We start from the raw sequence: 144,179 nt of genomic DNA, 5'->3' as shown, positions 1-144,179 counted from the left end.
CAAAATCTTTACTTAAAAGTGTATTGTTAAAAATTCTTGCCATTTTCGCGTGAGATGTGGATCATACAGATAAGCCAAAGGATGTGTTGCTTTTCCACCATCCTGGCGATAGGCACCTTCTTGCTTCTCCTCTTCAATAGGCTGACAAATCAGATTTGTTCCTGGAAAGGAGGGAGACAAAAACAAAGAATTGAACAAAGACACCAAACACTGTTTATGGTGATCTATGTTAAACATTAGCTTTTAAAGTGATAGGATCACTTCTGCAACAATTACTCATGATAGAAAGTAACAGGGATGTGTATTAGTAAACTTGTTAAATATAAATGATAACTCTTCAAATAGCTCAATGATTTTATGGATTTCACACACCATGCTGACTTGGAAGTATATCGCTGTTCCTTCATCGTCGCTGTGTCAATATCCTGGAACTCCCTCCCTAACAGCACTGTGGGAGAACCTTCGCCACAAGGACTGCAGCGGTTCAAGAAGGCGGCTCACCACCACCTTCTCAAGGGCAATTAGGGATGGGTAATAAATGCTGGCCTTGCCAGCGATGCCCACATCCCAGGAAGAAATAAAAATAAGAAGAGCCTGGGTTTAATCCATTGTCTGCATTGAGTTAGTTGATCTAAAATTGGGTGGGTGAAAGGTCACTACAGTTGGTCTTGATGCCCATTGGTTAGGAGAAAAATGGGCTAATGTTCCTTTTCCTCATTGACTCACTAGAAATACACAGGAATGGGTATCATTTGAGGACAGGACTGGGGGTGTTGCGGGGGTGGGGGGGCGAGGGGAGTTGGTGGAATAACACAATGAAATCAAAGTCTGTGCACACTCACTGTCATGGCTCACACATGAATAATGGTCACTCAGCAGGTGCCCATAGAGCCATACTCCAGCAAGGGAATCAATTCCTTCAGGAAAGGAAAAGATGGGCTGAGAGGAGAGAAAATTGGAAAAAGCAAAATATAAACAATGGAAATATTTTACTTATTGTTAAAAACGGATTATAAAAACTTGGTAGGATTGAAACACAAACAAATTTCAATGACTTAGACGAGGGGACCGACTGTAATCTATCCAAGTTTGCTGATGATACAAAGCTAGGTGAGAAAGTAAGCGGTGAGGAGGACACAAATAGTCCGCAAAGGGATATAGACAGGTTAAGTGAGTGGGCAAGAAAGTGGTGGATGGAGTATAATGTGGGGAAATTATCCACTTTGCTATGATTCTATGACTCGAGGGCTGGATTTTTGTCTCATTTGCGCCCTGTTTAATGCCTGGGTGGGGCACAAAAACAATTATTTTTGGTGTGAAATGAGGCGCACCAGGATTTGTGCCTGGACGGAATTATCGGCAATGGTTTTGCAACACCACTAAAACATAGCCCACGCCCGCTGTTTTCACCGTAAATCATCGTGCATCGCTGCGCTAGTGCCCCGGGAGGAACTTTCTAGTATATCGGCTGATTTAGCGTCCGCCCGGGAACCCACTTGCAAAAAGCAACCTGGGCACACCAGGCGCTAATGGCGCCATCTTGGAAATGGAGGAGGAATTCGGAGTTCTGAGTGATTGAAAGCGTTGGGAGAAGAACGTTGCATTACTGTGTTACTGATTGTGAACTTTACATGAGTTTATATTTTGTTTAACATAGAAACATCGAAAATAGGTGCAGGAGTCGGCCATTCGGCCCTTCCAGCCTGCACCACCATTCAATAATATCATGGCTTTCATTCACGTCAGTACCCCTTTCCTGCTTTCTCTCCATACTCCTTGATCCCTTGAGCAGTCAGGGCCATATCTAACTCCTTCTTGAATATATCTAACGAACTGGCATCAACAACTCTGCGGTAGAGAATTCCACAGGTTAACAACTCTCTAAGTGAAGAAGTTTCTCCTCATCTCGGTCCTAAATGGTTTACCCCTTATCCTTAGACCCCTTATCCCCTGGTTCTGGACTTCCCCAAAATCGGGAACATTCTTCCTGCATCTAACCTGTCTAGTCCCATCAGAATTTTATATGTTTCTATGAGATCCCCTCTCATTCTTCTAAACTCCAGTGAATACAGGCCCAGTCGATCCAGTCTCTCCTCATATGTCAGTCCTGCCATCCCGTTAATCAGTCTGGTGAACCTTCGCTGCACTCCCTCAATAGCAAGATCGTCCTTCCTCAGATTAGGAGACCAAAACTGAACACAATATTCCAGGTGAGGCCTCACCAAGGCCCTGTACAACTGCTATACTCAAATCCCCTAGCTATGAAGGCCAACATGCCATTTGCCTTCTTCACCGCCTGCTGTACCTGCATGCCAACTTTCAATGAATGATGTACCATGACACCCAGGTCTAGTTGCACCTCCCCTTTTCCTAATCTGCCACCATTCAGATAATAGTCTGCCTTTATGTTTTTGCCACCAAAGTGGATAACCTCACATTTATTCACATTATACTGCATCTGCCATGCATTTTCCAACTCACCTAACCTGTCCAAGCATCCTACAGCCTCTTAGCCTCCTCCTCACAGCTCACACCGCCACCGAGCTTAGTGTCATCTGCAAACTTGGAGATATTATACTCAATTCCTTCATCTAAATCATTGATGTATATTGTAAATAGCTGGGGTCCCAGCACTGAGCCCTGCTGCACCCCACTAGTCATTGCCTGCCATTCTGAGAAGGACCTGTTTATCCCTACTCTGCTTCCTGTCTGCCAACCAGGTCTCTAACCATATCAACACATTACCCCCAATATACCATGTGCTTTAATTTTGCACACCAATCTCTGACCAGTTACTTCCTCAAAAAATTCTAGAAGATTTGTCAAGCATGATTTAAGAACATTTAAGGACATTTTCAAAGATGGGGGCTATACGATATCAACCATTAATCCTGGCTGCTATATTTACACGGCGACGAGCTGGAAAAAGACTTATTTTTGATCATAGTCAACGTAATTGAAGAGGTCGCAGACATATGGGGAGGAGGCTTTAACCCAGAAGTTTGCAGGGAACAGCGCTCATTGTGGAAATGTATTTTTTATCTAAGCTGATACCACACGGTATTTTTGTACCCTTTGCATTATATAACAAAATGGAGTCCTGGTCCTTCCAGAAATTTCTGCATAAAGCAGTTGGCTTGCATAAACAGCTAAACCTGGCTTGAAATGGCTGATAGCCACCAGAAGCTGGGAGGCAAGTCCTGCTGGGACAAGTACCCGCACCCACCGCCCCCCCCCCCACCACCCGCCCCATGGTGCTCTCCTATTGTCTATACAACACCAGTTCCACTCCACCCCACCCTTTTCGAAGTACTCAAACCACCAGCCATTATCTCTTGTAGAGACCTCATCCATTTGATGCAAAAAGATAACTGACTAGGAAACTGGACCATCCTGACACAATGCAAGGCAGGTAATAGCTCATTACCACACTCTCATCGAGTAATGGCCGGCTGGCCAACTAATAACCTTGACAAAAGGAAATATCTGGAAACCATGTCAGGACAAGGATGTAGTAATTAACTCTTTATCTGTATTCATTGACTGCGAGACAGAGCCAATACACAGGGAGAGGCCATAACTTGGGTTTTACTGTATAAATATCTTGTGAAACTACCATTTCGGAGGTGTTCACTTCGCTATTGACTGAGTGTGACCTTTCCCTTGCTAGCAAGTAAATTAAAGAAACTTCTGCTGGAGCTGAAGGTGTCTGAGTCGTTTATCAGAGGTCGAGATTTTGACATACCTGCAGCTCTCTGAGGCACAGTGAGTTAGAAGGCTGCACTTCTGAAAAGAGGTGGTCACAGAGATATGCCAGCTCATACAGGCAGATCTGCAGCCTACTAGCGGCAACAGGACTGCATTGCCCGTCGACGTGAAGGTGACTGCGGCACTTGTTTTCTATGCCTCCAGCTCCTTTCAGCCATCAGTAGGGGAAATATGCCCCACCTCACAGCATGCTACACATTGCTGCATTCACCAGGTGATTGCTGCACAGTATGCACACAGGACTTTATGAACTTCCGAATAACCAAGGAGACCCAAAGTGAGAGGGCTGTAGGTTTTGGATGATTTGCTGGCTTCCCCAAGGTTCAGGGTGCCCTTGACTGTCGACACATCGCCCTACGAGCACCTTTACAGAATCCAGAGGTTTACCGAAACTGAAAGGGTTTCCACTCCTAAACATACCGATCTGTGACCATACTCAGCGCATCATGGCAGTCAATGCCCAATATCCAGGGAGCATCCATGATTCTTTCATCTTGAGTGAGAGCAGCGTCTCACACATGTCCCAGCGTCAACCACAAGGTCAGAGCTGAATGCTGGGGGACAAAGGTTACGGCCTCGCCACGTGGCTCATGAACTCCCTCCGAAACCTTCAGACAGAAGTCGAGCATCGCTATAATGAACAGACAATTGGAGTGCTCAAGCAGAGCTTCCGATGCCTGGACCACTCTGGAGGCTGCTTGCAATATTCCACTCAGCAGGTTGCTGAGTTCATTGTGGTGTGCTGCATGCTACACAATTAGCCATCATGAGGACAGGATTAGCCAATGGGGATTGCAGGACCATCTCAGGAGCGAGGGTGGTGTGGGGGAGGAGGAAGAGGAGGAGGAGGTAGATGAGGAAGAGGAGCCTGGTGAGGAACCCATGCCATCACAACCATAGGAGAGGGATTGTGGAAATTTCGCCGCTGCAAAAGCCTTAAGGCAGCAGCTCATAATTCAACGATTTGCTTGAAGAGTGAACGGTACGTTTGACCATTGCCTGGACACTCTATCCCAGCATGTTGACTATTCCCCCTCTTATAATGCAAATGAGACACTACACAGGAATGATTAAGGTGAACAACATAATTGATCAAACATTGTAAACTTTAATAACTTTGTTGACTTAATTTTCAAAATTTGAAACTTTAATAAAATAACATAAATTATCTGCATCCAGCAATGTGATCAATGAACAACAACAACATTATAAGCAACAGAATGCAGCACATAATGCAGCAACCCCTGCCCCACTGTCTTTTACCACTGGCTTTCTCCACCCCCCCACCATTACCCTTATCCCCCTCCCTTGCCTGCTGCTCCTAACCAAAGTGGCACCACGATGGCATGCAGTAAAGTTGTCAGAACACTGCTGTGTTGGGGGGAGAGATATTGGAGACGTCGCCTGGGGAAACACTGGACCAGCTCGTGGTGTGGAAGGCCCAGCTTCTGACTGGCGAGCCTCTTCGCCAGTGTCGCCAATCACAGCTGGTGTGGGTCTGGGTGTGACAATGGGGAATGCAGAGAGTATGGCGGAAGGGTTTATGGACTGCATCACCTGCCCAAGCTGGAGCAGAGCTTGTGCCTGTGATGCACCATATTCGGCAAGGCTTCGCTCCACACTCTCCGGGACTCCAGTGTCACTGGTGAAGGCCACCAGCCATGTGTGGGCACTGATGGCCTCACATGTTTCACGGCTCGCACCGACAATCTGCGACCCTACCTTCCCAATGGTCGCAGTGAGATTCTTGATAGTCGCGGGAATCCTACTCAAGAAATCAATTAGTTGATGGGTGAGGTGGATGCTCTCCCTGGACAGTCCCACCCTATCCAGTTCCGTGTCTGCCTGTCCGTCTGTGGACCGACTTTGCCAACTCAACCTCCGGAGAGATGGCATACGGGATTCGACCCCAGAACTGCATTGCTGCACGCCACTAGTCTCAGGAGCCTCAGAGGTAAACCCTGAGTAAGTCACATCTTCGACCTCAGACAAGGTGTTTGCCGGTGGGAAAAGAGGGGTAGAGTGCATCTGCCCCGGAGTCGGCTGATCTCTGCACTCCTCTTCCTCCTCCTCCTCCTCCAAATGATGGTCTGACGTGGAGGGTTGATCTGAGGGATGCTGCGCCTGTGACTGGTCATCTGGGAATAGAAAACAACAGATGAGTGGTTATCAGCAGGGGAGGGGGCATGAGGAAGGTCACATAGCACAGGCTTATTTGAAGGACTGCGGCTACTCCATTATATCTAGTCCACAGACACTGCCCCAACCCTGGTCCACAGGCACTGCATCACATTGACCCAACCCTAGTCCACAGACACTGCATCACATTGCTCCAGCCTAGCCCAGGGAGTGTGCAGGACCCCCAGTGGCAGTTGCCCAACCTGAGACACCGATGAGGCCTGCCACTCGCTCCTCGAGGTCGGTGAGTGGCAGGGTCTGAGGCGGACCACCGCCTGTCCTCACCTGCTCGTGGCGGTTATGGGTCTTCTTTGCCTGCAAAGATGAAAATGAGAATGGTTACCAGAGAGTCCATCTGTTCTTGTGGCACACACAAATAGCCACCAAAGCACTTATACCATACTGTCTGAATGTAATACAGTCCTCTGTTTAATGGCCTTGGAAATTGCATGTGGTTCATCAGGAGGACATCGAAGTGCAAAATCATCTTCTGATATTTCAGAAAGCAATTTTAATAATGTGTAAAAATCATTCATGGCAAATAGGGTGCCAAACTAAGCCTATCTATGTGTCATGCATTTTAGGAGACAACCCACAGAGTGCTGAGAGACAGCATGAGAACACCCACAGACTGCTGACAGGCACCAAAAGCATGAGAATAAATAGTGCATCAGATTTATAATTGAAGTAATGAAGGAGTGCATCAATTAAAATTGTACTCACTCCAACGACCTGACAAAGATCATTGAACTTTTTGCGGCACTGTTTCCTACTCCTAGCCACAGTGTCTGAGGCAGAGACCTCCTCAGCGATTTCCCTCCATATTCCATTAAAAATAGCTGGCTGGGGTCTAGATCCACCCTTCCGATATAATTCCTGCCATCTCCTCCCCACAGCCCCCATAAGAGCTTCGTTAGCCTCTTGAGTAAATTTCCTAGCAGCTGTCTGCTATCCTCCTCCTCCTCCATGACCAAAATCGAATTATAAAATGTTTGATTCAGCCCTGGGTATACTGCGCCTGTGTGTGGCCATGTCCTGCATTAGCGTTTGCGATCGGACAGCAGACCAAAAGCGCAGGATGAAAAAAAAATTGCGCGCAAATTCTGTGGTGCAACGCCGGAGTTAGAGCTAATGCTCCTCATGAACTTTTATTTGGTGAAAGTTGCATGCTGTGGCACTAACACTAACCCGGCGGTTAAATTTTGATTTTGCCCCGATTTGCGCCAGAAATGGGCAAATTCACGAAAAGCCAAAAATCCAGCCCAACATCTCCAAATTGTGTAAAGTAACTTCTCAGCACAAGTACTGTGAACAAACCCTTTCAGACAAGCAGGTAAGGAAGCAGCTGTGAAGAGGTGTGCGTCGGAGGGACTGGAGTCGATCATCATCCCCGGCAACCAAATTCTAATTTGATTTAAGTTTTTCGTTAAAGTTTTAAATTGTTACTTTGTGGGTTCTAGTGCCCTTGCAAAAAAAAAGAAAGCAGCTGTGATTACTCAATCCTTATTGGTCTATTTCCCTGTCATGGATTCAGCTCCCTCAAGTGTCACTTTCTTCTTGTCTTCTTCATTACAGCAAAATTCTAAAGGGGCAAGTTATGTTAAAAAGACAAGCCTGAAGGCTCTGTGCCTCAATGCGAGGAGTATTCGGAATAAGGTGGACAAATTAACTGCGCAGATAGCAGTTAATGGATATGATTTAATTGGCATCACAGAGACATGGCTCCAGGGTGACCAATGCTGGGTACTCAACATCCAGGGGTATTCAGCATTTAGGAAGGATAGACAGAGAGGAAAAGGATCGGGGTGGCGTTGCTGGTTAAAGATGAAATCAATGCAATTGTAAGGAAGGACATTAGCCTGGATGATGTGGAATCGGTATGGGTGGAGCTGCGGAATACCAAAGGGCAGAAAATGCTGGTGAGAGTTGTGTACAGGCCACCAAACAGTAGTAGTGAGGTTGGGGAAAGCATAAAACAAGAAATAAGGGATGTGTGCAATAAAGGTACAACAGTTATCATGGGCGAATTAAATTTACATATAGATTGGGTTAACCAAACTGGTAGCAATGCGGTAGAGCAGGATTTCCTGGAGTGCATTTGGGATGGTTTTCGTGACCAAAATGTGGAGGAACCGACTAGAGAGCTGGCCATCCTAGAATGGGTGATGTGTAATGAGAAGGGACTAATTAGCAATCTTGTTGTGCGAGGCCCCTTGAGGAAGAGTGACCATAATATGGCAGAATTCTTTATTAAGATTGAGAGTGACACAGTTAATTCAGAAAATAGGGTCCTGAACTTAAGGAAAGCTAACTTCGATGGCATGAAGCGCGAATTGGCTAGAAAAGACTGGCAAATGATACTTAAAGGGTTGATGGTGGATAGGCAATGGCAAACATTTATAGATCACATGGATGAAATTCAACAGTTCTACATCCTTGTCTGGAATAAAAATAAAACAGGGAAGGTGGCTCAACCGTGGCTAACAAGGGAAATTAAGGAAAGTGTTAGATTCGAGGAAGAGGCATATAAATTGGACAGAAAAAGTAGCAAACCTGAGGACTGGGAGAAATGTAGAATTCAGCAGAGGAGGACAAAGGGTTTAATTAGGAGGGGGAAAATAGAGTATGAGAGGAAGCTTGCCGGAAACATAAAAACTGACTGCAAAAGCTTCTATAGAAACGTAAGTCCCTTGCAGTCAGACTCAGGTGAATTAATAATGGAGAACAAAGAAATGGCAGACCAATTGAACAAATACTTTGGTTCTGCCTTCACGAAGGAAGACACAAATGACCTTCTGGATGTACTGGGGACCGAGGGTCGAGTGAGAAGGAGGAACTGAAGGATATATTTATTAGGTGGGAAATTGTGTTGGGGAAATTGATGGGAATGAAGGCCGATAAATCCCCAGGGCCTGATTGTCTGCATCCCAGAGTACTTAAGGAAGTGGCCCTAGAAATAGTGGATGCATTGGTAATCATTTTCCAACCTTCTATCGATTCTGGATCAGTTCCTATGGACTGGAGGGTAGCTAATGTAACACCACTTTTTAAAAAAGGAGGGAGGGAGAAAACGGGTAATTATAGACCGGTTAGCCTGACATCAGTAGTGGGGAAAATGTTGGAATCTATTAATAAGGATGAAATAGCAGCGCATTTGGAAAGCAGTGAGAGGATCAGTCCAAGTCAGTATGGATTTATGAAGAGGAAATCATGCTTGACAAATCTTCTGGAATTTTTTGAGGATGTAACTAGTAGAGTGGACAAGGGAGAACCAGTGGATGTGGTGTATTTGGACTTTCAAAAGGCCTTTGACAAGGTACCACATAAGAGATTGGTGTACAAGATCAAGGCACATGGTATTGGGAGTAATGTACTGGCGTGGATAGAGAATTGGTTGGCAGGCAGGAAGCAGAGAGTAGGGATAAACGGGTCCTTTTCGGAATGGGAGGCAGTAACTAGTGGAGTACCGCAGAGCTCAGTGCTGGGACCCCAGCTCTTCACAATATACATTAATGATTTGGATGAAGGAATTGAGGGTAGTATCTCCAAGTTTGCAGATGACACTAAACTCGATGGCGGTGTGAGCTGTGAGGAGGAAGCTAAGAGGCTGTAGGGTGATTTGGACAGGTTAGGAGAGTGGGCAAACGCATGGCAGATGCAGTATAATGTGGATAAATGTGAGGTTATCCACTTTGGTGGCAAAAACACGAAGGCAGAATATTATCTGAATGGTGACAGATTAGGAAAAGAGGATGTGCAATGAGACCTGGGTGTCATGGTTCATCAGTCATTGAAAGTTGGCATGCAGGTACAGCAGGCGGTGAAGAAGGCAAATGGCATGTTGGCCTTCATAGCTAGGGGATTTGAGTATAGGAGCAGCGAGGTCTGACTGCAGTTGTACAGGGCCTTGGTGAGGCCTCACCTGGAATATTGTGTTCAGTTTTGGTCTCCTAATCTGAGGAAGGATGTTCTTGCTATTGAGGGAGTGCAGCGAAGGTTCACCAGACTGATTCCAGGGATGGCTGGGCTGATATATGAGGAGAGACTGGATCAACTGGGCCTTTATACACGAGTTTAGAAGGATGAGAGGGGATTTCATAGAAATGTATAAGATTCTGACAGGACGGGATAGGTTAAATGCGGATAGAATGTTCCCGATGTTGGGGAAGTCCAGAACCAGGGGACACAGTCTTAGGACACGGGGTAGGCCATTTAGGACTGAGATGAGGAGAAACTTCTTCACTCAGAGAGCTGTTAACCTGTGGAATTCCTGCCGCAGAGAGTCGTTGATGCCAATTCATTATATACATTCAAGAGGGAGTTAGATGTGGCCCTTATGGCTAAAGGGATCAAGGGATATGGAGAGAAAGCAGGAAAGGGGTACTGAGGTGAATGATCAGCCATGATCATATTGAATGGTGGTGCAGGCTCGAAGGGCCGAATGGCTTACTCCTGCACCTATTTTCTATGTTTCTATGTTTCCTTCACTGGCAAGCTCCAGGAAGCTCGGGAAACCTGTGCAGCCAAAGTTAAACTTCAAAACCCACGTTAATATCACTGATTGAGCGATGAACATATTGAAATTGATAACCTGCATCCCCCACGGGGCTTGCTCACACGCGCCTAACGTGCTGTAGTTAAATGCGGAAATCGGCGGGTTGGAACCGGCTTCCCGATGTGGTCGCATTTTTCTGGGCTTTCAGCCCCCAACTGCACCCAAACCCACGAGCTCACCCACATTAACATTCCCCCCAGGATCTAGTTATAGAGCCAAGGGTCTCTTATGTCTTTTAGCAGCCTTCTCAACTTGTCCTGCCACCTTCAAAGATTGAGGTACATACACCCCAAGGTCTCTCTGTTCCTTCGCCTCCTTTGAAATGATACAATTAAATTTATATTGCCTCTCCTCATTCTTACAACCAAAATGAATCATTTCACACTTCTCTGTAATAAATTTCATCAGCCTTGTGTCTGCCCATTTCGCCTATCTGCCTATGTCTTCCTGAGGGCTATTACTACCCTCTTCACTGCTTTCTATGTTTCTGAATTTCTTGTCATCCGCAGAGTTTGAAATTATACCGTGTATAGTCAAGTCCCGGTCATTAATATAAATCAAAAAGTGCAGTGGTCCTAATACTAACGCCTGGGGGACATCACTGTGAACTCGAGTTTCTTGTTTTGACTGTTTGTTTCCATGTTACGGCAGTGAAAAGAGCTGTGTGTTTTTTTAAATCATGTAGTGTTTTCTAAGAGATATGCTCAAAATTATTGGAATTAATTGCTAAAGATTCAACATTTTTACTGTTTTGATTGAGTTTATGTAATGAATCAGATATTATTCTGTGAGTCTCTTGCTGCGATGTTCTGCTTCGGTGCAATTATCTTTAAGTAAATAATATTTAGGCACATTTTAGGATATTAAAGTTAACATCTACAAGTTTGCCAACCCTCCAGGATTGCCCTGGAGTCTCCAGGAACTAAAGACTCGTCTCCAGGACACTGCTGTGAGCAACCTCGTGGGGAAGTCTAGAACTAGGGGCATCATTTCACAATAAGGGTCACCCATTTAAAACAGAAATGAGGTAGAATTTCTTCTCTCAGAGGGTCGTGAATCTTTGGAATTCTCTTCCCCAGAGAGCTGTGGAGGCTGGGTCATTGAATATATTTGAGGTGGAGTTAGACTATTTTTGAATGATAAGGGAGTGAAGGGTTATGGGGAGCGGGCAGGGAAATGGAGTTGAGGCCAAGATCAGATCAGCCATGATCTTACTGAATGGCGGAGCAGGCTCGAGGATCCAAATGGCCTATTCCTGCTCCTATTTCTTCTTATGTTATTATTATAACCCAGGAGAGAAAAACACTGGAGCATTTTCTTTAAACACTTCCGTTTATTAGTTATAAAAATATCGGGCATCTCAGCCTATCATATTGTAGCATTCCTACCTGAAAAAAGTGTTGAAGCAGTGCAGAGAGCAACCAATGGCATCTTAACTATGGTTGCACTTGGAGCAATTTTTACAATAAGCACCTGACTAGCTGCATATCTCCGAGGAATCAAAGATAATCCAATGAATTATTTAATTGGAGGCTGCGGTTTTCCTCACAGCTACAGATTGCCTGACTCCTGCCACACTTGCAGTTCTCATGAAGGTGGGCAAGGTGGCAGGCTGGTGCATAGCAAGATCTTTCAGACTTTGTAAACAGCTGAAGCAACAGCAACTTGCATTTATATAGTGCCTTTAAAATGTCCCAATGTGCTTCAAGGAGCATTATCAAACAAAATTTGACCCCAAGCCACAGAAGTAGATACTGGGACAGGTGTCCAAATGCTTGTTTGAAACAGTAGGTTTTATGGAGAGTCTTAAAGGAGGAGAGAGAAGTAGAGAGGCAAAGAGGCTTAGGGAGGGAATTCCAGAGCCTAGGGCCAAGTCAGCTGAAGACATAGCTGCCAATAGTGGAGCCATTAAGATCTGTAATGTGCAAGACGAGAAAATTGGAGGAGAACAGAGATCTAGGAGGGGTGTACAACTGAAAGATTTTATCGAGATAGCGATGGGCGAGGCCATTGCGGGATTTGAAAACAAGGATGAGAATTTTTAAATTGAGACATTGTCGGATTGGGAGCCAATAGTTAGTCAGTGAACACAGGGATGATGGGTGAATGGGACTTGGATACAGGCAGCGGAGATTTGGATGAGTTCCAGTTTATGCAGGGTGGAAGATGGGAGGCCAGACAGGAGAGCAAGGTCCAGAGATAACAAAGGAACTGATGAGGGCTGAGTCCTTTTTTTTTAAAAGAGAAAAATTATCTTCCACCCTCTCTTCCCAGTCATTTCTTTATTCCTTTCATAAGAACATAAGAATTTGGAACAGGAGTAGGCCATCTAGCCCCTCGAGCCTGCTGCACCACTCACTTGGTCCTTTTCTCACTGATGTTGTTAGGAACATAAGAAAAACAAGCAGGATTGGCCATCTGGCCCCTCGAGCCTGATCATGGCTGATCTGATCCTGGGCTCAGCTCCACTTCCCTGCCCGCTCCCCATAACCCTTCACTCCCTTAGCGCTCAAAAATTTGTCTATCTCCACCTTAAATATATTCAGTGACCCAACCTCCACAGCTCTCTGGGGCACTCTGAGAGAAGAAATTCCTCCTCATCTCAGTTCTAAATGGGCGACCCCTTATTCTGAAACTATGGTCCTAGTTCTGGATTCCCCCATGAGGGGAAACATCATCTCTGCGTCTACTTTGTCGAGCCCTCTCAATATCTTATATGTTTCAATAAGATCACCTCTTATTCTTCGAAACTCCAATGATTATGGGCCCAGCCTACTCAATCGTTCTTCATAAGTCAACTCCTTCATCTCAGGTTGTTCTTTTGTATGTTATCTTGCCGACTCTACTGCAGTTCTTGGTGCACCTCTTCTATTTTTCAGCCTCTTTTATGTCCTTTGCATTAATATGCTCCCTGTTCTTAACCTCGGGCGGGAACATAAACAAATGTGCAACCCTCCAGTCATGAATTGGAAGAAGTGCTGGAAAATGTAGTAGCGGTTGGAGCAGAAATGCAACATAGAAACATAGAAACATACAAAATAGGTGCAGGAGTTGGCCATTCGGCCCTTCGAGCCTGCACCACCAGTCAATAAGATCATGGCTGATCATTCACCTCAGTACCCCTTCCTGCTTTCTCTCCATACCCCTTGATCCCTTTAGCCGTAAGGACCATATCTAACTCCCTCTTGAATATATCCAATGAACTGGCATCAACAACCCTCTGCGGCAGGGAATTCCACAGGTTAACAACTCTCTGAGTGAAGAAGTTTCTCCTCATCTCAGTCCTAAATGGCCTACCCCTTATCATTAGACTGCGTCCCCTGATTCTGGACTTCCCCAACATCAGGAATAAACTTCCCACATCCAACCTGTCCAGTCCCATTAGAATCTTATATGTGTCTGTGAGATCCCCTCTCATCCTTCTAAACTCCAGTGTATAAAGGCCCAGTTGATCCAGTCTCTCCTCATATGTCAGTCGTCATCCCAGTGAACCTTCGCTGCACTCCCTCAATAGCAAGAACGTCCTTCCTCAGATTAGGAGACCAGAACTGAACACAATATTCCAGGTGAGGCCTCACCAAGACCCTGTACAACTGCAGTCAGACCTCCCTGCTACTATACTCAAATCCCCTAGCTATGAAGGTCAACATACCATTTGCCTTCTTCACCGCCTGCTGTACCTGCATGCCAACTTTCAATGACTGATGTACCACGACACCCAGGTCTCATTGCACCTCCCCTTTTCCTAATCTGCCGCCATAGATAATATTCTGCCTTCGTGTTTTTTCCCCCAAAGTGGATAACCTCACATTTATTCACATTATACTGCATCTGCCATGCATTTGCCCACTCGGCTAACCTGTCCAAATCACCCTGCAGCCTCTTAGCTTCATCCTCAGAGCTCACACCACCATCCAGTTTTGAGTCATCTGCAAACTTGGAGATATTATACTCAATTCCTTAATCCAAATCATTAATGTATATTGTAAATAGCTGTGGTCCCAGCACTGAGCCCTGTAGCACCCCACTAGTCACTTCTGCCATTCTGAAAAGGACCCGTTTATCCCGACTCTCTGCTTCCTGTCTGCCAACTAGTTCTCTATCCACATCAGTACATTGCCCCCAATACCACGTGCTTTGATTTTGCACACTATTCTCGTGTGTGGGACCTTGTCAAAAGCCTTTTGAAAGTCCAAATACACCACATCGACTGGTTCTCCCTTGTTCACTCTACCAGTTAAATCCTCAAAAAATTCGAGATTTGTCAAGCATGATTTCCCTTTCATAAATCAATGCTGACTTGGACCGATCCTGTCACTGCTTTCCAAATGAGCTGCTATTTCATCTTTAATAATTGATTCCAACATTTTCCCCAAACTGATGTCAAGCTAACTGGTCTATAATTACCCGTTTTCTCTCTCCCTCCTTTTTTAAAAAGTGAAGTTACATTAGCTACCCTCCAGTCCATAGGAACTGATCCAGAGTCGATAGACTGTTGGAAAGTGATCACCAATGCATCCATTATTTCTATGGTCACTTCCTTAAGTACTCTGGGATGCAGACTATCAGGCCCCGGAGATTTATCGGCCTTCAATCCCATCAATTTCCTTAACACAATTTCCCGCCTAATAAGGATATCCTTCAGTTCCTCCTTCTCACTAGACCCTCGGTCCCCTAGTATTTCCAGAAGGTTATTTGTGTCTTCCTTCATGAAGACAGAACCAAAGTATTTGTTCAACTGTTCTGCCATTTCTTTGTTCCCCATTATAAATTCATCTGAATCTGACTGCAAGGGAACTATGTTTGTCTTCACTAATCTTTTTCTCTTCACATATCTATGAATGCTTTTGCAGTCAGTTTTTATGTTCCTGGCAAGCTTCCTCTCATACTCTATTTTCCTCCTTCTAATTAAACCCTTTGTCCTCCTCTGCTGAATTCTAAAATTCTCCCAATCCTCAGGTTTGCTGCTGTTTCTGGCCAATTTATATGCCTCTTCCTTCGATTTAACACTATCCTTAATTTCCCTTGTTAGCCATGGTTGAGCCACCTTCCCCGTTTTGTTTTTACTCCAGACAGGGATGGACAATTGTTGAAGTTCATCCATGTGATCTTTAAATGTTTGCCATTGCCTATCCACTGTCAACCCTCCAAGTATCATTTGCTAGTTTATTCTAGCCAATTCATGTCTCATACCATCGAAGTTTCCTTTCCTTAAGTTCAGGACATTAGTCTCTGAATTAACTGTGTCACTCTCCATTTTAATAAAGAATTCTACCATATTATGGTCACTCTTCCCCAAGGGATCTCGCACAACAAGGTTGCTAATTAGCCCTTTCTCATTACACATCAACCAGTCTTGGATGGCCAGCCCTCTAGTTGGTTCCTCGACATATTGGTCTAGAAAACCATCCCTAATACACTCCAGGAAATTCTCCTTCACCGTATTGCTACCAGTTTGGTTAGCCCAATCTATATGTAGATTAAAGTCGTCCATGATAACTGCTGTACCTTTATTGCACGCATCCCTAATTTCTTGTTTGATGCTGCCCCCAACCTCACTACTACTGTTTGATGGTCTGTACACAACTCCCACTAGCGTTTCCTGCCCTTTGGTATTCCGCAGCTCCACCCATACTGATTCCACATCTTCCAAGTTAATGTCCTTCCTTACTATTGCGTTAATTTCCTCTTTAACCAGCAACGTTATCCCACCTCCTTTTCCTTTCTGTCTATCCTTCCTTAAAGTTGAATACCCTTGGATGTTGAGTTCCCAGCCTTGGTCACCCTGGAGCCATGTCTCCGTCATGCCAATTATATCATATTCATTAATTGCTGCCTGTGCAGTTAATTCTTTCACCTTAATACGAATACTTCTCGCATTGAGGCACAGAGCCTTCAGACTTGTCTTTTTAACACACTTTTCCCTTTTGGTTTTTTGCTATAATGTGGCCCTTTTTGATTTTTGCCTTGGGTTTCTCTGCCCTCTACGTGTAGGAGAAGCTGGAAGGTATTGAGGAGATTGTGACCAGTGACTGGAGGCTGGCAATGAGGAGGTGAAAAGGTAAGTTCAGAAAGGGCGAGGAGTAGCCTCTATTTCTCCTCCACCAAAACCACACACTATTCCAGGGTCATCCAGGAGAGCAAAGATAACCAGCTTCTTTTCTCCACTCCCAACCTTCTCCTCAAACCCTTCATGCTCCCCGCCCCACTCCACTCTCACTTCTAACAAGAGTGTGATGAGCTCCTGGACTTCTTTATCAGAAAGATTGAGACCATCTGCTTACCTGCATTTGTTACTTCCTCCGTCCCCCTCCCTCAGCCCAGAAAGCCAGGACTCCTTCCACCGTAAGTATGAACCTGTGTCTTTCTCCAGTTTCTCTCCAATTTTCCCTTCATGCCCCAAGCTCACCTTGCCCATGTGACTCCCCTCCAGTTCACTTGACATCATTCCTACTAAACCCCTGACCACCCAACTTCCCTTGCTGGACCCCATGCTCGCTGACATTGTAAATGGTCTCCGCTCCTCACGTTATGTCTTTCTTGCTTTCAAAACTGCCATCATCAACCACTCCTCAATAAACCCACCCGTGAATCCTCCGTCACTGCAAACTACTGTTTCAACTCCAACCTCCCTTTCCTCTCCAAGTTTTTTGAATGTGTTGTTGCCTGCTTAATTTTTGCCTGGTCTTTCTCACAACTCCATGGTTGAATCTCTCCAATTGGTTTTCCGTCCCTACCATAGCACTAAAAGGGTTCTATCCAACGTGATTGATTACATCCTCAGTGACTGTGATCACAGTGCATTATCCCTCATCCAGCTTCATGTCTATCCAGCTTTTGATACAGTCAACCACACCATCCTCCTTCAATTCCTTTTTTCTGTTGTCCAACTCAGTGGGATTGGCCTCACATTGTTCCACTCTTGTCTATCCGATCGTAGCCAGAGTACATCTAGCAATGGCTTCCCTTCTGGCTCCAATACATTGTGGAACCAGCCAGGGAGCAGTCTATTTTAGAATTAATGATCTCATAGTAAAGGATCCTCTAAGGGAGAGTGATCCAAGCATGTTAGAATTCCAAATTCAGTTTGAGAGTGAGAAACATGGGTCTGAAACTAGTGTCCAAAACCTAACTAAAGGGAATTACAAAGGTATGAACACAGAGTTGGCTAAAGTGGACTCGGAAAATAGACTAAAGGTTAAGATGGTAGATAAGCAGTGGCAGACATTTAAGGAGATAGTTCATAACTCTCAGCAAAGATATATTCCAGTGAGAAAGTTTGGGCCCGAAATTGATGAAGGCCAAGGCCCATCTAATTGCGGCCCAAAGTACAGCTGATGGGCGCTGAGAGACCGGGCGGCACTTTATCAGGAAGATTCCTCTAAAAGAGGTGGCAGTACTGACCAGCGGCAAAATAACGGCTTACGCCATCAATCTGGGCGACAGCGGGCGAGAGCTCTCAATCTTAGCAACAAAGGCTCTTGCTGTCAAGTGCCGCCGAGGATGGAGTTGGGCCCAGGGAGGGTGGAAGACCTGCAAATAAAAAACATTACAAAAAAAACACAACAGAACACCTTCAGGGGACCCCATCCAGGTAAGTCGCTGTGAAAATAACATTTTAAATATGTTCACTATCTTTTTTTTCTGTTCTTCATACCTACTATCGGGTTTAGACCTGCCTCCACTCAGCGGTCCTTCCCCCTGCTAGCGCCGACTCCCGCCCGCATCAGTCTGGCATTTCGGTGGGCAGGAGGCCACTTGTGCTACTTGGCCGCCGGAGGACGTCAGCAGGCAGTTCCTGGTGGTGTTCCCCTCCCGGCCACTCCAGCCCAAGTGGAAACTGGGAGAGAGAGAAAACCAGAGCCAAAATTTGGCGGCAGTCGGCAGCAGCCGGTGGCAGTGGGCGGTAAGGCCACCAATATCGGGCCCAAAGACTCTACGAGAAGGATGAACCATCCAGAGGATTGGGAAATTTATAGAAACCAGCAAAGGATGACTAAAAAAATGAAAGAGAGAGAAGATAATGAGAGTAAACTGGCAAGAAATATAAAAACAGACAGTAAGATCTTCTACAGGTGTATAAAAAGGAAGAGAGTAGCAAAAGTAGATATTAATCCCTTAGAGGATGAGACTGGGGAATTAATAATGGGAAACAGGGAAATGGCAGAGACTTTGAACAAATATTTTGTATTGGTCTTCATGTTAGAAGACAATAAAAGAATCCCAATAATAATAGATAAGCAAGTGGCTGTAGGGAGGGAGGAACTTAAAACAATCACTATCACGAGAGAAAAAGTACTAGGCAAGCTAATGGGACTAAAGGCAGACAAGTCTCCTGGACCTGATGGCTTGCATCATGGGGTCTTAAAAGAAGTGGCTGCAGAGACAGTGGATGCATTGGTTGTAATATATCAAAATTCCCTGGATTCTGGAGAGGTCTCAGTGGATTGGAAAACCGTAAATGTAACGCCCCTACTCAACAAAGGAGAGAGAGATAAAGCAGGACCCTGTAGACCAGTTAGCCTAACATCTGTCATTGGGAAAATGCTGGAATCCATTATTAAGGAAGTAGTAGCAGCACATTCAGAAAATCATAATGGCCTAGAAATCACTGACACAGCCTTCCCGCGGGCAATCGGGTAAATTAAAGAAAGAAAATGCGCACCTACCATTTTTTCCTGCTCCCTCCTGCGTTTCCGTTTCTCTGTTGAAGATTCCCGGGCAGCGTATGACTTCACACTGCCCGGGAATGCTGCGCGCGAAGCCTGTGGCTCCCTTTGGAGACTGTCCCCGCCCACAGGAGCTGTCAAAAGGAGCTCATTTAAATAGGGCATGCCCCCGGGAATTTTTAGACTTCAGTCCTGCGGCAGCCTTAGAAATCACTGTAAGACTTTGAAAGATAAGATTTTTCAAAGATTTTTTAATTTTTTAGAATAATTTAAAGATTGTCTCATTTATTTTAAACATTTTAATAGTTTTAAACACTTTAAAAGAGAATTAAAGCAATGTAAAGACTGTTAAAAATCTTTAAATTATTTGTAATAATTATCATTAAACAAATGAGTGAAATGGATGTATCTAATGTTGTCATCATGAAAAGGGCTCAGAATTTCTCTGACGGTTATCTGACAAAACTCGCCAATGAGGTTGAGGCGAAACGCCTCCAGTTCATTGGGAACACAAAGTCGAAATCACCACGGAAAGGACAAATGGCAGCATGGAATGAAGTTGCTATGGTTGTTAGCGCCATTAACACAGACAGTGGAACAATGCCACAAGAAATCCCCTGGGAGGACAGGTGCACCAACATCAGTGTCCTCGCCCAGGCTAACATCCCCAGCATTGAAGCACTGACCAGCTTCGCTGGGCAGGCCACATAGTTCACATGCCAGACACGAGATTCCCTAAGCAATTGCTCTATGCGGAGCTCCTTCACGACAAATGAGCCAAAGGTGAGCAGCGGAAACGTTACAAGGACACCGTCAAAGTCTCCCTGGTGAAGGACGACATCACCACTGACACTTGGGAATCCCTGGCCGAAGACCGCGCGCGATGGAGAAAGTGCATCCCGGAGGGAATTGAGCTCTTTGAATCTCAATGCCGCGAGCGTGAAGAGGTCAGGAGCATGTGGTAAATCAGTGACAATCCCCTGACCACGACGAATGTCTGTCCCACCTGTGGCAGGGTCTGTGGCTCTCATATTGGACTGTTCTGCCACCAAAGAACTCACTTTAGAAATGGAAGCAAGTCTTCCTCGATTCCGAGGGACTGCCTATGATGATAATGATGCCGCAAGAAATTAAATGATTTGATGCGATCTGCTAAGGTTTCTATATAAGAAATTACAAATGTTTTTAACCTATTTCAAAGTCCATCGTTAACTGACTTAATCATTTGGTTATCTGAGCTCATTGTGAAGTTTTATGACTTTGGTTCAATGAAACGGCTTGTTTACATTTAACCTTGAGCTGCTTCTAAGTTGTAAAAAGTCAACATTTGTGTGTCTCCAACAGAGACAGGAGGTTGTCTGTGCTAAGGTGTTGTGTTATTTTGTATTTCACTATTTTATTTAATACTTATAGTCTGTCGTCACTTGAAATTTTGATTCAACATTTTTATTAACAACCAACCAAATGTTACAACTGTTCGAAAAGTAGTTTACATTGTTGAATCTTTATTACAGTAGGAAACTAAAGAAATCACTTTAAACTGTTTACATGTTTTTATCAAAGACTTTTGAAAATGTTTGTAAAGTAGCAAAATTTTATCGAACAAAGATGAAAAGCTTTGAAGCAATAACATTTTAACTTTTCACTTTAAATTTTGTTTCATCCTTTCTGTGCCGTGCTGGGCTTGGGCAGGGAGAGAGAGGAGGCGACAGTCATCACCTCTTAAACATGTTGGCGACTAGCTGTTCCCTGACAGCTCTGCTTTCGGCAGCTTGTTCCTCCCCTTCACGCCTCCCCACAGGGACATTTTCAAGATCTTCCATTTCAGAAGGGAGGTCATCTAAAAGGTTAAGAGTTAGTCCTTCTTTCAGAGCAAAGTGGTGCAAAGCGCAGCAGGCTATCACAAACCTTGCCACTTTTGCAGGACTGTACTGCAATGTCCCCTCTGATCTGTCCAGGCACCGGAAGCGTGATTTAAAAAACCTGATTGTCCTCTCGACATCTTGATGTGTCCCCACATGTGCTTGGTTGTATCTCTCCTGGGCCTCATTATTGGTCCTGCGGTATGGTGTCATCAACCACGTTTTTAGCGGGTCGCCCAATATCCATGTGGATCCTGGAGGCAATTCGTTGAGACAGTCATATAAGTTGGAGTGTTGGAGGATAGAGGAGGGCTACTTCCACAGTGACCTGCATTCATGCTTAGGATCCTGAGTTGCACATCACAGACGATCATTACATTTAATGAATGATACCCCTTCCTGTTGATGAATCTCACAGTATTACCAATCGGTGCCTTCAATGCAACATGGGTTCCATCGATGGCCGCAATCATTTTTGGGAAGCCAGCAATTCCACAAAAAGCAAGGGCACTCTCCCTTTGCTGCGGAGCAGACAAGTCAAAACGTATGAACTCATCGCCCCTTCGTAATATGGCATCCGTTACCTGATGAATGCAGGACCTCACAGCAAACTGGCTTATGTTTGAAATGTCACCGGTGTCTGTCTGAAATGACCCTGCTGTATAGAAGGTCAGTGCGGTGGTTACCTTCATGGACACAGCCAAAGCAGTGCGGGTCGTGGGGCGTGTCTCTCAACATGTCACATAGTCGTCCAATTGTCTCTTTGCTGAAGTGCAGCCTCCTCACACATAACTTCTCCGACAGCATTTCAAAAGATAGCCTCTCCCTGTAAACTGTCTCTGGTGGGTAATTATTCCTTCTGATGAAGCGGTGTTCATGGTTCACCAATCTTCTTAGTTGTTCCCTGCGACGTATGTTTCTCTGCTCCAGAATGTCACAGATATGTATGGTAATATCATAAGCAGGCATGTTTCTCCCTCACAGATAGATGCTGTACACATAGGTAGAAAGAAGGAGATACTTGTAGAACTCATTTTTAAAGTCAGTCAGTACAAATTCACATTGGGCTAAAATCAAACCTGCTTGAAATTTTTGCAGTTACTGCACTTATTAATAAGCCCTTACTTTTAACAGAAAACTTTCTCATGTTAGTTCATCGCTGTCAAACAAATAATTCTTCCAATAAATTTCCATTTCCATTTTCAGGGCAAAGTTTTAACCCATATTTAACCCATATTTTACTTCTCTCAAAGTTACCAACAGCTGAATTAGTTTTCTTAAACGTTCTAGCTGTTCATGCATTTCCTCAATCTAATTAAAGAACCTGCATTTAATTTTACAGTTGTGTGAGAGGAATTTTTTTTTTAAACATGGAAATTGGATTTGCCTTTTGCTAAAAGGCTTAAATCAAGCTGTCATGGAGCTAGATTTAGATGATTTAGACGAGGGGATTTAAACGAGATTAAATGTAGTGTCTCCAAATTTGCGGATGACACTAAGTTGGGTGGCAGTGTGAGCTGCGAGGAGGATGCTATGAGGCTGCAGAGTGACTTGGATAGGTTAGGTAAGTGGGCAAATGAATGGCAGATGAAGTATAATGTGGATAAATGTGAGGTTATCCACTTTGGTGGTAAAAACAGAGAGACAGACTATTATCTGAATGGTGACAGATTAGGAAAAGGGGAGGTGCAACGAGACCTGGGTGTCATGGTACATCAGTCATTGAAGGTTGGCATGCAGGTACAGCAGGCGGTTAAGAAAGCAAATGGCATGTTGGCCTTCATAGCGAGGGGGTTTGAGTACAGGGGCAGGGAGGTGTTGCTACAGTTGTACAGGGCCTTGGTGAGGCCACACCTGGAGTATTGTGTACAGTTTTGGTCTCCTAACTTGAGGAAGGACATTCTTGCTATTGAGGGAGTGCAGCGAAGATTCACCAGACTGATTCCCGGGATGGTGGGACTGACCTATCAAGAAAGACTGGATCAACTGGGCTTGTATTCACTGGAGTTCAGAAGAATGAGAGGGAACCTCATAGAAACGTTTAAAATTCTGACGGGTTTAGACAGGTTAGATGCAGGAAGAATGTTCCCAATGTTGGGGAAGTCCAGAACCAGGGGTCACAGTCTAAGGATAAGGGGTAAGCCATTTAGGACCGAGATGAGGAGACACTTCTTCACCCAGAGAGTGGTGAACCTGTGGCATTCTCTACCACAGAAAGTAGTTGAGGCCAATTCACTAAATATATTCAAAAAGGAGTTAGATGAAGTCCTTACTACTCGGTGGATCAAGGGGTATGGCGAGAAAGCAGGAAGGGGGTACTGAAGTTTCATGTTCAGCCATGAACTCATTGAATGGCGGTGCAGGCTAGAAGGGCTGAATGGCCTGCTCCTGCACCTATTTTCTATGTTTCTATGTTTCTATGTTACAGTATGCAAACGTCACCTGCGACTGTACATACACAGAGGCTGAACTCCAGGACATAATCTATGTATTTACCGAGGCGTACCAAAGCATGAGCCTTATGCTAAACATCAGTAAGACAAAGGTCCTCCACCAGCCTCTCCTCGCCGCACAGCACTGCCCCCCAGTCAGCAAGATCCATGGTGTAGCCCTGGACAACATGGACCACTTCCCTTATCTCGGGAGCCTCCTTCAACAAGAGCAGGCATTGACGACGAGACCCAACACTGCCTTCAGTGAGCCACTGCAGCCTTTGGCCGCCGGAGGAAAAGAATGTTTGAAGACCAGGCCCTCAAAACTGTCACCAAGCTCATGGTCTACAGGGCCGTAGTAATATCCGCCCTCCTGTATGGCTCAGAGATGTGGACCATGTTCAGTAGACACCTCAAGTCACTGGAGAAATACCACCAACGATGTTTCCGCAAGATCCTACAAATCTCCTGGAAGGACAGACTCACCAATGTTAGCATCCTCGTCCAGGCTAACATCCCCAGCATTGAAGCACTGACCACACTTGATCAGCTCCGCTGGACAGGCCAAATATTTCGCATGCCAGACACAAGACTCCCAAAGCAAGCGCTCTGCTCAGAACTCATCCACTGCAAACAAGCCAAAGGTGACCAGCAAAAACGTTACAAGGACACCCTCAGAGCCTCCATGATAAAGTGCGACATCCCCCCTGACACCTGGGAGACCCTGGCCAAAGACCGCCCTAAGTGGAGGAAGTTATTTGGGAGGGTGCTGAGCTCCTCGAGTCTCGTCGCTGAGAGCATGCAAAAATCAAGTGCAGGCAGCGGAAGGAGCATGTGACAAACCAGACTCCCCACCCACACCTTCCTTCAACTGCTGTCTGTCCCACCTGTGACAGAGACTGTGGTTCTCGTATTGGACTGTACAGCCCCTAAGAACTCATACCAAGGTGGAAGCAAGTCTTCCTCAATTCCGAGGGACGGCCTATGACTGATTGACTGACTGACTGAAAATCAGTCTTTAAAAAGTAAAATAAAAACTTCCCGTTGTAAATGTCCCCTAATTACCTCGTTTTGCTTCTTCCTCCTGTAGCTCTGCACACAGAATGCAGGCCGTATGCCTGCTTTCATCTGTCGCAGAACTTTCGTGCCTAGATTCTGGACAGAACCTCTCTAAAATGCCGAATCTTGCATGAGTGCTCATAGTTCTCTAGCGCATTCAGAGGATCTGTCAAGCTCCAGCTCCAGCTTGACAGATCAGAAAAGCCGGTTTTCAGCGCACGCGCATTGTGCGCTGAAATGCGGCTTTTCCGATGCCTTCCCCCATCCGTAGAAACTCTGTACGGACCCGGGAGCCCAGAATTTCCAGGCCAATACAATCAAGCAGTGTCAATATGGTTTCATGAAAGGGAAATTGTATTTGTCAAATTTACTAGAGTTCTTTGAGGATGTAATGAGCAGGGTGGATAAAGGGGAACCAGTAGATGTAGTGTATTTGGAATTCCAGAAGGTGCCACATAAAAGGTTACTGCACAAGATACACTGGACTGGGGGTAATATATTAGCTTGTTTAGAGGATTGGCTAACTCAAAGAAATCAGAAAGTCGGGATAAATGGGTCATTTTCACTTGGCAATGTGTAACTAGTGGGGTGCCACAGTGATCAGTGCTGGGGCCTCAACTAATTACAATCTATATTAATGACTTGGATGAAGGGAGTGAATGTACTGTAGCCAAATTTGCTGATGATTCAAAGATGGGTGGGAAAGCAAGTTGTGAAGAGGCCACAAAGAATCTAGAAAGGACTATAGATAGGTTAAATGTGTGGGCAAAAAATAGGCAGATGTAGTATAATGTTGGAAAATGTAAGGTTATCCACTTTGGTATGAAGAATAAAAAAGCACATTTTTATTGAAATGGAGAGAGAGTAGAAAATGCTGCACTACAGAGGGATCTGGGGTTCCATGTACATGAAACACATAAAGTTAGCATGCAGGTACAGCAAGTAATTAGGAAGGCAAATGGAATGTTGGCCTTCATTGCAAGGGGGATGGAGTATAAAAGTAGGGAAGTCTTGCTGCAACTCTATAAGGCTTTGTTGAGACCACACCTGGAGTACTGCATGCAGTTTTGGTCTCCTTATTTAAGGTGGGATATACTTGCATTGGAGGCAATTCAGAGAAGGTTCACTAGGTTGATGCCTGAGATGAACGGTTATCTTATGAAGAATGGTTGAGTCGGTTGGGCCTATACCCATTGGAGTTTAGAAGATTAAGAGGTAATCTTATTGAAACATAGAAGATTCTGAGGGAGCTTTTTAAAGTAGATGCAGAGAGGATATTTCCCCTCATGCGGGAATTTAGAACTAGAGGGCATAGTTTCAGAATAAGGGGTTGCCCATTTAAAATGGAGATGAGGAGGAATTTCTTCTCTCAGAGGGTCGTGAATCTTTGGAATTTTCCACCCCAGAGAACTGTGGAGGCCGGGTCATTGAATATATTTAAGTTGAAGATAGACAGATATTTTAAATACAGGGAGACAAGGGTTATGGGGAGCAGGCAGGAAAGTGGAGTTGAGGCCAAGATCAGATCAGCAGCACAGCTCCCAGCTTCAACGCAGTCAGAACAACGCAGTCGGAACAGCACAGGAATCTCGGTCAAAGCGGTCAGAAGGGTCAGAAGATCAGCAACACAGCTCCCAGCTCGGTCAATGCATTCAGAACAACACGGTCGTTGCAGGCTCCACTTCCAGTTCCGGGTTAGAGGAGTCTGTGCATGGTCGAGAGGTGGCGGTATGCATGTGTAGGCGTCAGGGGCAGAGTTCAGAGCACGTAGGCGCAAAGGAGGTTCAAAAACCTAGCGCAAATAGTCATTCTGTAATAATATTGTCAAAGCAAATTTCCACTATGCTGACGGGTTCAAAATCAAGTTAAAAGATTGTAAGTTGGGAGTGAGAAATTGGGCAGGACCTTTTCCACTCAGTGAGTAATAAAGCTGTGGGATACGTCACTATGGAAGGTGTTATGTATGTATGTAAACTTTACCAAAATGTATTACTTGCCACGAGGGGAACACCTGTGGGAGACCTAAGGCTCACCTGTGTACCCTGAGACAGGCAGGTATAAAACGTGATTCACCACTTCCCCACTCTGGAGTCTGAATAAAGAGACCAAGGTCACAACAGTTTGAGCTTGCGCTATAGTCCCATGGATTTATTATGAACATAACAAATTGGCGACGAGTAACGGCTGCCATTGATATTCTTGAGAGATTTGTTGAGGGTGATGATTGGGAAGCCTTCGTTGAGCGCCTCAACCAGTAATTTGTGGCCAACCAATTGCACACGGCTGAGATGGCGACCAAGCGCAGGGCCATTCTCCTCACCATATGTGAGTCTTCGATATATGGCATCCTCAAAAATTTGCTGGCACCCGTCAAACCAATGGACAAGTCTTACACAGAGCTGTGTACGCTGGTTAGGGAACACCTCAAGCCAAAGGAGAGCATCTTGATGGCCAGATATCGCTTTTACACGCACCATCGCTCCAAGGGCCAAAACATGGCGAGTTTTGTCGCCGACCTAAGACGCCTTGTGGCGCAGTGCAAATTTGTAGGTTCCTTCAGGGGAATGTTGCGGGACCTTTTCGTGCTTGGAATTGGCCACGAGGCCATTCTTCGCAAACTGCTGTCTGCCGAATCTCTGGATCTAAGCAAGGCCATCACAATAGCCCAAGCCTTCATATCCCCGAGCGATAACATAATACAGATATCTTCACAGAATCGAAGCTCACCAGCAAGTACTGTGCATAAAATAATGTTTTCAGCAGGCAGAACGCCACAGGGCAAGGTGCACACAACTGCAGAGGCCAGACCTAGGCCTAGAGTGACTCAGAGTCCGCCTTGGGGCGTGAATGCGTATCCATTAGCACCATGTTGGCACTGCGGGGGCAGCCATAGAGCTCATCAATGTCGATTTAAGCCCTATGTGTGCAAGGGCTGTGGAACAATGGGGCGCCTCCAGCGAATGTGCAAATGATCTCTGACTCAGCACGTGGCAGAGTCAGGAGAGGATGACCGATCCAGTGAGGATCACGATGAACAAGCAGGAGAGGCAACTGAACCTGAGGATGAAGAGGAAGTATATGGGATACACACCTTTACCACTAAAAGCCCTCCGATAATGTTAAAAGTTGAACTTAATGGCACTCCAGCCTTCATGGAACTAGACATGGGGGCGATTCAATCAGTTATGAGCTGGAAGGCTGTGGGGCGACGAAGCACAGCGACCCAAGCTGATCCCGATTCAGGCAAAGCTGCGCACCTACACCAAGGAACTGATACCAGTTATTGGGAGTGCAGACATAAGAGTATCCCATGAGGGAGCAGTGCACGATTTACTACTGTGGATTGTTTCAGGGAATGGGCCAACACTCCTTGGTAGGAGATGGATGGGGAAGATTCGATGGAACTGGGAAGACCTCTGGTACCTTCTCCGGCGAACGACGTCTCCCCTTCTCAAAGGCTGAGCAAACTTCCGCCTTCAGCTGAACCAGGCATTGAAGTGCAGATCCATTTGCAGATCCCCAAGGCACAGGCCGTTCATCACGACCACGAGGAGGTGAAGATCAACTGAGCACCGGTACAGGCGCAGTGCCCACCACCCAAAGCTGACGACCTCTTTGCGACGATGGAAGAGGCTCCAGGTCGACTATGTAGAGTGCAACTCCGGCTGAAACGATCCAAATGCGTCTTCCCGATGCCAGAGACAAAATCCCTGGGGAGGAAGATCACGGCAATTGGCATCACGGGCACGGACGAGAGTGCGTCCAGACCATGGAACGGAAGAGCATCCAGACCACGGGACAAAGGTGCGTCCAGATCATGGGACGAGAGAGCGTCCAGATGATGGGAGGAGAGAGCGTCCAGACCATGGGATGAGAGAGCGTCCAGACCACGGGACAAGAGCGCGTCCAGACCACGGGACGAGAGAGCGTCCAGACCACGGGAGGTTGCCGCAACGGAACGGATCAATGTGTCGGCCAGCAAGGAAGATGACTGGGTTTGGGGCAAAGGTAAAGGGGCGGCAGCTGAGAAGGCCAGGAACCCACCACGTTTCAATAAGTTGTTGCACTATGTAACCCATGTGAGCGGTCTTTCACGGCCAACGAAGTACTATTATATGGGGTCGGGGGGACCTTGCAACAAGACAAAGCAGCGGGCGAACACCAACCGGTCGTACATGCATCTGACAAAGTACTTGTAACAAGTGATGTGTTGTCACATGGGGTCGGGTGTGTTGTACAGCAAGCCGAAGTAGCGGGTGAACCCCAACCAGTTGTAAATGTGTCGAACAAATTATTCGTAGCAAGTGATATGTGACCGCATGGGGTCGGGAGTGTTGTGTAGCAAGCAAAAGTAGCGGGTGAGCCCCAAATGATTGAACATGTATCCAATAGGTTAGCCAAGACAGCAGCCTGTAATCACAGGACTAAATAGACGTACCAAAGAGTGTCCCAATATGTGCTCGAGTCAGACAAGCTGCCCATCCCACAAGTTTGGGAGAACAAAGGCACCACTATCGATGCGTTGTTTCGAGAATGTCTAACACTGCCTTTGCACTGTAACATGATCCGCCACGGGCCAGGCACTGAGAACGATGCCAATGCCCTTAGTTGGCTACCGTTGCCCACCACCGAGGTGGAAACAGCACAATCTGCAGACCCACTCGCGGTCGTGGAAATGCTAGAAAGCGAGGGGTCAACCATAACAGTCCCCATATTACGGCCCAGGATCCCACCACTACCGAAAGTCTCAAGGCCATTGCAGGCATCCTGGGCTTGCTAGACCTCAGGGTCAGCGACAATAGCTTGGAGCAGGCAGCCCAAATCACTAAACCAAGCACCACGCCTGTCACAGTAGACTCCCTACAGACCCGGCTATCCTGGGTGGTACGCAGTCACCAGACAGGATCACTCAGAACCGACCTTCTGTAGGCCATCATCAGAGAATGCTCCAGGATCGTACAGCCCCCGCACGCGACATCAGAATAAGTGATGTAGACCATGTTCAGGGCCCCAGTTGGGCCGCTAGCACCACATTAGCCAAGAGAGGGAATGGAGTGTATGTGATGAAAACGGAGTGTTTGATTGTAAAACCGTGTACTGGGCTAGCGTGTAAAGCATTTGGACAAGACTAAACTGTGAACTACAGGTAACCAGGAACCACTGTGAAAGGACCTGGTCCCCAGCGACCCACTAACATGATCAACTTCGCTCTCAACTACGAGGATAAACCCACAAGATCAGAATTTCAACCCAGGGAACGCGGGTGCCAGATCGCCTCAACTTACAAATAACTTGCACATAAGACTTTGCATGTATGTAAATCTTACAAAATGTAAGACTTGCCACTAGGGGGCACACCTGTGGGAATCCTAATGGTCACCTGTGCACCTGGGACAAGCAGATATAAAAGGTGATTCACCATGCTGCTTCCCCACTCTGGAGTCTGAATAAAGATACCAAGGTCACAACAGTTTGAGCTTGCAATACAGTCCTGTGGATTTATTCTGAACATAACATAAGGCCCTTGAACTGGGTCGTATCAATGGGTTTAAGAGGGAATTAGATGTGTTCCTGTTGAGGAAAGACATTGGGAATGTGATTCAAAGGTGGGATTTATCTCTGAAAAAGAGAAATGCTTGTTCTCTGTACGTAACAATTCCTATGTTGTTTTATCCAACCACCAGAGTAACCACGGAGATCTCTCTGCCAATCAAATCTTTGTGCCATTTCAATTATCATTTTGTTTGTGGGCTACTGCCACAAGGGTTATTCAGAAGAATGGTAGTGTCCAGTCTGAAATTCTCTGTTGGGTCACCAAAGTTTCAGAAGGTGCTCTGTTTACTCAGCTATCAGCGCACTCTCCTGGTTCCAATATGAAAGTCTTCCATTTAGGGGAAAGTGCCAGTGCCTCCAGGAAAGTGGCTAAAGAACTGGGTGCATAGGAGGCCCTTCAGCTGTGTGTGGCCTGATATCAGGCACAGCAAGTGACATTTCTGCGAGTGTTGTATGCGGGGAGTAGTGTTCCTTCCTCTGACATGACACCTGACACATTGGATTCAAGCTTCCAGCTCCTTCCCCCCTCAGGGCCTTGCTGCAAATCCAGTCCTTTAAAAAGGCCAGGGAGAAGCTGGCTCATTAGAAACCCTTACCTACATGCTGAATTTCTCAATGGTGATAACATTCAAATTAAGACAGCCACACCGCTGAAAAATCCACTTTGGAAGGGTTCATTAGAACTGGAGCCCATTTGTTCACTTTTGGAGCTGAATATGGAGTGGCCCAGCCACGAAAAATGTAGGAACTAATGGCCACAAAAGGTGGAGTGAAGACAAGCTTTCCAGCGGTACTGAATTTGGAAGGAGGTTGGAAGGATGGCTGGTGTAAGAGGTGCAAGTAGAGCCAACAGGTTCACAGATATGGAGCTGGAGACACTGATGGACGGTGTGGAGGACAGAAGAAAAATACTGTATCCTGACGTGGGGACACCTGGCAGACCGCCAGTACATAATGCATGGAGGGAGATTGCAGGGGAGGTGTAAGCGACCTCCATAAATGTGAGGACGCACCCTTCCAGGGAGGCGATGGGTCGAGGTCTCATAGCTCTGGGACGATGGAGAACCTCCTCCTCCTCCTCCTCCTGGGCCCCCTTTTTGCTATTAGGCAATTTAGAAAAAATTAATTAATTCTCAGCATAAATGATTATTTGGTACTACTGTGAGAAAGAAGTTTTAAAATATTACATAGATTACACAGAATTTACAGCACAGAAACAGGCCATTCGGCCCAACAGGTCTATGTCGGTGTTTATGCTCCACACAAACCTCCTCCCACCCTACTTCATCAACCCTCTCAGCATAACCTTGTATTCCTTTCACCCTTATGTATTTATCCAGCTTCCTTGTTATTCACCTTAATTACTTCATGTGTTAGCGAGTTCCACATTCTATCCTCTCTCTGGGTAAAGAAGTTTCTCCAGAGTTCCTTATTGAGTAATTGTGTCCCAAGTGGCAAAGAGAGAGGGGTTTTCAATTAAATTGAGTAAATATGCTGTGATGGCATCCAGTTTTGACATTATTGTATGATTGTTTCCCAAGAGCGCTTAAAGAATCAGACAGATAATAACACTGTTACAGGAGCAATTTTCTTTTATTATTGTCCTGTACATTGTTGAAGGAAATAAATTCTCACCAAGTACAATAATGATCAGTGATGTTTGTTTTACATATTTGTGGTACATCAGGTGATGCGACAACTTCAAACTGTCTAAATATAAAGCAAAATCTCACTCTCAACTCCAATAACATATCCGTTGTATAATAACTAAAATATCACAATAAAGCATATTAGCAACAAACTCTAAACAAGCTTTCTAATTTTATAAACTGCACCATTTTGCTTTGAGTACATTTTCTATAGAAAAGTACTTGTGTCAAGTAGAAAAACACTTCAGTAATATTTAACACAATTATGGTGTATAATAATAAAAAAAAAGTTAAAATAAAACCTTTAAATTACTTCAAACCAGCAAAACTAAGTTTCAGATTGCTGGTGAAATATGCCACATTGGTTGACCACTGTGTAAGAGCTAAGACAAGATTTAAATCTTGAGATTGTAAGAAATGTAATAATTGAGAATGTCTTGTAAGAAGAGTGTCTGAATTCACCCTTATCCTGCAGTCATGGATTCCTCTTGTGCACTCTGAGGGATCTGTGGATTTCTACAGTGAACTTCTAGGAAAGTTAATGCACCAAGATCAACACCAACTGCTCTAAAATAAAAAGAGAAATGCTGCAAACACTCAGCATGTCAGGCAGCATATGTGGAGAAACATAATCTAACTTCCATCAATTTCTATCCTGTGCAGCACCCAACAATCTGCCCAAGATTCATGTTCAACCACAACTTTCTCTCACTTCCTTCCTCACCTTGTATATGCCCTACTGCTGACTACAACCTTGCTAACTCACTCATTACCCCATACAGACTTTTGCAGACAATATTAAATCCTTACGTACCTATTATTACAGCCAAGAATAATTTAATCTCAAGATGATGCAGAGGAGATGTACGAGGATGCTGCCTGGAATAGTGAATCTTAGCTATGAGGACAGATTGGATAGGCTGGGTTTGTTCTCTTTGGTACAGAGGAGGCTGAGGGGAGACCTCATTGAGGTGTATAAAAATTTGAGGGGCATGGCTATATTGAATAGCAAGGACCTATTTCCCTTGGTCAATTACGAGGGGATATAGGTTTAAGGTGGTTGGTGGAAGGTTTAGAGGGGATTTGAGGAGAAGCTTCTTCACGCAGAGGGTTGTGAGTGTCTAGAACTCGCTGCCTGGAAGGGTGGTGGAGGCAGAAACCCTCACCACATTTAACAGGTGGTTGGATGTGCACTTGAAGTGCCATAACCTGCAGGGTTACAGACCTAGAGCTGGTAAGTGGGATTAGACTGGATAACTTCTTGTTGGCTGGTGCAGACACGATGGTAAGTACATCATGTAATCTAATACAGCTAGAGTGATCTCCTGGACAGGTTCGATCACCTGGATGGGTCAGAGAGGAATTTTCCCAGATTTTTTCCCCCAACTGACCTGGGTTTTTATCTGTTTTTTTGCCTCTCCCAGGAAATCGCATGGCTCTGGGTGGGGTGGAGTGTAAAATGTTGCGATACATGGGGTATCGCAGTTGTGTGGGGTGGACTAGTTGGGTCGGATGCTCTTTACCTGTCTGCCATTGTTCATTGTTCATAGATTTATATGTAACCTTCAGGGTTGTTGACCGAGGGCCGTGTGGCTCTTTGTCACCCGGCTTGAACACGATGGGCTGAAGTGGCCTCCTTCTGCTCTGCAACTTTCTATCATTCTATAAGCATTATTGTCATGTATTTCACACTACTGTATATAACTGTATCTTACCATGCTATACATGACCGTAACTAGATATGACCTGTAACCACAAGCATACTTTACCACCAGGGGTGCACTTGCAGGAGACACTGAATACCTGTTCCACACAGGTATATAAAGGCAGGTCTCTGGCAAGTGTGGCACTCGAGGGCTGTGAAATAAAGGTGCAGGTCCAGAGTGACCTTGACTTCAGCATATGCCTCGTGTAAGTCTGTACTGCAGGGTCAGGACTTTACAATTATTGTATGAGATGGGCAAGTATAAGAACATAAGAATTAGGAATAGGAGTAGGCCATCTAGCCCCTTGAGCCTGCTCCGCCATTCAAAAAGATCATGGCTGATCTGACCGTGGACTCAGATCCACTTACCCGCCCGCTCCCCATACCCCTTAATTCCCTTATTGGTTAAAAATTTATCTATCTGTGATTTGAATACATTCAATGAGCTAGCCTCAACTGCTTCCCTGGGCAGAGAATTCCACAGATCCACAACCCTCCAGGAGAAGAAATTCCTTCTCAACTCGGTTTTAAATTGGCTCCCCCGTATTTTGAGGCTGTGCCCCCTAGTTCTAGTCTCCCCGACTAGTGGAAACAACCTCTCTGCCTCTATCTTGTCTATCCCTTTCATTATTTTAAATGTTTCTATCAGATCACCCCTCATCCTTCTGAACTCCAACGAGTAAAGACTCAATCTATCATCATAATGTAACCCCCTCATCTCCGGAATCAGCCAAGTGAATCGTCTCTGTACCCCCTCCAAAGCTAGTATATCCTTCCTTATGTAAGGTGACCAAAACTGCACGCAGTACTCCAAGTGCGGCCTCACCAATACCCTATACAGTTGCAGCAGGACCTCCCTGCTTTAGTACTCCATCCCTCTTGCAATGAAGGCCAACATTCCATTCACCTTCCTGATTACCTGCTGTACCTGCAAACTAACTTTTTGGGATTCATGCACAAGGACCCCCAGGTCCCTCTGCACCTCAGCATGTTGTAATTTCTCCCCATTCAAATAATATTCCCTTTTACTGTTTTTTTTCCCAAGGTGGATGACCTGACATTTTCCGACATTGTATTCCATCTGCCAAACCTTAGCCCATTCGCTTAACCTATCTAAATCTCTTTGCAGCCTCTCTGTGTCCTCTACACAACCCGCTTCCCCACTAATCTTTGTGTCATCTGCAAATTTTGTTACACTACACTACAGTATGATCCAAAATAATAACTAAGGAGACAAGGAAGACATTTTGTGGGGGAGGGTAATGGCTCACCTGCTCTGAGAATGGTTGTGATTCCAGTGATAATTGGGTGTATATATACCCTACAGTGGAGAATGGTTTCCCTAGTGCTCTTTAACATACTAAATAGAGTGGTGCTGCCCTGTGTCTGCAAAAATGTAGTGGGGTGGGTGAGGCAGGATTAGAGATGGGCATGAATTCTCTTTACTGTATTGATCACCAGACTGAATCAAAGGATTCTGCTGCTGCAGCTCCCTAAAACTTCAGCATCTCGATTATGAACGACAGCAATATTGAAGCTTTTCCAATTTATGTAGACAAGTTTATAGATCTGTTGAGGCGCCTCACAACTTGAGCAACAGTCATGCATCTTGATTCAGACAGTGAATAGAAAGAAGTGGGCATTCCTCTTTCAAGATCGATAACCAGCCTTCACTTCTTAAAAGGGAAACACAGTGCAATATTAAGATAGCGGAATGGTTTAATTTCTCCTCTTTCTTCTCTCACACCCAAAGTTAAGCAAGAGCTGTAGCAAGATCAGAATGCATCAATAGCAACAATCAATTTAAAAAGGAAGCCTAGCTTCACTAGAAAGCAAGCAACTGGAGGATGCTCCTTCAGTACTGACGGAGTTGTGGTTTTATTACATGTATTCACGATGCACTATTACATACAGAGCATCACCTCTAGAAACAAGCGAACATTCTTGTGTCTTTTTATTAGCAGAGGGTTTGGAAATTCCTCAGCTATTTGAAAGGTCTCCTGCCTCCAGAATGTAATGACAATGCAGAGACATAATCCGGGATCATTGTGTTTTCATTGTTTTGGACCTGGAGCCTGCGGCCTGTTTCACTGAACACTGAGACAGTCTTCTGTTGAAAAAAACCCAAACATCTTATAAAAGACGACAAACAACCAATGACTTATTTCAGAGTGAACTGGTTTATTTAGCTTAATCCCACCATCAGTTTCAAACACTGTGGCACCCTTAGTCATATCGTTGTACTTTAAGCGACAATGTTCTGACAATAAAGACAAACATTTGAGGCCTGAAATTATTGAGTCAGGGATGGAAAAACTTGGGTGGATCTCCTGCGAGGGGCAGGAATTTGGAATGGTTTCCGCCTCAGTTAAGTTGGATCTGAAATCCCGATTGGGAGGGAGGTGGCTGCGTCTTCCAGCCACGTCCCCTACGTAGCGACAGAAGTTTGAGGCCATGTCAGGGAGTGGTCACAGGCTAGCCCGGGAATTCCGGCCACCACCTCACTCTTAGGTGCAGCAGATCCCATGCCTGCTAAAGGCAGGTGTAGCCTCTGTAATGGGCCGATCGAATACCAAAGTACAAAAATAATCAATCCACTAAGTGCAGGCCCTGGTTTCCCTTCAGGGAATTTTATTTTCAATTTCCTTTCAGCCCATTAAGGGCCTCTGAAGGGACAGGCTGCCATTCCAATTTATCACGTGGGGGAGGGGTGGGTGCCTCTGTAGCACCTCTACGGGTGCGAGACACCTCCTTCTATTATTAACATGAACCTCGGGTATGGTAGCATAGTGATTATGTTACTGGACTAGAAATCCAATAGGCCTAGACTAATGATCTGGGGACATGAGTTCAAATCGCACCACAGCAGCTGGGTAATTTAAATTCAGTTAATTAAATTTGTAAAAATCTGGAATAGAAAGCTAGTATCAGTTATATTGACCAAGAAACTACCAGATTGTCGTAAAAACCCATCTGGTTCACGCATGTCCTTTTGGGAAGGAAATCTGCTGCCCTTACCTGGTCTGTGAAAAGCCTGACTCCAGACCCACAGTAATGTGGTTGACTCTGAAATGGCCTAGCAAGTCACTCAGTTGTTTCAGGCGGCTCACTACCACCTTCGCAAGGAGAAGTAGGAATGGGCAATAAATGCTGGCCTTGCCAGTGACAACCACATCCCATGAATGAATAAATTAAGGAATGACTCCATCCCCAGGATTTGAGATGGTGTCAGCAGCCTGTAGAGTTGGCAGCCGGAATTCACACCTGATTGCAGTTCCTGCAACGGAGTGGAGACCCGGCAATTTCAGAGTCTGACTATCAAAGCAGTAACATCAGATAAATATTGGCCAGGAGACCAGGGATAACTCCCCAGCTCTTCTTCAAAAGAGTGCCATGGGATCTTTTATGCCATCTGAGGGAGCAGATGGGTTCTCGGTTTAACGTCTCATCTGAAAGACAGAACCTCTGACAGTGCAGCACTCTCTCAGTACTTCACTGAGGTGTCAGCCTAGATTATGTGCTCATGTGTCTGGAGTGGAACTTGAACCCACTATTTTTGTCACAATTTCAAAATAAAGAAGCATTGACAGTGGCAACATTTAATTTGTCACACAAGCCTGAAGGCCCCCAAAATATTAGTAGATAAGGGTGAACTGATAAAAACATGTTCTGGGTGTCATGTTTGTAACCTTCACATAACTGTAACCAATATGTAACAACACTGTACACTGTATACAACTGTGAAATATTCACCTTGACCACAGGTGGTGAACTTATGGGAGACACTCCTTACTTGGTCAGCCAGGTACTTAAAGGGAGGTTCCACGCGGGCTCAGCACTCCTTGGTCCGGGGAATAAAGGTGCAGGTCATGAGTGACCTCGTCTGCAGTCTATGCCTCGTGTGAATATGTTCTGGAGTTGAGGACTCTACATCTGGCGACGAGAAACGGGAATCACTGAACCACAAGGATGGCCACCGGTAGCACAGAGGAACGTTACTGTGTGGGTGAGGACTGGGACGCTTTTGTGGAGCAACTCCATCAGACCTTTGTCACAAAGGACTGGATGGGTGTGGAAGCGGCTGACAAGCAGAGGGCTCACCTACTGACAAGCTGCGGGACAAAAACGTACACGCTGATGAAAGATCTGCTTGCACCTCTCAAGCCGGCTGACAAGTCCTTCGAAGAGCTCAGCCAGTTGATCAGCGAACATCTGAAACCAGCGAGCAGCGTTCACATGGCCCGGCACCGGTTCTACACACACCGGCGTCGGGAAGGGCAAAACACCTTGGACTTAGTTGCAGACCTGAGGCGTTTGGCCAGCTTCTGTAAGTTCACAGACGCCTGCAGGGGGAAGATGTTAAGGGATTTTTTCATGAAGGGCATTAGTCATGCTGGTATTTTCAGGAAGCTTATTGAGACCAAGGACTTGACTTTGGAAAGGGCAGCTTTGTTAGCTCAGACTTTCTTGGCAGGGGAAGAGGAGACCGAGATAATTTACTCATGCAGCCCTGGTTTCAACGTGGCGATAAACCAGGGAGTTAATGTTGTAAAAGTGATACAGAACCCCGCAGGTCGGCAAGGGCAATTCGACACTGCCCAGGCAAGCAGGCAAGGGAAATTCGACACCGCCCAGGCAGCAACAGACTCTCGGGTGGGACAGCAACAGTGACAATAGCAGGAGGATCGGCAGTTCACGCTATCAAGAGGAACAATGCGTTCCGTGATGGGACAATTGACACCCACCACCAGAGTGCTTAGAAACAACCAAGGGGACAATCAGAGAGGAATGCCTGGTTACAGCCCCTTTGTGAACAACAATCTCAGCCAATGCTGGAGATGCGGGGGTAGACATACAGCTAAAAGCTGCAAGTTCCAGTAGTTCACCTGCAGGAATTGTAATGCCAGAGGACATTTTGCTAGAATGTGCAGAAAGGCTGCAACAAAACTAATCTATGAAACAGATGAATCAGACGAGGGGTTTGCAATGCAGGACGATGCCTGGGGCAAAGCCGTGGATGCTGAGGTTCAGCTGGTTCATGTGACTGACGTCCGCAGCTCATACACCAAAACGCCACCCATGATGATGAAAGTTTTATTGAATGGCATCCCGGTGCGCATGGAGCTGGATACGGGAGCCAGCCAGTCCCTTATGAGCGGCCAACAATTTGAGAGACTATGGCCACACAGAGTTAGCAGGTCCAAACTGGAATGCATTGACATGCAGCTATGTACGTACACCAAAGAAATCATCCCAGTGCTAGGCAGTGCAAACACACAATAGATCACAGAACCGCCTGCCACTCTGGATTGTTCCGGGAAATGGCCCCGCGCTTTTGGGAAGGAGCTGGCTAGCCAAGATGAACTGGAAATGGGGAGATGTGCACTCCATTTCATCTGTGGAGCGAAGTTCATGTTCGCAGGTCCGACAAAAGTTCGGGTCACTGTTTCAACCCGGTGTCGGAACGTTCAAGGGCACCAAAGTAGTGATACGCATCACCCCGGATGCCAGAACAGTGCACCACAAAGCCAGAGCGGTGCCGTATGTGATGCGTGAGAAAATTGAGAGTGAATTGGACAGGCTACTCAGAGAGGGCATAATTTCGCCTGTTGAATTCAGTGACTGAGCAAGTACCATCGTTTCTGTCCTTAAAGCGGATGGCTCGGTCAGGATCTGCGGCGACTACAAAGCCACCATCAACTGAGTGTCGCTGCAGGACCAATACCCGCTCCCGAGAGTGGAGGACCTTTTTGCCACGTTGGCAGGTGGCAAGCTGTTCACTAAGTTGGACCTCACCTCGGCCTACATGACTCAGGAACTGGCTGAAGAGTCCAAGCTTCTGACCACCATCACGACGCACAAGGGATTATTCATCTACAACAGGTGTCCGTTTGGCATTCGTTCAGCGGCCGCAATCTTCCAGAGGAACACGGAAAGCTTGCTCAAATCCATTTCTGGCACAATCGTATTCCAAGACGACATCCTAATAACGGGTCGAGACACCGAGGAACACCTCCACAACCTGGAGGAGGTGCTACGCCGACTGGACCGGGTAGGCCTGCGGCTGGAAAAAGGCCCCAGAGGTCGAGTTTTTGGGCAGGAGGGTTGCCACAGATGGGATGCAGCCTACCGAATCCAAAACGGAGGCGATCCGTCGAGCGCGCCGGCCCGGCAACACACCAGAGTTGCGATCGTTCCTGGGACTTTTGAACTATTTCAGGAACCTCCTGCCTAACTTAAGCACATTGTTGGAGCCGTTACATGTACTCCTGCGTAAGGTTTGTGACTGGTTTTGGGGAGACTGTCAGGAATGGGCTTTCAACAGGACGCGGAAGCTGCTTTGTTCTAACAAACTGTTGACTTTGTATGACCCCTGTAAAAAACTAGTTTTAACATGTGATGCATCAGCATACGGGATTGGGTGTGTGTTGCAGCAGGGAAATGATGACGGCCGACTACAACCGGTGACTTATGCCTCCAGGTCGCTCTCCCAGGCAGAGCGTGGGTACGGCATGGTCGAAAAGGAAGCACTCGCTTGCATTTACGGTGTGAAAAAGATGCACCAGTATCTTTTCGGCAGACTGTTCGAGTTAGAAATGGACCACAAGCCGTTAACATCCCTGTTGTCTGACAGCAAGGCTGTCAATGCCAATGCGTCAGCTCACATTCAGCAATGGGCTCTCACGCTGGCTGTTTATGACTACACCATACGGCACCGGCCAGGCGCAGAAAATTGTGCTGACGCGCTCAGCCGGCTTCCACTGGCCACCACAGAGGGGGCAGCGGAGCAAAGCGCTGAGATGGTCATGGCCATTGAGGCTTTTGACACCGCAGGCTCTCCCATCACAGCCCGCCAGATCAAACTCTGGACCAACAGGGACCCCCTCCTATCCATGATAAAGAAATGTGTCCTGACTAGGGATTGGGCACCCGCACACGGGGCGTAGCCCGAGGAGGTCAGACCGTTTCAGAGACGGATGGATGAGCTCTCCATCCAAGCCGACTGCCTACTATGCGGCAGCCGGGTAGTCATGCCCCAGAAAAGAAGGGAAGCACTCATCAGGGAACTTCACAGCGAGCACCGTGGCATTGTGCTAATGAAGGCCATTGCCCGGTCACATGTATGGTGGCAGGGGATTGGCTCAGACCTGGAACACTGGGTTCGCAGGTGCACGACGTGCGCCCAGCTGGGCAATGCCCCCAGGGAGGCCCCACTCAGCCAGTGGCCCTGGCCCACCAAGCCATGGTCACGCATTCACGTGGACTATGCGGGGCCGTTCATGGGAAAAATGTTCTTGATTGTAGTCAATGCATACTCGAAATGGATCGAGTGCATCATATTAAACTCGTGCACGACATCCATCACCGTGGAGGGCCTGCGCACGGTTTTCGTGACCCACGGCTTGCCGGACATTCTGGTCAGCGACAATGGCCCGTGTTTCACCAGCCATGAATTCCAGGAGTTTATGTCAGGCAATGGCATTAAACACGTCCGGACGGCGCCATTCAAGCCGGCTTCCAATGGCCAGGCAGGACGTGCGGTCCAAGTCATAAAATAAGGCATGCTCCGTATCCAGGGACCCTCTCTTCAGTACCGCCTATCCCGCCTCCTGCTGGCCTATAGGTCCCGGGAGTGCAGAACTCCTCATGAAACGCACGCTCAAAACACGGCTATCCCTCATTCACCCAGCCCTGGCAGACATTGTTGAGGGCAAGCAGCAGTCCCAAACCGAGTGCCATGATCGAAACTCAAGGGGGAGGTGTATAGAAATGGATGACCCGGTATTTGTGCTTAACCATGCACTAGGACCCAAGTGGCTTGAGGGCACCGTAATTGGTAAAGAGGGGAATAGGATCATAGTGGTCAGACTAAACAATGGGCAGATATGCCGCAAACATCTGGATCAGGTAAAGAAAAGGTTCAGCATGGACACTGAGGAACCCGAAATAGACCATGGGATGTCAACCACACCACTGCCAGTGAACGAGCAACAAGGACATTCAACAGCATGCACAGTCCCTGCGGCCAGCCCGGAACCAACTCAGGTCACAGAGACGCATGCCACGGCTCAACCACCAGAGCCACAACTGCGGCGCTCCACGAGAGAGCGTCGACCGCCTGAAAGACTCAATCTTTGACCCAAAGACATTCGGGGGGAGATGATGTCATGTTTGTAACCTTCACATAACTGAAACCAATATGTAACAACACTGTGCACTGTATACAACTGTGAAATACTCACCTTGACCACAGGTGGTGAACTTGTGGGAGACACTCCTCACCTGGTCAGCCAGGTACTTAAAGGGAGGTTCCATGCAGGCTCAGCACTCCTTGGTCCGGGGAATAAAGGTGCAGGTTATGAGTGACCTTGTCTGCAGTATATGACTCGTGTGAATATGTCCTGGAGTTGAGGACTCTACACCGGGAGAGGAGCAAAGCTCAAGCCCCAGCTCCTGGGAGATGGTCGACTCTGAAGGCAAATCTATCAAGTGATTTTCAGTAATGAATGAAATAAGCTTAAAGATTGTCGTTTTGAATTATTTCAGGATTTAGGTGTAAAAACACTGATGCATTCACTCCTGGCATGTGCCGGGAGACCATATCGTAACATTGCTTACTCCCAGTCTGTGGTTTTCCATTTGCTAACTTCAATGGATGAAGAATTGCAGGCTGGTATTGCACAATTCTGCAATGAGCATATTGGAATATTTAGTATTATATTCTGGGGTTGTTGGCAAAGTAAGATGGTAGTCAAAAGTATTTTGAAGTATTTCATTGGTTCCGCTCCTCCTCCTCACCAACTGTTTATTGCTAGTTGTTTCTTGATTGGTAGTTTTCATACCACCCATTAGATCAAGAAATTAGAGATAGTCAAAGGATGAATTGAAATACACAGTAGTTAAAACATGGGAACATCTCATTCAGCCCAACCAGTCTGCATCAGCATATACTCTACATGATTGGTCATTCACCAGAAGAGGTAAATCTATGGCGTGGAAATGAAAAGCAGAATGGAATTTCAGCAGGGGTGCACTTAGAGAGGAGAGCTACAGCCCCAGGTGAAACAGATTATCCTACCTGATACTCTTGTTGCAGTAAATCGTAACCACAACAAAAATGATAAAAGCTCCACAGGCAATCAATGCAATACAATGATTCGCTAAAGCTGAAGGTGAGGTACTGTCACTGCCATGATCCTTTAAGAAAGAAAATACTCAGTGTTAACAGATCAAAGCAGCATTTACGTTCCAGTCAGCTCCATTGAAGTAAAATCGGGAGGAGTGTAAACGAGGTGTTACACCCAAACACACCCCGTTCTCGCCGGGCACATTAGAACATAATCAGGCTTTTGCGTTACACTCCACAAATCTGGAATTCTTCAGCGAAACAACTAAATTAGCGGATGTGGCATATTGAGTGGATATCTATGATAAAATTTTCAGAAGGAATTTGCATTTGTTCAAAATTGTTATCCAGTTTAAGCATTAAAAAGATAGCAGGGCCAATTTTGTCCCCTGATGTAAGTTAATTAAGAAGTGCTGATGCCAATCCATCCTAAATGATTCCCAGTACCAGCTGCAGATTTGGGCAGTGTAACAGACACACCACTGGTGGGTGGAACATTTCACGTAAGATAAATTTAAAAGGCTACAAACAAAACTCCTGAAAGGTGTTGGAAAGGCTCAAAAGGCATCTCCGACCATTAGTAGCTTACTCTGAGGCTGAAGGAAAAAGGGATTGAGCAACGACAGGCAAAAATGAAAGGAAAGGAAACATAAGATCTCGGCATGAGTCTGAGACAAATGACAGAGCAGCCCAGCAACCAATCCCCGTTTGATGTCTCCTTAAGTGCACAGTGCATTGCAGCATGCCTAGATGGAGAAGGTACGTTTCTGTCTCTGGCTGTACCAGCCTTGCACTACATTGTAGTTTCAGGTGTCTTTCAGCAGATGACAGAGCTCTGCACCTGGCTCGCTGATGACTCATGAAGACAGTTTCCCATGGTTGTCGACAGGTTGATGTGCCAGAACCTGCATATATAGATGGTGGGATCATGGCAGAGGCTGCCAATCTGGATTCACTGGCTATTGATCACCCTGACAGGCTTTCTTCTAAAAACTCTCATTAAAAACACTGCGAACGGTGACTGGATGAAGCCTTCCACAGTACATGTTAGGCATATACATATATTACTGGTGCCACTGGGTCTTCTGTTCCAGGTTTCTTTGGGAATAGGAGCCTTTGCATGCAGAAATCTGCTTCGATATTCGTCCCAATTTTGCCTGGGCATCACACAGGCGCAGCAGAGCCAAGGTGCACTGTGCCTGTCCAGGCCTCAGAGTGCCTTATTTGGTAAGCCAAGTTATTTCATACCCAGATGCTCCTTCCCCCACCTCCCCTACTTACAGCTGCCTGTTTTGCGTTCAAAAAATTGGTCCTGGGCCTCCAAACTGCTTTGGGATCTTTCTTGCCTGATGTGCAACAGTACTGTGGCCAAAGGCATTTTGAGGCGATATTGTTTTAGCCAATCCGTAATAAATTTTTGTAAATGAGGGTCCTATTCCTGTTTGGTCAAGGCTACCTCTTTGGCCAAGCTTTTGGTCATCTGCCCTAATATCTCCTTATGTGGATCGCACAACCCCATACGACAGGCGGTCACTAACAGCAGCAGGCATCATATCTGCGGCCACGGCTGCAGCCTGCTTTGGAGTGTTGCCCATCAGACTGGAAGCCAAGCCTGTCAATCAGGCTGACTTCCGGGCAGAGAACCTGTCAAACGAAAACTGCACACGCTGTGGAGTCAAAACTCCACAACATGCGGAGAAACCCGAACACAAACCCACCCACCTACCCCTGCCTACTCAGCCCACCCCTGTCAAGATTTAGCCCATAATCTTAAAACTAGAGCTAGGCCGTTCAGGAGCAAAATCAGGAAGCACTTTTTTACACAAAAGGGTACAGAAACCTGGAACTCTCTCGTTCAAAAGGCATTGGCTGTTGGATCAATTGCTACTTTTAAGACCGAGATGGATACATTTTTGTCATGTAAGGGTATCAAGGGATATGGTGCAAGGCGGTAAAATGGAGACGGGGTGCAGATTAGCCATGATCTAACTGAATGGTGGAGCAGGCTCGAGGGGCTGAATGGCCTATTGTGTTCCGAATTATCGTATGTACTTCAAGGAATGTTTGGCACCAGTGAACCCAAGATTCCAAAAGGTACCCCCATTAGGGACTTCAACTGCAAGCCTCTCCCACGGGATGGATTCAGGTTTTAAGGAGCTCGTCTTCAAACAGGAACAAAAACCTTTAGTGGCAAAATCAGCAAAAAGCATTCCCAGCACTCTCTGGGCAATTGTCATTCACCTTCCTCCAAGCTGCACTGCAGGGACATTCCCTGCAGAAAGCTGACATTCTGCTCCTATGGGTGCTCCTGATCTATGACCAGCAGGAATGCAGGAAAGCTGGTCACATGTAGGAGTGACACCAGATGACCCTTATTTACATGTCACTTAAATGTCTGCTTATTTCAGCCACTCCTAATTGCATGTGAAGAGCAGGCAGGCAGGCAGGAAAATTGATCAGAGGGGCAACAGGTGAAATTTTCAAATTTCCTGCATTCTGAGCTCCTAAAACAGGTGCACTCTGGCCATGAGGCTGGGCAAAATCGACTCTGCTTGGTGTGCGGTGCAAATTAAATGTGACAAAGTATGACCAAATCTGAACAAGGGTGCACTAGCTAAAGGCAAGCTGCACCAATCACTTGAACTAGAAATGCCTCTATCTTGAATATTGCCAACACCTCATCAATGACCCAAGAGCAGAGGTCCCTGGCTTCGCCTCTCTCGAAGACAGTGGATGGCGCTCAACCCAATCCGCACAGGGCTCGGACGATGCAGTCACCTGCTTCACAAGTGGAAGTTGAGTGACGACCCGAAGTGTGACTGTGGCCATGAGTCCTGGACTACGGAACACATCACATCAACCTGCCCACTAAGGCTCCTCATTTCTCCACTCGGCATCTCAGGAGGCCATCTAATTGGCCATCCCATTATAAACTTTTCCCGTCATACCAAAGTAGTAGAATTGCAAACATAACTATCTCTAATAATCATCAATGGCACTCTTGTGATCACACAAGGATAGAATTCATTAATATGGTGAATGCTGACTTCACTGTGCTCAAACTACACTGATTAGGATCAAGGGATCACACAACATGGTGAAAGATTAATACAGCTGCTTCCACCCATATCCCACAAGCATACCCATACCTGGTCCCACCTCCCCCGGTTCTGGGGGAGGTGGGACCAGTACAAACCGGACGGTCTGCACCTGGGCAGGACCGGAACCAATGTCCTATGGGGAGTGTTTGCTAGTGCTGTTGGGGAGGAGTTAAACTAATATGGCAGGGGGATGGGAACCTATGCAGTGAGACAGAGGGAAATAAAAGGGAGACAGAGGCAAAAGATAGAAAGGAGAATAGTGAAAGTCGAGGGCATAAAAACCCAAGGCAAAAAACAAAAAGGGCCACATTACAGCAAAATTCTAAAGGGGCAAAGTGTGTTAAAAAGAAAAGCCTCAAGGCTCTGTGCTTCAATGCGAGGAGTATTCGGAATAAGGTGGATGAATTAACTGCGCAGACAGCAGTAAATGGATATGATGTAATTGGCATTACAGAAACATGGCTCCAGGGTGACGAAGGCTGGGAACTCAACATTCAAGGGTATTCAACATTTAGGAAGGATAGACAGAAAGGAAAAGGAGACGGGGTGGCGTTGCTGGTTAAAGAGGAAATTAATGCAATAGTAAGGAAGGACATTGGTTTGGATGATGTGGAATCAGTATGGGTGGAGCTACGGAATACCAAAGGGCAGAAAACACTGGTGGGAGTTGTGTAGAGGCCACCAAACAGTAGTAGTGAGGTTGGGGACAGCATCAAACAAGAAATAAGGGATGTGTGCAATAAAGGTACAGCAGTTATCATGGGCGACTTTAATTTACATATAGATTGGGCTAACCAAGTTGGTAGCAATGCGGTGGAGGAGGATTTCCTGGAGTGTATTAGGGATGGTTTTCTTGACCAATATGTCGAGGAACCAACTAGAGAGCTGGCCATCCAAGACTGGGTGATGTGTAATGAGAAGGGACTAATTAGCAAACTTGTTGTGCGAGGCCCCTTGGGGAAGAGTGACCATAATATGGTAGAATTCTTTATTAAGATGGAGAGTGATACAGTTAATTCAGAAACTAGGGTCCTGAACATAAGGAAAGCTAACTTCGATGGCATGAGGCGTGAATTGGCTAGAATAGACTGGCAAATGTTACTTAAAGGGTTGATCGTGGATAGGCAATGGCAAACATTTAAAGATCACATGGATGAACTTCAACAGTTGTACATCCCTGTCTGGAGTAAAAATAAAACAGGGAAGGTGGCTCAACCATGGCTAACAAGGGAAATTAAGGTCAGTGATAGATCCAAGGAAGAGGCATATAAATTGGCCAGAAAAAGCAGCAAACCTGAGGACTGGGAGAAATTTAGAATTCAGCAGAGGAGGATAAAGGGTTTAATTAGGAGGGGGAAAATAGAGAAGCTTGCCGGGAACATAAAAACTGACTACAAAAGCTTCTATAGATATGTGAAGAAAAAAAGATTAGTGAAGACAAACAGTTAGATTCAGGTGAATTTATAATGGGGAACAAAGAAATGGCAGACCAGTTGAACAAATACTTTGGTTCTGTCTTCATGATGGAAGACACAAATAACCTTCCGGATGTACTAGAGGACCGAGGGTTTAGTGAGAAGGAGGAACTGAAGGGTACCCTTATTAGGCTGGAAATTGAGTTGGGGAAATTGATGGGATTGAAGGCCGATAAATCCATGGGGCCTGATAGTCTGCATCCCAGAGTACTTAAGGAAGTGGCCCTAGAAATAGTGGATGCATTGGTGATCATTTTCCAACAGTCTATCGACTCGGGATCAGTTCCTATGGACTGGAGGGTAGCTAATGTAACACCACTTTTTAAAAAAGGAGGGAGAGAGAAAACGGGTAATTATAGACCGGTTAGCCTGACATCAGTAGTGGCAAAAATGTTGGAATCAATTATTAAAGATGAAATATCAGCGCTTTTGGAAAGCAGTGACAGGATCGGTCCAAGTCAGCATGGATTTATGAAAGGGAAATCATGCTTGACAAATCTTCTGGAATTTTTTGAAGATGTAACGAGTAGATTGGACAAGGGAAAACCAGTGGATGTGGTGTATTTGGACTTTCAAAAAGCCTTTAGACAAGTTCCCACATAAGAGATTGGTGTGCAAAATTAAAGCACATGGTATTGGGGGTAATGTACTGGCGTGGATAGAGAATTGGTTGGCAGACAGGAAGCAGAGAGTTGGGACAAACGGGTCCTTTTCGGAATGGGAGGCAGTGACTAATGGAGTGCCGCAGGGCTCAGTGCTGTGACCCCAGCTCTTTACAATATACATTAATGATTTGGATTAAGGAATTGAGTGTAATATCTCCAAGTTTGCAGATGCCTCTAAACTGGGTGGTGGTGTGAGCTGTGAGGAGGATGCTAAGAGGCTGCAGGGTGATTTGGACAGGTTAGGTGAGTGGGCAAATGCATGGCAGATGCAGTATAATGTGGATAAATGTGAGGTTATCCACTTTATGGCAAAAACACAAAAGCAGAATATTATCTGATTGCGCAGATTAGGAAAAGTGGAGGTGCAACGAGACCTGGGTGTCATGGTTCATCAGTCATTGAAAGTTGGCATGCAGGTACAGCAGGCAGTGAAGAAGGCAAATGGCATGTTGGCCTTCATAGCTAGGGGATTTGAGTACAGGTGCAGGGAGATCTTACTGCAATTGTATAGGGCCTTGGTGAGGCCTCACCTGGAATATTGTGTTCAGTTTTGGTCTCCTAATCTGAGGAAGGACATTCTTGCTATTGAGGGAGTGCAGCGAAGGTTCACCAGACTGATTCCAGGGAAGGCTGGACTGACATATGAGGAGAGACTGGATCAACTGGGACTTTACACACTGGAGTTCAGAAGGATGAGAGGGGATCTCATAGAAACGTATAAGATTCTGACAGGACGGGACAGGTTAGATGCGGAAAGAATGTTCCTGATGTTGGGGAAGTCCAGAACCAGGCGACACAGTCTTAGGACACGGGCTAGGCCATTTAACCTGAGATGAGTAGAAACTTCTTCACTCAGAGAGATGTTAACCTGTGGAATTCCCTGCTGCAGAGAGTTGTTGATGCCAGTTCATTGGATATATTCAAGAGGGAGTTAGATATGGCCCTTACGGTTAAAGGGATCAAGGGGTATGGAGAGAAAACAGGAAAGGGGTACTGTGAATGATCAGCCATGATCTTATTGAATGGTGGTGCAGGCTCGAAGGGCTGAATGGCTTACTCCTGCACTTATTTTCTATGTTTCTATGTTACAGAATAAGATGAAACACACAGAGTAATGCACAGTATCATTCGTACCAATAACACAGCAAAATGGGTCAAGTGGTCGCACTTGCAGGTGATGTTATGAAATTCAGTTTCTGTCGTACAACCATCCTCACTCCAATCACCACTACTTGTGTTCCCTGTAATGAAAAGTTACAAAGTCAGTGGGTGTTCCTTTACTCATCAGTTCCAGAGCTAATTAAGTAACTAATAAAATGATTTCCTACCTGTTTTGAAATCCCAAAAGACACATTTCCCAACTGATTGATTCTAAAATGAAATTGAGTTACAATAATCAAGGACTGTCAATTATGTAAATAATTGATTTTAGTAAGTTGAATAATGAAGAATGAATGCTTTTTTTCTTACCGGCAATGATACGTTCTGAAACTCAATGATCACTGGTGATGTGAGATTTTTAATAGTGACATTCACCACTTTTATTCCAACTACAAGATTGTTTAATACAGTGCTGTTATTTTGATCCTGTAGACACAACATAAACATCATGTAAATTGCTCGACCCAAGTACTGAACATTTTTGGTTACTTTAGACAAGAATAAATTTGAAAACTTTTTACACATGGAATAAATTAGCAATGAGTTGCATCAAAGCTGGTCAGTATTCATTCTTCTGCTTTGTTATTTCTTGTATCTGCCAGTGAAGCTCCCATGGCATTGCCCACAGAAAGTCAGGACAATTTTGTCCTAGTCGTATTACACTAAACAAGGCAGAATCTGAGACATTTCTGAATGGTGTGAGTGGGCAGCTATAGTTAAGCTACCCATCCCTACCAAAACAGAGACAGCAGAGCTTTGCACACACATATTTGGTGCATGTGTAGGAATCTCCTCACCAACATTACAAAAAGCTGATTGAGACTGGGTTAGTACATTGGCCTTTCACCTTTGAGGGCCTTGTTTTCAATCCAATCTAACTGTTCAAATAAGAGTCTCTTTTCTCTCTTGATCCAGGATGCTGAATGTGGGGAGCAGAAAAGTTCCCGCTGAGTGGCTGGAAGTGATCTCCTGATCTTGCTACACTGTAAAGGGACACTTACTCTGTAGCTACCTGTGATCTAATTGACCTGACATCAGGTTACACAACTGGAAAGTGTTTTGCATTGCCATAGATGGATGGTCAGTGTTTCTATTGCCCAGTTGCTCGTAGGAGCAATAGCTTCAGCTATTTTCCCAGCTAGTTAAAAGTGCCCCAGAATACTGTGCTGCCCAATTCTTCTGCAAATGCACAATATTTCGCAGTATAAGTGGAAGTTGGTTACAGTTGGTAGGTATGTACTGGCCGGTGGTGGAAAAATGTTCAAATGGAAATCCAGCATGTAGGAAAGATTCATGTTTGAAAATCAAAACGATGCAAAGGATGAGGGAAACTGACATGGAACATGCTGCTCCCATAGTTTCCTTTGGGTTTTCTATTACAGTCACTGCTTTTGGAGCGGACAAATCAGTTTTTCCAGCTCTCATTCATGTTGTTCATGCAGGGATCCAGAAAACAGCTGATTCGAAGACCAGCAAAATCCTACATGGCTCAATCTCTTCTGTGTTGCTGCTGGTTTGATTTGACACCTGGCCAGGCTGCCACCCAACTTGACTCATATGTGCTTCAGATTACAGGATAGGCTTAGTCTCACATATCGGCGCTGAAAGTGGCTTGTGTGTGTGTGTCTGTGTGTATGTATGTGTGTACAGATGCACCAACATTAGTGTCCTCGTCCAGGCCAACATTCCCAGCATTGAAGCACTGACCACATTTGATCAGCTCCGCTGGGTAGGCCACATAGTTCGCATGCCAGTGACGAGAATCCCAAAGCAAGTGCTCTACTCGGAACTCGTCCAGGGCAAACGAGCCAAATGTGGGTAGCGGAAACATTACAAGGACACCCTCAAAGCCTCCATGATAAAGTGCGACAGCCCTACTGACACCTGGGAGTCCCTGGCCAAAGACCGCCCTAAGTGGAGGAAGTGCATCGGGAGGGTGCTGAGCTCCTCGAGTATCGTCGCGGAGAGCATGCAGAAATCAAGTGCAGGCAGCGGAAGGAATGTGCAGCAAACCAGGCTCCCTGCCTACCCTTGCCTTCAACCACTGTCTGTCCCACCTGTGAAAGAGACTGTGGTTCTCATAGAACTCATGCTAAGAGTGGAAGCAAGTCTTCCACAATTCTGAAGGACTGCCTATGATGACGGTGAGGTGTGTGTGTGGTGCATGTATGATGGGTGTAAGTGGTGTGTATAGAAACATAGAAACATAGAAAATAGGTGCAGGAGTAGGCCATTCGGATTTCGAGCCTGCACCGCCATTCAATGTGTTCATGGCTGAACATGCAACTTCAGTACCCCATTCCTGCTTTCTCACCATACCCCTTAATCCTCTTAGTAGTAAGGACTACATCTAACTCCTTTTTGAATATATTTAGTGAATTGGCCTCAACAACTTTCTGTGGTAGAGAATTCCACAGGTTCACCACTCTCTGGGTGAAGAAGTTTCTCCTCATCTCGGTCCTAAATGGCTTACCCCTTATCCTTAGACTGTGACCCCTGATTCTGGACTTCCCCAACATTGGGAACATTCTTCCTGCATCTAACCTCTCTAAACCCGTCAAAATTTTCAACGTTTCTATGAGATTCCCTCTCATTCTTCTGAATGCCAGTGAATACAAGCCCAGTTGATCCAGTCTTTCTTGATATGTCAGCCCGCCATCCCGGGAATCAGTCTGGTGAACCTTCGCTGCACTCCCTCAATAGCAAGAATGTCCTGCCTCAAGTTAGGTGACCAAACCTCCACACAATACTCCAGGTGTGGCCTCACCAACGCCCTGTACAACTGTCGTAACACCTCCCTGCCCCTGTACTCAAATCCCCTTGCTATGAAGGCCAACATGCCATTTGCTTTCTTAACCGCCTGCTGTACCTTCATGCCAACCTTCAATGACTGATGTACCATGACACCCGGGTCTCGTTGCACCTCCCCTTTTCCTAATCTGTCACCATTCAGATAATAGTCTGCCTCTCTGTTTTTACCACCAAAGTGGATAACCTCACATTTATCCACATTATACTTCATCTGCCATGCATTTGCCCACTCACCTAACCTATCCAAGTCACTCTGCAGCCTCATAGCATCCTCCTCGCAGCTCACGCTGCCACCCAACTTAGTGTCATCTGCAAATTTGGAGATACTACATTTAATCCCCTTGTCTAAATCATTAATGTACAATTTAAACAGCTGGGGCCCCAGCACAGAACCTTGCGGTACCCCACTAGTCACTGCCTGCCATACTGAAAAGTACCCATTTACTCTTACTCTTTGCTTCCTATCTCCCAACCAGTTCTCAATCCACGTCAGCACACTACCCCCAATCCCATGTGCTTTAACTTTGCACATAAATCTCTTGTGTGGGACCTTGTCGAAAGCCTTCTGAAAGTCCAAATACACCACATCAACTCATTCTCCCTTGTCCACTCTACTGGAAACATCCTCAAAAAATTCCAGAAGATTTGTCAAGCATGATTTCCCTTTCACAAATCCATGCTGACTTGAACCTATCATGTCACCTCTTTCCAAATGCGCTGCCATGACATCCTTAATAATTGATTCCATCATTTTACCCACTACCGATGTCAGGCCGTGTGTGTGTTGTTTGTATCTGTATGAGCACGTGCTCTGTATGTTTGTGTGTGTGCACGTGCTCTGTGTGTGTGTGTGCACGTGCTCTGTGTGTATGTGGTGCATGTATGATAGAAACATAGAAACATAGAAAATAGGTGCAGGAGTAGGCCATTCGGCCCTTCTAGCCTGCACCGCCATTCAATGAGTTCATGGCTGAACATTCAACTTCAGTACCCCATTCCTGCTTTCTCGCCATACCCCTTGATCCCCCTAGCAGTAAGGACCTCATCTAACTCCTTTTTGAATATATTTAGTGAATTGGCCTCAACAACTTTCTGTGGTAGAGAATTCCACAGGTTCACCACTCTCTGGGTGAAGAAGTTCCTCCGCATCTCGGTCCTAAATGGCTTACCCCTTATCCTTAGACTGTGACCCCTGGTTCTGGACTTCCCCAACATTGGGAACATTCTTCCTGCATCTAACCTGTCTAACCCCGTCAGAATTTTATATGTTTCTATGAGGTCCCCTCTCATTCTTCTGAACTCCAGTGAATACAAGCCCAGTTGATCCAGTCTTTCTTGATAGGTCAGTCCCGCCATCCCGGGAATCAGTCTGGTGAACCTTCGCTGCACTCCCTCAATAGCAAGAATGTCCTTCCTCAGGTTAGGAGACCAAAACTGTGCACAATACTCCAGGTGTGGCCTCACCAATGCCCTGTACAACTGTAGCAACACCTCCCTGCCCCTGTACTCAAATCCCCTTGCTATGAAGGCAACATGCCATTTGCTTTCTTAACCGCCTGCTGCACCTGCATGCCAACCTTCAATGACTGATGTACCATGACACCCAGGTCTCTTTGCACCTCCCCTTTTCCTAATCTGTCACCATTCAGATAATAGTCTGTCTCTCTGTTTTTACCACCAAAGTGGATAACCTCACATTTATCCACATTATACTTCATCTGCCATGCATTTGCCCACTCACCTAACCTATCCAAGTCGCTCTGCAGCCTCACAGCATCCTCCTCGCAGCTCACACTGCCACCCAACTTAGTGTCATCCGCAAATTTGGAGATACTACATTTAATCCCCTCATCTAAATCATTAATGTACAGTGTAAACAGCTGGGGCCCCAGCACAGAACCTTGCGGTACCCCACTAGTCACTGCCTGCCATTCTGAAAAGTACCCATTTACTCCTACTCTTTGCTTCCTGTCTGACAACCAGTTCTCAATCCATGTCAGTACACTACCCCCAATCCCATGTGCTCTAACTTTGCACATCAATCTCTTGTGTGGGACCTTGTCGAACGCCTTCTGAAAGTCCAAATATACCACATCAACTGGTTCTCCCTTATCCACTCTACTGGAAACATCCTCAAAAAAGGAGGGAGAGAGAAAACAGGGAATTATAGACCGGTCAGCCTGACATCGGTAGTGGGTAAAATGATGGAATCAATTATTAAGGATGTCATAGCAGTGCATTTGGAAAGAGGTGACATGATAGGTCCAAGTCAGCATGGATTTGTGAAAGGGAAATCATGCTTGACAAATCTTCTGGAGGTGCAACGAGACCCGGGTGTCATGGTACATCAGTCATTGAAGGTTGGCATGAAGGTACAGCAGGCGGTTAAGAAAGCAAATGGCATGTTGGCCTTCATAGCAAGGGGATTTGAGTACAGGGGCAGGGAGGTGTTGCTACAGTTGTACAGGGCATTGGTGAGGCCACACCTGGAGTATTGTGTACAGTTTTGGTCTCCTAACCTGAGGAAGGACATTCTTGCTATTGAGGGAGTGCAGCGAAGGTTCACCAGACTGATTCCCGGGATGGCGGGACTGACCTATCAAGAAAGACTGGATCAACTGGGCTTGTATTCACTGGAGTTCAGAAGAATGAGAGGGGACCTCATAGAAACATATAAAATTCTGACGGGGTTAGACAGGTTAGATGCAGGAAGAATGTTCCCAATGTTGGGGAAGTCCAGAACCAGGGGTCACAGTTTAAGGATAAGGGGTAAGCCATTTAGGACCAAGATGCGGAGGAACTTCTTCACCCAGAGAGTGGTGAACCTGTGGAATTCTCTACCACAGAAAGTTGTTGAGGCCAATTCACTAAATATATTCAAAAAGGAGTTAGATGAGGTCCTTACTGCTAGGGGGATCAAGGGGTATGGCGAGAAAGCAGGAATGGGGTACTGAAGTTGAATGTTCAGCCATGAACTCATTGAATGGCGGTGCAGGCTAGAAGGGCCGAATGGCCTACTCCTGCACCTATTTTCTATGTTTCTATGTTTCTATGTAAAAAATTCCAGAAGATTTGTCAAGCATGATTTCCCTTTCACAAATCCATGCTGACTTGGACCTATCATGTCACCTCTTTCCAAATGCACTGCTATGACATCCTTAATAATTGATTCCATCATTTTACCCACTACCGATGTCAGGCTGACCGGTCTATAATTCCCTGTTTTCTCTCTCCCTCCTTTTTTAAAAAGTGGGGTTACATTGGCTACCCTCCACTCCATAGGTGGTGTGTATGTGTGTGTGTGTGTGCATGGTGTGTGTTTGTGTGTGTATGCGTGGTATGTGTGTGCGCATGGTGCATGTGCACGTGTGTGTCTGTGTGTGTGTAGTGTGTGTGTGTGGTGCATGTGCGTATGTGTGTGTCTGTGTGTGTGTGGTGTTTGTGTGTGTGGTGTGTGTGAGCGTGTGTGTGTGTGTGTGTGTGTGCGTGGTGTGTGTGCACGGTGTGTGCATATGTGTGTGTGTGTGGTGTGTGGTGTGTGGGCGTGTGTGTGTCTGTGTGTGCGTACATGGAAGCTGCACTTCCTCTGTAAAGCCATGACATTTGCATCATGCTGGGTCGAGAACTAGTCCAGCGCTGCGCTAACTCTGTGAAGCTGAGGAAAGCAGCCAGAAAAAGGTCTGTCTCTGTGCAAGTGTGATTCCAAGTTCAATATTTAGACTGAAATATGGCTTTGAAGGAATGAGACACAAGTTGAACATGTTAAACTGAGCTGAGCTGTTAACAGGTAAGCCTACAGGAAAAAAAGTGGGAGGTATTCAAAGAAATATTAAGTACAATACCCGACCAATACATACCACTAAAGTGCAAACATCCTACTTGCACAGGCAAGTAACTATGTTCAACATCTGAGGTAAGATGGAATGAAAAACAAAAGGAAATGGCTTACACAAATGGCAAGAACAGTGATAATCCAGCAGTGTGAAAATATAGAAAGCAACTAAGCGACAGAAGAAAAATATTAAGAACTACAAAAACGGAATACAAAAAACTTACAGGTATATAATAGTTAAGAGTAAAATTTTTTTTAAATATCTTTAGAGTAATAGAGTCTAAGGGAGTTGTGGGCCCATTAAAGACAGGCACTGGTGATACTGTAATAGTCACCAAGGTGGTAGATTTATTAAACAAGTACAGTTACACTATCAAAAATCCAGAGTTCCTGTTCCGGAATCTGGACACCGGGACCATCCGTGACAGGGTCGTCCTGAATCCGGAAAATGTTCCCCCCGCAAGCTCCTGCTCTGCCACTGGACTCCCCACCTTGGGCCGTTGTCCTCTCCCCCGCCTCGAGCCACCACCGACCTCTCCCCCGCTGACCTCTCCCCCGCATCGGACCACCGCCGACCTCTTCCCCCGCTGACCTCTCCCCCGCTGACCTCTCCCCCACCGACCTGTCCCCCGCTGCCTCTCCCCTGCATCGGACCACCGCTGACCTCTATCCCGCCTTGGGCCGCCGACGATCTTTCCCCCGCCTCAGGCTGCCGCTGATCTCTTCCCTGCCTCAGGCCACCACTAACCTCTCCTGAAGCAGGTGAAAAATTCACAAGAAACACCCCCAGTGTTTGGGCTCATTCAAAAGGAAATTCAATTTGGGACTATCTACCGAAAAGTTTGGAACTCTAAAGTGCTTATGGAAGAAACTACAAACTTGAATAGAATTTTGGATTTTAAAAGACAAACTCAAGGCTGTGGGCGGACCTAAGGAACTATCAGGAGACAGTCTAATTAAGTGAAGCTACCTGGGTGTGAGGACTAAGTTAACCTGTCTGGAGGGATAAGTATTCGAAAACCCTTCCCCCACAAAAAACATTTACATCACAAAATCACCCAGAGGTAGCTACCCATCAACATGGGTCTGGACAACCATTTCAGTATATACATCACAAAGAGGTCCAATCCAGCCTGTAGGCGAAAGACTAAGCACAAAAGGACATTGCAATTACCAAACTAATATTTCCATCAGGAAACAGTTTTCGAACATCAACTCACCCAAAACATATCAACTTTTAACGAGCCCACCAAAGTATTACAAAGATTACAAGCCCGCCAAAATTACGCAAAGGATTTTGAACAGATTTGGCGCCAAGTTTAGAAAACCTGAAATCGTATAACTGGCTCCTGTTTTCAACAAAGGGTATGACACACTTTGCTACACAACCGAGACCAAGTTGTTGTCATCAAGACAAGGAGAGAAACCAACCCGACAGTTGTAAACTAACTTCTCCAGCCTCGAAGTCCTGAAGTCCTGAAAGAAGGAAGAACATCACCATCGTGGCAGCAACCGACCACAGTCAACGTGGTATCAACGGAAAAACCACCGCAATCGATCAAACTCGAACAAAACACCAACAGGGAAAAACCGAAGAATCAAAAAAGTTTCCACTCTACAATCTAATCCTGACCTACCAACATGTAAAACATTATCTAAAAGACTGTAGAAACCTATTTCTCATGAAGAAAACCAGGTACTTACCCCATAGATCCAAAACGTACCTTACCGCATCAGCGGACTCAACCCAACTGAAGGTTGCGCAGCTAGAAGTCTTCTCCGATATTCGGGGTATGGCAAGCAGACCCTACCGCATCCAGCGAACCCTGAAACCGCGATCTACCGTTAACTGTCCAAAAGGATTGTTAAGCATAGTCCCTGCCTGCCCTAGAGTCCAACCTAGCTAGGATTAGGTATTGGGAGGTGGGAGGTATAATTTTACTGCACCCCCTCTGAATATGTAGTGTATGGTACTTTATTAAAGTGATTATAAGTTTGACCTTGTAGCTTTCCTTGTATTGTCCTTTATTCGAGTGATTGTAAGTTTGGCCTTGTATTTTCTTACTGGAGTAATAAACCTGTATTACTTTGACTATAATAAAACCAAAGTTTCTTTTGCATCAAGTGTCCTTTGCACTTTTGTCACACCCCGCAAATAAATCCAGAGTACAGAACCCAAGGGAGTGGGAGCGATTCGAACCGCTCAAGTTGGTCAGAAGGGCACCTGACCCCCTCATAGAGACCACCCCCTTACACTCCCCTGCTGAACTCTCCCCCGCCTCGGGCCACCGCCGACCTCTCCACCGCCGACCTCTCCCCCGCCTCGGGCCACCGCCGACCTCTCCCCCGCCTCGGGCCACCGCCGACCTCTCCCCCGCCTCGGGCCACCGCCGACCTCTCCCCCGCCTCGGGCCACCGCCGACTTCTCCCCCGCCTCGGGCTGCCACTGACCTCGCCCCCGCTGACCTCACCCCCGCCATCCTCTCCCCCGCCAAGGGCCACTGCTGACCTCGCCCCCACCTCGGGCCGACTCTGCCCCACCACCCCTCGGCTGCCCAATCCCCCCCTCCCGTACCCTACCTACCTCCCTTAGCCCAGGCATTTCTGGACTCGGGACGTCGGAAAGACATTCTGAAGTCTGGAAATACCCGAACCTGAGCTCAGGAGTTTCCAGATTCAGGACGTCAGAAAGGCACTCCGAACTCTGGAAATACACAGAATCCAGATCGGCCTTGATCCCGAGGCTTCCGATTTTCGATTCTGTACCTGTAGTTTGTATCCGTTTTCACAGTAGAGGAAGAGGTTAAAATATCAGTGATAGAAAGGAAACTAAAAATAAATCGAGGGAAGGAACTTATTGGATTCAATGCAAGTAACAAAATGATAATGGAAAAAATAACGTGACTTAGGATAAGTATTCTATTTAATACCCCAGGGTGTAAAAAGAAATAAGATAGGGAATTGCAGAAGTGTTAATCTATAGTCCGTAGTTTACTATATGGATTTTAAAAAGGCATTTAATAAGGTGACAGCTTGGAAGACAAGTTAAGGTGTATGGTATTCGGTATCAGCCTTGGCTCAGTGGTAGCACTCAGCCTCTAAGTAAGTGGCTTCAAACCCCACTCCAGAGAATTGAGCACATAATCTAGCCTGACACTTCAGTGCAGTACTGAGGGAGTGCTGCACTGTTGGAGGTGCCTTCAGTCGGGTGAGACATTAAACGTTATCTGCCCTCGAAGGTGGATGTAAAAGATCCCTTGGCACTATTTCAAAGAAGAGCAGAGGAGTTCGCCCCAGTGTTCTGGCTAATATTAATCCCTCAACCACTATCACAAAAACAGATTATCTGGTCATTAGCACATTGCTGTTTGTGGGACTTTGCTGTGCACAAATTAGCTGCAGCATTTCCCTACATTACAACAGTGACTACACTTCAATAGTACTTCATTGGCTGTAAAGAGCTTTGGAATGTCCTGAGGTCATGAAAGGTGCTTTAAAAATGCAAGTCTTTCTTTCTTATGCTTTATTGTGTCCATCTATAAAGCCATAACTATCTCAGAGAACTGTGAAGACGAACAGGAGAACACAGAATCCTCTGCTGAACAGGAGTTCTAAACAGCTGAAGATTAGCTTTCCAGGGAGCAGATTCTTCACGGATCTCCTGGGTACCACTTGCTCTCAAACCCAATGCTGTGGCTTTGTAGCTTCAATTTTACCATAAACTAAGAATGAACCAACTGCGTTTGTAAATTGAGGGAAAATACACGACTTTCATGCAGCCACATAAACCCGTGTGTACGAGGGAAAATACAGTTAAACGACTGATTAAGTGGTTCAGACAATCTGACAAAGGTTTCTCCTTTGAACGAAAATGCTAATTTGATAAACGTGGCAAGTGAAACAATTATTGATATTATCGGTACTATTATTTGCTCATACTGTGATTTTAAAATTCATCTTCTCACTTTGTATTTCAATAAGAACAGGTATAATTCTGATTACATTACCTGAAAAAGTGTTGTATTTTCATAGATAGTAAAAATGATTCGCAATTTATCAGCATTGGACTGCTTCATAACATTGTCCAGGAGAGCTGATGGTAGTTTAATTTTAGCCTTTAGGACTAAGTCAGAGATATTTGTTTGTTGTATCTGTTCAATAATAAAAATAGAAATTATTTGCTTGTCTGTACACTGGCATTTCAGAAGCAACACACTGAAAGAATTTTGGGAGATAACAGGCTGGATTCTTCTCTGGGAAGTTAGAAAGAGTTTTGCTTCAGTGGTAAATCCTGCCACTTATTCCGAGAGCTACTCACTGACAGTAACTACCATATTAAGGTAAGATGATAACTGACTGCCAGCATTCTGGTTAGGGTCACAACAATGACTACAGCAATCAGTTAAGGATGGAAGGCATGGGTTACAGTAAGACACATTTCAATGCAACTTAAAGGCTAGAAATTCATTGTCGTCAAGGAATGGGCAGTGTTTAGACTAAAAGTGGTGAGTTAGTGCCAGGTGAAAACCATCTCGATTGCATGCAAAATTCGTCCTCACTCCTCATTAAAATGATTGGAGCCATAAAACAAGTCTAAAATCCCAAGCTCGTTGGTGGTACACTGAAAAGATGGACCAATATCTGGGGTAGTCTAAAGGCAAGGGGCCCAAAATTCAGTATCGTTGGAAAGATGGTGCTCCCCACCTTTTTGTGGCCATTAGCACCAACATTTTTTTGTGGTTGGGCCACACCATATTCAGTTCCAAAAGTGAACAAATGGGTTCCAGCGCTAATGAACCTTTCCAAAGTAGATTTTTCAGCGGTGTGGCTGTCTTAATTTGAACATTATCACCACTGAGAAATTCAGCATGGAGGTAAGGGTTTCTAATGCTCCCTGGCCTTTTTAAAGCCTCGATTTGCAGGAAGGCCCTGAGGGGGGAAAGAGGTTGGAAGGATGGCTGGTGTAAAAGGTGCAAGGAGAGCCAACAGGTTCCCTGATATGCAGCTGGAGACACTGATGGACAGTGTGCAGGACAGAAGAAAAATACAGTTTCCTGAGTGGGGAGACCTGGCAGACTGCCAGTACATAATGCATGGAAGGAGATTGCAGGGGAGGTGTCAGGCATCTCCATATATGTGAGGATGCACCCTCCCATGAGGGTGCTGGCCAGTCTGCAACCGGCCCTTCCAGGCTGGCAATGGGTCGACGCCTCCTAGTTCTGGGGCAACTGGGATCCTCCTCCTCCTCCTGCACCTCCTCCTCCTCCTTCTTCTCCTCAGGTGGTACTGCTGGCTTGTCCCCTCATGATAGCCAGGTTGTGCAGCATGCAGCAGACCATGACGATTATGGAGGAGACTTGTTGAGGAGAGCACTGCAAGGTGCCACCAGAGCGGTCCAGGCATCGGAATCTCTGCTTAAGGATGCCTATGCACTGCTCGATGATGCATCTGGTGGCACAATGAGCGTCATTGTATGCATGCTCTAGCGTTGTCCTGGGGTTCTGCAGAAGGGTGAACAGCCAAGTCGACAGGGGATATCCCTTGTCCCCAAGCAGCCCACCGTAATCTTGATTCAGGCCAGTGAAGACGGCGGGCACACTGGTCTGGCGCAGAATGAAAGAATCATGGCTGCTGCTTCCCTTGCCCGCTGCCCGTCTGCATGATGCTGACGGTAACGCCTTCCCCTGCGTGCCGTTCTGCTTCTGAGCAGGTATACCAGGTGTCGCGATCCCAACACTCCTCCCATCCTCAGGGTGAACCCTGCCAAGCAGGTTTCTGCAGCCCACAGGACTCCACTAAAGAGTCAGACATGAAAGTTGTACAAAAGTACAGGGGTATGTGCAAACCTCTGAGCAGCATGCAGCAGGTTTAATGGAGCCAAAACAATTAATAACATTATATCAAAAGCTAAATACTGCCTACCATGGAAAATGAAATAAATACACTAATAATTAATAAAACTACATGAAAAGTTAAGTACTGTGCATGCTAGAAAATGAAATAAAAACAATAATAAGTAATGAAACTTTTTACCTAACAAACTGTCCCAGCCGTGTCACGTTCGAGCGCGGATAGAGGATTGGCTAACTGACAGAAAATAGAGAGTCGGGATAAATGAGTCATTTTCCGGTTGGCAAACAGTGACTAATGGGGTGCCCATTAATGACTATATTAATGACTTGGAGAAAGGGACCGAGTGTAATGTAGGCAAGTTTGCTGATGAAACAATGATGGGTGGGAAAGTAAATTGTGAGGCGGACACAAAAAATCTGCAAAGCGATGTAGACAGGCTAAGTGAGTCGGCAAAAATTTGGCAGATGGAGTATAATGTGGGAAAATGTGAAGTTATCCACTTTGGCAGAAATAATAGAAAAGCAAATTATAATTTAAATGGAGAAAAATTGCAAAGTACTGCAGTACAGAGGGACCTTATGCAGGTACAGCAAGTAATCAGGAAGGCAAATGGAATGTTGGCCCTTATTGCAAAGGGGATAGAGTATGAGAACAAAAGAACATAAGAAATCAGAGCAAGAGTACGCCATACGGCCCATTGAGCCTGCTCCGCCATTCAATAAGATCATGGCTGATCTGATCTGATCAGCTCCACTTCCCCGCCCGCTCCCCATAACCCCTTATCCCCTTATCGTTTAAAAAACTGTCTATTTCTGTCTTAAATTTATTCAATGTCCCAGCTTCCACAGCTCTCTGAGGCAGCGAATTCCACAGATTCTGAGAGAATAAATTTCTCCTCATCTCTATTTTAAATGGGTGGCCCCTGATTCTAAGATCATGCCCTCTAGTTCTAGTCTCCCCCATCAGTGGAAACATCCTCTCTGCATCCACCTTGTCAAGCCCCCTCACAATCTTATACGTTTCGATAAGATCACCTCTCATTCTTCTGAATTCCAATGAGTAGAGGCTCAAACTACTCAACTTTTCCTCATAAGTCAACCCCCTCATCCCCGGAATCAACCTAGTGAATCTTCTCTGAAATGCCTCCAAAGCAAGTATATCCTTTCGTAAATATGGAAACCAAAACTGCCCGTAGTATTCCAGGTGTAGCCTCACTAATACCCTGTATAGCTGTAGCAAGACTTCCCTATTTTTATACTCTATCCCCTTTGCAATAAAGGCTAAGATTCCATTGGCCTTCCTGATCACTTGCTGTACCTGCATTCTATCTTTTTGTGTTTCATGCACAAGTACCCCCAGGTCCCGCTGTACTGCAGCACTTTGCAATTTTCTCCATTTAAATAATAACTTGCTCTTTGATTTTTTTCTGCCAAAGTGCATGACCTCACACTTTCCAACATTATACTCCATCTGCCAAATTTTTGCTCACTCACTTAGCCTGTCTATGTCCTTTTGCAGATTTTTTGTGTCCTCCTCACACATTGCTTTTCCTCCCATTTTTGTATCGTCAGTAAACTTGGCTATGTTACACTCAGTTCCTTCTTCCAAGTCGTTAATATAGATTGTAATTAATTGGGGAATCAGAACTGATCCCTGCGGCACCCCACTAGTTACTGATTGCCAACCAGAGAATGAACCATTTATCCCGACTCTCTGTTTTCTGTTAGTTAACCGATACTCTATCCATGCAAATATACTACCCCCAACCACGTGAACATTTATCTTGTGCAGTAGCCTTTTATGTGGCACCTTGTCAAAAGACTTCTGGAAGTCCAAATACACCACATCCACTGGTTCCCCTTTATCCACCCTGTTTGTTACATCCTCAAAGAATTCCAGCAAATTTGTCAAACACGACTTCCCCTTCATAAATCCATGCTGATTCTGCCTGACCGAATTTTGCTTTTCCAAATGTCCTGCTATTGCTTCTTTAATAATGGATTCCAACATTTTCCTAACCACAGATGTTAGGCTAATTGGTCTATAGTTTCCTGCTTTTTGTCTGCCTCCTTTTTTAAATAGGGGCATAACATTTGCAGCTTTCCAAGCTGCTGGGACCTCCCCAGAATCCAGGGAATTTTGGTAAATTGGAACCAATGCATCCACAATCCCTGCCGCTACTTCTCTTAAGACCTGAGGATGCAAGCCATCAGGTTCAGGGGATTTATCTGCCTTTAGTCCCATTATCTTACTGAGTACCACCTCCTTCGTGATTGTGATTGTGTTAAGTTCCTCCCCCCCGCTATAACCCCTTGACTATACACTGTTGGAATATTACGCACAAAATTGGCCCACCCCTTTTTTTGTGCACTCACCGGAGATATGGCACTTTTCTGTGTTGAAAAGTGCTCAGAAAAATATTGCTCCCCACTTTGGCCGCTGTCCGGCTTCTCCTGAGTCTTCACACAGCATGGCCAGTCAGGTCGGGGGCAGAGCCAGCTTCCCGTGCTGAAAACAGTGCCGGGACGTATGCACATGCGCTTTGGAGTGTGCGCACATGTGCAGTAGCTCCTCGCCCGCAGCCTCTCAGTGTACATGCTGTAGCGTGGGACCTGATCATCATCATCATCATACCATCCCCAGCCTTTCACTATGCATCCCGCCCCTATCCCAGGCCGAGTGGCCAACCGCACAGGCCGGCCCGCTGCCTTCCCGGGCTGAAGATAAAGGTAGGGTAGGACTTACTTACTTCTATTTTTTATTTGGATAGTTTGAAAAAATTCTGTCAATATATTTTGTCTCTTGTGAATAGCTGTGACCATTTGTCAAGCCTATTCACCTGGTGCTATTGTGAAAGAAGAATATAAGTGACAGAGGAACATTGAGACAATATCTTAATTATTGAAGTAGACTTTATTTAGTTAATATGGGCTCAATTTTGGTCCAGTATAAACATTGCAAACAAATAGTTGTTTAAATTAGTTGTGTGATTAGGGCAATTTAATTAACTATCTTTTTTGTAGTTTAAGCTTCCTGCTTCTGTTGTATAGTAAATTAACTTTGCGAAGTTTGTCATACGATGTCCTGTATAACTTTTTGATCCTATTCACAATCTTTAGTCAAGTCATTAAGTTCTGCTGGCGTCTGATTTACCGACCTATGCTGATTTCTTAACTCTCAGCAAGGGTTTTCTGAAGTGGCCACATATGCTGGCCTAAGTAGATTTGGAGTAACGATTAACTGGCCAAAGTGGCCTAAATGGCCAAAACTGGCATTGGTGGCTGGTAACGCCCCCTTTTGAGAAAAACTAAACTAAACTAAAAAAATCGTAACTAATTCACTTATACTGGTGCAAATTGAATGCGCAAAATGGGGATTTTTAAGATACACCAGAAAAGTCAAGTTGCTCCAAAAAAAACAGAGCAACTCCTGGCCAATTTGAGCCCTTTGTTAGTGTCCTCTACAGTAAAGACTGATACAAAAGATTTGTTCAGAGTTTCTGCCATGTCCATGTTCCCCATTACTAATTCCCTGGTCTCGGCCTCTAAGGGACCAACATTTACTTTAGCCATTCTTTTCCTTTTTATATACCTATAGAAACTCTTGCGACCTGTTTTTATATTTTGTGGTTGTTTACTTTCAAAGTCTATCTTCCCTTTCTTAATTATTTTTTTGAGTCATTCTTTGCTGGCTTTTAAAAGTTTCCCAATCTTCTGTCCTCCCACTTGTTTCGGCCGCTTTGTATGCCCTTGTTTTTAATTGGACACCATCCTTTATGTCTTTCGATAGCCACGGATGGCTATCTTTTCTCTTACACCCTTTCCTCCTCACTGGAATATATTTTTCTTGAGAGTTGTGAAATATCTCCTTAAATGTACATTACTGTTCATCAACCGTCCTACACTTTAATCTATTTTACCAGTCCACTTTAGCCAACTCTGCCCTCATACCTTCATAGTCTACTTTATTTAAACTTAGTAAACTGGTTATAGATCCATCTTTCTCACCCTCCATCAGGGGAAGTCATAACGGGGAACAAAGAAATGGCAGACCAATTGAACAAGTACTTTGGTTCGGTATTCACTGAGGAGGACACAAACAACCTTCCGGATATAAAAGGGGTCAGAGGGTCTCGTAAGAAGGAGGAACTGAGAGAAATCCTTATTAGTCGGGAAATTGTGTTGGGGAAATTGATGGGATTGAAGGCCGATAAATCCCCAGGGCCTGATGGTCCGCATCCCAGAGTACTTAAGGAGGTGGCCTTGGAAATAGCGGATGCATTGACAGTCATTTTCCAACATTCCATAGACTCTGGATCAGTTCCTATGGAGTGGAGGGTAGCCAATGTAACCCCACTTTTTAAAAAAGGAGGGAGAGAGAAAGCAGGGAATTATAGACTGGTCAGCCTGACATCGGTAGTGGGTAAAATGATGGAATCAATTATTAAGGATGTCATAGCAGCGCATTTAGAAAGAGGTGACATGATAGGTCCAAGTCAGCATGGATTTGTGAAAGGGAAATCATGCTTGACAAATCTTCTGGAATTTTTTGAGGATGTTTCCAGTAGAGTGGACAAGGGAGAACCAGTTGATGTGGTGTATTTGGACTTTCAGAAGGCCTTCGACAAGGTCCCACACAAGAGATTAATGTGCAAAGTTAGAGCACATGGAATTGAGGGTAGTGTGCTGACTTGGATTGAGAACTGGTTCGCAGACAGGAAGCAAAGAGCAGGAGTAAATGGGTACTTTTCAGAATGGCAGGCAGTGACTAGTGGGATACCGCAAGGTTCTGTGCTGGGGCCCCAGCTGTTTACACTGTACATTAATGATTTAGACGAGGGGATTAAATGTAGTATCTCCAAATTTGCGGATGACACGAAGTTGGGTGGCAGTGTGAGCTGCGAGGAGGATGCTCTGAGGCTACAGAGCGACTTGGATTGGTTAGGTGAGTGGGCAAATGTATGGCAGATGAAGTATAATGTGGATAAATGTGAGGTTATCCACTTTGGTGGTAAAAACAGAGACAGACTATTATCTGAATGGTGACAGATTTGGAAAAGGGGAGGCGCAACGAGACCTGGGTGTCATGGTACATCAGTCATTGAAGGTTGGCATGCAGGTACAGCAAGCGGTTAAGAAATCAAATGGCATGTTGGCCTTCATAGCGAGGGGATTTGAGTACAGAGGCAGCGAAGTGTTACTACTGTACAGGGCCTTGCTGAGGCCACACCTGGAGTATTGTGTGCAGTTTTGGTCTCCTAACTTGAGGAAGGACATTCTTGGTATTGAGGGAGTGCAGCGAAGGTTCACCAGACTGATTCCCGGGATGGCGGGACTGACATATTAAGAAAGACTGGATCAACTGGGCTTGTATTCACTGGAGTTCAGAAGAATGAGAGGAGATCTCATAAAAACATTTAAAATTCTGATGGATTTAGACAGGTTAGATGCAGGAAGAATGTTCCCAATGTTGGGGAAATCCAGAACCAGGGGTCACAGTCTAAGGATAAGGGGTAAGCCATTTCGGTCCGAGATGAGGAGAAACTTCTTCACCCAGAGAGTAGTGAATCTGTGGAATTCTCTACCACAGGAAGCTTTTGAGGCCAATTCACGAAATATATTCAAAAAGGAGTTAGATGTAGTCCTTACTACTAGGGGGATCAAGGGATATGGCGAGAAAGCAGGAATGGGGTACTGAAGTTGCATGCTCAGCCATGAACTCATTGAATGGCGGTGCGGGCTCGAAGGGCCGAATGGACTACTCCTGCACCTATTTTCTATATTTCTATGTTTCCATGTGTCTATGAATTTGAAATTCAATCATGCTATGATCACTCATTCCAAGGGGATCCTTTACGAGCAGATTGTTTATTAATCCTGTCTCATTACACAGGACCAGATTTAAGATAGCATGCCCCCAGATGCATTTTATGAACATCTCCTCAAGACTACCCTGACCAATTTGATTTGTCCAATCAATATGGAGGTTAAAATCACGATGATTATTGCTCTTCCCTTTTTACAAGCCCCGACTATTTCCTGGTCTATGCTCCGACCAACAGAATTGCTACTGTTAGGAGATATAAATGCAGAGAAGTACTGCTACAACTGTACAGAGTATTGGTGAGGCCACACCTGGAGTACTGCATACAGTTTTCGTCTTCGTATTTAAGGAAGGATATTCTTGCATTGGAGGTTGTTCAGAGAAGATTCACTAAGTTGGTTCTGGAGATGAGGGGGTTGACTTATGAGAATTGGTTGAGTAGGATTGGCCTATACACATTGGAATTCAGAAGAATGAGAGGTGATCTTATTGAAACTTGTAAGATAATGAGGGGGCTCAACAAGGTGGATGCATAGAGGATATTTCCACTCATAGGGGAAACTAAAACTAAGGGACATATTATTAGAATAAGGGGCCGCCCTTTTAAAACTGAGATTAGGAGAAATTTCTTCTCTTGGAGGGTTGTAAATCTGTGGAATTCTCTGACCCAGAGAGCTGTGGAGGCTGTGTCTTTGAATATATTTATGGTGGAGATAGATTTTTGAGCGATAAGGGAGTGAAGGGTTATGGTGAGAGAGCAGGGAAGTGGAGCTGAGTCCATAATTAGATCAGCCATGATCTGTTTGAATGACGGAGCAGGCTCGATGGGGCCAAATGGCCTACTCCTGTTCCTATTTCTTATGTTCTTCTGAAAACCTCGCAGGGGCACTTCTGGGAAAAGTCCCACCTTTTCCTCAGTAAATTTTGCTATGGTAGTCTCTTTCCAGCGGCCTGCACACTGCAGAGCTCACTGCGGGAAACCCTCATTTACAGCAGCTTCACTGCACCGCTTCCAGTGGAAGTGAACATCGCTGAAATCCTCCCCAAGCTGATTGAGGCTCGGGGAGGGAAAAATACCCGACTGCAGCAGCCGATCGATTTTTTTGATCAACCGGCCAAAGTCCGCAGCAGCCGTCTCTTTGGGGTCGGTGAATTTCGGGCCCTAGTAATTATTGTCACAGGTTTTTTTCACTGCTTAAAGGTGAGGTATGTTGATGCTGCAGCACCTAAGTGTAGCTCGGAGGTTGGAGACTCCCAGCATTGTTGGGTGTACAGCTGCCTGAACAACCATAAGAAGAAGGACAAAGAGAAGGAGCACTTATTTACAAATGCTGATGGCAGATCGGGGTTTCCGAGGAAGCTTTGGAGGCATTGGTTTTAGCGATGGAGAGAATGCGGGCGGTCCTGTACCTTCCAACCTGCAGTAGCCCTCGCCACAAATCTGCTGGACTATGTGGAGGGAAGTGGCACACCACATCACAGATAGCACTGTGATACCAGGAACTACACCCAGTGCAGGAATAAATTTAACAAGCTCACAAGAGTGGGCAGGTTGAGTGAAGGCTTCAACAAATGCTACATGCATCTGTACCACAAGCTTCACACACTGCTCAATGCACCACACCCCCCCAACACTCACCCACCAACAATCTCTTCCGACCAACACTCACACCTACATCTCACATCTTGCACACAATGACAGCTATTCAACTATGGCAGGCACAAGGGGCATTAGCTATTGTATGCATGTGAGGTGTGTGATATATTTATGCATTTATTATTCAAATTTGGAATATTTTGTTGTGGTTCTCATTTCACCTTTGCGCCTAGGAGAATGCTGTGATATGGCATGACACAGTGATGGTATGATAGGGATGTGTTGAGCAACGGGGATCTAGGATTTCATTCATTCAAATTAGAGTCTGATGAGCCTGTCACGGACCGCCATCCGGAAACCCGATTATCCAACTGCCTCTTCTCTCCCTCCTGTTCCTCGTCTTCTTCCTCTGTGTACATGTTCCTGGCTTCCTCGTTGCCTCCGTTCCCTCCACCATAGATTCTGGAGGGCAAGGTGGACTGCCAGTACTGCCCCCATGACTTTTAGCAAGTGTTGTACATTGAATCTTTCAAGAATAAATGTACTTTTCTACTTGCCACAACACTCCTGATACCAACCTTCAAATCACTAAATAAAACTGTTGCAGTATCAGGAACTAACACACAGGAATTGTTACTTCACTAACTGATCAGATGCAAGTGATTGGGGCTGATCCCTTTAAATAATGCACCTGGAGCTGGCTTCTTGGTACTACATACCAACTCTACCTGTCAGTGTTTATGCCAGGCGGTGAGAGAAGTGGCGAGAAGCAATTTGGCAGACTGGGCGTTCAGTGAGCGTTACACACTCACTGACATAACGATCTTCATGGCGTTGAAGTCCCCAGCGATCGCTGTTACTGGTCGTGCTATCGAGGGTCCTGATTTGACTTTAGGCACTGGTTTCAACAGGAACTGTCGTTACAGCTCTCAATGGCGCATTAGTACCATTTACTGGCACTAACGGGCAGTGCTAAGGGGATGAATTTTTCCCTGACTGTACGCTAAGGACTGAACTCCAATTCTGTCCGAGGTGAAAATCAACATAGCAGTTAAAAGGAACGTTTAGTTGCTCTTATTTCTGTTTTAAAAAGTGAACCAAAAAAATCAGAAGATGGATTGACAGCACGATATGTCAATTCAGCCTATGTACCTCCTGATGACAAGTTCAAGTGCAGCTTTAGTGGAGTCTTGGGATCAGGTCAACTACTTGTATTGTTAGTCAACAAAGAGTGAATGGAATGTAGGGAAGTCTAGAATACAGCGTGAATTTACAAGGGGGGATTAACAATAATTTTAAAAGGGCAACACTAGAGAGGTTCTATGGACATCTCTCTTCAACTTCTCGAAAAGTGGGGTCAGGTATCTCCCAACTACTGCCATTGTCCACCATGCACACCTAAAAACAACACTTACCAAAGCTGAATTAGGAAAGTCGATCTCTGTGAATGTTTCAGGTTTTATTTCTTGAACATAAGCAAATAAATTTTGTGTTGAGAAGGATTGATTTTCACCTTCCAATTTCATCCCCATGAGTGCTCTGTGCAGAGCGAAGATGACTTTATTACTGTAAAAGAATGGTCGTGTCAGCAAACAATCAACGAGGAAAGAACATATGAAATAGAAGTTTAAAAATCAGAATATAAGATGCAAATTTGGCTTAAAAGGCTCCACAACCTGAATTTTTTGAAATAATGAAAGTAGTTCAAGAAGTGATTTTTGAAATTCTGTATTACTTCATCAGAAATCACTGATACTGTGAGGAAAACAATCTCCTGAAATGCATTGTCGGTATGATCAGTGCTCCATGGAAATCCCAATAATTTGTAGTCAGGCTGTTCTGACCAGAATTTCCAGCTTTGAACCGACTTATTCAGGGCAAGTTCCCCAGGGGACGGTTATCCAAAACACCGTAAGGACTGGATTTTTGGTTGGAGGCTTTTTAAGGCGCTAATGGCGGCGGGCCAGTAAATTTTGCGCCGGGAAATGGTTTGTGCCGGCAGCTAACAAATTCGATTGCTGCGACCTACATAAAGATAAATCACAAAAATGAAACAAACAAAAAACAATCACACCTGCCTCGTGCAGTCATTCCTTCCCTCAGCGCCGCTGGAACAGCTCTGACTGACTGCTTTCTAAGGCAGGTTGGCTACGGGGTGCTACGGGGTCAGTGCGGAACAAATTTAGAGATCGGGACAATAACGGGGGCGTTGCACACCGGCGAGATGCTCCCAGGCGGTACTGCTCAGTGCCGCCGGAGAAAGGGGACCAAATTTCCCGGTGGGGCGCTGGAAGCTGGCCGCCCGGGCGGGAATCAGTTCCAGATCCATTACCGGCCCTCTGGGATGCTAACAGAGGCGCAAGCCTTCAATCCCATCAATTTCCCTAACGCAATTTCCCGCCTAATAAGGATTTTCTTCAGTTTCTCCTTTTCACTAGACCCTCGGTCCCCTAGTATTTCCGGAAGGTTTTTTGTGTCTTCTTTCGTGAAGACAGAACCAAAGTATTTGTTCAGCTGGTCTGCCATTTCTTTGTTCCCCATTATAAATTCACCTGATTCTGACTGCAAGGAACCTACGTTTGTCTTCACTAATCTTTTTCACTTCACATATCTACAGAAGCTTTTGCAGTCAGTTTTTATGTTCCCAGCAAGCTTCCTCTCAAACTCTATTTTCCACCTCCTGATTAAATCCTTTGTCCTCCTCTGCTGAATTCGAAATTTCTCCCAGCTCTCAGGTTTGCTGCTTTTTCTGGCCAATTTATATGCCTCTTCCCTAGATTTAACACTATCTATAATTTCCCTTGTTAACCACAGTTGAGCCACCTTCCCCGTTTTCTTTTTACTCCAGACAGGGATGTACAATTGTTGAAGTTCATTAATGTGATCTTTAAATGTTTGCCATTGCCTATCCACCGTCAAACCTTTAAGTATCATTCGCCAGTCTATTCTAGCCAATTCACGTCTCATACCATCGAAATTACCTTTCCTTAAGTTCAGGACCCTATTCTCTGAATTAACTGTGTCACTCTCCATCTTAATAAAGACTTCTACCATATTATGGTCACTCTTCCCCAAGGGGCCTCGCACAACAAGATTGCTAATTAGTCCTTTCTCATTATACATCACCCAGTCTAAGATGGCCAGCCCTCTAGTTGGTTCATCGACATATTGGTCGAGAAAACCATCCCTAATACACTCCAGGAAATTCTCCTCCACTGTACAGCTACCAGTTTGGTTCCATCATGCTGGAAATTTCTCCCTCTGCCTTACTCTGCTTTTCAGTGATGGAAAATTCTGTCAAGGTTGACAATCCACCTCTCCTCTAACAGGTCACATTTTACTTCTACTCTCACACGTCTCATTCTCCCTCTCCTCACACGTCCCATTCCCCCTCTCCTCACACCATTAACAGCTGCCCAGCTCTCCCTGCACTATTGCAGGAATTTTAAAAATTGATATTGTTGCATCATTTTTACAGGAATGATTACAAACCGCAATCTGTTGCTGCTCCATGAAACACCAAAAGTCAAAGTTAACCAGCATGCTTCGTAACACTTAAAACTCTTACGGGGAAACATTCAGTGTCGCCCCATTTGGGGGTGGTGACAAACGGCACGCACAAGACTTAGCGCCAGGCGCGGAAGTCCTGCCCCTCTCCAGAAATTCAGGTTACCGAGCCCGGACAGAAGTGACCACTAAATCAAGCACTCCACTTCCTTCCTGGAGTGCTCACGGATCGGACGCCTCAGCAGTGCTGTGCACTGGGGGGCCTTCCCTCATTTAAAGTCAACATTGGGGCCGGGGCAATGCGCGTAGCGATAACGTCACCATCTCTGGATGCAGGAGAACGGGGTGCAAAGCTATAGCGCTGCCGCTAAACTCCCACCGAATATGGCGGGTGTCGTTAACAATGCCACGTTTGGTCGCAAAATCATTTGCGCCCCATTACTAACGGGAGGCGCAAATGAGTTGAATTTTTGGCCTTAGTACTTTACTCCAGCAACTATCATTTTTTTTGTTTATAATCATTACTGCACATTGTACAGTCTGTAACGTTGCTGTGTTAATTGTAAAGACTGATGATATTAACTGACTGACGTTTTAATATTAGTTTAATTAAGCAACTTATATTTCAATTTACTGTGTAGGATTTGAGTTTGCCTACAACAATAAGAAATTAAATGGTTTGGTTTTATGTAGGAATCTAGGTAGCGTACTACAAAGACCAAGAAAATACAGGAAAAAACAGGAAGCTGGTATCCCTGTGTAGTTATTCCAGGTGGACAAAGCAGGAGGATACTTGGGCAGTGAGCCACTTGACTGGCTCCCCAACACCTGATGTCACATCTGGGATTTTCCACTGGAAGTGTCATGACTACAGAAAAAACATCACTGGTCATGGTACCCATCCCCAATATGGAAGTGACCCTGGCCCAAGAAAATTAGCCTGGACCAGGAGCTCAGGCAAGGGAAAACAAAATGATCCACTGCCATTGGGAAAATAGTCCCTCAACTGTCTCCCATCAAATGTTTACATGGACACTTGCAGGTAGATGTTCAATTTTCCGCCCAGGCATAAAATTGGCATTGTGGATCAACAGGAGTGAAGATTAAACTGTTTCTATAATGGACAGCTGATTAGCAATGGCAGATTTACGGCAAAGTGACAAATTGCAAATCAATCCGTGGATTCTGTTCAGACTAACATCGCATTCTGGGAGCACCAATTCCTACCTATCAGAAATGTGACCATCACATTGTTCCATGAGGGTGCTCACTATTTTGACTGAATCATAACTGCTATTATTTTTCTGTGTGAAAATGAGTTGCTGCTCCAAGTCATGGCACATCAGGCTGGGGTCCGAAATACCGGTGGTCGGATTTTTACCTGAATGGAGAGGAAAAAGAAAGGGGATAAAATAAATACAAGTAAAGTGCTTGCTGAGTAATTTCAGTATCCGGTGGATCTGAATGTAAGATCCCTCTGCATTTTTGAAGAACTTCTGCTTTCTGTATTACACAGGACAGATGAATCTCATACTCTGTGTACCAAAGGAGAAATGTCATGGTGATGTAACAGTTTTCTGCACAGTCATAGTTGATAACTGTATTAAAAAGTAGAATGGGTTTTCAGGGCAACAAGGTCTGTACCACCTGCGTGGAAGGTGTGTGCAGGGATGGGAAATTGATGGGAAACGGTCCCTGGCAGCCGGCCAGATTGACAATCTGGACGGGAAAGCCAGTGGTTTGAGGCAAAAGCTGGGGGCTGTTGGGAATGGACCTCAGCAACCGGGAAAAAGTGGGGGTTGGTGCAGATGCAGGGGGTTGAACCAGCAATCGGGAGGGAGGGGCGATCGGGAGAGATCACTGGTTATGGGGTGGAGAGAGTTGGCCAATCGTTACAGAAGATTTGCTCGAGAGGTGGGGGAAAGCACTCCTGCTCCTCCCTGGCCCACAAGCAGTGCTATAAAAAGCACTTACCTGCTGGATCCGGCTGCTCCCGCCTCCCCACAGTGGCCGGGTTTCCCGAACCCCGTTAAACTCGTGCAGGAGGTGTTAATTTCCAATCGCTGCCACAATCTCAGGAAAGGAGCCTTAATTAAATATTGTAATTATAGAACGGGTTACTCAGAGACCCTGATATCCACTGTGGTTAAAACGGAAACAGGCCCTTCACAATGGATTGGGGTCGGGGTTTCACCAATTTGATGATTTAACCGCCCCCACGACCCTCTCCTGCTCATTGTATGGTGGTTAAAGTCCACCCCCTGATTCTTCCACATTGTAAGATTCCCAAAGTCCAGGCGTTATTGATTCTAAGCAGTGTTACTGAGAGGGTCTGATATATTCCACCATTTTCCTTATACAGACTTGGACTTATTTGTCACTGCTTCTGACAGGCTCTGACCACCAGGAGATTTTCACCATCCTTTCCCCACCCACACTGACAGGTATAGCTGTCCTGTGGACATACCCTTGTACGCTGTTATCATGGAAAAGGAGGAGCACAGGATGGAGCAAAGAAAAGTCTGTCAGCATTCAAGGGGGATGCACCCCACCAGATCTTCCCCCTCCTCTACAGAATACACTTCATACGAAGACCTGAGTGAGGAGATGTGTATAATAAGAGTGCCCGTCACCAAAGAGGCTCCATTATATGGCTTAAGAAATAATTCCTGAAACTGGATTATTTTAAAATGAGGTACCAGATTTAGTCCAGGATTGATTGCGTTTGTACGCTAACAGTTGGGGCCTTTCTAAAGGCTTCAGTATAATTCACAGCGGCTCTCAGCTGGCAAGAGTTCCATTGAGGCTTTATAAAGGCGGAATGTGTGGAAATTCCAGACATTTCCCTTGCCGTAGGGGAGATGGTCGGGGAAATTGCTCTCCTCCATCCCCAGCACAACTACAAGAAACGGGGCAGAATCCCGGCGGAACCGGATTCCATGCTAAATTCCAGCCACTGGCAGGACCGCCTCTTCCCCACTCTCTGCCCTCGGCCCTGACCGGAATTTCAGGCTTTGCTCCTCCCTCGAAGGTTTCAGTTACAAAACTGAACAGGACTGTACTTGTAAAATTTATATTTTGTTAAGCTGGGACATTTAGCGATGGTAGGTTTTAAAACTCCTTTGGGGGAGAAATTTGGTCGCGCCTTGAAAAAACTTGTGCCCTCCATCCAGAAATTCATCAGAATCGGTCAAGGAGCTGACAGGGGCGCGAAATCAGCGATTGCACACCAGAGCTGGGGGGGCGGGTGGGCGGCGATAACGAAAGTTTGGTCGGTAAATTTAGCGGACATTTTCCGTATGCGCCGAACACCGATTTAGATCCCGGGAACGGCTGAGTCTTAAAGGTGCGGCAAGGTAAATTAGCGCATGAACAGCTCCAGCTCCACAGTGTCTTCAGAGTGCTAAAGTGGAGGAGGAAGGAGGACTACGGGCACGTTTCTCATCCACCGCCCTTGGTGCATTGTTGGAAGCAGTGGAGAGTCACTGGAATGCCCTCCAGCCATAGAGTTTTGACAAGGCTTTGGAGGGAGATGGCACACCACGTTTCAGCCCAGAACTCAGTGGCCACAACAATAATGCAATGTCGCAATAAATTCAACGATCTTACCAGGGTCATTAGGGTGAGTACCCATTCCATTCACCTTCCGATGCTTTCATGTGCACCTCATCGTCTCACACAATGTAAAGACTTTGCAGAGCCTACCCCTTCTATAGGTCTACTCGGCCATGCTCCTCCTTGCTGAAGCCAGCCTGAGACCTCTCCGTCATCTCACCAGACATGCCCAGCCCACCCAAGTGTCTCTCACCTTCTAGCTCCTTACTCAGTCTGAGCCCACCTAGCAGCATCTTTCAACTCTTCATATTTATAAGCCCCACACTTGCTGGTAGTTGCTTGTGCCCCAGACCCGTTCATACACCCACTGCACGATGCAACGCAGGATGAAAAGCAGATTTGCACACTTCCTCATATTACTCACGAGTACCCTACTGCAGACACATGTGACACACCAGCACCTACACAGCCACTAACAACCTTTTGTTTTTGTCATTGCAGGTCCAACTCACTGAGGTGGAGGAGCGAGTATGCGCTCTCATAGACGCTGCAGTCGTGGCGGTGGAGGGCGGAGAGGTAGAGCCCCCGCTCGACAGTGACGGTATGTGAATGAGATGGCCATTTTGTGTGAGTCACCTTAGCCTTGAGGCCACATGCCTTACAACAGCTTTCAACCAAAATAACGATGCCTTCCTGCCCCCCTTCCCAGCTGATAACTGCACTTCTGTTGCTTTATACTTATGATGATGAGCCAGAAGAGCAGCAGCCTGCCCGTGAGCAGATGTCTTCAGACGACGGGCAAGAAGAGGAGGAAGTGGAGAGCAGTGTGCCGGGACAGTATGAGATGTCCTCATTTGGAGCGAGTGGGGAGAGCACCTCGATGGAAGAGGCCGTCTTCCAGGGGTTGCATGAAGCTGAGGCTCCTGGCCCCAGTGGCCTGCAGCAACGCCCAGCGCGAGGGGGCCAGCTCTCCGGTGGGTAAGTTGGCCCATGAGTCCTGCTCACAGACAACAGATGAGCGTCTGGACTTGGAGGCTATGTCCAGGGAGTCAATGCAGATGCACAGTGAGCTAATGGGTGCATTGGCGAGGATCCCACTGAGTGTGGATGCATTTGCTTTGAGTGTGGTGGAGGCCACCTCAACGTTTGCATTTGTGTCTCAGCAGCCCATTGAGCCCATCCTTGGTCAGTTGCAACAGATGATGGACATCAGAAGTGACCATGGGATCCCAGACATGATGGCGTGGGCCATGGCTGACGTGGCAGCAGCCATTGAACGACAGGCCGAGACCACACCACACCTACATTCTGCCATGTCGCCAATGTGTGGTGGCAACAATGCGCTGTCTGCTCTGATGCAGAGTCAAATTGATGCCACACAAGCACTGCCCCATCAGTCCAACAGGGAGGTAATGGTCCCGGGGTAGATCAGCAATCTGCGCTCCAACAGATTGCTCCGGATGCTGAGGCTATGCCCCGGGGGAGTGGCAGCCAGTTGTTCGAGATGGAATCTGATGTCCTCTCTCAAGAGCACATCATTCCAGCTTCCAACACTGACATTTCACCTGTTATGTATGCAATAAAGGTTCAACTGAGTCCTGTTTAACTAAGCAAGATACAACCTTGCTTCTGCTTTATTTTGGACCAAAGTGCCTGACTCACAAAATGGCTGGTCTTTTACACCAGAGCAGCACCATATGCCTCCAACAATGACACCATCTGATGGCTACAAACAGCATGTACATACATGACAATACCCTCCTCTCAGATCTTATCACAGTCTTTCACAGGTTGAGATGGTCCAGTGCTTTATGCTCCCGGGTTGACCATCTCAGTTCAATTTCGGCCTTGGGTGAATGTGCAGAGTCTGTTGTGGCTGGTGGCTGGATGGCTGACTTGTTGAAGGTGGCAGTATCCATGTCAGGAGTTGCAAGTCCATTTTTATTGAACACGTCCGTGATGGAAATTCCGGGTTCACTGATGACCCTTGAGTCCACTGAAGACTGCTGGTAGGTTGGTTGGTCATTGACAGTTTCTTTGTCCGACTGCTCTGGCTCGTCTGTGTGCCTCAGCTTTGTTTGATCCATGTGTTTCTTGCAAGTTTGCCCATTCTTGAGCTTAATAACAAATATTCTGTTGCTCTCCTTGGCCATGACTGTACCAGTGATCCATTTGGAACTCTGACCATAATTCAACACATATGCAGGATCATTAACAGAAATCACGCGTGACAAAGTTGTGCAATCGTGGTACCCTTGTTGACTCTGTCTTCTGTATTCAATATGATTACTTAAATCCAGGTGTACAAGAGATAACTTGGTCTTAAGACGTCTTTCCATCATGAGTTCAGCAGGCGAGACCCCTGTGAGTACGTGGGGTCTTGTCCTGTAACTCAGCAGTATGCAAGACAAGTGGGTCTGCAGTGACCTTTGGATTACTCTCCACATGCTTTGCTTGATAATTTGTACTGCACGTTCTGCTTGCCCATTAGATGCAGGCTTGAATGGTGCTGACCTTACATGTTTTATGCTGTTAAGTTTTACAAACTCCTGAAACTCCTGTCTGGTGAAGCACGACCCATTGTCACTCACCACTATGTCAGGCAGACCATGTGTCGCGAACATGACATTGAGATTCCCTATAGTTGCCGTGGACGTACTGGATGACATGATTATGCATTCTATCCATTTCGAATAAGCATCCACCACCACTAAAAACATCTTGCCCAGGGAAGGGACCTGCAAAGTCTATGTGAATCCTGGATCAAGGTTTGAATGGCCATGACCACAGACTCAGCGGTGATTCCGCTGGTGCTTTGCTGAGCTGCATGCAGGTGTTGCACTGATGCACGCTTGCTGCCAGCTCAGAATCAATTCCTGGCCACCATACGTGGGACCTGGCGATGGCCTTCATCATCGCTATACCAGGGTGTGTGCTGTGTAACTCACGCACAAACTTCTCTATCCATTTCTTAGGCATTACTCGATTGCCCCACAATATGCAATCTGCTTGAATAGACAGTTCGTCCTTGCGACAAATGTACGGTTTGGCCTCCTCGCACATTTGCTTAGGTATGGCCGACCACTCCACTTTGAGGATGCAACCCTTTACCACCGATAATATCGGGTCCTGGCTGGTCCAGGTCTTAACTTGTTGAGCCGTGACAGGGGTACCTTCACTCTCAAAGGCGTGCCTGATTAACATTAGATCTTCCGGTTGTGGCATTTCCACCTCCGGTGTGGGCAACGTCAACTGGCTCAATGCATCGACATAATTCTCTGTGCCAGTTCTGTGGCGAATGACATAATCATAGGCAGATAATGTCAGTGCCTACCTTTGGATGCAGGATGAAGTGTTGGTATTGATACCTTTACTCTCGGAAGAATGTTCCCAATGTTGGGGAAGTGCAGAACCAGGGGTCATAGTCTAAGGATAAGGGGTAAGCCATTTAGGACCGAGATGAGGAGAAACTTCTTCACCCAAAGAGTGGTGAACCTGTGGAATTCTCTACCACAGAAAGTTGTTGAGGCCAATTTACTAAATATATTCAAAAAGGAGTTAGCTGTAGTCCTTACTACTAGGGGGATCAAGGGGTATGGCGAGAAAGCAGGAATGGGGTACTGAAGTTGCATGTTCAGCCATGAACTCATTGAATGGCGATGCAGGCTCGAAGGGCCGAATGGCCTACTCCTGCACCTATTTTCTATCTTTCTATGTTTCTAAAACAACAAAATGAGCGGTTTATGATCGAACCTCAGACCGAACAGGTATTGATGCAGCTTTTTAACACTGTACATACATGCTAAAGCTCCTTTTTCTACCATACTGTATGGTTCTTTCTGCTTTAGACAAACTTTTGGATACATACGCGACAGGTTGAAGTTTCCCCGACTCATTGGCTTATTGTAACACGCAACCAATTCCATATGACGATGCTTCACAGGCCAAAACTAAACGTTTGCATGGGTCATAATGTACCAGCAGCTTGTTCGAGCAAAGCAGATTGGTGGCTTTCTCGAAAGCTCTGTCTTGCAATGCGCCCCACACCCAGTTGTTGCCTTTTCTCAATAGCATGTGCAGTGGTTCAAGTAAGTTTCTCAATTGAAGTTACCAAAGTAGTTGAGTAGACCCAGGAACGAATGCAAATCCGTCACGTTCTGTGGCTTGGGTGCATTCTTGATGGCTTTGGTTTTCACGTCAGTCGATCTGATGCCATTAGCGGCAATTTTCCTCCCGAGGAATTCGACCTCCGGTGCCATGAAGACGCACTTCGAGCGTTTAAGTCTGAGTCCCACTCTGTCCAAATGCAGTAGAACCTCTTCCAGGTTGTTCAGATGTTCCTTGGAGTCACGACCGGTGATCAGGATGTCATCTTGGAACACGACGGTTCTGGGAACGGACTTCAGTAGACTTTCCATATTCCTCTGGGATATTTCTGCAGCCGAGCGAATTCCAAACGGGAACCTGTGGTAAATAAACAGTCCTTTGTGCGTGTTAATGCACGCAAGTCTCTTCAACGTCTCGACCAACTATAGGCCGATGTCAAGTCCAATTTTATGAACGACTTCCCTCCGGCTAACGTCGCAAACAAGTCATCAGCCTTCGGTAATGGGTACTGATCTTGTTTCGAAACCCTGTTGATCGTAGTCTTGTAGTCTCCACAGATTCTGACTGTGCCATCCCTTTTCATCACAGGAACAATGGGGCTGGTCCATTCTTTAAATTCAACCGGTGATATGATCCCTTCACGCTGGAGTCTGTCCAGTTCAATTTTGACCTTCTCCCTCATCATATACGGCACTGCCAGAGCTTTATGATGGACGGGTCTTGCATCTGAGTCCACGTGGATCTGCACCTTGGCTCCCGTGAAGTTACCGATACCCGGTTCGAACAGCGAGGGGAACGTGTTCAATACTTGGGCACATGTATCTTCCTCCGATAACAACGCCTTTATGGCGTTCCAGTCGCATCTGATTTTGTCCAACCAGCTCCTGCCAAGCAGCTTTGGACCATTGCCTGGAACAATTCACGTGGTAACTCGTGAACCGCACCGTTATGCGACACGTTAATTTGTGCTCTGCCAATCACCTTTATCAGTTCTTTGGTGTACTTGCACAGCTTGGCATTAACAGGGCTCAGCCTGGGCCTCACAGTCTTAGTATCCCACAGCTTATTAAATGCCCTCTCATTCATAATCGATTGACTCGCTCCTGTGTCCAGTTCCATCGATACTGGTATCCTGTTAAACTTCACATTAATCAAAATTGGTTTACTCTTGGGTTATGAAACAGTACAGTCCATACATTTCCTCCTCTGGCATCTTGGATTGCGTATCTGGATCCGCGCTAGTCTGGCTCTTATCCTCCACGTGGTGTGTCGCAGATCGCTTGCTCATCTGCGGACACTTGCGCTGGAGATGCCCCACTCTCAGACAGCCTTTGCAACTATATTGCTTAAATTGGCACTGCTGGTGCCGATGATTTGCCCCACAACACCAACACGAAGAAGTCGGATATATTCCCGCTGGTGGACTTTGGGCAGCCACAGGTTTCACGACCGCAGCCGGATAGGCCCTGCCATATGCCGCTCTGCCGAACGCCGAATCAATCGCATTTACAGTACTTGCCGAGGTTCGGTTCTTCACCGCTATTTGCTTTAGACTCCTGTCCGTCATCATACATGATTGAGTGATCTGGATGGCCCTTTTTAAATCCAACTTCTCCACCGCCAGAAGTTTGCGCAGGATCACCTCGTGGTTGATACCGATAACAAACAAGTCCCGCAACATGTCTTCCCACAACGTCCCGAACTTGCACGATCCCGCTAGACATCTCAGGTCGGCAACGAATTCCGCCGGGCTCTGGCCCTCTGATCGAACGTGTGTATAAAACCTGTATCTCTAGATGATGATGCCGTCATCTGGCTTGAGGTGCTCCCGCATCAATTTACACAACCCCTCGTACATTTTCTCTGTTGGATCACTAGGCATGAGTAAATTCTTTATCAGACCATAAATCTTTGAACCGCACACAGTGAGGAACATGGCCCGGCACCGATCTGCATCATTGATCCCCTTTATTTTGTTGGCCACGAAATACTGGTTCAAACGGCTCACAAAGTCTGCCCAATCTTCTCCCTCCACGAATCGTTCTAAAAATCCAATCGTGCTAATTTTGCAAACAAAGATTCTTGCATTCTCGTCACCAAATGTTATGTATGCAATAAAGGTTCAAACTGAGTACTGTTTAACTAAGCAAGGTATAACCTTGTTCTGCTTTATTTTGCCCCAAAGTGCCTGACTCACAAAATGGCTGGCCTTTTATACCAGGGCAGAACTATGTGCTGCAAACAGCATGTACATACATGACACTGCCTTTGCACTTGCCGTGGTTTGCACCCCAGCAATCCAAGACTGGTCCGCTCATTCTCAGGCGGTGCTGCCAGCAGCCGGGCCTTCCAGGCCCAGAGCTGGTCCAGGGCGTCGTGTGAGGCCACCTGCCCGGTCTCCCTCAGACCCACAGCAGCCCTCAAACGGCCTTGCTGGAGGCACTGAGGCCCCATTGAAGAGGAGCAGTAGGCGAGGGAGGGGGGTGAGGCAGAGGGGTGGGAGATGTCAGTGGAAGATGCATTGAATGAAAGTGTCCTCATGGGACCTATGTATATATGTTGGGAAGTTTTTTGAAGGGGCGGATACTCCATGTTGTTTTATTGGAGGGTGTGAGGTTTTTGGGGTTGTTTCTGGCATGTTTGCCAATTAAAATGTTAGTTGAACTGTTTCCTTCAGCGACTGGTGTCTGACTGTTCAGTTGTGACGGAGATGTGGCATTATCGTGACACAATGCGCAGTCATTATTAGCTGCATCCCTCAGCTACCTCCATTTAAGCGAAACGCTCCCTTATGAATAGACATGGCGCCACCAACATTGGTAGGCTGCCTCCTCCATGGCTGCTGCTGGTCCTCGTCATGTTGCTGTTCATTCGGGGCGTCGCCAGACTCCTGTTCCTCTTCTTCCTTCTCCTCCTCCTCCTGAGGTGGGTCTGCGATACCCATTGGCAAGGCCGGCCATCATGACTGCCAAGTTGTGCAGCATGCAGCACACCACAATGAATAGTGAGTCCTGTTCAGGGGAGTATTGAAGGATGCCTCTGCAGTGGTCCAGGCATCTGAATCGTTGCTTCAGCACCCCTATAGTCTGCTCTATGATGTTGCAGGTGGTGGCATGGCTCTCACTGTAGTGTTCCTCCTGCTCTGTGATAGGGTTGTGGAGAGGGGTCATTAGCCACATCACCAGGCCATATCCCTTGACCCTGAGCAGCCAGCCTGGGCCTTGCTGAGGTGCCTGAAACAGTCAAGATACAGTGCTCTCCCGCAGGATAAAGGCATCATGTGTGCTTCCAGGATAATGAGCATTCAGTATGAGGATGCGCTGTGTGTGGATGCGCACATGTTGCACGTTTTGGGAGTGATATCCCTTTCTGTTTCTGAAGACCACTGCATTATGAAATGGTGCTCGCAAGGGCACGTGCGTGCAGTGTCAATTGCTGCTCGGGAAGCTCGCTAACCTGGCAAACCCACATGCACACTCATCCTGTTTCTCCCTGTTCATCGGGAAGGTAATGAAGTCCATTCTGCATGTGTGGAGTGCCTGTGTGACATCGCGGATGCAGCGATGTGCTGCGAATTGTGAGATGCTGCATTTGTCCCCAGATGCAGCCTAGAAGGAGCCGGAGGCATAGAAGGTGAGTGCCACTGTGACCTTCACCGTGATGAGCAGCGCAGTCCTGGTGCCGACGTGAGGCTGCAGGTCTTCCTGCAGGACATGGCATATCTCTGTAACGACCTCCTTTCGCCGGTAAAACCGTGGGGGGTAAGGCCTCCTGCCCTGAAGTCGAGGGGCTCTCCTCCTTCAGCCGCCAACATGCCCAACAGCCCTTCTCTGTTGCCAATGCCTTGCTAGGGCATGTAGAATGCAATGCTGGTGAACAAGTAATGCCCTGATTAAAGTTTCACAAAGAAGTTTCTCTTAAGCTGAACTGGTATGTCTGTGTGCCGCTGCAAATTCAGAGGCTCACCACCATGCTGTGTGTAAATGTTGCACTGAATGTGACCTCCAAGGGAAGTGCTTCCTCATTCCTTTAAGTAGCCACCAGTTAACCACTCTGCAAGCCTGTCCCAGCAGTTTTTCCAGATGTTGTTCTTGGTGGCCGCACCTAATTTTACGACTGGGATGCAAGCGTGGGCATTGCAACAGGAATACATCATGATCGGAATGATTGTCAGCAGCCAGGCACTACTGGTTTGCACCTCCAGTGAGCCTGTAATGAATTTTAGGTCGGGGCGCTAAATGCTGCGCTCCCGGTCGGTAACCTCTTATGCTCCAATTAACGGCCTCTCTGGCCGTTTACTGAGGCATTAGACAACTGAAAATCTAGCCCCCTTGTGTTTTGACTGAGTTACAGAAACCTCTACCAAGCTAAAACAGGAGAAAAATTCTTCAATTTTTTGCACAAGTGGCCTCACTGCAGATTTCCCTGAAAGTTTCACGTGTTCCAGGGTAAATTAATGCAATGAACATCAGGCAGGTTCCTCCTCACCAGATTTTCATCACTGTACTCCACCAAGATGATGTTTACTGCCTGATTGGTAAAGACAAAAACATACTCCATGAACTGACAGTCCTCAAAAAGCAGTTTTCTTGAGTACACAAGCCCTGAATAGCACCATCCTATAGTATGGCAGCTGAGGGCCCTAAATACTTCCAGAATAATGAGGAAGCCAAAAGAGGTTGAAAATTACAAGGGGTCTATGAAAAAAATCAGACTTTTCTGTCTTAATGAGCTATACTATTGGCAAATGGCTACAGAGCAGCAGTATTGCCAATAGAAAAATGGCTGAGAGTATCCTTGCCAGCAAATCTCACTCTTCAATGGACACAGTTAACCAAGCACATAGCCAAGTGAAAAGAAGGAATGCAAGGAGTAGTACAAGTAAGAAATGCTCGGGAGGAAAACAATTTTAGTCAAGTGGAAAACAATCATTTTAGTTAGCGATTGAGACACCAATATTACAACATCTGATTGAAGACAGCCATGTCTGAGTGGTAGATTTAAAGATTAAGGCAACAGTGTAATGCCAACACCTTGCTCCAATCCCAAAAATAATGGCAAAATAGACATCCAGAGACCCGCAACATAACAATTGGGCCATGTTGGTGGGGGGGGGGGGGGGGCGGGGTGTGCAGGGGGAGGGGGGAGCAGGGTCACAGACAATCAAAGCAAAGATGAAAAATGCTCCCTGGAGCTAGTTCCGACACTATTTGGAAAACCTGAGGTGCAGAACCAGAGGGATAATATAGCAAAGAACAAGAGACTACCCAAAACACTAAAAGACTCACTTACAACTACAGTTCAGAGAGGGGAAATATTTATTCAGATACCTCTTAGAAAGGAGCATGTAGGGCTTTCTAGTTATGTTAGAACTCAATCTTCTGTAATGTAAGGAAAGGTTGGGGATGGGCGAAGAATGAGTGCAAATAGAGGAGATCTGGTGCAAATCTATGTTTTCTGACCGACATTGGCTCCCGGTTAAACAATGCATTGATTTCAAAATTCTCATCCTTGTTTACAAATCACTCCATGGCCTTGCCCCTCACTATCTCTGTAATCTTTTTCAGCCTCACAACCCTACAAGATGTCTGCGCTTCTCAAATTCTGGCCTCTTGAACATCTCTCATTATAAGTGATCAACCATCGGTGGCTGTGCCTTCAGCTGTTTGGGCCCTAAGCTCTGGAACTCCCTCCCTAAACCATTCCGCCTCTCTACCTCTCTTTCCTCTTTAAGATGTTCCTTAAAACCTATCTCTTTAAACAAGCTTCTGGACTTCTGCCTCAATTTCTTCTTTTGTGGCTCGATGTCAAATTTATCTGTTTTGTCTTGTAACACTGTTGTGAAGTGCCTCGGGACATTTTACTACGTTAAAGGCGCTATATTTAATAAAAGTTATTATTATTATAATAATAAGCTGTCAGAGACTGGTTATAGGAAGAACACACCAAGCTGGGGAGACTGGTGGAAACTGTAAGTCAAGCACTCTGAATATAAAATACCATTGCCATTATTATCTCATGTTTGATTCTATTCTATGAAATCTTGAGAACAATGACAATGTGGCTTTACAGCATTACCAAATCTATGGGCATAGATACAGCATGAAGCTGAAGTCTTTGGAACTATATTTTATAAGAAAGTATGCACAGGATATTTTCAATGATAAAATCTGCTATTAGTTTGGGTTTCTCCGCTACTCTGCTTCCGCCCCCCCCACCCCTGTAGTAATTCAAAATTACCCATTCAAACAGCAATTACTTCAGATTAACATTTTCCAGACCTTAATGACAGATTAAAAAAACATTTATTTACCTGGTGAAGAGGAGATACTAGTTGTTGATTCCTAAAGTAGAAATTTATAACATCAGATCATTTTTCAATGAAATAGGTTATTCTAATCACTTGTAGGTGAAATGTGTTAATTCTATCTTACCAGGGATGTGTCATAAGAGATGTCTGCCACTGGTGTAGCGACATTGATATTAGTGGGATGGTTAGTCCGCGTTGTAATTTTAAATGGATGACCACTTGGAACAAAGTCAAAAAGGCCCTGTAAAGAAACACGATAAAAATATTACAATAAATCTGCCTAAACCAAAGATTCATGGAGCAAACATTTTGAGCTTGCCAAGTAATACTAATTGTTTCATTTACTATCTTTTGGCAATAGGTCAAGGATACTCAATGAGTAGTTATCAAGGGCTGGTCTTCAATTTTCATTCATCAAAAAATAGCAAAATAATTCTAAAAAGAAAAATTATAGACTTCAATTAATAGGTTCAGAACTAGTCATTGTCATGAGAAAGCCCCCATAACTCTGATATTTCAGGGGCCACTGTTTTACAGCACAGTGCACCACACAGTCCCTCCAAAAATAGAGAGCCCACCAGTCTGCCGAGGGAATCTGCCATAATAGGTAAAGGAGACCGGCACCTGGGCGCACTAGGTCCTGGCTCTGTGCTGAAATGTCTTCAATGGCCTCCCAAATATGGTAATTGTCAGAAGGGAGTCTAGGAACTCCGAATGTGAGAATTCCCAAGCCGCGGGCATTCAGTGGAACCGAGATTATAGTCGCTGTATGTATCCCTGATTGGAACAGGCATACCACACCAACCGTGGGGTCCCAGCTGACTTCAAGGCCTGGACCCCCAAAGAGGATCCGAGTATTTAAAAATGATTTTTTGAATACAGTTCCCACTGCTACATTTATCTTATAAAGGTTGGGTTCCCTGTAGTTGAGTATCTTTGCTCACAGTTTCACAGCAGCAGAAGTTGTGAGAAGTTCTGAGAATCAGGAGGCCTCCCACAAGCAAGTGCAGAAATGACACAGGTGCAAACTATAGGTACAAACTGCAAATGTCAAATGCGACATCGACTTTTCTCCTAGATTGCGTGAAGCAGTGTCCAGGGATACATTTTCTAGACACACCCAGACAATCCAGGAGGATAGCCAAAGTAGCCTAACCCTGAGCCCTATCCACTGACCTCGGATAGAGAGAGGCAACATCAGCCAGGGTTCCTGATCCTGATCAATAACCAGTAAACCCTGTGAGAGAAGCAACATCAGCCAGGGTTCCTGATCCTGATCAATAATCAGTAACCCTGTGAGAGAAACAACATCAGCCAGGGTTCCTGATCCTGATCAATAATCAGTAACCCTGTGAGAAAAGCAACATCAGCCAGGGTTCCTGATCCTGATCAATAACCAGTAACCCTGTGAGAGAGGCAACATCAGCCAGGGTTCCTGATCCTGATCAATAACCAGTAACCCTGTGAGAGAAGCAACATCAGCCAGGGTTCCTGATCCTGATCAATAACCAGTAACCCTGTGAGAGAAGCAACATCAGCCAGGGTTCCTGATCCTGATCAATAACCAGTAACCCTGTGAGAGAAGCAACATCAGCCAGGGTTCCTGATCCTGATCAATAACCAGTAAACTCTGTGAGAGAGGCAACATCAGCCAGGGTTCCTGATCCTGATCAATAATCAGTAACCCTGTGAGAGAGGCAACATCAGCATGGGTTCCTGATCCTGATCACTATGCACTGAACCTGGGGTAATAGAGAAGGAACATCAGCCAGTGTTCCTGATCCTGATCAAGAACCAGTAACCCTGTGAGAGAGGCAACATCAGCCAGGGTTCCTGATCCTGATCACTATGCACTGAACCTGTGGTATAGAGAGGGAACATCAGCCAAGGTTCCTGATCCTGATCCTAATAACCAGCAGCAGGAGCTAGGAGCTAAATTAAAAAGCAGAACCTCGAGGGTGGTAATCTCCAGATTGACAAATGGATGAATAGATTAGGAAAGCAAATACATGGCTGAAAGGCTGATGTGAGAAGAAGGGGTTGCAATTCATGGGACACGGGCACCACTGGGACAGGGAGGAGTTGTACCACTGGGACAGGCTGCACCTGAATCAGGCTGGGACCAAGGACATAGCGGAAAGGATAAAAAGAGCTGTAGAAAGGATTTAAAACCAATAAAACGGGGAGTGTTCAGGTAGAAACAATAGAAATATTAATTTAAAGGTAAGGGAAAGAATAAATTATATCAAATGTCAGATTACAGAAAGTGATAACGATAATATAAATATCCAGGTACAGAAAAAGAATATAGGATGTAATAATAAAATACCTGATATACATAAAACAGGAGTGATGAAATATAAGAAAAAGTGTGATGCGTCAAAATTTGTAGGAGCAAACACTATCAGAGTAAATGGGCAGAGTGGGGCCTATTACCCAATTAAGAGTTCTGTACACAAATACACGTAGCATCAGAAATAAAACAAGTGAATTAGAAGCTCAAAGGATATGATGTAGCAGCCAGTACAGAGACCTGGCTACAAGCTGGGATTGACTGGGAACTAAACATCCCAGGCTGCACGGGCTTTAGAAAGGACGGGGAAATTGGGAAAGGAGGAGGAGCAGCAAATTGAAGAAAAAAGACTATTTCAGCAGTTGAAGGAAGGAAAGATGGGATATCAGTAAGGGTGAGCAGGCAGTGGAAACACTTTGGGGAGAATGAACAAACAGCAAAGGATGCAAGACTCTGGTGGGAGTTATTATAGAAGTGGGATCCATAAGTACGGAGATCAGATAAGCTTATAACCAAAGCAAAGCGGTTATAATGAAAGATTCCAATTTTCACGTAGACTGGGAGAAGCAGAACAGGTTGTAAATGTTTTAGTAACCAGAAGGGAACGGGCCATAGTAGAGTCAGTGATGACTAGCGAGCCAGACCTAGCAAGGAATCTGACGGTAAGGCAATATCTTGTGAACAGTGATCATAACATGATCAAATTTGATATAAAGTTTGAGAGGGAGAAGGGAGAGTTACAAACTAAGGTAGTAAATTTAAGTAAGGCTGATTTTGACAGAATGAGGCATAAACTGACCACAGTAACCTGGGCTGAACAGGTAATGGGGAAACCGACAAACTTTGGTTGGTATTCAAAGAAGAATTTGGTACAACACAAAACCTGTACAAACCCATAAAAGGCTAAAGTTCCACTTGTGTAGGTAGGAAACCATGGTCAACAAATGGGGTAAGATTCAATGTAAAGGTAAAAGAAGAGGCTGATGGAAATGCAAAGCAAAGTGGAAATCCAGCAGACTGGGGGAAGTATAGAAAGCAATAAAGAGATACAAAGAAAATATTAAGAATTGCAAAAACTAATACCAATAAAAGGGATGTGAAGGATAACAGTAAAAGCCTGTATAGTATATTCAGGGAAAGAGAGTGGCTGAGGGAAAATTGGGCCCATTAAACACAGACATAGGAGATACTGTACTCGATAATCAGGAAATGACAGACTCGTTAAATACGTTCTTTGCATTCTTCTTCACAGCAAAGGAAGAGGACAAAATACCATCAGGTACAAGGGAAACTAAAAATAAATCTATGGGAAGAACTTGGTGGATTTAATACAAGTTAAAAAATGGTCATGGAGAAATAATGAGATTTAAGATTGACAAATCATCCAGGGTCTGATGGTTTCCATCCCAGGCTATTAAGAGAAGTAGGTGAGGAAATTGCAAATGTGTCAGTAATAATTTTCCAAAACTTTCTTGATTCGGGAATTGTAACATTGGATTGGAAATTGCAAAAATCTCTATTATTTAAGAAATGTGGGAGAGAAAAAACAAATAACTACAGACCTGCCAGTTTAATGTCAGTTGTGGGGAAATTACAAGAATCTGTCAATAGAGCCATATGGGAATGATCGCATAGTGGTTAAGTTATGGGGCTCGTAATTCAGAGTCCTGCACTCAAGATCTAGAGATGTGAGTTCAAATCCCACCATGGTAGCTGGGGAATTTAAATTCAGCTAATTAAATAAATCTGGAATACAAAACTAATGTCCGTTAGGAAAGGAAATCTGCTGTCCTTCCCTGATCTGGCCTATATGTGACTCCAAACCCACAGCAAAATGGTTGACACTTAACTGCCCTCTGAAATGGCCTAGTAAGTCACTCAGTTGTAACAAACCGCTACAAGAAATAAGAATAAAACAGAATTGACCACTCGGCATGGGCTTCGGACATGACAATAGACACACAGCCCAGTTGACATTGCAAAGTCCTCCTCACTGACATCAAGTCAAGCATGGGCAAGGAACCTCCTGCTGATTTCCAGCTACTCCTCTACCTCAGCTGATGAACAACAGAAGTGGGGATGTTTGCTGATGATTGCATAGTGTTCAGTTCCATTCGCAACTCCTCAGATAATGAAGCAGTCGATGCCTGCATGCTGCAAGATCTAGACGACATTCAGGCTTGGGCTGATAAGTGGCAAGTAACATTCTCGCCACACAAGTGCCATGCAATGACCATCTCCAACAAGCGAAAGTCTAACCAGCTCCCCTTGATATTCAACGGTATTACCACCACCGAATCCCAACCATCAACATCCTGGGGGGAGTCACCATTGAGCACAAACTTAACTGGACCTAATGCATAAATACAGTGGCAACAAGAGTGGGACAGAGGCTGGGTCGAGTGTCTCAACTCCTGACTCTGCAAAGCCTTTCCACTATCTACAAGTCAGGAGTGTGATGGAATACTCTCCACTTTCCTGGATGAGTGCAGCTCTAACAACACTCGGGAGGTTTGTCTCAATCCAGAACAAAGCAGTCCGCTTGATTGACACCCTATCTACCACCTTCAACATTCACTTCCTCCACCACCATGGCTGCAATGTGTCCCATCTATAAGTGTCATGTATCTGACATTATTATATATAAATGTATCCTAACATGCTATACATGACTATAATAAGATATGACCTGTAACCACCAGCATACCTTATCACCAGGAGTGCACTTGCAAGAGACAGGTATATAAGGATAGGTTTCAGGCAAGTGCAGCATTCCAGAGCTGTGAAATAAAGGTGCAGGTCCAGAGTGACCTTGACTTCACTACATGTGAATCTGTACTGAGGGGACAGGACTAAACAGTGGTGACGAGTTACGGGATTACAGAATCCACAGAATGGCGAACAACGGATCAGATGAAAAGTACAATGCGGGAGACAATTGGGAGGACTTTATAGAAAGGCTCCAGCAAAGCTTTGTAACCAAAGACTGGTTAGGCGACGATAAGGCAGACAAGAGAAGAGCCCATCTCTTGACCAGCTGTAGCTCGAAAACATACGCTTTAATGAAGGATCTGTTGGCACCCGAGAAACCAGCAAGCAAGTCGTTTGAAGAATTGAGCACACTGGTAAGAGACCACCTGAAGCCAGCGAGCAGCCTACACATGGCCAGACACAGGTTCTACAACTACAGACGCTGTGTGGGCCAGAGCATACCCGACTTCGTGGGGAACTTCGGAGGTTGGCTAGTTCATGTGAGTTCTCCGATGAACTGAGGAGAGAAATGCTGAGAGACTTTTTCATTGAAGGAATAGGCCACGCAGGCATATTCCGAAAGCTCATAGAGACCAAGAACCTGACCTTAGAGGCAGCAGCACTGGTTGCACAGACATTCTTGATAGGGGAAGAAGAAACGAGGTTCATTCACAATGCAAGTACGACAACTAACGAAATATCGCAACAAGAAGTTCACAGCACTAAACAAGCTGCTACCACCACACACAGACAAAACCGGGAGAACAGGCTCTCGACAGCAGTTCTTGATTCCCCCACCAAAGGAAATCATTTCTTCATGCCAACCTTATCAAATCCTTTTAACAGTTTAATCACCTTGATCAGATCACTGCTCAATCTCCTATACTCAAGGGAGTACGAGCCAGGCTAATGTAGCCCTAATAATTTAGCGCTATAAGTCCCGGTATCATTCTGGTTGATCTACACTGCAGCCACTCCAAGGCCAGCATATCCTTCCTGAGGGGTGGTGCCCAGAACTGAACGCAGTGCTCCAGATGGGATCTGATCAAGGCTCGGTACAATTGAAGCATCCACTTCTCCCCTTTTGTATTCCAGCTCCCTTTTGATAAAAGCCAACATTCCATTAGCCTTTATCTCAAGGGGCATTGGAATGGAAAAGTGAAGGTTATGCATCTATTGTATGAAGTCTTTGTCAAATCTCATTTGGAGTACTGCCTTCAGTTTTGGACACCAGGAACGATATATTGTTGTTGGAGGGGGTACAGCACAGATCCACTAGGATGATACCAGGAAGTAGATGGTTACATAGAATTACATAGAATGTACAGCACAGAAACAGGTCATTCACCCCAACTTGTCCACACCAGTGTTATGCTCCATATAAGCCTCCTCTCACCCCTCTTCATCTAACCCTATCAGCATAACCTTCTATCCCTTTCTCCCTCATGTCTTTATCTAGCTTCTCCTTAAATGTATCTATGTTGTTCACCTCAATCACTACTTGTGGTAATGAGTTCCACATTCTAACCACTCTTTGGATAAAGATGTTTCTCCTGAATTCCCTATTGAATTTATTAATGACTATCTTATGTTTATGGCTCCTAGTTTTGGTCACCGCCACGATTGGAAACATCGGGGCCCAAATTCACCGTCCCCGAAGGAATGGCTACCGCGAAGTTTGAGCGGGCGACCAAAAAAATCGATCGGCCGCCGCGGTCGGATGATTTTCCCTCCCTGAGCCATATTCAGCTCGGGGGGGATTTGAGCGGTGTGCACTTCCACCAGAAACGGTGCGATGAAGCTGCTGTAAAGGAGACATTCCAGCGGTGAGCTGTGCAGCGTGCGGGCCACTGGAAAGCCACCAGAACAGGTATTTCAAGCTGCAAAAATGTAAGACTTTTCCCAGCACTGCTGCCGCGAGGTATTCGAATCGGTGCTCAAACGGGACACCGTTGAAGTGTTGCAGCGATTGGGGCCCTTTGGTAGGGAAATAGTTTTATTCATTTTAGTATTTTTATTTAAGATTACAGTATCCACTGTATTTATCTTTTAATAGTTTTATTAATTGCTTTAGGTCCATTCAACCTGCTGAGTACTGCTCAGAGGTTTGCACATGCTTTTGTACAACTTTCAGGTCCCACTCTTTAGTGGGGGCCTGTGGGCTGCAGAGACCTGCTTGGTCGGTCTCCCTGAGGATGGGAGGATGGGAGGAGTGTTGAGAGGGCGACACCTGGTACACCTGCTCAGAAGCAGGGTGGCACGCAGGAGAAGGCATCGCCGTCAGCACCATGCAGACAGGCAGTGGGCAAGGGAGGCAGCAACCATGATTCATTCATTCTGCGCCAGACCAGTGTGCCCGCCATCTTCACCGGCCTGAATCAGGATTGCGATTCGCTGCTTGGGAACAAGTGATATCCCCTGTCCACTTGGCTGTTCACTCCACTGCGGAACCCCAGGACAGCTCCAGAGCATGCATACAGTGCTCATTTTGTCACAAGATGCATCATGGAGCCCAGTGCATAGGCATCCTTAAGCAGAGATTCCGGTGCCTGGACCACTCTGGTGGTACTTTGCAGTATGCTCCTCAATGGGTCTCCATCATCGTTGTGGTCTGCTGCATGCTGCACAACCCGGCCATCATCAGGGTACAGCTACTGGAGCCAGCAGTACCACCTGAGGAGGAGGAGGAATGCAGAGGGAGGAGGAGGAGGCGCAGGAGGAGGAGGTGGCGCAGGAGAAGGTGGAGGAGGAGGAGGCACAGGAGGAGAAGGCGGCGGAGGAGGAGGAGGTGCAGGAAGAGGAGGCGCAGGAGGAGAAGGCGCAGGAGGAGGAGGAGGAGGGTCCCCGTCGCCCCAGAGCTATGAAGTGTCAACCCATCGCCACCCTGGAAGGCTGGGTGCAGACTGGCCAGCACCTTCCTGGGAGGGTGCATCCTCACATATATGGAGGTGCCTGACACCTCCCCTGCAATCTCCCTCCATGCATTATGTACTGGCGGTCTGCCAGGTCTCCTCACATCAGGAAACAGTATTCTTTTGTCCTTCACACCGTCCATTAGTGTCTGCAGCTCCATATCAGTGAACCTGCTGGCTCTCCTTGCACCTCAGACATCAACCATCCTTCTAGACTCCTTCACCCCCTCAGGGCCTTGCTGCAAACCCTGGACTTTAAAAAGGCCAGGGAGCAACTGGCTCATTAGAAACCCTTACCTGCATGCTGAATTTCTCAGTGATGATAACGCTCAAATTAAGACAGCCACACATATGAAAAATCCACTTTGGAAAGGTTCATCAGCATTGGAACCCATATGTTCACTTTTGGAGCTGAATATGAGGTGGCCCAGCCATGAAAAATTTTCACACTAAGGCCACAAAAAGGTGGGAGGATCCCCAGCTTTCCAGCGGTACTGAATTTCGGGCCCATCTTCTCTGTACCTATCATACCCTTTCACAATCTTAAAGAGAACCCCTCACCCTTCTATTTTTTTTTTAGAGAAAAGTCCCCCAGCCTGTTCAATCTTTCCTGATAGCTATACCTCCTCAGTTCATGGCTATGCTGCAAGCTTATTAATATCTTCTTGTATTTTGTTGCAGTTTTCTTTATTAACTATACTTACCAATTACGAGTTTGCATAAATTTGGCTTTCTATTCCCATGAGTGCAGATGGTCGAGGGGTGATCTAATTGAGGTGTTTAAGATGATAAAGGGAATCACTAGGGTAGATACAGAGAAGCTATTTCCTCTGGTGAGGGATTACAGAACAAGGGGATATAATCTTAAAATTAGAGCTAGGCCATTTAGGTGTGAAATCAAGAAGCACCGTTTCATACACAGGATAATGGAACTCTGGAACTCGCTTCCCCAAAAGGCTGTGAATACTGGGCGTCAATTGAAGTTTTCAAAAGGAGATTAATAGATTTTTGTTAGCTTCGGGTATCAAGCGGGATGGAGAAAAGGCGGGTAAATGGAGTTGAAGTAGAGATCAGACCTGATCTTATTGTATAGTGGCTCTTGGGGCTGAATGGCCGACTTAAAACATCCATGTTTAAAATGGACAAATCCTTATGTTGGCCACAACCTAATTACCATTAGCTATTTGCATTAATGTCAATTCCAAAGTTACCAATTAAAGGTTCTTAAATCCTCAATAATGTGGACATAGGCCTAGAGGGAGTTGTGTACAAATTTGCAGATGAAAGCAAATTAGGAGGAATAGTTAATTCTTCAGATGACTAAAGAAAGCTGCAAAGAGATTTATACAAGATGAGAGAATGGGCTAAAAAGTGGCAACTGGAATTCAATGTCAGTAAGTGTGAGGTGAATTTTGGAAAACAAATTAACTACAGTAATTATGCTCTATATGGAAGTACGTGCGGTGCTGTGGAATAACAGGGATTTGGGGGCCGAAGTTCATTGGACATTAAAAACAGCATCTCAGGTTGATAAGGCTATAAAAAAAGCTAATGAAATTCAAAGTTTGTTCAAAAGGAGCATGGAATATAAAACTCAAGAGGTAACGATGAACCTATATAAAACCTTAGTAAGGTCGCAGAGTCTTTTATGCAGTCTTGGGATCAACACTATAGTAAGGATATTGAGGCTTTATAGAAGGTACAATGCAGTTTCACTGGGATGTTGCCTGGCATGACTAAATACAACTATGAGAAAAGGCTTAACAATTGGTTCTTTATTTTCATTATAACAATGTAAATTATGGGATGATGTAATTGAAATGTTTAAAATTATGAAAGGGTGGGACAGGGTAGATAGAAGCAGACTGTTTCCAGTCGTTCAGGGGTCAAAATGAGGGACAGTAGATACAAGACTAAATGCAAGAGATTTTGAACAGAGAGCAGAAAAATCTGTGTAGTGAGGTTGTGGAATTCGTTTCCAGGGTTAGTGGTTGAAGCAGAAACTATGTCAACAGGGATCGGTAGATGAAGGAAAAGGGGTGAAGGGATATGGAAACAGAGTCAGTAAATGTGATTAGAACTATTTGATCGTGTGGATGGAAAATTCCAACGTGGACAGGTTGGGCCGAATGGCCTGTTTCCATGTTGTAACTTCTATGTATTTATATGTGTAAAGTATAAATTAAAGGACATTCGTACTCCTGTCTGGGCCTTCATCTCTGGGAGGGAGGGAGTGTGGAACTAGGTCTGAGAACCACTAAAAGAGGTCAGCCTGGATTTTCCCAACCTATGGCCGGGATAAACACCTGCCTGTCCACATGATCCCACTACCACCTATTCGTACTCTCCTTGGGGGAGCCTGATTGAATATGCAGGCTTGGATTTCAGAAAGAATGCTGCTCCTGGCTGGGTCTTTGCCGCTGGAAGGGAGGGAACGTGGAACGAGCGACAGCAGTTAAAAGGCTGCTGCAGGGGAGCAAGAGAGACAGAGCTGCAGCTGCACTTGGTCATTGAAGTACGATAGCAGAACGAGAAGAACTCTCTGGGATGAGGATCCGTACTGACCAAGTCCACAAGATACTCAGAAGCTGCAGTGGAGATAATGCTGCCAGAACTATGGGCCAGGGAGATATGCTCCGTGTGCTGGCCGTCTGGAGGGAGGTGCCACTGGCTGCCAGTGCCAAACCTATGACCCCAAACCAGCTATTCAATGCCAGATATATTTTGATGACCTCACCAAGCTGGCAGTGTTAAGTGAAGCTTCAAGTGTCCATGCAGATGTGGAGATACTGCTGGAAATATGACTCACCACCAACCATCCATGACCACATTGTGGAGCAGAAGAAATAAATGGGACCATAAGTAGGCACAAGAGACCCCACCATCCCCCCTTGTGGGTTCACCTCCTCTCCCACTAGTCAACTGTCCCAGATCACATTTCCTGAAAGACTTGAGTGAGAAGTGAAGAGATTGCTGCATTGCCAGCACCTGAGAGCATGTTCACAAGGGAATGTCTGCAGACATCTGGGTATCTGGACATTGTAAACTAGTCCCGTGTTGTCCAATAGACATTGATGACGAACCACAGGTGAGGTTATGGCGACACCGATTTAGCCCCATGCACTAGTTTTAGTAGAAACCGCCTTACACACACTCACACCATACAGCTCAATGTACTTCATGTGTATATTTGCTTAACAAACATATCTCCATTCAATATCCAAGAAAGTAAAGCACTTCCAATGATCAACAATGCTCACACTCCGCTTTCCATCTCATCGTTTTACCAACAAACGATAAAAAGGTTAAAGTTCACATGCACACGTTTCCTTGTCGTGAGCAGGGATTGGTCTCCAGCACCATCTTCCTCGGCTACATTCAATGCTTGGAAAGCCCAATCCCTGTGTAATGCCCAAAATATGAAAGATACAGCAAGTCACGACATTTCAGGAAACACTTGCTGGGCTATATTGCAGGAGGGCCCAGCAGAGAGAGAGTCCTGCCCAGGCATCAGAAACTGCACATGAGAATATTGATGGTGTTCCACAATAATCCGAGCCGCCCAAGGCCTCAGTGAAACTGTTTTCAGGCACGGTCTTAGATTCCCAAAAAGGCTGAAATGGCTTCACTTGTGGATGAGCTGTACAGCTATCCGGGATTCTCATTCTCTCTCTCTTTCTCTCTCTCTCTCTCTCTCCCCAGCTCTCCCTCTCGCTCTCTCTCCCTATCCCTCCCTTTTTCTCTCTCTCCTTATCTCTCCCTCTCTCTCTCTCCCTCTCCATATCTCTTGCTCTCTCTCTCTCCCTCTCCCTCTCTCTTGCTCTCTCTCTCTCCCTCTCCCTCTCCCTCTCTCTTGCTCTCTCTCTCTCCCCCTCTCTCCCTCTCTCTCTCCCTCTCTTTCCCTCCCTCTGCCTCTTTCTCCCTCTCCCCCTCTCTCTCCCCCCATCTCTCTCTCTCTCGCTGGGCCCTCCTGTAAATCCGATTCTCTCTCTCACTCTCTGCTGTTACCTTCACAGTCACAGACAAGGCAGTGCCCTGGTGGAAAGTGTCTTTTATTAATTTGTTCCGGGATGTAGGCATCGCTGGCAAGGCCAGCATTTATTACCATCCATAATTATTCTTGAGGAGGTGGTGGTGAGCCACCTTCTTCAACTGCTGCAGCCGTCGTGGTGAAGGTTCTCCCATATTGCTGTTAGGGAAGGATTTCCAGGATTTTTACCCAGTGATGATGAAGGAACGGCAATATATTTTCAAGTCAGGATGGTGTGTAACTTGGAGGGGAACTTTCATCTGATGGTGTTCCCATGCACCTGCTGGTCTTGTCCTTTTAGTCGGTAGAGGTCGCGGGTTTGGGAGGTGCTGCCGAAGAAGCTGTGGCAAGTTGCTGCATTGTATCTTGTAAATGGTACACAGTGCAGCCAAGTTGCGCCAATGGTGGAGGGAGTGAATGATGAAGGTGGTGAATGGGGTGCCAATCAAGCGGGCTGCTTTGTCCTGGATGGTGTTGAGCTTCTTGAGTGTTGCTGGAGCTGCACTCATCCAGGAAAGTGGAGAGTATTCCATCACATTCCTGACTTGTGCCTTGTAGATGGTGGAAAGGCTTTGCGGAGTCAGGAGGTGAGGCACTCATCACAGAATACCCAGCCTCTGACCCGCTCATTGCCACAGTATTTATGTGGCTGGTCCAGTTAAGTTTCTGGTCAATGGTGACCTCAGGATGTTGTTGGTGGTGGATTCAGTGATGGTAATGACATTGAATATCAAGTGGATGTGGTTAGATTCTCACTAATTGAAGATGATCATTGCCTGACATTTGTGTGGCATGAATATTACTTGCCACTTTTCAGTCCAAGCCTGAATGTCTTGCTGTATGTGGGCATGAACTATTTCATTTTCTGATGAGTTACGAATGGATCTGAACGCAGTGCAATCATCAGCGAATATCCCACTCAGACCTTATGATGGAGCGAAGGTCATTGATGAAGCAGCTGAAGATGGTTGGGCCTAGGACACTGTTTTGAGGATCTCTTGAAGCGATGTCCTGGGCTGGGATGATTGACCTCCAACAACAACAACCATCTTCCTTTGTGCTGGGTATGACTTTAGCCAGTCAGATTCCAACAGCTGGCACATCTCTGTGATGGTGTCATGGGGAAAACGCAGCCTTCTCAGACACTGCCTATCGGAAAAACCCAGACAGGTCCTCCATCGTCTGTAGAACCTGTGATTTGGACACCCACAGGTCGAGTGTTGCCTTTGTACATGCTGCTGTTCTCTCTCGGTTTCCATCCTTTCCTCCTCCATGTCCTCATCAACCTCCTCCTCAAAGTTCAGACACAATGGAATCTCCAGAGAGAAATCCATTATTTTGCTGTGCTGAGCTCCTTTTAAATTCTCAGCAAGTTTCACAAGTGCCTTTCAATGCTCAGAAACTGCAGCTTAAAACTAGTGGAAGTGACGCCGAGTCAAACCACTGTTGTAGAATTTTACTCGTGTGTGACGGGTCACCTTCCCAATCTGTTCCTGCCGGTGGGTCATCCTACATGCTCAGCACTGCCATCTTTTCAACAGCAGTGATTCAATGGGGCACCAAGACCCTTTCACACATCACCCCTCTGCTCGCTGACCTACATTGGCTCCCGGCTCAGCAACATTTCAATTTTAAAATTCTCACCCTCATGTCCACATCCTTCCATGGCCTCACCCCTTTCTATGTCTGCAACCACCTCCAGTCCTACAGCCCTCCGTGAACTCCAACTCAGGTCTCTTGTGCCTCCCTGACTTCCTTCACCCCACCATTGGCAGCTGTGCCTTAAGCCGTCTAGGCCTCAGGCTCTGGAATGCCCTCCCTAAACCTCTCGGCCTCTTCACCTCTCTCTCCTCCTTTAAGCTGCTCCATAAAACATGCATCAAGACAAAGCTTTTGGTGACCTGTCCTCATAGCTCATTCTTTGGCTTGGTGTCAGATTTTGTCTGATTCCGCTCCTGTGAAGTGCCTTGAGACATTTTACTACATTAGCATCGCTATATAAAGGCAAGTTGTTCTTATTGTTGTTGTGATGAGTGGCCGGAAATGCTGGAAATCTCAGAGGACCCTTGGCCATGTCCCTGCTTCATTTAAATACAGTGGGACAGGCTTCTAGTGGGTGGATCTGGGACACAGCAGGATCTCGGGAGGAATTTCAAGTTGGCCATTTTATTAAAGCAAGAGTTTCAGCAGAGGATCTCTCCCATTCATTACACTCACCAGACTATCTCAAGCCCCTCTGAAAACAAACATTTTATTTAAGGGTAATACAGCCCGCCGTTTCCGTGGATTTCTCTAGAGCCCGAGCTGCCCCCGATGGCAATGGCGTAAACATTACAGATATTGAGGTGGGAGGGCTGGAAAATATTTTGCAGAGGGGTCTTTAAGAACTAAGCAGAGCCCCATTGGACTGCAGCGAGAATGTGAAACTAGTCTGATCTCCCGGGATAATGTAAAGTTATGCTGTAATGATGAACATTATTCATACCTGTGATTCCAGTGTTACAGCAAAGAAGAAGCCCAAACGGTCACACCTGCAGGTGATATTGTCTCCTGTCTGAATGTTACATCCATTCGGATCGACTGTAATGGAGAGTTACTAATTATCAGAATCATTGCCTTATTTACATATTCTAGTACTGATTGATGTCAGCATTTTATAAAACTCTTTATTTACCTTTTTGTTCAGAATCCAAGACGCCGCACAGTGTAGAATTTCGCTAAAATGGAGAAGATGAATCTTATCATTAGATTGACCAGCACTAAAACAGTTTAATCAGCTGTGTAAGTGCTTAAACAGTGAGACATTTTCATTTACCTGAGTAACGGGATGAAGCATAGAATTAGGAGGAAATGTAGTGCTGGATGTGCAATAAATGTTTCTGTATTTTCATTAGTACCACAAAAAGTGGACAGTGCCTTTATAGAACTTGGGGAAGTAATTTTACTGAAATGGGGACCATGCTACTGAAGTAAAGGTGATGGCTCCAAAACTCTGTGTCCCTCTGCCGTAATTAGAGACCTTTTTGGGCGGACGGGATGAAAAAAGGGGCATCGCCCGGTTACACCGAGTCCCTGCCCTTCTTCTGATGGTCTGAAGTTCTGGCCATGCTGGGGTCGGCCTATTGATGCCACGCAAATGAGAAAAATATGTCACTGACGTACTTTCTTCTAATTGTACCCTAGTAATGCTGGGGTACAAGGGACGTTCTGTGATCAATTGCATTTCCTAAAGTGGCAAAACCAGAACGTAATCATTTTCAATGAATCTTTCCCCACACCTTCCCAAGCCTGATTAAACAGGGGCACCTCACCTGAGGTGGGCAACCTGTTGTACCAAGAACATTGAGGGTGCCCACCTGCAATTTGTAAATGGTTCTGGATGGGACCAGGGCTGTATCAACAGGGTGGGCAAAAAAATTGTGTCCTGTCCCAGATCCTCCCTTCTAAATCCTCCATAGGAATTTCAGGCACACATGAAGGAAAATATGTCACAAGACCCAAATTTCCTCATTTGCATGGCATCATAATATGGCCACACCCCCGTCATGATCAGAACTTCTGACGGGCATTAAAGAGGCGAGGAGATCCGCTCCAAATTCTGCCCCACCTGCCCAGAAAGTGCCCCATTTACAGGCCTCGGGGCATGAATGTCAGGGTCATTCAGCCGAACTTCCACATTTACACTGGAGATTACAATACAGACTGTGCGGTACAACTCCAATCCCATAAATGGCCACACACACCGACAGCTCTATGATATTGTTCGCTTTTATCTGACCTCCCACATGTCTTGAAATGTCAGCGGGGATGTGAGGTCATCAATGCTCGAACTCCTCACTCTGATTATAATGTTGGGAGAAACAGGGCTCCTCTCCTGACCCTATAACAACACAAAAAATAATTACTGAAAATCTACTGATTTAGGATTAATTACACACAGAAACATTTTAATGATGTTCATTTCTGTGGCGATGGTGAGCAGTGCAGGTTTATCAGTGTAACAAATATTTTCTTGGGGACTAAAATTCCGGGAGGCCTCCTTGCCGGCAGAAGTGCGGTGACCCACAACTCCAAGCCACCCATGAAGCCTTCTGTAGACCCTGTCACAAATTGCGGTGATGGAGTCATTAACACGTAAAAGCACAGCAGTGATGCCCACCCCAGTCCGCCCAGAAAGTCAGAGTGACGCCATGCACAGATACAGGTCTAGAAATTCAGGTGCCCCCATTTTTGGGCATCTCTGGAAGGTGATCAATCCCCAATATGATCGATTACCTGCTTCCCTACTACATTTTTGATGAATGTAAGATCGTCATCTCTGCCCACATGAAAATTAGGTGAGGATAGGATGGTTTTACATAAATGATGCAAACCTAGGAACAGTGGAGCTCCAGAGAAATTTAGGGATCCATGTGCACAGATCACTGAAATATATGTTCGGCAATGTTCCTTTTCATTTTTTGAGGTGCACGGCCCCTTTAACGTGCAGCATTCAAAATACCGCGCATGCACGGCTTTCCATATTTAAAAGCCGGGGAGCCGTCTGCGCGGGAGCTACAGAGCACTGTGCGGCCTCACAGCTTAAAGGGAACATTAATGTCAGGTACAAAAATTAATCGAAAAGGTTAATGGAATGTTAACCTTTATAATAAGAGGGCAAGAATATAAAGGGGATGATGCTTTGATACAGCTACACAAAGCCTTGGGTAGACCATATTTGGGATACTGTGTACAGTTCTGGGCACTGCACCTGAGAAATTATATATTGGCCTTGGAAGGAATGCAGTGCTGATTGACCAGAATGTTAACAGGGCTCCAAGTGTTAGATTATGAGGAGAGATTACATAAACTAGGCTTGTATTCCCTGAAATATAGAAGGTTAAGCGGTGGTTTAATTGAGGCTTTGGGTTTTGGAAAGGAATTCATCAGGTAGATAGAGATAAACTTTTTCCGCTGGTGGGAGAGTCCAGGACATGGGGACATAACCTTAAAATCAGAACCAGGCCATTCAGGAGAGAAGTTAGGAGGTCCATCTTCAAGCAAAGGGTGGTAGAAGTGTGGCACTCTCTCCCACAGACTGCAATAGACGCTGGCTCAATTAATCATTCTAGATCTGAGATCAGTAGATTTTTGCTAGATAAGGGTATAAAAGGATAAGGAGCCAAGGCAGGTAGATGGAGTTAAGATACGGATCAGCCACGATCTCATTGAATGGTGGAACAGGCTCGAGGGGCTGAACGGCCTACTCCTGTTCCTATGTTGCTCTGCGATACTGTTCCTCACTGGTTACTGTTACTGGGAGGATGAACGTGCAGGCCCTTTTTCAGTCTTTAAACAGCAGCAACTAATTAGAGGATGGAATCAGTTTCTGAGCGACAGGATGCACGACTATGAGAAAGTCTCAAGGAACGGCAGCCTTGCAGGAGGTCAGCAGCAGTGAGAGCTCCCAGACTGTCTGATGATTCCATGGAGGTGTTGCTGGCTGACAAGGGATCGATTGTTGAGCACTGAGGGCAGTGAGCCCCATAAGAGAGTGGTTCAGGCTGTATGAACAAGGTTTCTGAGGCAGTCAGCGAAACCTCCACCACTCCAGGAACTGACACAGAGAGATTCAATTACCTCACATGGGTGGCCCAGATAAGGCAAGGAATAATTGTCGATCCACATCCTGTACCATTGATAGAGGATTCACTCATCTCCTTACCCCTCTCATCACCTGGGTAACCTCTTCAAACACTCAAAGCACCAACTGCACTCACAGTCACTCTGTTAACTCACATAGCCTTCCACAAGGTGTTCTGCTAATCTTCAAGGTCTATTCATTTAAACAGGGAATACACTTGCACCTTTCATCATCATGCACTCATATAGAGGAAAACAAGTCCATGCTATTTCTTCACGGACAAATGTCACTGTCATGACAACTTGCCTGTGCAAGCACCAGCAGAGAAACACTCGCTCAGGGGAAAGTAGTTAGTCAGAAGGTTTTAGATTGAATGAAGTGCTGCACAGTAATGAGCATGAGGACCGGTTAGTGGAAGAGAGGGAGAGAGCCATTTCCCCACTGTGGGGAAACCGCTGCCCTCAGCTCAGGAGCCTCGGGATCCAGATCTCTGGGGCCCAATATTTAAGAGAACTATGATTAGGGAGCATTGATTTTGTGTGCAGGCAGTGAAGATGGTAAAGATGTGAAAGGAATCCACGACACAATGCAGGAAGTTTCTCACAATATGCAGAATACCCAGGAGACAGTGACATTCTTGGGGAATTTTGCATTAACAAGACACCTGGAGGAAGCAGTAAGGACATTGGTGGTTTCCGGAGTGGCAGCGAGCATTGTTTCAATAGATGCCTTGAGCTCAGCCTGACTGCTACACTTATACAGCACTCCCAAGACTTGGTGGAGAATATTTTCATGACACCGAGCAGTAGCACCTCTGGCACTATTGGGAAGAAAGAAGTGGCCACAGATGTTGCTGTCTCCCTGCAGAGTGGCAATGAAGCTGCTTTCTTAAGTCCCCCTCCAATACCGGTGCATGAAGGAGCTTCAGAGTCGGGTCTGATACCACTTCACACTCAAGAGAACGGCTGGTTGCTTTAGGATATATGCTGCACGAAGATGAGAATCACCTCAATTTTCTTGGGCACCAGGGGAACCATCCCAGCCGCCCACTGCTCAAACTCATCTCACTCAGGGAACACCTCATAGAAATAAGAGACTCGGAGATAGAGAAAGTAAATTAACGGCACAGAGCAGACACAGGCCGAGAAATTGTTCCGCGCAGCTCCATGTTTTTTAGTCTCTACGAAGGCCCCTATATGGCGGGGAGAATACGTGGGTATATTTACAGCCAGAAATGCGCTCCTGCCATATTAGGTAAGGACAAACAAGGGGCATTCTTTCACCATGACTGAAACATGGAATGGTCCCCGGCAATTTGGAAAGATCGGGAGTTGGTGGGAGGGATCGGAGTCTGGCAATGAGGAGGGTGGCAAAGATCGGGGGTTGGTGGTGGGGGGATTCGGCGACTTGAGGGGCAGGAGGTTCAGGAGCAGGGGCTGGGGGACAGCAGTCGGTCGAACGAGTTGCGAGGAGAGGTTGCAATCGGCAGAAGGTCTTTTTGAGCGGACGGGGTGAACACTCCTGTCCTCCTCGTTCACATCTGGGGATTTGTGCCAAAATTGGGAGAGCTGTCCCACAGACTAGACAATCAACAGGCTGGCATAGTGATACTCACAGAATCATACCTTTCAGGCAATGTTCCAGATTCCTCCATCTCAATTCCTGTTCCACTGGCAGGACAGACCCACCAGAGGTAACGGCACAGTGGTATACAGTCGGGAGGGAATGGCCCTGGGAGTCGTCAACATTGACTCCATTCCCCATGAATTCTCATGGCATCAGGTCAAACATGGGAAAGGAAACCTCCTGCTGATTACCAACTACTGCTCTCCCTCAGCTGATGAATCAGTATTCCTCTGTGTTGAATAATATTTGGAAGAAGCACTGAGGGCAACAAGGGCACAGAATGTATTCTGGGTGGCGGACTTCAATGTTCAGCACAAAGAGTGGCTCGTTAGTACCACTATTGACCGAGCTGGCTGGTTCCTGAAGGTAATAGCTCCCAGACTGGGCTTGTGGCAGGTAGTGAGAGAACCAACACGTGGGAAAAACCTACTTGATCTTGTCCTTACCAAACAACCTGTCGCAGATGCACCTGTCCATGACAGTATTGGAAGGAGAGACCACCGCACAGTCCTTGTGGAGACACAGTGCCATCTTCACACTGAAGACACCCTCCATCATGTTGCGTGGCACTACCACCATGTTAAATGGGATAGATTCAGAATAGATCTAGCAGCTCAATGCTGGGCATCCATGAGGCGCTGTGGACAATCAGCAGCAGCAGAATTGCATTCCATCACAACCTGTAACCGCATCGCCTGGCATATCCCTCACTCTACCGTTACCATCAAGCCAGGGGACAAACCCTGGTTCAAGGAGGAGTGTAGAAGAGCATACCAGGAGCAACAACAACAACAACTTGTATTTATATAGCCGTTTAATGTAGTGAAACGTCCCAAGGCACTTCACAGGAGTATTATGAGACCGAGCCACGAAGGAGATATTAGGGCAGGTGACCAATAGCTTGTACAAATAGGTAGGTTTTAAGCAGCATCTTGAATGAGGAAAGAGAGGTAGAGAGGTGGAGAGGGTTAGGCAGGGAATTCTAGAGCTTAGGGCCTAAGCAACAGAAGGCACGGCCACCAATGGTTGAGCGATTATAAACAGGGATGCTCAAGAGGGCAGAATTAGAGGAGCGCAGATATATCGGGGTGGGGCGGTTGTAGAGCTGGAGGAGATTACAGAGATTGGGAAGGGCAATGCCATGGAGGGATTTGAAAACAAGGATGAGAATTTTGAAATAGAGGCGTTGCTTAACAGGGAGCCAATGTAGGTCAGTGAGCACAGGGGTGATGGGTGAGTGGTGCGAGTTAGGACACGAGTAGCTGAATTTTGGATCACCTCTAGTTTTTGTAAGCTAGAACATAGGAGGCTAGCCAGGAACGCATTGAAATAGTCAGGTCCAGAGATAACCAAGTCATGGATGAGGGTTTCAGTAGGGGATGAGCTAAGGCAGGGGTGGAGATGGGCGATGTTATGGAGGTGGAAATAGGCGGTCTTAGTTATGCCGTGAATATGTGGTCAGAAGCTCATTTCAGGGTCAAATACAACACCAAGTTTGCTAACAGTATGGTTCAGCCTCAGACAGACGTTAAGGAGAGGGATGGAGTCAGTGGCTAGAGAACGTTGCTGAAAATGATGCGCCAACATGATGGAGCAACAACACAGGACATGTGGCATGCTAAGCAGCGGAAGATCACGGCCATCAGCAGCCTACGTCCCCCTCCCCCCCTCCCGATCATGGTCATCAGCAGCCCCCCCTCACCCCCCGTCCCGGTCATGGCCATCAGCAGCCTACATCCCCTTCCCGATCATGGCCATCAGCAGCCTCCCCTCCACCCCGCTCCCGATCATGGCCATCAACAGTCTCCCCCCGCCAACCCCTCCCGATCATGGCCATCAGCAGCCTACGTACCCCTCCCCCCCTCCCGATCATGGCCATCAGCAGCCTCCCCTCCCCCCCGATCATGGCCATCAGCAGTCTCCCCCCGCCAACCCCTCCCGATCATGGCCATCAGCAGTCTCCCCACGCCAACCCCTCCCGATCATGGCCATCAGCAGCCTCCCCTCCACCCCGCTCCCGATCATGGCCATCAGCAGCCTCCCCTCCACCCCGCTCCCGATCATGGCCATCAGCAGTCTCCCCCCGCCAACCCCTCCCGATCATGGCCATCAGCAGTCTCCCCGCACCAACCCCTCCCGATCATGGCCATCAGCAGCCTACATCCCCCTCCCCCCACCACACTTCCGATCACAGCCATCAGCAGTCTCCCCCGGCCTCCCCTTCCCGATCACAGCCATCAGCAGTCTCCCCCCGCCTCCCCTTCCTGAACATGGCCATCAGCAGCCTCCCCCTCCTGATCACGGCCATCAGATCACGGCCATCAGCAGACTCCCCCCTCCCGATCAGAGAGTTAAACATGTGGCTCAAAGACTGGTGTGGGAGAAATGGGTTTTGGCTCATGGGGCACTGGCACCAGTACTGGGGTAAGACAGAGCTGTTCCTTTGGGATGGGCTTCAATAGAACAATGCTGGGACTCGTATCCTGGCGAATTGAACAACTAGGGCTGTAGACAGGGCTTTAAACTAAATAGTGGAGGGGAGGTTTCAGGTGAGCAGAAATTAATAAGTCACAGAGCAAGGAGAAGGCAATAGAGCAGGGTAGCACTGAGGGAAATGATAACCAGAGCATGACAGGAAGGGACAGAATGTACCAACATAAGAGTGTCTCAGAAAGTGGGGTCAAAGCAAGGAAAAATGGAAAAAAAATTATAAGCTCTTTATCTGAATGCACGCAGCATTCGTAACAAAATAGATGAGTTGACGGCACAAATAGATATAATGGGTATGATCTGATAGGTATTACAGAGACGTGGTTGCAAGATGACCAAAAGTGGGAACTGAATATTCAGGGGTATTTGACAATTCGGAAGGATAGACAGAAAAGAAAAGGAGGTCTGGTAGCTCTGTTAATAAAGGATGAGATCAGTGCAGTAGTGAGAAATGATATTGGTTCAGAAGATCAAGATGTAGAATGAGTTTGGGTGGAGATAAGAAATAATAAGGGGAAGAAGTCATTGGTGGGCATAGTCTATAGGTCCCCTAACAGTAGCTACACTGTTGGACGGAGTATAAGTCAAAACATAATGGAGGCTTGTAAAAAAGGAACAGCAATAATCATTAGCAATTTTAATCTTCATGTTGATTGGACAAATCAAGGCAGCCTTGAAGAAGAGTTCATACAGTGTTTCCAGGATGGTTTCCTTGAACAGTATATTGCGGTACCAACCAGCAGGCTATCTTAGATCTGGTACTGTGTAATGAGACAGGGTTAATAAATGATCTCCTAGTAAGGGATCCTTTCGCAAAGAGTGATCATAGCATGGTTAAATTTCAAATTCAGTTGGAGGGTGAGAAATTTGGATCTCAAGCCAGTGTCCTAAGCTTAAATAAAGGAGATTACAAAGGTATGAAGGCAGAGTTGGTTAAAGTGGACTGGGAAAAGAGATGAAAGTGTAAGACGGTTGATAAGTAGCAGCAGACATTTAAGGAGATATTTCATAACTCTCAACAAAAATATATTCCAGTGAGAAGCAAAGACTTTAAGAGAAGGGAGAACCATCCGTGGCTAACTAAGGAAGTAAAGGATGGTATCAAGTAGAAAACAATAGCATACAAAGTGCGAAGATTAGTGGGAGGCCAGAGGATTGGGAAACTTTTAAAAACCAGCAAAGGATGACTAAAAATATAACAAGAGGGAAGATAGATTATGAGAGTAAACTAGCAAGAAATGTAAAAATAGATAGTAAGAGTTTCTACAGGTATTTAAAAAGGAAGAGAGTAGCTAAAGTAAACATTGGTCCCTTAGAGGATGAGACTGGGGAATTAATAATGGGGAACAAGGAAATGGCAGAGACTTTGAGCAAATATTTTGAATCGATCTTCATGGTAGACAACACTAAAAACATCTCAATAGTGGATAACCAAGGGGCTATAGGGAGGGAAGAACTTAATACAATCACTATCACTAAAGAAGTAGTACTTGGTAAAATAATGGGACTAAAGGTGGACTAGTCTCCTGGATCTGATGGCTTGCATCCTAGAATCTTAAAAGAAGTTACTGCAGTGATAGTGGATGCATTGGTTGTAATCTACCAAAATTCCCTGGATTCTGGGGAGGTCCCAGCGGATTGGAAAACCGCAAATGTAACGCTCCGATTTAAAAATGGAGGCAGATAGAAAGCAAAGATCAATTAGCCTAACATCTGTCGTTGGGAAAATGCTGGAGTCCATTATTAAGGAAGCAGTAGCAGGACATTTGGAAAAGCACAATACAGTCAAGCAGAATCAGCTTGGTTTTTTAAAAGGGAAATCAGGTTTGACAAATTTGCTTGAGTTCTTTGAGGAAGTAATTAGAAGGGCGGATAAGGGGGAATCAGTGGATGTGATGTATTTGGATTTTCAGAAGGCATTGGTGGAGTGCCACATAAAAGATCACTGCACAAGATAAAAGTTCATGGGGTTGGGGTAATATATTAGCATGGACAGGGGTTTGGTTAACCAACAGAAAACAGAGAGTCGGGTTAAATGGGTCACTTTCCAGGAACCGAAAACAATGGCTTCAGTCTTCCCAGCACCAGGCGTTGCTGAAAATGAGAAGCCAACCTGATGGAGCAAAAACACAGGACTATATGCATTCTAAACAGCGGATGATCACACCCATCAGCAGGCTCCCTCCCCCCCATGATCAGGGCCATCAGCAGGCTCCCCAACCTCCCTCCTCTACCCACCCACCCCTCCCGATCAGGCCCATCAGCAGGTTCCCCTTCCCCCTCCCCTCCACCCCCCGCCCCTCCCGATCAGGCCCATCAGTAGGTTCCCCTACCCCTTCCCCTCCACCCCCCCGCCCCTCCCGATCAGGCCCATCAGCAGGTTCCCCTTCCCCCTCCCCTCCACCCCCCGCCCCTCCCGATCAGGCCCATCAGCAGGTTCCCCTACCCCTTCCCCTCCACCCCCCCGCCCCTCCCGATCAGGCCCATCAGCAGGTTCCCCTACCCCCTCCCCTCCACCGCTCACCCTTCCCGATCAGGCCCATCAGCAGGTTACCCTACCCCTTCCCCTCCGCCCCTCCCGATCAGGCCCATCAGCAGGTTCCCCTACCCACCCACCCCCACAACCCCTCCCGATCAGGGCCATCAGCAGCTCCCCAACGCCCCTCCCCTACTACCCCCACCCCCCCTCCCCCGATCAGGGCCATCAGTCGTTCCCCAATCCTCCTCCTCTACCTACCCCGCAGCCCGCTCCCGATCAGGGCCATCAGCAGCTCCCCAAACCCCCTCACCTCTCTCCGCCCCCTCCCGGTCAGGGTCATTAGCAGGCTCCCTAACCCCCCTTCCCCTACTAACCCCCCCTCCCGATCAGGGCCATCAGCAGGCTCCCCTGCCCCACTCCCCTTCCCCCGCCCCCTCCCAATCAGGGCCATCAGCTGGCTCTCCCATTCCCGATCGCAACTCGAGGCTTTCCCCCCACCTCCACCCCGTTCCACACTGACTGCAGGCACCATCCCAGGTACCAGGCTGTGGCCGACTGCCGCTAAATCTTTGCTTCCGCCCGCCAGCTAAGCAATAAATCCGTCCGGCTGTCAGGCAGGAGTCCTCACAGGATTATTTAAATGAGGCCCTGCCGTTAGGATCGGCGCCCCGTCTCCACCTTTATATTCAATAAAATCCTGATTCTGCATTCTGGATCAATAATATGCTCCTGTAGGTAAATGTTCCGTGGGTACACAGCTATATTGTCGTGGTATATGGAAGGAGTTGGGATGGAAGTACAGAGCTCAGATGCTGTGAGCAAATTTGAAAATTTAAGCACTTGTTCATTTGAAAGCCATGAATTAAAGACTGGCTTTAGCTGAAATAATTCGGAGCCACTCCGAAAATACTGTACAAACAGCATGTTACCCATAAAGAGTGAATAATACCCAGACTTAAACCACAAATTTAATGACAAATATAAACACTGACTGTGGAATCCATATCATTGCAGATTTGGATGGAGTAGATTAGCTCTGTTACCTGGAATGAGGTTTTGTTCTTGAACTGAGTGACAACGGCTTTCGGAGATGTGTGCAACTGACATGGAAATTTCACCTGAACAGCAACAATCACCCGCTGGTCCTCAGGGCCCACCTGTTCAACAATTATAAGAATATTTTTAATGCTTTTGATTGCATTTTGCTGAACAACCCATCTACAATGAAATACTGCTTTTTATAATTCCATGGTGACAAGTTGAAGGAGGCAGACAGTGAACTATAAAGGATTCAGCAACCAATAACTCAAAGATACATTACTAATGAAAGAAAGGACTTGCATTTCAATAGCATCTTTCAGAGGATCAGTAAGTATGGAGTGCAAGCTGTCACTGGGAGCCCCAACACCCAGAGGGAGCAGCCACTGCCAGGCCGGAATATCCGGGCAGTTCTGCGGTGGGACAACTGATGCACCATGTGAAAAGGAAGAGGCCACTTCAAGGAGGGGAGGGGAGGGAGGAGTCCCAAAGATGGGGGAGGTATTTTTTTTGGCCTTCAGATTGGGCCTGTCACGGAGGCCTGAGGGAAGCGAGCTGTGCCTGTTGCTGGGCCCCCTACCTTTAAGAGAGGTCAATGGGCCTTCTGCCCTGCCCCAGGAGCATCAACACATTTTCCTGGTGGTCCTTGGGGTTGGCGAGGAGCAGCGGTGGAAGACAAGGGAATCGGACAGATTGCTCGGTCCCACCTCCCTGCTGGTATTTTCATGTGATGGGTGGTTAAGAGGCAGCTGGCAGCATTCCCAGCTGGGACGTGGGGAGGTAAATTGATGTCAGGCTGGGAATGTGGTGGGAGGCCTCGCTGCCCAATTTTCCTGCCTTTCCCCCTACCACACTGCCTGATTTGGGGTAGGATAGCAAAGGAAAATCCAACTCATTGTGTCTTTACCAACTGAAGCATCTCGGAAGAATATATTTTGTTTGTACCATACACAAAAATAATCAAACAAAGGTGCTGAATGGTGCACAGTCTTCCTCTGTGAATTGGTTCAATGCAGCTGGAAATAAAATCCAGCTCAATTGATCATTAGTTTGTTGTTGTGAAATGTGGGTTTCAAATGTTCATCCTTTGAAGGTTCTTTTGATTAGAACGTGGCATCATGTCAGTTTAATGTGGGATGAAAATATTGAATAGAAATTCCATTAATGTATCTTCTTAGGCGGTCCCTCGTATCGAGGATGACTTGCTTCCACACCAAAAAGGGATGAGTTTACAGGTGTTTCGATGAAGGACCTGATATTCCCGGTCCCAAACTACATGTCGAAGGGTGGAAGATGCATGTGCGTGGATTTTTTTTTTAACATGTGGTGGCCGTTGCACATCAACCACCACACGGGCTTGACAGAGCTAGGTCTTGGTCCAGTAGCAAGGATTAACCAAAACAACTGGAGACCAGCTCTGCTGCACGGACCTAGTGCGCAGAAATATCGCCTTGTGGGCTGGTCCATACTGCCCAGAGGCCTCGCCTCTCCTGGGCCCCGGTCATGTCACTCCACGATCAATCGCTGGTCCTGCTATACCTGCCCACGCTCCAATCACTGACCTGGGTTATGGTGACCTCCAATCCAGTCGCCCTCTTCACTGCCGTTACCCTCTTGCACCAGCTCGCACTGCTCCCTGAAGTGGTCCAGGGGCCACTCGCCTTTTATGGCCCCGACCTGCCGCTGCTGTTTCCTCGCAGGTCGGGGCCTCCACGCTGCTCCTGGGGCCACTCGCCTTTTATGGTAATATGTACCATAGAAAGGATACACATCATGGCACATAGTGCTGTGGCAGCAAGACTTTTTATAGAACCTCCTCTCAATATATACATCAAACGACATGTCAGCCACACAAAGTAGGTCCTACCAAAATCCCAGTGACTGCTGAGACATTCACCACTTTCACCAGCCCATTGACAATGTCCAAACTAGTTCTCAGGATATAAAAACACAGATGTACACTTTGCAAAGTAACATGCAACTTAAATGACCACAACCAAGAGGGGCTCGGTAGTACCATCACTGACCAAGCAGGCCGAATCGTGAAGGACATAGCTGCCAGATTGAGCCTGTGTCAGATAGAACCAACACGAGGGTGTGTCCTTGCCCTCAGCAATCTACCTGTGACAGATACATCTGTCCACAATAGCACAGCAAGGTCCCATAAACAGCAATGTGATAATGACCAGACAATTTTTTTTCATGATATTGGTTTATTACTGGCCATGGCACCGGGGAGAACTCCCCTGCTTTTCTTCAAGATAGTACCATGGGATCTTTTACATTCACCTGAGAGGGCAGATGGGGCCTCAGGTTTACGTCTCATCTGAAAGTCTGCACTCTGTCAGTACTGCAACGGAGTATCAACCTAGATTTTGTGTTCAAGTTCCTCAAGTGGGATTTAAATCCACAACCTTCTTTCTCAGGCGAGACTGCTATAACTGAGCCATGGCTGACATCTCAATCACCATCAAAACAAGAGTCCAACCCTGGTTCAATGCAGAGTGGCAGGGATGCTACGAGCAAGAGCTGGCATGTCTTTGAGTGAGGTATGAAGCAAGCGAAGCTGGCATACTTTAGAGTGAGGTATGAAGCAAGCGAAATTGGACTATAGGACTATAGACAGTTAATCAGTCCCACAACCAGCTGACCTGGGGAAAGCAGTGTAGGCCTACCATATCCAGCCAAAAATGACCGTGAACAAGGTTCTCATCATCTTAAATGCCAATGCCTGTCTATTTGGTTCTCTCCGTGTAACATTTAGAAGTAGCTGAGAGCACTTTTCACAGCAAACGCTATGGAGCCTGACAACATTCTGGCTGTAATTGTGCACCAGATCTAGCTGCTACCCCAGCCAAGCTGTTTCAGTACAACTGTGACACTGGAATCTTCCTGACAGTGTGGAAGGTTGCCCAGGTATGTCTTCACAGATGGACAAATGCCAGAAGGCCTAGACTGTGAAGATTGCAAGCCCAGAGAGGTAGTCTGGTTAGTTCCATCATAGGACTTAGCCCTAAAACAAGGGCCACCTCCATCCCTAAAGGCTCATAGAGCCTTTTACCTCTTTTATACTTCCTTCTCCACTTTTTCTCTCTTTCTCTTCCTTGTCAATATATAACATTGTTATATAAGACTGTTGAGAAGCGCTTTGGGACGGTTTATTACATTAAGTTATTGTGATTATTATTATAGAGGAGGCATCCAGCTCTCGGACTCCAGGCGGCGAGGTGGCACTTAGCAGAAGTGATAGAATAGGACAAAGGGGGATTAGAAATGGCACAAGGTGGGTGCACAGTGGAGCAACTCAGTAACTTTTCAGTTAGAAGTTATTTTCCCCTTAAGCAGAATGCACTGTGAAAGGTTAGTTGTCCAGCAGTTAATTTGAGATGGCAAAGTGTGAGCTGGGACTCAAGGCTAAGTAAATTCGAGTGTGTTACCTTGCCTGCTTTGCTCAGCTCACTCTGGCACTCAGTGTCACTGCTGTCTCCCTCCTCATGGCACGAGTGACCTTTGTGCAAGGTTTCTTGTCACAGACACCCCGCACTCTCTCTCCTCTGTTCTATTTCATTGAGGGGGTTTTTCAGGTCGGACTCAGTAAAATTACGGGGGGTTAAATTGGATAAGGCCCGAAAACGGGTGCAGGGATGTCAATGCGCGATCTCCCCACGCCCATTGACAGTAATGCTGGGAGCACGTGAAATGCATGCTGTCTGCTCATTAACATGATTGAAGCACTGAGCCCAGCACTGAACATGCTGCTGGTTGGCTCGCGCTCAGCAGGGTTCAATATCGTGGGAAGTCTGCTCTGTATTTAAAGGGTGCCTGCAGAGTGAAACACTGTCTGCATTTCTTAGAGGGGAGGTATTTTGTTACAGAACTACCTCAATCTGGCTGGAGCTAAGCAAACGGGAAATGAGCAATGTCACAACAAGACAAAGAAAGGACACCTCAGTTCTCGGATGCAGCATTGGAGGCCTTGGTGCAGGGGGTCTACAGGAGGAGACAGATCCTCTACCCACAGCGGGGCAGGAGGCCTTCCAGACAGTCTGTACGAAGGCAGTGGGAGGAGATCGCAGAAGCCATCAATGCTAACACAGATGCCGCCAAGATATGGATCCAGTGCCAGAAAAAGGTTAGTGACCTCACACGAGTGTTCAAGGTGAGTAAATGCATCTTCAAATGCCATATCTCATCAACTGCACCACTAGCCTCACACACTGCTGAATGTACAATACCCCCATCACTCACCTATCAACAATCTCCAGCAATCACCACTCATACCTCACAATCATAGCTTCACCTCACCCTCACACACTTACCATTGCTGCAAGCCTCACACCCACATCTCACACCTTGCACATTCAACCAGCTATTCAACCATGACAGGCACATCCCCCAAACACATTGCACCACACTCAATGACACACATCCTTTTCTCCTGCAGGCCAAGGTGGTGCATAACCAGCACGAGCAGGAACAAACAGGCGAGGGGCAAGCCCAGCTGCAGGACCTGACCCAGCTGGAGGAGATGGTTCTAGATATAATTGGAGGAGCTATTAATGAGGCCGTGGTGATCGGCGAGGCTGAAAACATTAATGAGGACCGTTTGCTCATATCTAATCCTTCTCACTTCCCCTTCATCCCACAATATCTTCTCACTTTCAAGCTACTGATGGTGGACACCTTGCTTCCTCCTCCCAACCCTTGTGCCTTTCTCCTTTCAGATACCCAGGAACTGCCAGCAGCCCAGCCTGTGCAGGAAGAAGCAGAGGAGGAGAGTTATGGAGGAAAAGAGGCACCATCACTTGATATGACATTTCCGGGCACCAGCTCAGAAAAATTTAGGGGGTAGTTAAGTGACTGCATCTGCATGTGGTTAATCACCGGGCATGAGTGGGCTGCAGCCGGGGTAGAAGAAAAGGGTAGCACTGGTGTCAGCTCCGCAGAGGACGGTGTCACACACGAGTTCTGCTGCAGAGGACTCAGATGAGGACTTCGATGGGGCAGCCTTCAGAAGAAGGGTGATGGACATGCACACAGAAATGCTTGGTGCAATGGCAGGCCTGCCAGAGAGCGTCTTGTCACTGTCAAGGAGCATGGAGGAGTCCAGCTCCAACACTGCCTGGAGCTTTACGCAGAGCTCAAGGCAGGTTTGGAAAGAGATGCAGTGGTTGCTGTCGAGGTTCATCCCAAGCAGCTCCATAACACAGGACTCTGTGCTCTACGGACTGTTCCCAGGGACACACACCGAGACCGACATCACCTGCTGCTGGAGGGCCATCAACTCGGTCAAAGACGCTCTTTGGTCTTGCCAAAACTTGCTGGTCTTCCAGAGCAAGGAGATGTCCACGTCTGCGTGTTGCAGACTGGCGCAATCCAAGATCCAGGATTACGTGCTGAGGGACACACTTAAAATTGGTGCAGCCGCCGCAAAGGCACGGTGGGGAAGGGCCACAGTTTAAAGCCCTTCTGCCATTGTAAACCCGGGGGCAGGAATCAGTACAAAACTCCCCTCGGGCTGTACTTGTAACTTCCTTTTTGTGTACATGGAGCACTATGATCTGTAAACACCTATGTAGTTCCATGTACAATGCAAGGTCTGTTTCGTAATGCACGTTGAAAAGAAAAATGTAAATGTACCGTCACCCATTCCGTGTACTGAAGAGTGACACATGTAATGTAATTTGTTGAATGTACTACAATGTATCCCGTATTGTACCGAATTGTACTTGAACTGAAAAGCAAGGAAATGTATCGAACAGAACTGCCGTCAGCACCCAAATGTAGTGTATGGGATTGCTGACCGCAGCTAAATGAACAGCTTTTGAATGTACTGTACAAATTTTTATATGAATAAAGTATATTTTGAAATTTAAAAAAAATTACGCAGAGCTTGGAGCTCATGATTTCCAGGATGGAAAGTGACGGGTAACTCCATTAGAGCACTTGGAGACCCAACCTTGATGCTGTGTGTGATGTGCGATGTTGCAGCTTCCATTGCAGCACAAGTGGAAGCGACCCAATGTCTGAGTGCTGCAGTGGAAGCTCAGACTGCAGTGGAAGCTCAGACTGCAGTCATGCAGACTCAGCTCAGCTCAGCGCAGACTGCTGCCATTGTGACTGGGTTTACGAGTGTGGAAAGGATATCACAGCAGTCCAGCCAACTCTCCTGCAACAGATGGCTAGGAATGCGAAGGCACCACCCCAGGAGAGTGGGAGTGGCTCCATGAAGCTCGAACCTGCTGTCCTCTCTCAGGATGACAGCATGCGTACTTCCAACACTGCCACTCCACCAGCGTCATTTCCGTTGCCTCTCAGGCTGCCACCCATGCCAAGGTGGTGCAGTCTACAGCCAGGCCTTCAAGACCCAGAGTTGCTCGAAGTCATCCTGCAAGACAATCTGCTGGTGGAAGGCAGCAGCCTTCCACCAGCCATTCTGTAGCCACTGCAGTAGCACGTTATAGGATCACTAGAATGGGCAAAGGCACCGAAAGGAAATACACAAGGGTGATTAGTTGATTTTGTAATTGCAAATTATTATTTAAATTGAGTGGGAGATTACAAAATGCTGCAGCACAGAGGGACCTAGAACATAAGAACATAATAAATAGAAGCAGGAGTAGACCATTCGGCCCCTCGAGCCTGCTCCGCCATTCAAAAAGTTCATGGCTGATCTGATCGTGGACTCAGCTCCACCTCCCTGCCCACTCCCCATAACCCCTTATTCCTTTATCGTTTAAGAAACTGTCTATTTCTGTCTTAAATTTATTTAATGTCCTAGCTTCCACAGCTTTCTGAGGCAGCGAATTCCACAGATTTACAACCCTCTGAGAGAAGAAATTTCTCCATCTCAGTTTTAAATGGGCGACCCCTTATTCGAAGACCATGCCCTCTAGTTCTAGTCTCTCCCATCAGTGGAAACAACCTCTCTGCATCCACCTTGTTAGGGCCCAAGTTTCCCCAGGAGTTGCTCCACTTTTTTTGGAGCAACTAGATTTTTTTCGAGTAACTTAAAAATCTCAATTCCCCCATTTAAGTTGCTCCAGTGTAATTGAGTTAGTTAGTTTTTTTTAAGTTCAGTTTTTTTTCAAAATGGGACGTTACCAATCATGTACCCCTGTTTTGGCCATTTAAGCAAGTTTAGCCAGCTAAAACTTACTCCAAACTAACTTAGGCCAGAGTAAGTGTCCACTTTTGTATGTTCTGAAAAGTCCTGCGGTGAATTAAGAGATCAGCGCAGGTAGCCAGAGACAGAGGGGAGTTAGAGGACGCTCCAAAGCATTAAACACTTCACTTTTAACAATAAAGAACTATAGAAACCATAAGAATTAATAAATAATAGTAAATGAAAAATAAATCAAGTAATAATTAATAAAGATTCCTACCTTCATGACTGGAGCACACACCAGCAGTGCCCTTCAGCCAGGGCTAGGAGCCTCGCAGCCAGCAGCAGTATAGCCGTTCTCCTGTGGTCCAGTGCTCCAGCTCCCTAGGTCTCCTGTTACCCAGTACTCTAGTGCTCCTCTTCTCTGAGGGACTTCTCCGAGGGGCTTCGCCGAGGGACTTCTTCGAGGACTTCTCCAGGGACTTCACTGAGGGACTTCTCTGAGGGGCTTCTCCAGGGACTTCTCCAGGGACTTCTCTGAGGGACTTCTCCGAGGACTTCTCCAGCGATTTCTCTGAGGGACTTCGCCGAGGACTTCTCCAGGGACTTCTCCAGGGATTTCTCCGCGGGACTTCTCCGAGGGACTTCTCTGAGGTACTTCTTCGAGGACTTCTCTGAGGGACGTCTCCAGGGACTTCACCCACGGACTTCACTGAGGGACTTCTCCGAGGACTTCTCCAGGGACTTCTCTGAGGGACTTCTCTGAGGGGCTTCTCCAAGGACTTCTCCGGGGATTTCTCCGAGGGACTTCTCCGAGGACTTCTCCAGGGACTTCTCCGAGGACTTCTCCAGGGATTTCTCTGAGGGACTTCTCCGAGGACTTCTCCAGCGATTTCTCCGAGGGACTTCGCCGAGGACTTCTCCAGGGACTCCACCCACGGACTACACTGAGGGACTTCTCCAAGGACTTCTCCAGGGAGTTCTCCAAGGGATTTCTCCGAGGACTTCTCCAGGGACTTATCGGAGGACATCTCCGAGGACTTCTCCGAGAACTTCTCTCAGGACTTCACCAAGGGATTTCTCCGAGGATTTCTCCGAGTTCACTCCGAAGTAGAAACGTTTACAGTGAAGCATTACTAAGTCTGGATAGTGAAATGCTTTTCAAAGCAAAATGCAACTCGCAACATTTAATTACTGAAGTTTTTTTCTGATTGCTATATGTTAGCCTTGTCAGAGCAATCTTTGTATACTTGTTCTGACTTCGGCCCCTCCCACACAGCCTGGGGGGGGGGGCGAGAAGCTACTGCACATGCGCACATTCTAGTGGTCCCGGCACTGTTTTCAGCGCTGGGACCTGGCTCCAACCCCGAATTCAGTGGCCACGCTACGCCACCACTGAGGAGAGGCTGGGGAGCGGCCAAGCTTGGCCCGAAGATTTTTGGAGCACTTCAATTGGGACAAAAGCGGCGTACCTCTGGTGAGTGCGCCAGAAATCTGTACTGGCCAAATTTGAGCCCATAATCTTATACGTTTCTTATACCTCAGGGTCCTTTTGCATGAAACACAAAAAGGTAGTATCCAGGTGCAGCAAGTAATCAGGAAGGCAAATGAAATATTAGACATTATTGCAAGGGGGATGGAGTATAAAAGCAGAGATGTCCTGTTACAACTGTACAGGGTATTGGTGAGATCACACCTAGAGTACTGCGTACAGTTTTGGTCTCCTTATTTAAGGAGGGTTGTAATTGCATTGGAGGCAGTTCAGAGATGGTTCACTGGGATGATTTCTGAGATGAAGGGGTTGACTTATAAAGAAAGATTGAGCAGGTTGGGCCTATACTCACTGGAGTTGAGAAGAATGAGAGGCGATCTTATTGAAACAGCTAAGATTCTGAGGGGGCTCAACAAGATAGATGCAGAGATGATTTTCAACTCGTGAGGGAATCTAGAACTCGGGGGCATAGTTTAAGAATAAGGGGTCACCCAGTTAGAACTGAGATAAGGAGGAATTTTTTCTCTCAGGAGGGTCGTAATTCTACAGAATTCTCTGCCCCAGAGAACTATGGAGGCTGAGTCATTGAATATATTTAAAATGGATATAGTCAGATTTTTGAACGATAAGGGATTAAAGGGTTATGGGGAGCCGGCAGGGAAGTGGAGCTGAGCCCAAGATCAGGTCAGCCATGATCTTATTAAATGGCGGAGCAGGCTCGAGGTGCCAAATGGTCTACTCCAGCTCCTATTTCTTATGTTCATATATAATGTAATATTGGAATTAATCATTTTAAAATTATGGTTGTAATGTTTGTTTTGTGGTTGCTTTCATTTCAGGAGTGTGGTCAAGAAGACACTGTGATGTGCGGCGTCAGGGTGATTGTCAGGTGGGGAAGGGTTTCATTCAGGGGAAGCGCAGTCTGATGATGCGCTCACGGACAGTCTGTCTGTAATGTGGATTTGCCGCCTGCCTCCTCCCCTCCTCCTATCAGCCATGGCTCAGTGGGTAGCACTCTCACCTCTGAGTCAGAAGGTAGTGGGTTCACTAAGGGAGCGCTGCACTGTCAGATTTGTTGTCTTTTGGATGAGACTTTAAACCGAGGCCCCAACTGCTCTCTAAGGTGGATGTAAAAGATCCCATGGCAATATTTTGAAGAAGATCAGTGACGTTATCCCTGGTGTCCTGAGCAATAATCATCCTTCAGTCAACATGATTAAAAAACATCTGGTCAGTTTCACATTGCTGTTTATGGGAGCTTGCTGTGCGCAATTCAGCAGCTGTGTTTCCTACAGTTCATGAACAAAAAAACTTCAAAAACTGCTTCATTGGCTGTAAAGCATTATGAGACGACCTGAGGTTGCGAAAGGCGCTATATAAATGCAGGTCTTTTCTTTTTCCTCCTCATCCTCCTCGTCCTCCTGCTCCTGAGGTGGTCGTGGCATCTGTGGTGGCAATGGTTGCGCCCTCATGTTGGCCAAGTTATGAAGGATGCAGCACACCACTGCGAATGTGAGACACCCACTCTGGTGAGAACTGGAGAGGTCCTCCCGAATGGTGAAGGCAACAGAATCATTGCTTGAGCACCCCGATGGTCTGCTCGATCAGCTTTCTCATGGCAGCAAGACTGTCATTATGTGATTACTGGCCACGAGCGCTGGGGTTGCAGAGAGGAGTCATCAGGCAGGTGTAGAGCAGATAGCCTTTGTCGCTGAGTGGACACCGTCGGTATCTGATGGCTAGATGATTTCTGGCACAGCAGACTGGCGCAGGATGAAGGCATCATGACTGCTGCCAGGATAGCAGGCATTTACCATCATGATGTATTGGGTGTGGTAGCACAACCAACTGCACATTAAGTGGTAGTCTTTCCGGTTACAGTACGTCACAGCATAGATATGCGACGCTCACAAAGCCACATGTGTGCAGTCAATGGCGCCCTGTACCAAGGGGAAGCCCAATATCCTGGCAAAGCCACTTCCGCGCTCCACCTGCTTCTCTCTGTTTAGAGAGAAGATAATGAAGTCCCTTCTCCTGGAGTACAAAGCCTCTATGACCTCCCAGACCCAGTGATGGATGGTGAACTTCAGGATGTTTGCTATTTTGCCTGTTCCAGCCTGGAAAATATTCAGGGCCATGGTCACCTTGCGGGCCATCAACAGAGCTGTCATCGCCCTGCTCTGAGGCTGCAGATCTGGTTCCAAGAGGTGGCAGAGTTCAGTGACCACCTCCATGGTCAAGTGGAGCCACCTTCGGTGCAGGTCAGGGAAGTGCTCCCTGAAGACCCTAAGTGGGGAAGGCCTCTTGCTGAGAGTCCACCTCCTCCTCCATCTGTGAGCAGCTTGTCTTTGCTGCCTCTGCTCCACCCCCTGTCATGCTTGACTATAAATACTGATCTAGGCCTATATCAGTTTTACAGGCCACCATTTAGAGTGTCTTCTGCCCCGCCATATTCCAAGGGGTGATGAACTAGATTTTGCAAGGCATTGAAGGGGTAGTATGTTATTAAGATGACAGAGTCATTTCAGCACCAAACAGGAAAATCCATAATAACGTATTGAATTAAGTGCTCAAATGGCTAAAGAAGCACAGAGTACAAGTGACTGCTCAAATGTGGGTTATTTCACGACTCAGTAGAGTACTTAGGCCACAGAGTAGACAAAGATGGTTTATGTCCAAATCCAAAGAAACGGCATTTTTCGTTGGACCACAAGTTGGCTAATTTTCTGATTACTTTTCATATACACCTCATACAACTATTGCTTGAACACCAGCAGAGTTGTTTATCAAGAGACAGCCACAAACCAGGTTCTCATTGTTAAAGCCGAACTTGGCACAGTCAGTAGAAGAGAAACAATTAAGACAGAAAGAGAATCATGATAGAGGTGGAGTAAGAGAGAGAAGTGCGAAATTGAATCAGAAGCTTAGCGTGAGGAACCATCACGATAAATTGTTAAAGGTTACCAGGAAGAATAGTGAAGATATGTGGCCCTCTCACATATTTGGTTAAGATGTTTGATCATGGACAGGTTAGGTTTGTTCACATTGATCATATTTTACCTACAGATGCGGAAGGAATTGAAAGTTGGAATGATTCGATTATTTCTGACTCATCAGAGAGTAGAGTAGCATATCCTACATTAAATGTACCAGAAACAAGTCCAAGAGAAAATCATAATTAAGTCTGAATCCGAGTCAGGCAGACAATCAGTCCACAGTTGTCGAGAGTTCAAAGATAGATCAAGGGCATGCCTTGGAGGAAAACTTTCCTCAGGCTCAGCCTGGAATGAGTCTAAGTTTGACACCATGTTTGAAAAGTTCTGTTCGAGAGCGAAGGTATCCTCTTCAAAACAGAAAATGTGGTTAAGTTTGATTTGTAAATATGGCAAAATAAGTCCATATCTGTTGTTATGTATAACCATATAAGTTATGATTATTTTATTATAATTACTTCTTCATTAATGAGGGACATGTGTAATATATAGCTCCACCTAGTGGACTATTGCTCCACCTAATGACTAGGTCACCTGACAAGTTCCAGTCGAGCCTTCTTGTAAATGTGTGCTTGTGATGTCATAGAGAATATATCACACCTACCCAGGGGATAACTGATCTAAAAATGTTATCACCACACACACAGTGTAACATTTTCTTTCTCCAACACTTTTAATCACTACCTCATGGAAACACTTACCCAAGAGAAATAGACAGTACCAACAACTTCCAAAGTGGAGCGTGGATTCACTTTGATCACAGTAGCCTTGACATTCGGAGTTACAAAGGTTTTACTGTCCTCGGGAAAGTCCACCTTCATCAGTACATTATGTAGATCGGACTCCAGGCTGTAAAGTAAACAGACAGTTAGCACTGGACCTGATAATAAAAACAGGAATTCACTCAGTAGGGTGGATTTTAACTTTGTGCTTTAGTGTAAAACTGGAAATAAAATTCGACAGAGAAAAACCAGGCTGCCGATTCGCTCTCACTGGTTTTACACTATCACACAAAGTCAAACTCTGTCCCACAGACCTTGCACCACTGCTGTGACGTGTCACGCTGATGGAGGGTGTGGCAAGTCACAGCTGCAATAATCACACCATGTGGCTTTTCCTGGGATTGAAAAGAAAGATGTGAAAAGACCATCAGGGCTGTCCAATAGACTCTGGAAAGCCAAGTACCACTCTCCCTGAAGCAGAGCATATTACTGCCCTGCAGCAACTCATCAAGGCTTCTTCTCCCAAACCCACAGCCTCTACCATCTTGAGGGACAAAGCCCGCACCTCCAATTTCTACTTCATGGCTTGTAGAACCAGCCATGGTTTGGGAATATATCCAGGCTTGGAAATATATTGGTGTTCCTTCATCATCGGTGAGACAAAATCCTGGAACTCCCTCCCTAACAGCGCTGTGGAAGTACCTTCACCACACAGACTGCAGTGGTTCAAGAGGGCAGCTCACCATCCCCTTCCCAAGGGCAATTGGGGATGTACAATAAACACAGGCCTTTACAACAATGCCCACATCCCAATAATGTATAAAGAAAAGATAGTGGAGCAAGTTTTCCTCGGTTCATTGATGGTTTTGTATACAATGGTTTAAATATATCTTCCTCAGAATGTAGGAGTCAGCTGCGGCTCAGTGGTAGCACTCTCGCCTCTTGCCCGAGTCTCATGGATGATGATTAATTTAATGTTCAGTGTGGCTAGATTTGTGATTGTGCAACAAAGGATTGTGCAACAAAGGAATGCTCTGTTTTATAAGGGGAGAAGAATAAACCTGAGAGGAGCTTAAATATAGACTAAAAGATCATTATAAGGTTCTGAGGATGTTTATTGGAAAAGGAATTTAAGGATGGCATTTTTTGCTCAGTTTGTACAGTACAATCGATTAATATATTTCATATTAACCTAGTGTACTGTACAAACTGAGACAAAGTAAACTTTAGTTTTTGATACTACTATGTGGTAAAGGAATGACTATGCAGAGTGGCAGAATGGTGGTGAGCTTGTTTATGTATTAGTGATGAGTTTTTTCTGTTGCCGGAAGTGGTGAAGGGTGATTGTATGGTACAATGGAATGATCACAATGTTGTAAATGTTTTTAATATAGAATGAATCCAATTGAGAAAAACTTCTCTCGCCTCTGAGTCAGAATGTTGTCGGTTCAAGCCCCAATCCAGTGGCTTGGGCACAAAATCTTGGTGACATTCCAGTGCAATAGTGAGGAAGTACTGCTCTGTTGAGGTGCCATCAGGTGGATGAGTCATTAAACCGAGGCCCCGTATGTCCTCTCAGGTGGTCGAAAATTCCCATGGCACTATTTGAACAAAAGCACTGGAGTTCGACCTGGTGCTCTGGCCGATATTTATCCCACAACCAACATCATTAAAACAGATTATCTGGTCATTATCTAATCGCTCTTTGTAGGAGCTTGCTATGTCAAAATAGGCATCCGTGTTTCCTACCTTACATCAGTGATGACAATTAAAAGTACTTCATTGTCTGTTAAAGGGTTTGGGATGTCCGTGGGTTGTGAAAGGTGCTATTATAAATACCAGTCTTTCTTTCTGTCTCACCACCATTGGCAGTCCCTTGAAATTGAGGAAGACTTGCTTCCACTCTAAAAGTGAGTTCTCAGGTGACTGTACAGTCCAATAGGGAATTACAGTCTCTGTCACAGGTGGGACAGACAGTGGTTGAAGGAAAGGGTGGGTGGGGAGTCTGGTTTGCCGCATGCTCCTTCCGCTGCCTGCACTTGTTTTCTGCATGCTTTCTGTATGGACTCCTGCTGTTTTTCATGTTCCATCTCTTGATACTTTTCATCGACTTCTCCAGCAGGATAGGATAGTATCAGCATTATCTCAGTTTGAGACAAGCACAGAAGTGCTGCTGCAGGCTGTGAGAGACGGAGGGTGGTGCTGTACTCCCTCCTCTGCAGGAAAATCTGAAAAAACAGCTCGAAGCTACGGATGGCAGCAAATTGGTGAGGAACTGAAGGTGTCTGTACGTTTCAGCACACATGGAGACAGGGCCAAAAGAGGGTCACGAAGAAGGAACAATGTAGGGCACTAGCTGGCAATGCTTCTCAACAAGGACAGGGTGATTGTTGTGGGCACCTCAGTACACTTTGTCCCTCACAGTCTGTATTGTTTTATGTGGGTCCTGAAACCCACCTGTCTTCACCTTTCGACATCTTCTTTGAACAGTACTCATTCCAATAGCACAAGAATGCCCACCGATAAAAGCTTCAAGCTTGTCCACCTCCTCATCTGCAGGATACACCTCACTTCCTCACCAGCCCCTACCCCTTCTGACAATGGACTTTGTAACTATCACTTCTCAGAATGTAATTTTGTAGAGGAGAAAGGGGCCCACAATAGAAAGCAGCATCTGGCAATGGGAGGAGGGGAAGCAGCGTTAATGAACCGCACCTCCAAGGACACTGAATCCTGGAGCTTGTGGCAGATGGAGAAGCAGGAGGGCATGTCCCTTAAATGGGTTTTATCCCAAGGCTCTTTCTAGAACATTGTCCGGTAACATCCTATCAGAAGCATAGCTGCTCTCAGCTACTAGAACCAGCTCAACAAATCTGATTGGACATTGGGACAAACTGAAGTGCACGTCCTCTTCCTTTGGCTGCAGAAGGTCTGCTGGCAGTCAGCACCGACTCTCCTTGTTGTTTCGGGTAGGTGGAGAGGGTGGTGGGAGGGATGTTACATTTCTGTACCACAACTTTCTTCATTTCTCCAGGGCACTTCTCCACATATTTGATGATCCTCTCCTTCTGGCTGGCCATACTCCCCAAACTGCTTTGCCTCCGCCTGATGACGCAGTGCATCCACTGGGAGAAGCTGTGATGCCTCGGCACCTGATGTTGATCATGGAGTTGAATTCGAAGAAAGTGGCAGAATACACTGTTCAGAGCCCATTTGTGGTGGGAATACAAATTAGAATCAAGAGGTTTGAGCTAAGCAACACATTTTCGATGCATTTTCATGGGTTGCATTTTTGTGCGATATTGATTGAAATTAATTTAATTTGAATGAAGCGGTTTTGAGTTGAGGAGTAAAATGTATCCATTTGTGGGGAAACTCAAACTGGATGACCAATATCTGCAGAACAAATTATAGAAGCACAGAGAAACAGAAAAACCAGCAATGAATCTGCTGAATTCTAGTGTCAGAGATTTCTAAAATGTGTCCTTTCCAAACCATCATCTTTTCAACACTTTTCCCAACTTCACTCTGTTGATATTTACCCGACTGAAATGCTGGCATTACATTCCTCCAGGATTCCACTCACAATTAGCACTGCATAACGAGCATCATTTGGTTTAACTTGCTCTTGATTTGCGAGTTGAGTCAGTTTGTCTTTCTGTTTCATGCAATCAGACCATGGTGTTTCTGAATGAAAAGACAGTGAAAGAGATTAGGGACCTTTAGCAGATGTATTGAAACAAGTATAAATATTCTGAGTGTGTTTGAAGGAATGATTTAAAGGACAATACTTGCACCAACAGCATCTCTGGGGGAAATTTTAACCCCCAAGTGCGGGAGTGGGGTGCGGTGCGGGGCAGGGTGGCGGGGGGCGGGGGGGAGTTGAAATTTACATGAAGAGAAATTAAAAGTAGTCCAATCTGATGAACCCTTTGCTAACAGGATGTCCTAAAATACTTTGAATGCTCATGATTTTATATTTTGTGCAGTTACTGTTATGGAAGCAAATGTGGCAGCCAACAATGTCGAGCTTCAGTTTGTAGGATCTGCGTGTTCACCTGAGCAAAATGACTTCTGCACTGAGCACAAATATAAAGTATCCAAAAAGAGAGAGCCCGAAACATGCCAGAGTCCTTTAAAGAAAATCTCACCATATGAGAGAATGACCAAATTTCTGCCTCTACTGGAGTTGGCCACACTCCTTCATCAGATCGAAAATAACAATGCTGCTGCCATTGTACCATTGCCTTGTATTTAGTTTTATTCTTCCACACAGAATGGTAAAATGGGATCCTAGTGTTATCTTTCACTATTATTCCACCCAAGCAGAGAGACTCTAAATTTTAATATCTTCAGTCTTGTAACTTGATCCAAGTCTTATTTTCTAGATGCCCTAATATTTACTTTTTGATTATTCTAATCATTGCAACTATTATTTATTTTGATAACTTGCTGTGGTCTGAGCCTAGTGAAAGGCACATTGGGAGAAATAGAAACAATACAAGTCTGGGAGAATGAGAGCGTCGGGCTCAGACAGTAAATCACTTGTGGTACTGACAGAAGACAGGAACATTAGGCCCTGAGCTCTGGTCCTGCCATGTGACGAAAGCCAGGACTAAGATTCTGTATCTGTTGCTTTTAGGGTCAATACGTCAATTAAACTGCTTCACAACAAAACTAATTACATGTACAGTTTTGGTCTCCTAACTTGAGGAAGGACATTCTTGCTATTGAGGGAGTGCAGCGAAGGTTCACCAGACTGATTCCCGGGATGGCGGGACTGACATATCAAGAAAGACTGGATCAACTGGGCTTGTATTCACTGGAGTTCAGAAGAATGAGAGGAGATCTCATAGAAATGTTTAAAATTCTGACAGGTTTAGACAGGTTAGATGCAGGAAGAATGTTCCTAATGTTGGGGAAGTCCAGAACCAGGGGTCACAGTCTAAGGATAAGGGGTAAGCCATTTAGGACCGAGATGAGGAGAAATTTCTTCACCCAGAGTGGTGAACCTGTGGAATTCTCTACCACAGAAAGTTGTTGAGGCCAATTCATTAAATATATTCAAAAAGGAGTTATATGTAGTCCTTACTACTAGGGGGATCAAGGGATGTGGCGAGAAAGCAGGAATGAGGTACTGAAGTTGCATGTTCAGCCATGAACTCATTGAATGGCGGTGCAGGCTCGAAGGGCCGAATGGCCTACTCCTGCACCTATTTTCTATGTTTCTATGTTTCTATGTTTATAAAGATTAAATATTAGTCTGGTTAGAATAGACATGCTCAGCTCTAACTGGACTGGAACCAATATTCCTTTAACACTGTGAGTAGTTTTTCCTGAGGAACATAATCTCAAGGTTAAAGGAACACACAGTTCAGAATCTGTGTTTAGAACCTTCGATTTCTTTCAGTAAACAGGCCAGTAATTGAATTGTTCAGTGATATTTAATTATTATTGTTTTCATAATTTAGGTTTTGCTTTCAGTGGTTTTTGCGGATTAAATAACATAGCCCAGGCTTTCCATGAGCTCCTCCGATTGACTGGGGGACATCTCCAAGGGGCGGCACTCTGCCCTCCATGAAGCTGTTCCCCTGACCCCAGCCAACTGTCTGACCTCGGTCATTAGCATACTGGAGGCAGGGTCACCGGTCTCCACCGAGGAGTGCTGTCGAAAGGAGACATTAGTTTTGATATGGCTGTCTTCCGGGAGTCTGTACAGCATTAGGATACAGGCAGCCTCTGTGCTGCTTATTAAATGATTGATTTTTGACCCCTTCCTCCAGCCATGAACTTTGAATGCCTGGGCTGAACTGGCAGTCCTTGTATCCAGTGTTCAAACAGCTTAAATGGCAGGAAACATGGTGGAAGCCACAATTTTCTCATTTGTATAGTTTTTCTATATTGCCATCCATGCCATCAATATATGGGCAGGAATATTCTGGGCTGATCGGACCAACCCCCCTGGGAAATGGTGAGGTGGGTGTTGGGGGGAAGGTGCACAGAGGTGGGGACAGGGAACAGCACATCGCTGCACACATTTTGTCCACACCTGCCGTGGTTCTACCAAAACATTGGCAGGGGAGAGGCTCAGAAAGTCTGGGCCTATATGTTGGTTTTATTCTTCACCTATTAGAAATCTTAAGCTTTTTAAAATGTGAGAGAGATTCACAGTGTGTAATTTATTCTACTTACCACATGCTCCTTCAGATCCAGTAAATTCTAAATAAGAAGCATTTTCGATGTGAACAGGACTGAAGTGTGATCCATTTACGTAAATAATATCACTCAGCAACGGGGAATTATTACTTGAAGTGCTTTTGGTAAGAATGAAATTTTGACAACATTTCCTTTTAGTGGACATGGCAGTTGAATACGACTTAACGACATCACCACGAGTTATGAACAGTTTGCCAACGTGTTCTTTCCAAGTGATGCAGACATCTGACGAACCATCGGGTGTAGTTGTTGCAATATCTTCCAGACAGATTGGTGGGCCATTCCCAATGAGACGAGCTTTTATTCTTAAGCCTGCTTGGTTTATGGACACATTCAATGAACAGGGGCCGGGGCCAGGCTCAATATGGTGATGAGATTTATTAATGCTGTGGTGTAGGTACCCACAAAATGTAAATTCAGCTCCAAACACCACTGCAAATATAATCACACGATAACCATTAATCAACCTCGGGGAAACATGTTGAGAATTTCCTCGGCAGTTCTCCCAATCAATCACTGTGACTTTGGCCAAAGATGAACAGAAATCCCAGATAAATTGCTTGACCAGGATTTCACCGTAATTATGGCAACCAATCAAGAGATGCCTGGCGACAGCAAAAACCATAATACTTTGTTGTGTTTCAGCCATTTATGGTATTTCAGTTGCAGGAAAAATCTATTTTGTGAACAATTTAACCTGCAAATGCCACTCTAAATTAAAATAAGATTATATATAATAGATATTATAGAGCTGCACTCTCTCAGGTGCCGACTTTCAGAGAGACATTCAGCCTTGTTCTCGCCTGCCCTCTCAGGTGGACGCAAAACCATAAATAGCATTATTTGAAGATGAGCAAGGGAGTTCTCCCCACTGTCCTGGATAACATTTATCCCTCAAACAACCTCACTAAAACCAGGTTATCTGGTCATTTCTGTTGTCCGTAAAGTGCTTTTGGACGTCCTTAGGACGTAAAAGGCACCATATAAACTGAAGTTTGTTCTTTCCTTTACGTTCAGTAACAATGAATAGGTTTCAGGCACCAAGGGGAATCTTATGAAACTGTTCTCTTGGTGTGGAACATGTGCACCCTCAATTTTCTGTCTGTCAGAAGTGTGTACGCAAATTCCTAACCTGATCCCAGTGAGTGCAGCACCAAATCCTCTAAAGTCACATCCAACACAGAATTACAATGACTTTATGGCATTCTGGATATAAAAGGTGCTAGAAATACTACATACTGTGAAAAATATAAATATCGAGTTGAATTAAAATCCCAATTATTTACAGATTGTGCACATAATGACCAATTCACCAATCCCAGCTGAAATGGCACCAGGGTCAATATGCTCCCACAGGTCTTTGCACCATTAAAGTGCCCAGCTGACATTAGCGCATTCTGCGAGGTCATATCCCTCTTCAATGTAATTACAACACGTTCCCTGTGGATTTTGGAATGTGCCTGTGGAGGAGCTGACTGGAGGTCAGGTTTCAGCATTCATCACAACTCTGTCACAACAACTCTTGTGAACAGTCATCTATTGAGATCAAGCTCTTCAGACAATTTGAGATTTGTGTAATTCTACCTTTAAATCTGGATTTGAGGGGAATAGTGGTGTGAACTGTCAATAAATTTGAGGTTTAGGGACCAGGAGCCAATGCAGGTCAGTGGGACCAGGGGTGTTGGGGAAAAGCAGGATTGATCCTGGATGGGATACCAGTAGCAGGGTTTTGGATGTTGAAGTCTGTAAAGGGTGCAGGATGGGAGGCAGACCAGGAGAGCTTTCTAGTAATCGAGTCTGGAGGTGACAAAGACATGGCTGAGAGTTTCTGCAGCAGATGACCTGAGGTAGAAGCAGAGGTGGGCGATGTTACAGAGGTAGAAGTTGGCAGTCTTTGTGATGGAGAGGATATGGGTTCAGAATCTCAGCTTGGAGTCTAACAGAACGGCAAAGTTCTGAACAATCTGCTTCAGCCTCAGACAGAGGGCAATGAGGGGATGGAGCCAGTGACGAGGGTAAGGGGCTTGTGGCAGGGGCCGAAATCAGGGTCTTTGATCTTCCCAACATTTAAATGGAGAGAGTTGCTGCTCATCCGAGACAGGATGTTGGATAAGCGATCTGGCAAAGCAAAGGCAGAGGAGGGATCGGAGGACAAAGCAGCACTGTTACTTTAATATGTTACTTTGATGAAATGAGCCCAGCGTTAAACACACTGCTGGTTGTCTCAGCACTCAACAGGGAGACCAATATTGTGTGGAGTATGCTCTCTACTTAAAGGTTGCCTGCAGAGTGAAAGGCTGTCTGCACATCATAAAGGGGACGTGCTTTGTTACAGACGTACCTCATTGTGACTGGAGCTGCAGTAATGTCTCAGTAGAGTTGCCCCCAGGCCATCTGTCCAGTGCTGGAAGAAGTTTAATGACCTCCCATGAGTGGGCAAAGTCAGTGAATGCATCTTCAAATGCCATATCCCACCAACTGCACCACTAGCCTCACACACTGCTCAATGCACCACCTCCCTCTCACTCACCTACAAACAATCTCTAGCAATCACGACTCATCCCTCACAATCATAGCTTCACCTCACCCTCACACAGTTTCTACTGCTGCAAGTCTCACACCCACATCTCACACCTTGCACACAATGCCAACTATTCAACCATGATAGGCCCATCACCCAAACACATTGCACCACACTCATGGACACACTTCCCTTTCCCCTGCAGACCAAGGTGGCTCACAACCGGCGCAAGCTTGAACAAACTGGCACGGCTGCAGAATCTGACTCAGCTGGAGGAAACTCTGCTGGAGTTAGTTGGAGGGGCCGTCACTGAGGCTGAGGTGATCGGCGAGGCTAAAAACATTGATGATGATGGTCTGCTCATACCTGATCCTTCTTCTCACATCACACTTCTCCATCATCCCACAATCTCTTCTCAATTACAAGCTACTGATGGTGTACGCATCCACATCTTTCTTTCCACCCCACCCCTCACCACAATCCGACCCTTGTGCCTTTCTCCTTTCAGATACCCAAGACCTGCCAGCAGCCCAGTCTGAGCAGCAAGAAGTAGAGATAGCGAAGAGGCATCACTCAATCTGACACTCCCAGGCACCAGCTCAGAAAATAGCACTACATGAACTAGAGGATAGTATTGAGGTGGGATCTGCACATGGTGAGTCACCGGGCATGAGTGGGCTGCAGCCAGGCCACGGGGCAAGGATAGCGCAGGTGTCTGCTCTGCAGAGGTCAAGGGCACAGCTGAGTTATGCTGCACAGGATTCAGACGAGGATTTCAATTTGGTGGATTTCACAAGAAGGGCGATGGGCATGCACACAGAAATGCTTGGTGCAATGGCAGGCATACCAGAGAGTGTCTTGTCACTGTTAAGGAGCATGGAGGAGTCCAGCTCCAACATTACATGGTGTTTTGAGTGGCGCTTGGAGCCATTGATTTCCAAGATGGAAGTGATGGGCAACTCCATTAGACCAACTATGATGCTGGTTGTGATGAGTGACATTGCAGCACAAGCAGAAGCGGCCCAAGGTCTCAGGACTGCTGTGAAAGCTCAGACTTCTGCCAGGCCGGCTCAGCTTGCTGCCATTGTGGCTGGGTTTACGAGTGTGGAAAGGGGCTTACAGCAGTCCAGTACTCTGTCCTCCAACAGATGGTGAGGAATGCTGAGGGGCTACACCGGGGGAGTGGCAGTGGCTCTGTGGAGCAAAAACCTGCTGTCCTCACTCAGGATGACAGCATTCATACTTCCATCACTGCCACTCCATTGCAGTTGCCTGTCAGCCAGCCAGCCCAGACTGCTGCCACCCAGGCCGAGGACAGCTCCTCTTGAGCGGTCAAGGCAGTAGAACCGTTGTTTGAGCACCCCGATGGTCTGCTTGATGAGTTTTCCCATGGCAGCATGGCTCTCATTGCTGGCCACGAGTTGTGGAGTTGCAAAGTGCAGTTATCTGCCAGGTGAAGAAAGGATCGCCCTTGTCTCCAAGGAGCCATGCTCAGGTTCAATGAGGTGGCTGGAAGATTTCTGGCAAAGCGGACTGACGCAGGATAAAGGCATCATGACTGCTGCCAGGATACTGGGCATTCACCATCATGTGCTGGGTGTGGGCCACAACAACTACACATTAAGAGTGTGGTAGCCTTTGCGGTGATACAAATTCTTAAATAGGTTCATTGTTCATCCTGCGATACACAACTCACGATGTATCCCATTGGATCGCCAGCCCGGGACAACCGTTGAAAGTGAAATGCGATTTAAAGATGGAAAACAAAGGAAGTGCTAAAAAACCAATTACCTTTTCCAGTGTGAAACCAGAAGAAATATAAAAGAAGACATCGACAGGCCATCAGTCTGTGAAAGGAACTTGCTTTGGGAGGCATCTTCCACTGTATTCCTCCTCTGGAAAATCAACATTTTGAATATGAGAGCACCGAGTCAATACTGCTTAAATATTGGTTATATCTGAAATGTGTAGAATTAAAATTTATTTAAATGATTAAATCTCATTGGAGCACCAACATTCAGTGACACAAAATGGCAGGATGCAGTTCACACTGGTGACCATCGAGATCAGCGAATCGCTTGGGGGAATGATTTAGATTTTGATGGAGAGAAAAGGTCAGATGGAGAGTTTTCCTCAGGCTGCTCGGACACAGCTGTGAGTGGCCACGTCAAACAGCACTGATAGAAGCTGGGGCAGCTCATCGGTCCTCTTTCCACAGCTGATTCATAACCTGAGGACACCAGAGACTGGAAATAAAAACGGAGGCAGTGTGACCATCAAATTAAACAGAAATAAATACATTCGCAATTAATAAATGTGATTTGCTTGTTACAACCATTAATCTATCAGGAGTAAACAGGGAATCCAAAGTTTCTTGGGTTATACTTTGCATCAGGCTTTAGATTCACCTATTTAGATTCAATAGATGAATTGGTGTTAATGTGGAGCAGCTTGTGGTCCATGACCATAAGAACATAAGAAATAGGAGCAGGAATAGGCCATTCGGTTTCTTGAGCCTGCTCTGCCATTCAATAAAAGCATGGCTGATCTTCCAACTTAACTCCACTTTCCTGCACTATCCCCATATCCCTTGATTCCCGTAATATCCAAAAATCTATCAATCTCCGTCTTGAATATACTCAACAACTGAGCTTCCACAGCCATCTGGAGTAGAGAATTCCAAAGATTCACACCCACTGAGTGAAGAAATTTATCCTCATCTCAGTCCTAAATAGCTGACCCCTTTCAGTGAGACTGTGAGCCCTGGTTCTAGACTCCACAGCCAAGGGAAACATCCTCCCTGCATCTACCCTGTCAAGCACTGTAAGAATTTTGTATGTTTCAGTGAGATTACCTCTCATTCTTCAAAATTCTACAGAATATAGGCCTAGTCTACTCAAACACTTCTCACAGGACAAACACCATTCCAGGAATCAGTCTGGTGAACCTTTGTTGCACTCCCTCTATGGTAAGTATATCCTTCCTTAGATAACCAAAACTGTACACAGTACTCCAGGTGCAGTAAAATGTCTTTACTCTTCTACTCAAATCCTTTTATAATAATGGCCACTATACCATTTGCTTTCTTAATTGTTTGCTGTACCTGCATGTTAACTTTTAGTAATTCATGTCCAAGGACACCCAAGTCCTTCTGAACAACATTTTCCAATCTCTCACCATTTAAAAAATACTCTGCTTTTCAATTTTCCTACCAATGTGGATAACTTCACATTTCTCTATATTGGGGGGGAAATTGCGGTCGGAGGCATCCTTCGTATGAACGCAAAAAAAATCGATGAAAGTACCTGGTGGTCCTGGAGGAACATAGGATTCCGGTCGGAGGCCTCGATTCACTGCACCGCACATGGGGCGATGTCTTTGATGTACTTACGTACAATCTGGAGTCACGTGGTCCTGGACCACCAATCACGATGCAGTGTTCTCGGCGATAAAAATGGGAACTCCGTGTGTATGAGTTCCCATTACTATCAATAAAAATAACCCCATAGAACACCAAAACACAGCACAATATATAAATAAAACACCTCACATATTTAAATTAATTGAAATTAAATATAATTAAATGTTTTAGAAAAAATTTTTTTTTTTTTGAATTTTTTTTCATATGTTTTAATAGGGTTAAAAATAAACTTACCTTAATGGACAGGGTTTTTAATATAAAAATGAGTGTTTAAATAAAATTTTTATGATTTAAAACTCTTACGCTGGTAAAAGTAAGCTATGCGCCTGCTTTTACCAGGTGTAAAACTTTTTGAAGGACATTCTCTGGGCATGATTTGGGCAAATAGCCCAATCTCTCCCGCAGCGAATGTCTCTTCTCCGGGGAGTCGGAAGATCTGTCTCGGGAAAATTTGACAGATGGGAAAAGCCAGTTTTCGGTGCATGTGCATCGCGCCCCGAAAACCGGCTTTTGCAAGGCCTCGCCGGGTTCGTGCGCACTCCGTACAGCCCCAGCGAGGCCGGAGTTTTAGGCTCATTATATTCCATTTGCAATGTTCTTGCCCACTCACTTAGTCTGTCTATATCCCATTGAACTTTCTTTGCATCCTCCTCACAACTTACATTCCCACCTAGCTTTGTATCATCAGCAAACTTGAATATATTACATATGGTCCTCTCATCCAAATCATTGATATAGATTGTGAATAGTTGAGGCCCAAGCACTGATCCAAGTACCCCACTAGTTACAGTCTGCCAATCTGAAAAAGCCACGTTTATTTTACTCTCTGTATTCTGTCCCATAACGAATCCTCAATCATTGCTAATATATTACCCTCAATCCCATGAGCCCTAGTTTTGTTCAATAATCTCTTGTGTAGCACCTTATCAAATCCCCTCTGAAAATCCAAATACACCACATCCACTGGTTCCCCCTTATCTATTCTGCTAGTTCCAACCTCAAAAAACTCTAACAGATTTGTCAAACATGATTTCCCTTTCACAAATCAGCGAGATGCTCCTGAGTCGTGCTGGATCGTAAGAAATGTTTTTATCCTTTTGAGAAGAGAGATGAAACATTCTGCACTACAATTAGTGACCATTAATGACAAATACAGCTGTAATGCAGTTTGTACATTTGGGAAACATTCCATCACATTGGATTCAATGATTACATGGTACATCCAAATAGACCTACTCTCATCCTCTTTTCCTTCTATTTTTGAGAAAGTTGAAAATTCAACAAATTGGAGAAATTCTTTACTAAAATCTACTGGGAGATCATCTGGATATTTCTGACATAAGCATCTAATACCTTCACTGACTTGAAAGCTTGACATATTATGTGAACAATTTGCCAGGACACTAAAGGTCTCTCCCCCAAAAGACAAATACATAATTCCAATATAGTCTTTCAGACTTAATTTGGAATATTCCTGTTTTACCCCTAATAGTTTCGAGTTGGATATCTAGAGGTATCTATGAGGGATATCTAGGGGTATCTATGAGGATACATATACTCTACTAAATACTTTTGACATTTGATTTTGACATCTACATTTCCACTTTCAAAAGATAAATGAAAATTCTTCATCCTTTCGTAAGTATTCACAATTATCAAAACATGATTATTTATGCGTTTATCCTATGAACAGTGCACATAATTCTCCAGATGAATTTTTTTTGGATATTTATACATGTTTCAAGATTGTCACAGAATTTTATACATACTTTGAGCCATAAGGACATAATATTTTGCACCACTGAAGATATAATTATGCAGTTATACATGATACTGCTTAATGATCCTTGTGACAAAGATTTAGGGTTAATGATATAAGAATTAAAATCAAGGGCCAAAAAAATTTGAGGGCCTAAAGCTACAGCCTTATTAGCCTATGGGCCCTGAGTTCATGCAACACTTCCCTGCTTTTTACTGCTTCCCCAAAACACCACCTTGTGTAAGCTGGTGTCAGGAATAGTAACACGATTATTATGGTAAGTTAGTTTTGCTTCTTACACCTTTGTTAAAACGCAATCACAGTGATGTGGCACTTCACATATTTGTGCATTTACAACACACAATTAAAGCAGGTGCTAGCTGCTGCAATGGAGGAAGGGAGCTAGTAAGATTAGGAGTTGGGTAAAGGTTAAGGGTTTAGTCTTAGAAATGTGGGCCGCTTGCAAACGACTTTTCACAGCACCACTAACAACTCCCACATATTCAGCGGGAGTTTAGCGGTGGCGGTAACCCGTAGCGTCCTGCTCCGCTGCACTGGCGATGATGTCATGATGACCGTGCACAGCATCCTGTTAGCGCCCTCAAGTCGCTGGAGAAATACCACCAATGATGTCGCTGCAAGATCTTACAAATCCCCTGGGAGGACAGATGCTCCAACATTAGCGTCCACATCCAGGCCAACATCCCCAGTATTGAAGCACTGACCACACTTGATCAGCTCCACTGGGCAGACCATATAGTCCACATGCCAGACATGAGACTCCCAAAGCAAGCACTCTACTCAGAACCCGTCCACAGCAAACGAGCCAACGGTGGGCAGCGGAAACGTTACAAGGACAGCCTCAAAGCCTCCCTGATAAAGTGCGATACCCCACTGACACCTGGGAGTGCCTGGCCAAAGACTGCCCTAAATGGAGGAAGTGCCTCTGGGAGGGTGCTGAGCTCCTCGAGTCTCGTTGCTGAGAGCATGCAGAAATCAAGCGCAGGCAGCGGGGGAGCATGCGACAAACCAAACTGCCCACCTGTGACAGAGACTGTGGTTCCTGTATTGGACTGTACAGCCACCAAAGAACTGATGCTTAGAGTGGAAGCAAGTCTTCCTCGATTCCGAGGGACTGCCTGTGATGATGAGAGCCCCAGACCCTGAATTTGAAATCTCCCCATGAAGCTGCACCTGGCGATGCCAACGACAGTTTCAGGGGACAAGGACGCAAACTTTTTCCAGGCAGTATCAGGACCTTCTATGCGGTAGCGCTACATGGCCCAGTGCATAGCGCTGCGTCCCACTCCCAACATGTCCGCCCCACTACCGTCCCAGTAAGGAAGTGAAGCAGGGTATCCCAAATTTAGCGAGCGGGGTGGGACTTCCTCCCGGATGTTACCGCCCTTGAATGAGGCACAGCGGAATTTTTGCCCCTTTGTGTTTAGTGGTTCTGGGTTAATATTAGTACCATAGGTTGGTGCGAGGGTTAGATACTGCTGTGGACAGTCAATAGCAGAAACTGTTAATGCTGCTATTGACACTGCCATTGTCCCTAGACACATCCTTTAAAATATTGCATAATGGTTGAAAAAATGTGCATCATCATGTAATGAACAGAACTGAATTGGGAGAAGGAGATTTGGTAAGGGATCTGAGAATGACATTTTCAATAGTCTGAACAATATGAGAAAAACAATTTAACAGGGTGCAGGGATTTATGGCCAGAATACCAGAATGCAAGTCTATAAAGGTTAGGCCAAGACTTTAAAATCCACTGGTCAGATCTCACTTGGAGTACTGTGTTTAATTCTGGTCATAATCTAGAATAAAAAGCTAGCACTGGTGGTCATGAAACTACCGGATTAACATAAAAAGCCATCCGGTTCACTAATGTCCTTTAGGGAAGGAAATCTGCGTCTTTACTTTGTCTGGCCTATTTGTGACTCCAGACCCACAGCAACATACCTAGAAAGCCACTCATTCGTTACAAAGAAGAGAAACAGCACTGAGGGAAAGCCTTCACCAGAAGGACTGCAGCGGTTCAAGGAAGCGGCTCACACCACCTCCTCAAGGGCGATTAAGGATGGGCAATAAATGCTGGCCTTACGAGGCATGCCCACATCGCATGAACTAATAAATAAAACTCAATCTGCGCCATCTAAAATAGTATTTAAGGGAGGATATTATCAATGCATATTAAATATTAAGGGGGTGAAATTGCCCCGCACCCCAATCGGGGCCGGTAACCTTCCGGGACCGGGACTGCTATCGCTCGGCACAGAAGTCCCTCCCCCGACAGTCTCCGGTTTCCACTTCCTGTAGGGGCGTTCCCGGGGCGGTAGTGCGGCTGATGCGCTACAACAGCCCTTTCCTTCCATTAAAGGGGAGGGCCGCTGCACACTCTGCCTGGTCCTTTGGTAGCTGCCACTGGGCTACCAGGGCAGCATGAGACCGGGCCAGCAGCTCAGCACCCAAGACGGAACATCAGGCTGCACAATGGTGGCCCGGACCACGCTGGGGCCGCCATCGTCAAGCCAACCGGAGAGTTGCCCGACAAAAAAAGGATGGCGGCCCGGGAGCGCTGCAAGCCTCCCCATTAAACAGCGCCCTGAGAGTGAATGCCCGACCCATGAAGCTGGCATTGACATCCGCCCACGTCTGCCTCGTGGCCCGCAGGGCAATTTCCCTCATGGGGCATTGAGGGGTCGGTGTGGGGCGATAAGGGGTTGATGCGCACTGCGATGACGTCATCGCTGGTTGCACGGTGGTCCGGGGCATTAACTGCGGGGCGCAGCGCGCCAAGGCTTCACCTCCCAAACCTCCGAGGCATTTTCCCGGGAGACTTTAGTGCCCCCCTCCCCCAGGCGAAAACTGTCTTGTGTCCCGTTAGTGGCTCACAGAAGCACTAACGGGGTGTAAAAAAGGGACAAGTTCTCCCCCTAAATGTTATAGATAAGGTGAACCCAGAATCTGATTTCAACATAAATATGGTAGCATGATGTAACTGTTCCAGCCATTTTAGATTCAATCAACCAAAATCTAAATTGCAAATATACATTTTGCCATCTTTAACTATAGTGCCGTGTCAATACTTCATTCCTCCTCATGTTTTTACCCTACACACTGTCACGTATTATTATAAAAGAACAAAAGATTTGGGGAAGGAATCAGACTAGCCTTGCAACTGAGAATATGACCAGAGTGAATAAATTTAAATTTGGGCAAAATAAATGGAAGACAGATTTTAGTTAGAACTTCTTGATTCAAAGAGCAACAAACATTTGGAATAATCTGTCAAGCAGCAAAGTAGAGACAAAGAGCTCAATTTTCCCCGGTCATTTGCGCCGTTTTTTGCCGCGTGCCGTTTTTTCTGGTGTATTTATTTTTTTCAAAGTTTCCCCGTGCAATGTGCGCCAGTGTAACTAACTTAGTTACGATTTTTCCAGGCCAGTTTTTTTTGATGTCATAGGGGGCGTCCCCTCATATCTGCACATTTTTTTTCAATTGTTTGCAGTTTGGCCAACATTTTTTTCTCTGAGGTTGGCGTATCTGCCACTCCTGAAAAACCTTCGGGTGAGTTAAGAAAACCAGCGCACATTCACAAATCTGTGCTGAAAGACGCCATTGTTTTTAAATCGAAGATTTTGGATGGGGTCAAGAACACTGTCAAAATCAATAATAAAGTTCAACTTTTTTTTACCTGTCAATGTAGAAATGTAAATTTGTTGGATTTTAGAAGTTTTCTCATTTTTTTACTCACTCACACACCACCAATCGAACGTCTTGAAGCAGGGTTGGAGGGTCTTAGGTTTGGCCGGCAGAATTGGTCTTGCACCCGGACACAGCGGCTCGAGGTTCAGCTACAAAAGAAGCCATAGAGGGGGAGGAGAGAGAGAGAGAGCAGGGTGTCGTCCGGAAGGCTTGGAGTCTGGGGAGGGGGAGGTAGAGAGAGAAGTCACAAGACTCCAACTGTTAAAGGCTGGGGGGGGTGGTGCTGGGGGGAAGAGGAGAGGAGAGAGAGAGAGGTGCCGATCGGAAGGCTTGGAGCTTGGGGAGGGAGAGAGAGAAGTCACAAGACTCAAGGGAAAGCGGTGGGGGGGAGAGAGGAGAAGTCACAAGTCCTTTGGGTGTGGTCAATCCATGCAGACCTGAAGAGATACAACTGCGAACCTGTGCTGCCTGCTTTCCTGACGTGTTAAGCTTCTTTCAAAGGTTAAATTTAAGTATGGGGGCAATACTGACAATGCCATACGTTGTGCGAGCCTTCTGCCTCATGGTGCTACGTAGGAGACAATTGATTCAACTTCATCGTGTCAGGAACATCAGAGCCCGTGTAGGATGCTGGGCAGGAGGCCTTACCCATCTCGGGTATATTGAGACAGACGTTCGTACCTCCACCTGAGTGATACAGACTGTGTCAGAAGGCTGCGTATCCGCAAAGAAGTTGTGAGTGAGATCTGTGAGTTGGTCAAAGCAGAGCTGCAAACTAGAAGCATCAGTAGGGCTGCTTTATCAGTTGAAGTGAAGGATAGAGCTGCACTTTCATTCTATGCCTCCGGATCATTTCAAGCTACAACTGGCGATGTGTACGCCATCTCACAACATGCAACACATGTCTCCATTCACCAGGTCACAGCTGCACTGCGTAGGAATAACTTCATAAAGTTCCCAATGACCGCCCAAGGAATCCATGACAGGGCTGTGGGCTTCTCCAAAATTGCTGGCTTCCCAAAGCTACACGGCTGCATTGATTGTACCCACATTGCCTTGCGAGCACCTTTGGAGGATTCCAAGATGTACAGGAACAGAAATGGCTTCCACTCCATTAATGTGTAGCTCGTGTGGATAATCAAAATGAGCAGAGTCAGCATAGATTTATGAAGGGGAAGTCATGTTTGAAAAATTTGCTGGAGTTCTTTGAGGATGTAACAAACAAGGTGGATAAAGGGGAACCAGTGGATGTGGTGTATTTGGACTTCCAGAAGGCATTTGACAAGGTACCACATAAAAGGTTACTGCACAAGATAAAATTTCACGGGGTTGGGGGAAATATATTAGCATGGATAGAGGATTGGCTAAATAACAGAGAACAGAGATTCGGGATGAATGGTTCATTCTCTTGTTGGCAACCAGTAGCTAATGGGGTGCTGCAGGGATCAGCGCTGGGACCCCAACTATTTGCTATCTATTTTAATGACTTGGACGAAGGGACTGAGTGTAACTTAGCCAAACTGACGATACAAAGATGGCAGGAAAAGCAATGTGTGAGGAGGACACAAAAAATCTGCAAAAGGACATAGACAGGCTAAGTGAGAGGGCAAAAATTTGGCAGATGGATTATAATGTTGGAAAGTGTGAGGTTGTGCACTTTGGCAGAAAAAATCAAAGAGCAAGTTATTATTTAAATGGAGAACGATTGCAAAGTGCCGCAGTACAGTAGATGTGACATGTTTGATCCCGCTGCGTGTCATGAATTCCTTGAATTCAGCACTGGTGAAGCACGGCCCATTGTCGCTAACGAGGACATCTGGCAAGCCGTGCGTGGCAAACATGGTTCGTAGGCTCTCAATGGTGGCCATGGATGTGCTTACAGACATTATTGCACATTCGATCCATTTTGAGTAAGCATCCAAGACAACCAAAAACATTTTGCCTAGGAATGGGCCCACATAGTCTACATGGATCCTCGACCATGGTTTGGACGGCCATGACCGCAAACTCAGCAGTGCCTCTCTGGGTGCATTGCTCAGCTGAAAGCAAGTGTTGCACTGGCACACGCATGCCTAAATCTGAGTTGATGCCAGGCCACCACACGTGAGATCTGGCAATGGCTTTCATCATTACGATGCCTGGGTGGGTGTTATGCAATTCGCAAATAAATGTGTCTCTGCCTTCCTTGGGCATGAGCACGCGGTTGCCCCACAAAAGACAATCCGTCTGCAGGAACAACTTGTCTTTGCGCCTGTGGAACAACTTTATCGCTTCCTGCATCTTCACTGGGACACTGGACCTGCTCTCATGGGGGACAGTTTTTTACCAAAGACAGTAACAGATCCTGGCTGGTCCAGGTCCTGATCTGGCGGGCCGTAATGGGGGACTTCTCGTGCTCAAATGCCTCCATGACCATGATCAAGTCCGCTGGCTGTGCCATTTCCACCCCGGTGGTGGGCAATGGTAGCTCACTGAGAGCATTTGCGCAGTTCTCCGTGCCCGGTTTGTGGCGGATTACATAGTTGTATGCCGACAGTGTGAGCGTCCATCTTTGGATGTGGGCAGAGGCATTGGTATTAATCCCTTTGCTCTCTGAGAATAGCGATATGAGCGGCTTGTGGTCAGTTTCAAGCTCGAACT

The 144,179-nt window shown here is 46.0% G+C and overlaps 1 protein-coding gene and 1 pseudogene across 1 annotated transcript; both read right to left on the bottom strand.

Moving 5' to 3' along the window:
* Window positions 1-20,885: 20,885 nt before the first annotated feature.
* On the bottom strand, window positions 20,886-22,001 carry LOC139278159 (putative nuclease HARBI1; annotated as a pseudogene).
* Window positions 22,002-35,385: 13,384 nt separating this feature from the next.
* LOC139278158 (adhesion G-protein coupled receptor G2-like) lies at window positions 35,386-127,575 on the bottom strand. Its single transcript, XM_070896813.1, has 16 exons — window positions 127,451-127,575; window positions 123,888-124,035; window positions 111,602-111,715; window positions 102,119-102,220; window positions 101,015-101,057; window positions 100,826-100,920; window positions 86,479-86,595; window positions 86,358-86,388; window positions 73,610-73,763; window positions 70,291-70,441; window positions 59,610-59,753; window positions 49,269-49,385; window positions 49,127-49,169; window positions 48,933-49,039; window positions 42,510-42,628; window positions 35,386-35,540 (listed from the first exon to the last, which is right to left on the bottom strand). Exons 1-16 carry the CDS (start codon window positions 127,573-127,575, stop codon window positions 35,474-35,476), a joined length of 1,677 nt encoding a protein of 558 aa, XP_070752914.1. The 3' UTR covers window positions 35,386-35,473.
* Between the last annotated feature and the right edge of the window lie 16,604 nt (window positions 127,576-144,179).

Source organism: Pristiophorus japonicus, chromosome 13, assembly GCF_044704955.1.
Source record: "Pristiophorus japonicus isolate sPriJap1 chromosome 13, sPriJap1.hap1, whole genome shotgun sequence".
NCBI lineage: Eukaryota > Metazoa > Chordata > Chondrichthyes > Pristiophoridae > Pristiophorus > Pristiophorus japonicus.
Note: the sequence above shows the minus strand (reverse complement) of the source record. Positions and strands in the feature narration are given on the sequence as shown.

Excerpts from the sequence above, each read along its gene's own strand:
- LOC139278158 (XM_070896813.1), bottom strand. The coding sequence starts at position 127,575 with ATGAAACAGAAAGACAAACTGACTCAACTCGCAAATCAAGAGCAAGTT. Across the intron at positions 111,716-123,887 it reads GTACTGTCTATTTCTCTTGG|GTGGGCCCTGAGGACCAGCG; the intron begins GTAAGTGTTTCC and ends ATTGTTGAACAG. Across the intron at positions 59,754-70,290 it reads ACTTTCCTAATTCAGCTTTG|ATACAACAAACAAATATCTC; the intron begins GTAAGTGTTGTT and ends ATTATTGAACAG.